General features: G+C 42.4%; 1 protein-coding gene across 1 annotated transcript; it reads left to right on the forward strand.

Annotated features, from left to right (window-relative positions):
- The first annotated feature begins 18,559 nt into the window (after positions 1-18,559).
- Positions 18,560-94,837, forward strand: LOC115473248 (putative ferric-chelate reductase 1). Its single transcript, XM_030208041.1, has 16 exons — positions 18,560-18,986; positions 25,832-26,030; positions 30,241-30,368; positions 35,086-35,177; positions 36,550-36,631; positions 36,887-37,078; positions 46,324-46,425; positions 51,292-51,433; positions 53,695-53,817; positions 57,935-58,047; positions 60,298-60,384; positions 61,665-61,762; positions 63,145-63,203; positions 85,892-86,029; positions 88,816-88,841; positions 94,284-94,837. The coding sequence occupies exons 2-16, from the start codon at positions 25,832-25,834 to the stop codon at positions 94,371-94,373; spliced, it is 1,671 nt and encodes a 556-aa protein (XP_030063901.1). The 5' UTR covers positions 18,560-18,986; the 3' UTR covers positions 94,374-94,837.
- Positions 94,838-125,703: the final 30,866 nt, after the last annotated feature.

Here is a 125,703-nt window from a genome sequence, read left to right on the forward strand (position 1 = left end):
CCACCAATGCTTCCTGTGATTTTAGGAAGACATTTACCCCCCCCCCCCCCCCATTTCTGTAGTCACCAAAAATTGTGTGTGCAATTTAAGTAACAAGTGAATTAGAAGCTATATTTGGCATTTTAACAAGCATTTATTGGCACTAATTTAGGCGCTATGATATCAACTAAGCATATTCTACATACTGTGCTTAAATCTTATAGAATACACTTAGTTCTAAATGGGTATTTTTTAGGCCCCATAAGTACATAAGTATTGCCATACTGGGAAAGACCAAAGGTCCATCAAGCCCAGCATCCTGTTTCAAACAGTGGCCAATCCAGATCACAAATACCTGGCAAGATCCCAAAAAAGTACAAAACATTTTATACTGCTTATCCCAGAAATAGTGGATTTTCCCCAAGTCCATTTAATAATGGTCTATGGACTTTTCCTTTAGGAAGCCGTCCAAACCTTTTTTAAACTCCGCTAAGCTAACCGCCTTTACCGCATTCTCTGGCAACGAATTCCAGAGTTTAATTACACGTTGAGTGAAGAAACATTTTCTCCGATTCGTTTTAAATTTACTACATTGTAGATTCATTGCATGCCCCCTAGTCCTAGTATTTTTGCAAAGCGTAAACAGACACTTCACATCTACCCGTTCAACTCCACTCATTATTTTATAGACCTCTATCATATCATATATATATATATGGAATCTGGCCCATAATGCACAAATTATGCTCATAAATTTAGGAGCATATTCTTTATAGAATAAGGCACTAAGGAGTCCTTTTACAAAGGAACTAGTGGTTTTAATGCATGCTAATGATTAGCACGCGCTGAACGCTAGAGATGCCCATAGAAATATATGAAAATTCAAATTAATGGACCGTATATTGTATATGTGGGGACTTGAATACCAATACACTTTACATGGAGGGGCATTTTCGAACAGGGACAACCATCTCTAAGGGCGCCTAACTCTAAGGATGCTGCCGCGAAGGGGCGGGGCAACGCATATTATCGAAACAAGATGGACGTCCATCTTTCGTTTCGATAATATGGTTTTCGGCGATAATGGAAACCAAAGATATCTATCTCAAAAACTTCCAAATCCAAGCCCTTTGGTCGTGGGAGGAGCTAGCATTTGTAGTGCACTGGTTCCCTTCACATGCCAGGACACCAATCGGGCACCCTATGGGGCACTGCAGTGGACTTCAGAAATTGTTCCCAGGTGCATAGCTCCCTTACCTTGGGTGCTGAGCCCCTCAACCCCGCCCCCCCCCCCCCCCAGGACCGCCTGCCTGAAGTACACTGCACCCACTACAACTGCTCCAGGGACCTGTATACTGCTGCGATGCACCGGAGTATGGCATTTGAGGCTGGCATAGAGGCTGGCAAAAAAGTATTTTTAACTTGTTTTTTATGGTAGGAGGGGGTTAGTGACCACTGGGGGAGGATTGTCACTGCCACAACTGTGAATACCTTGGCTGGCGGAGATCCCAAGGCCCCGCCAGCAGAAGACTCTTTCTCCAGCATTGTTCTTCTTCACTCTGCCGCGTGGCCTGCCCCTGCAGCTGCTTGTACTCTCAGGTCGCATATGCTCAGTTTCAAAACCGACCATGAGCGGCCTGAAGGGAAAGCGATGCGGCAGACTATGAAGAAGAGCAGCGCTGAAGGAAGATCTCTTCTGCTGGCAGGGCCCCCCACCAGCCTGCTGTGTCTGCTCCTCTGGGTCCTCCCCAGCCTCCAAGGGAGGCCTAGCACCAGAATTTCCTTTCTCCTGCTCCTGTCAGGACGCGATCACCCGGGTCCCGTCAGAAGCAGGAGAAAGAGAGAGACCCCGCCGCCGAGCCCTCCTTGGAGGCCTTGGCCCGGGGAATTTTGCCACCCCCCCCCCCCCCCCCCAACGCTCCTTCTCTCAGCGGCCCTGGACCAGGTTGGGTCCTGTTTCTATTAAAGTTGACATTTGGATAAACTCTTGCTGCGTTTGTCCTTCCTTGCATCGCTGCTGCTGCTGTTTGTTTGTCAGTTATATGGTATTACCTGATATTTTTTCACTTCAGACAGGCTGCTGGATGCGAAGCTTAATGTATAGCCAAGCCTGGAGAAAGCACACACAATGCAAATTCTTACCTGATATTGGATACCAACACGTATGAAGTACACAGAAATGCAGTATATATTTCTCTCACAGACATATTCATTAGCCATCGGCAGTGCCACTGGCAGCATGATAACAGTTAAAAGTCTGGTGCCCTCCTGCACCAAAAGCTTCTATGCTCTAGGATGAACCAAAACTAAGCAGCATACATTTCATTTCATTTATTAACACTTATATCCCACATTATCCAAAAGACATGTTTTCCTGTTCAATGTGGCTTACAGTCAACATAATAATTACAATATTCAAGAATACAAGACCGTTAAAGATCACACAAAAAAAGGAAACCTATGGGCCATCTATTACGAAATGACAAATAATTATTTATGAATCTAATATCCTTAGGAAGGGAGTTCCACCATTTAGTTCCCTGATAAACCTAGCAGAAAAAACTGATTTATTGACCAATTTCTTACAACTCGGAAACTGAAGAAGCAGATAATCCCTGGAGCCCAATACAGCATTTTGAATGTAAAGTTCCATTAAACCTTGCATATAACCTACTACTACTACTTATCATTTCTATAGCGCTACTAGATGTACTCAGCACTGTACATTGAATATGTACGAGACAGTCCCTGCTCGACAGAGCTAGCAATCTAATCAAGATAGGCAAACAGGACACATAAGGGATAAGGGAATTACTTAAGGTGGGAATGATAAAACAGACATTGTTACTGAATAAGGGGCCCTTTTACTAAGCTGTGTAAGCGCCTACACATGCCCAACGCACACCAAAGTGGAGTTACCGCCCGACTACTGTGTGGCTCTTGCGGTAATGTCATTTTTGGTGCGCGTCCGATACGTGCGTCTGAAAAATATTTTTTATTTTCGGGTGCATGTAATGGACATGTGCCAAGCGGCATTCGGCGCACATAGGTCATTACCACCCAGTTACCACGTGAGTCTTTACCGCTAGGTCAATGGCTGCCGGTAAGATCTCAGACCCAAAATGGACACGCAGCAATTTTGATTTTCCCACACATCCATTTTCGGCAAAAAAGGCCTTTTTTACAGGCGCACTAAAAAATGGATCGGCACACACCCAAAACCCGCGCTTACACTACCGCAAGCCATTTTCAGCACGCTTTTGTAAAAGGAACCCTAAGTGAATTGGAGTTGGGAGTTAAAAGTAGCCTCAAAAACAGTGGCTTGCAGTCTAGATTTGAAGATGATCAGAGCTGGAGCTTGACATACTGATCCAGGAAGTCTATTCCAGGTGTATGGTGCAGCAAGAGAAAAGGAACAGAGTCTGGAGTTCGCACTGCAGGAGAAGGGTACAGATAAGAGAGATTTGCCAGATGAACAGAGCCATACCAAATAATATTTGACAGAGCATTTTTCTTCGGCCACCACCAGCATTATTCCCAGATATTCAATGCCAGGCCATGACAGGACTGTGCAGGGGCGTAGCCAGACAACAGATTTTGGGTGGGCCTAGGCAAAACTTGGGTGGGCACCAAGTGTTCTCCCCCCCCCCCCCCCTGCAAAAAATAAAATCTCAGCTGGTGGGAAAACGCTTCTTTTCACCTTGGCAGCAGTATTGCACTGAAAACTGAGCATGCGCAGGTGCTGGTGTCGTGGAGAGTAGCTTTTTTGTTACCATCAGGGGAAAATCTTCAGCTGGCGGAGCTTGGGATTCCCACCAGTTACCACTAAACATGTGCTACTGTTGGGTGGGCCTGACCCATAAATGGGTGGGCTCTGGCCCACCCAAGCCCACCTGTGGCTACGCCACTGGGACTGTGATTTGTGCAGTCCCATATATCCAGTGAACTTGGGCATTTAAGTGCTGAATATCAGGACTTAACCACATAAGTACTGACTCTGCCCCTGGATCACCAGCAGATTAGTCGGTTTTGGCATGGGCAGTTAGCAAGAATATCTGGTTAAGTGCTACTGAATACCCCCAGAGAGCCCTGCATAATTTCAACTGCCAGAAGCCTCTACTGACCATTTAAATCTCTTTGAATATTGACCCCCCCAGATTTTCTGCTGTAGTAGGCCCAGATCAAGGCAGGGCAGCAGCAACAGTAGGAAATCTGCTCCAGGACCTATCACAATTCGGCACTGGAGGTACTTATCTACACTAACTGTTCCTTACTCTGGGCCTGGTAAATATACCGCCATCAATAGTGTTCTCAGTAACCCCCTACCCCTCATCTGCCTCAGATGGTTCCTGAGCTACACAAAAACCTATCCAAAGATGGGCCTTCACCCTCCTCATCCTCCCACCAGCAATTGCACTGCTGTTCTTGGGGTAAGAGGACAAAAGGGTGGAGGTGAAATTAAGAGAATGATGGGAGCAGGGCAGGGGAATAGAATGGAGGATGGGGTGAGGAAGTCAGAAAGCAGTGGAGACAGGCTTTTAACAAATCTCTCTCCCCTCCGAAAAACCACACTTTATACATCTACAAGAACCTCTAAGTAAGTTTACTAAAAGGCACTATCATGTCACTGTGTATTAACATGCATTAACTGGCATTATTTACTGTAGATCCCATTTTATACAAAGGGACCTATTTACTAGTACATAAACTTCATTAATGTGCTAACAAAGTATTGCACTTTAGTAAATCTAACCCTTAAATTGCTAAACAATAAGCACCAAAAGGCAGAAGAATGTAACTTCTTGCCTACAGATTCACATATTGCCAATGCACTTCAGAACAGAAGTGGGTGAAACGTTGGCAAAGAGATCCCATTATTCCTGGTGTAAAATGATGACGCCTGTCCTTTTGTGAATCAACAGTTATTTGTGCATCCCCTCTCTCTTATGCTGTCATGTGGAACAGAGTATGCAGGTTGGTGCAACATGAGACACTTCTTGAGAAACGGATGAAAGGGTTTGTAATGCAGTGAGAAATCCGAGGCACAATCAACAGGAATAATGAGCAGGTAGAAACTTACCTTCAGTGTCTGTTACTGTATTCATGACATGTCAGGGAAACCTTCACAATCCTGACATAGTACAAATTGCATCTGATACTTTTTTTTTTTTTTTTGGTGGAACCATACTCCTTTTTAAACTAAATATCAGCCAGGAGAAAGGTCATGCCCCACTCATTAAGAGCATGTGGATGATGGTGCTGGTGGTGCTGGTGTGGTGACCATGTTCTTCCCTCTACACATCAGCCTTCCATAATTGGGTCTAGTGACATCCTCTGTTATCATCCATATTTTCAAAGATAGATACATATTCAGTTCCAGGCCATGTCTGGGTGCCAGCATAAGAAGTCAGGCCCCGGTAGACCTTCAGGTTTCCGGGGTTTGGTTTTATGGGACTGAGCTCTCTAGTAGCTAGAATCAGGGTTCCAAGACTTGTGCCTGCTGAAAGATAATTGGTACTTAATCAATTATCTGCACTAATTGGTTTTAATTAGAATGTGTGCACACAACTTTCTAGGTGTATTCCACAACACAGTGTGTGTAGTCAAAAAGAGGGCCTGGAATGGGCGGGTTGCAGATGTTCTAAAAAACCTATGTACAGTGGTACAGAATACACCTGATCTGCACCTATGGTGCAGGTATTTAGGTCTGGTTTTCGATGGCCTAAATGGGTACACCTAAATTTTAGTCACAAGAATGCTGTGTGAGCGTATTATATAAACTATGCCTAACTTTGGGCGTAGCATATAGAATCACGCTAACCACAAGTTTTTTTTCAGCGCCAATTATTTTAAGGCCCCATTTATAGAATTTGGCCTTTACTAATGTCATGGTATCAGTTTAATTGTCAGGATTATTGAAATATATGTAGCATAATTATTGATTATGCTGAATCAGATATACCAATATAAGAATACAACTTTAAAAGACGTATTGAAACTGCAACAGAGAAACTGGCTTTCATTTCAAGTCCTTATTCCCCCTCCCTTTTCCTTGGGAAACCTTTGATAAGCAAAAGCTTGGCTAGGCATTCACCTAAAACCATTAACACCTCTACTACTTGACAAAAGGACAAACAAGTAAGAGGCTGCTTCAAAGGTTTAACTTTCTTCCTCTGATCAAAAGCCTGGCTAGTCAACAGAACAAAGGATCAAAGGTAACCAGTAGATACAAGGAGACAGAAAACCTGTGAAGGTGGGAATCCACACACCTATTGACAAAAGGAAAGTATAATGTGTATCTGCTACAGAGATTGAGACAGGAAGCCTTGTGCTTCAAAAGACCATTTGTCAGCAAAATCCAGACAAGAAGTCTTGTGATGTCATAAGACATGAGACCAAGATACCACAATGCTTTGCAACTACCCAGGGTCGAGTGCAAACCAGGAAGCAAATGCACACAGGACATGCACTCATATTTCCCTGCAAACAGACTGTATAAAAAGCCTGGAAAAGCCCAGCTCTCTATCTTCTTGGGAATCTGCTGCTCTTGGGACCTGTTTCCTCTGCTGAACTCTAACACACACATCCAGACAAGACTTCTCTCCAGGCTCCTGCAACCAACTTTAAAAGAAAAGTACTCCTTCAGCAGAGAGAATTCCTTCTTCACTCTCTCTCTCCCTCAGCTTCAACAATTCTGTAACAAAGATTTTTTCTGTAAGTTATTTAAACCTGTTACTTTGTTGTTTTTGGCATAAATTATCTGTTCCCAGATCCTTAAAAGAACTACCTCTTGCAATATTATTTACATGATTTGTATATTAAATAAATCTTTTCTGAAGCTAAATAGATGGTCTTTCGTGTCCTGGGTACATGCCTTTAAATCTGGAAACGCAGGATACTGCATTTCAACAGAGATAATATTTAATTCATTGCAATTGTGGATCTTGTTGCTTTAATCGGCAACTGGTGGAGAATTATCCAATATATATATATATTTTTTTTAAATTATAAACATTAGCGAGTGCTCTAGAGCTCTTCCCCCAAGATAAATTAATTCTTGTAATAGTAACTTCACTGTGCATGGTAGCACAGAAACATATTTACAAGAAAATAAATCAGTTGGATCATTAAACAGATATTAACGTAAAACATTAAGATTAGCATCAGTATAGAGGTAGCATTTGTAAAGGACTGTAGTAATGTGTTAAACCACTTACTCAGCTGCAATATCTGGTGCCCAAAAAAAGCTAAGAATTAAAAAGCAGAAAAAGAATAAAATGCTATGCAGAGTATGTACACTTTTCAAATGGGGCCCAGTGCGATATGCTGGAGCTGTCAGTTTTTCCTAAGGAGTTCCTTGAGACTTTTAATATTAAGCAAAGATTTATTTGGGGTGACAGCTCCTCAGCCATGTTGTCGCTCTGCAATATATGCTGAAACAGCTTTTACTGAGCCCTACTTTAAACAGCAGTCCCTTCCTGGGCTGAATGCAGTTCCTTCCTACTCCTAATTCTGGGTGAGATTTGTACCCTTTACTTATTACTAGGGGGAGCTTCTGTGCAAGTCTCTTTCCCCCAGATTCTATATAGAGCGCCTAGCGTTCCGCGCCAAAATCCAAGCAGATTCTATGACAGCGTGTGTAACTTAATTGGCTTACCAAGATAATCAGCTATGATAATAGCACTTAACAAGCAATAATTATGCACAGAACTCGCTAAGCGAATTTTGTAACGTACTGTACCTAACTTCTAACGTGCGCAGGCAAAAAGGGGCATGTTTTGAGTGGGGAAATAGGCATTTTGTGGGCGTACTGAAATTTACATGCATAGTTATAGAATATGGTCCAGTGCGCCTAAATCTACACTCCAGGATTTACTTTATGTTTTCAATGGCATAAATGAATGCGGATAGTTTTAGGCATTGGAATATCAACTAAGCCTATTTTATGTACTGCACCTAAATCTAGGTGCTACTTATAGAATTTGCTTAGGAAGAAATATTTTCCAGTAGATTTTTTAGGCACCATATATAGAATCCCCTTCTTTGTGACTCCTCTAGCTTCAGGCTAGGGAAGGGGCTCACCTCTGAGTTCAGAGGATCCTCCTTGATACAAAACAGGCAAATACATTTCTATTTGGTTGGAACCCCTGGGGCTCAAGGGCTAATAAGAGTCCTAAAGGTTTTTGCAACCCAACTACACCTTCCTCCTGGGCTCCCTTTAAGGTCCCAGCTGGAATCTTGTTTTCTCCAGCTGCCTCAGAAACCCCCAGAGATCAAACAGGTCTATAGAAGTTAAATCTGTGACTGCTGGACGGTGTTAAGTGAATTAAGACATTTCCTGTGGGTTTCATTGACCTGGTTCAAAGGAATGCACTTCAGGATTTGTGTATAGCTACCTGTAGTGGTCTGTACTTGAGTCTCAAAGCAAGCATCCACTTCTCTGTTTTAGGTTTTACTTCAACCAAGAAAAGAAAATTCCAGAAATATAGAAGTTTAATATGCAATTCTTTGTAACCTCTTTATAGTAAGGCCTTCTCACACATATATATGTATAAATATATACATATTACTGTATATACACATACATTCTTTTTTAACACATCTAGCACTGACAGAAAATGAATGGGAATGATATCCAGGCAAGGGAGGTTCTTCCCTGTTAAACCCCCTGAGATGGCCATCCGCTGGTACTCAGTGGCACCTAACCGGGCAGGGCTGCTGAATATCAGCTCTGTCTGGTTAGTGCCGGGGTGGTCTGTGGGTGGAACTTGAGTGGTTAGCAGCCCTTCTATTGACCACCTTCACTTTAGGTTTTTCTGGACATATAGGGTTAGATTCTATATATGGCACCGGAAAAATACGCCTAAGCATATTCTCTAAATTGCGCCTAAAGGGCCCATCCGCATGACTAAATCTAGTCATAGGAATTCATGCCAAGTAAAACTTGGTGTAAATTCCGGCGAATAAGTTAGGTGCTGAGCAGGTCTATTTTATAACAGTGCGTATCATTTTTAGAAATGCCCAAATCCGCCCATTCCATGCCGATAGCCATGCCCCCTTTTTGGCTGCATGCATCACTTTATAGAATATGCTTAATATGCTTAGCAAGTTGTGTGCGTAAATTCTAATTAAAGCCAATTAGTGTCAATAATTGTTTGTTAATTGGCAATTATTCGCACTGATTGGCTTAAGATAAATAAGATGTATGATCAATACAGAATATAACCTGAATTACATGCACAATCAAGTCGCATTACATAGAATCTGGGGGATAGGAATGAATTCTATAAATTGTGCCTAAAAAACTCAGCGCAGAAAAAAAAAAATGCTGAAGTGCTATTCTATAAGCTGTGCCTAATATTAGGCATGGTTTATAGAATAGCACTTAAGCACAGGGGTCATGCGTAAATTTAGGCCATCCATTTCCAGCAACAAAAATGTGAAGCAAATGCCCCTGCCTAAACTTACACACAGAGCTCCCTCATTCTGTACTTGTACATGCCTACACTCTGCCCTAAAACACCCATGACGCTCCCATTTCTGCACCCCACTTTTCCGGGATATACACAGAATTTAGATTTGGATCAGGTGCCTAAATTTACGTATGTACATATTAATTTATTTCAATTAGTGCCAACAATTGCTTGTTAAAAAGCCAATTATTGGCATTATTTGGCTCATTATTCAATTATTATTTTATTATTTATTTAGATTTTGAGTAGTAGCTCAAGGTGAGTTACATTCAAGTGCATTGGATATTTCTCTGTCCCAGGAGGGCTCACAATCTAAGTTTGTACCTAAGGCAATGGAAGGTCAGGGCTTTTTTTGAGGGGGTACCTGGGGTTACTGAGTACAGGCACCTTTTTATGGTCTGCTAAAATTGACCCATGGTCTCCAAGTTTTAATGAAAAAGCTCAGGCCCTACACACCAATTCTGCCTTGTCATAGATTCTGTGACTGGTTTCACCCCACCCCTGAAGGGTGGCCTGGCTTTTGAGTACCAGCATCTTTTACACTAGAAAAAATGCACTGTGGAGGGTTAAGTGACTTGCCCAAGAGCACAAGGAGCAGCAGTGGGATTTGAACCAGCCACCTCTGGATTGCAAGACTGTTGCTCTAACCACTAGGCCACTCTTCGTGGGCAAATTGGGCACATGCCCCAATTTGTGCATGCAATTTTTGGCAACATATAGGATTAGGGGGTTAGCCTTCAGAACTGGGCACCATATTCCAGATGACGTCTTAGCAATAACCTTTACAGATCCCTTATCGTGTACTTTTTCTACAGATTATATTGCACCCTAACATTTCAATGGTTCAGGCAACTGGTTAGGTAGCCTGCGATCAATAGATATCATCATCATCTCAAGGTGTTGCGGTAGCCTGTACACATGACCCTGTGGAATAGAAAAGATTAAACAGAATTAAAACTGTGAATCAGACAGAGAAATTAAATAGCCTGAGCAGACCGAATGCTGAAAGCCAAACCTTCAATAAACATAAATATTTTTGTCTGGCATTGAACCGTTTCCTTGAAATGGAGACATTTATTTGAACGACAGAAAATCTCTTTTTCAGTAACTAAGAGAAAATGATGGTACTCTAAATCAAACTTTAGCAACCATTCTCTAATATTTATTACTTTAGATTTAATTAGTTACTTAGCGTGATCATTAGTAATGTAATCATCATCTTACATAAATGTGCCTGAAAATTATCCCAAACCTATCTAATCACAAAGAATTGCCATATTTAGCTTTGGCTAAATTAGCTGGCTAGTATTGAAAAATCAGGACTAGATGGCTAACTTCTGTCCCTGGGCCCAACCCCACCACCACCAGGACTTCCCTGATTTAACTTCACCCCGAAGGGTCATGCTGGCTAATTTCCAACTTTTCCCCTGTGTGCAGTATTTATCAGTTTAGTTGCTGAGGAATCAAAAGTTGGTATGCTCATTAAGGGGGTCTTTTTTTTCCATGATATTTTATTGGTTTTAATATAGTGTTAACAATACAGAACAATAAAGAACATGGCAAAATATGATATTGCATAACAAAGAGAGTGTGCCAGGGAAATGTACAAAGATATCTACAAAAACAAAATTACCCTTAGTAATAATTATCATCTAATTTGTCTCAACAGCAATTGAAGCTAAATATGAAGCAACTGGAGAACATAAAACATTTGTCTTAATTACTGAGCCTGTAAGACTAGCTGAGGCCAATTCAAGTTTATGATATAAGGGGGTCTTTAATTAAGGTGCGCTAGCGTTTTTAGCTTGTGCTAAAATTCAGCTGACGCTAAACGCCACGACAGCCTAGGGCTAGATTCTATATATGGTACCTGAGAATTCTGTACGGAAAAAAAAATACACCTAGGCATATTCTGTAAAATATGCCTACATTTTCTAGACTAGGCTTAAATTTCTGTGCAGTATATAGAATAATGCCAAGCGCCTCTCCACGTAACCAAATGAATTTGTGAAACTTTATGCCATGTTTTACTTGGCATAAATCCCGACACCTAAACTAGGGGCAAGGCAGGTATATTCTACAACAATGCGCGTAGGTTTTAGAAACACCTATGCCCTCTTTTCAACTATGTGCTTAAAATTTAGGCACAAAACTGTTACAGAATACACTTAGCAAGTTCTGCATGTAAATCTTAATTAATGCCAGTTAGTGCTGATAATTGCTTGTTATCCAATTAACAGTGTTGATTCGATAGTTAACCAATTAAGTTGTGCACATTGTTATAGAAAACATTTCGATTTCTGTGCCGAAATTAAGGCGCAATATATATATATAGAATCCCGGGGATAATGGGCATCTCATCATTTAGCGCCAGCTGATTTTTAGCATGAGGTAACAAGGCTAACTACCTTAGTAAAAAGACCCCCTTAATGAACATACCAACTTTTGATTCCTCAGCAACTAAACTGATAAATACTGCACACAGAGGGAAAGTTGGAAATTAGCCAGCATGACCCTTCGGGGTGAAGTTAAATCAGGGAGGTCCGGGGGGGCCTCACCAACAACTTATACACAGGCATCTACACCTCCTATCTTCTGCTGGTTACGCCTATCTCTATACAGCCTAGCATTCTTCTGGCTATGGCTACCGCCTTGTCACCAGTGGTGTAGCCAGTATGGGGCCACGGGGCCCTGGGCCCCCGTAGATTTGCCCCTGGACCCCCCCTGCCGCCGACCCACCCGACCCCCTCCCGCTGCCAACCCACCGTCGCGTACCTTTGCTGGCGGGTGATCCCCAACCCCCGCCAGTCGAGCCGAGGTCCTCTTCTTTCCAATCCCGCGCAAGGCTTCGTTCTGTTTCTGTGAGTCTGACGTCCTGCAAAGGTAGGTGACGGTGGGTTGACAGCGGGAGGGGGGATTGGGCGGGTCGTTGGCAGGGGGGGGTCAAAGTTGGTGGTGGGGGGGTCCGGCAATGGCAGGGGGGGTCGGTGGCACCGGGGGGGGGGGCTAAAATGTGCCCCCCTCACCTTGGGCTCTGGACCCCCCTCCTGCCGAAGTCTGAATAAGCCCCTGCTTGTCACACTGTTTCATCACCTTCAGATCCTCAGATACTATCACCCAAAGGTCCCTCTCCCTATCCATGCATATCAGCCCCTCACCTACTCCCTAAGGGGGTCGTTTACAAAGGCATGCTAGCGTTTTTAATGTGTACTAATGATTAGCACACGCTGAATGCTAGAGACACCCATAGGAATATATGGGCATCTCTAGTGCTTAGCAGATGCTTATTTTTAGCGTGCACTAAAAACACTAGCACGCCTTAGTAAAAAAGGCCTTTAAGTACATTACTCTGCACTTCTTTGCATTGAATTTTAATTGCCAAACAGACCATATATTTTCCTATCACATAGGTGTTTTTGTCACAGCCCAACATGTTTTGGCAGCTGGACTGCCTGCATCACACATTCAGTCTTTGTAATAGGAACAAATGACACACCTTGAGATGAGAATTTCAATGAACTGCCTTACACAGATTGCCTACACTGGACTCCTGAATGTCAGCTGGAACATCTACAACAGACTTCAAGAGAAGAAGAAAATCTGGGTATGATCATTGAGGGCAGGGTCAAGGAAACTAAGGAAAAAGCAGGAGAGGTAGATTTAGAAGACAAAGGAAGTTTGAGGGAAAAAATCCAGATGAGATAAACTAGGTGTAGCAGGAAATCGAAAAGACCTTGTTAATGCAAAGGATGAAACAAGGAACCGGTGCAGCAGGTGTAAATTATATGGAACATGCAGATGAGTAAGACATAGAAGAGGAAAATGAGGCAGAACAGATACATGAGACCTGATTCTATATATGTCGCCTGAAAAACTGTCGCTGCAAACATTTCCACATAGGCGTATTTTATAAACCGCACCTAAATCTAGGCATGGTTTATTGAATACGCCTAAGGGTCTTATAGAATACATCTAGCAGCCATTTACAGAGTCTGTGAAAGTGTAAAATGTGGTGAACAATATGTGATAGTCAAACACATAGAAATATTCAAAAGTTTTGGGTGCTGCCTGTGAGAATCGCAAAAGAATGCTGTTCTGCTCCACAATGTTTTGAAGATTTTTATCTATGTGTTTGACTATTTCTCGCACGTTGTTCACTACATTTTACACTTCCACAGACTCTTGAGGCAGGCGGTCTGCGCCAAAACCACAGCTGCGTGTTGAGTCATCAAACTGTATTTGGATCTTCAAAGTGTTTCTATAACAATAAATATTGTGTGCATCAGACTTTTGATTCCCTGGTTCTTTCTGAAAGCCATCCCTTTACCCTACTCCCTTGGACATTTCATAGTATAACTAGCCGTTAAGCCCGTTAAAACGGGCGAGATTTCCAGCTACCCTCCTCGCCGCCGCTCCCTCCCCCTCCTTGCTGGGCCCCCGTGTGAAAGCGCTGCAGGCAGCAGCAGATCGCTCTGCTGCTTGCAGCGCTTCCACACGGAGGTGAGAGGCGCTGTCAGGTCAGTGCAGGGGGCCCGATACGGAGGGGGCGGGTGCGACGGTGGGGATGGGGGGAGGTTGGTGCGCGCGATGTTCGTTTCCAGGCTCCAGGGGCAGCGTCCAACAGTCTGACTCCATTTCTCTCTCTGTTCCGCCCTCTGACGTCATCACGTCTTGATGCGAAGGCGGGACAGAGAGGGAAGTCTCTACTGTGCATTTGCAGGTGAGTCGGTCACTTGCCATTTATATGTTTGATGTTTGCAGTAGAGGCCAAATGCTCAGACACCTGCAAGCGGCTCTACCGTGAGCCTTCCTATATGAGCCACTCGGTCTTCATTTTCTTAACTCTATCTCTACAGAATTCCTTACCCCCTACCTCTCTGCCAACATATCTTATGTTTTCAAAAAGGCCTAAAAACATTTGACTCTGCTTTTTGTAAATTGAGCAGCTATGAGCACTGAAGGCAGTAGTGAAAGAGACAGGACAGAACTGACATAAGTCAAACTACCTAAGAGTTGTGTTATCTACTTCAGTACACTTTGCCTTAAGAGTTATTTTGTGCTTAAAAGGTTGAAGGGTCGTGGATTTGATATACCGCCTTTCTGTGGTACAACCAAAGTGGTTTATATATATATTATATGCAGGTACTTATTCGTCTTGAGTGGTATTTAATGTTATGCATTATTGTAAACTGCTTTGCTGAGGAGGTGTGAAATGGGTATAAACAGTATTATAATAAAAATAATTCTAAAAGCCAGCCTTAACAGCAGCACATTTCTATTGGAAGAGGTGGCCTGCGTTGCTGTTTCCAGTATACTGCCTAACTCTACTCTCCCAGCAACAAATTTTCACGCCCTCAGGAAGAGGCAGCTGACTAGAAAAGGGAGAAAATGGCCACTGCCTTTTGCCAGGCTACCATCACCTCCGGCAGGTTGGCTCCCAGGAGCTGCTGAAGCACGACCACAAGAGCTGCCATGACTCTGTGGCCCAGATGCACAAAACCTAATGAGCCAGCAACATGGTTTTTATACCAGTTCTAGCCAGTTTAGTGAGCAAGAAGTAACACGAGACGTGCACAAAAGGGTTCTCCGAGCAATTTTCCTGTCACGGTAGCAGCTAACGACAACGGAATGCAAGTGAGCTAATTAATATTATAATGTGCATGCAAGGTGATGCACAGCCGTTTGCGACCCAATTCACAGAAGCAGTCCCTAGCTTTACCGTGGCACAGCTCCAGACCTCCCGTTAAATTTGAGTGAGCTACACACAACAAAATATCAGGGCAGAGGGACTGCTTTTAACCAGAACACAAAAAAGTGTGACAAAAATCCAATCTGAAAGGCTGCAGGGAGATGGTGGGTCCCTTTGATGGAAGGAAATGATCCTGCTTCAGCTGTCTGGGGACAGGCAGAGATGAGGGAGAGCCGCAAAAGTTCTTGTGCCGCAGTCAGCAGAGGAGAGAAGAGAACCCCGGAGCCCATGAGTGAGAACCCGGGGGTGGGGGGACTGCTGTTCTTGAGGGTTGGAGGTATTGCAGCTGTCTCCCTCCTCTCACCTTTTGCGCTGAAGAGAGCGGCAGATTGCTAACTCCAGGCTCCCGGCATCAGCGGCATCTCCACCCCCGGCAGGCAAGTGCAGGCTCCCAGCTTGTTTTTGAAAACTGGCTTTCATACACGCAGTTTGTCTATGACAGCCATCTGTAGCATGCGCAGAGCAGCCCTGCTTAGCGACGGGCTGCTCTGCACATGCTCAGCTGGCCAACTGGCTTCCCCATATCGCATGCAAATGAGCTGGGTCGCAAAAGCAATGAGCAGCTCATTTGCATGCGATTGTCTTTGGAAATTCATCTATATTTCTAAATCAGTAATTTTTTTCCAGTTTGAAAATACGAATGGATTCTTAACAGGGATCTTAGTGCATCTGGGCCCCCGATGCAGAAAGGCTCGCAGGACGTCTGGGCGTGTGGCTTCTAATACCACTGCATGCATGAAGCTAATTTGCATGCTAATTTTACATGCAGAAAACCTGCAGCAAATGTGGGGAGAGTATGCCAAATCCATGAAGGGTTTGCCATAAGTGCAGCTTCTTGTGTGCTGATACTTTCGTTGTCTTGTTTGGACACGTGTACAAGAAGCGCTGTTCTTCTGCTCCTAAATATGAGCCTCACAAAAATTACTTACACATAACATTTTTGCTGCAGCTCATATGTAGGCACAGATGTGTTTTCACTTTCGTTTTTTTTTCTCTCAACATGTTTGTTACTTTCCCTCTGCCTTTAAAACTTGTAGGGGCTTCCTTCCAACTGCAAAACCGGCAGTTAAACCTGGAAGATTGTCAAGAAATTCTCTCCTCAAAACCTTCTAGGCCACCCTGGACCACTTTTCCTCTCTAAGCTGAGCAGGAGTCCTCCACCTACAGTCCTGCCAGTGTGTGGTGGCTGTTTCACTTTCACATCTTCAATAGTGAGGGACAGGCAAATTCAGTAGGCTGCCAGGGAACCTGCCTGTCCCTAGTGATTGAAAATACAATACTGAAGCACCACCCCCTACTGGTAGCAATACAGTTAGAAGACTGCCGCTCAGCTACTACTACTATTTACCATTTTTATAGCGCTACAAAGCGTACGCAGCGCTGCACAAACATAGAAGAAGAAAGACAGTCCCTGCTCAAAGAGCTTACAATCTAATAGACAAAAAATAAAGCAAGCAAATCAATTAATGTGTAGAGGAAAGAGGAGAGGCGGGTAGGTGGAGGCGAGTGGTTACAAGTCAAAAGCAATGTTAAAGAGGTGGGCTTTCAATCTAGATTTAAAGATGGTCAAGGATGGGGCAAGGGTGCAGCAAGACAGAAGGAGCGAAGTCTAGAGTCAGCTTAGAGGGTGTATAATTATGGTACAGCCAGAGACCCCCCCCCCCCCCCCCCCCCCCCCCACTGGAATGGTGGCGGGCCCAGTCATAGAGCTCAGGCTATTACAGACCTTGGCTGAGTCAGAAATCTGATGACTGACATAACTGGGAGCTTACTGGAAAAGTATGGCCTAGTTTGTAGTCCGGATTGAGGCCTAAATAAGCTAAATTAGGAAAAGTTAGGTCAATAGATATGGAAACAAAATGGAGGATTTCAGCACAAAATGGAAGCCGTGTCTGTTGCAGAGTGGAATTTTCTCTAATGTAAGTTAGAAAAAAACAAGTTGAGAAATGAGACTTTCCTGTGAGCAGGATTGTGGTCAGCCATGATGTGAGAAAGGAAAGGTGTAGCTGGATGCAGGGTCTTGCTTAAGATTTGTGGTCAAGCGAGCTAAAGACAAAACCATGGTAGCAAGATAGAAGCTACTCATTAGCATGAGCCAATCAGTGACAACCATGACATTAGCATAGATCCAATCAGGTATATTTACTGTCATATTATCCATATCCTGAGGGCACCTATAAAAATCAGGGTATTTCCTGGTTTAAGTGAGAGAGAAAAGGATTGCCACTCTCTCTCTCCAAGGGAAACCAATGTGTCCAGCAGAATTGACAAATTACCTAATTGCTTTCCCTTGTAAAACCTCTAATTGGTAAAAGAAATTATAAAAGATTAGGAATTAACACCTGTTTGCAGCTGGATTATTATATTCCTATAATTAATTGATTGTACGTGCCTGTTGTCAATCACTGATTTGACTTGTACCTTGGCAAATAAACTCCTCATTCCAAATGATGATTTGTGGACTTCACTTTATGATCAGAGGCTGTAAGTATAAATGCTTTTGCTGTATCAGGCTGTCTTTCACTGCATTGTATAACTTGTGACATAAATCCAGTTTGTCATAAGGCTGGTATATTTTCCTTAGACCTAACTTCACAACTCCTTGATTACCCCAGTACTAGTGCTATTTAGAGATGGAGTCAGATTTAAGGTCACTCCAGCCTTCTTGGGGGGCTCGGGACCCCTTAATTCACAACAAGGAAAAAGTGCCCTGGACCTTAGCAGAAAAAGTCTTGCATTGTACCTGCGTCAGAAGTGAGCAAAATACTCTCTGCATGGCATGGAATATCTAAATGATCTCGTCAGCATACATTTGTGGCTATGTCTTCCATGCAAGTTAACACCTGTCCTCTCTGCATTGCTCAGTGCGTAACCCAGTGTTCAACCTTCTGTAACTCCGCGGCCAAGCCTGTGATTGCTTTCTGCACTGGCCCCATAGTATCATCAAGGGATAAAGTGCCTTTATATTGTTACGTGAAGGGAGTGACAGTGTACTGTTTCTTTAAAGGAACAGTTAGTATGGGGAACAAATAAAAAATATACACTCACTCCCAAAGGGCCAGCCAGCTCGCTTTAACATAACCATACACGCGTTAAATAGCATTACTTTAGTAGATTTCATGCTAAAGTTCAATACTGCGCGCAAGTCACAAAGCTGTATATAATTCAGACACACTGGGTTAAGCACCCTTTAGAGTTCAATCGCTTATTCGCAATTAGTTACACTTTAATGAGACATAATTTAGATACAGAGTAAGCCAGCGCACTTAGGACAAACAGCTCAGGATAACAAAATCAGAGTTGGCATACGCCAGAAATTAGAGAGCCAGGATTACCTCATATGTTTTTTGGCACTTTCGCTACCGTATTTAAACTGGTACACTTTTTTTGAAGTCCCCGCCTGTTCCTCTTTGCCTTCTCCGAATTCTCAAGAACAAGCTTAACAGGTTTGCATAAGCCCTCTCTGTTTTACGGAATGGCTCGGTGTTTCTGCGTTCTCGGGTTTTAAGCAAGCAATGATGTCAAAAAGTCACAGGGGCTGTTGCTGTCCCCTCCTCTTCCTTCTGGCTTCTAGATTTACCTCTCCTGCTCTTTCCTCGACCCCACCTTCAATTATCCTGCCCAGATTTTCTTCCTACTCTTGAAATCGACCGATATTCAGGAGTCCAGTGTAGGCAATTTATTGCCTCTGTCTCCGTCTCTCTCTGCCTGGCAGGTTTGTCTTTTGCCACAGGCAGATTCTTCACCAACCAGAGGAGGCTAGTCTCCCGGTTTCTGCTAACCAGGTGCGTTCTTGCATTCTCTGTTGCAATACTGTTTTCACCAGCTCTAACTTTTCATATTTCCGACTGAGCGGGCGGCTTTTGCACAGCGGAACTATCTCTTCTCAGGCAGTATAGCTAATGTAGGAAATTTCTATTCATCTCTTAGGGGGCCTTTTACTAAAGCTTTGCTCGAGTTATCTTCAGCAGGACCTGTTTTATTTCTATGGACCCTGCTGCAGATAACTTGAGCTAAGCTTTAGCAGTAAGACCAAGTGCAAATATCGTTGAATTAAGATACTGAAAAGTCATAGGAAGAAGACAGAATCCTGAAGCAAGAAATGGAAGAATAAGAAAGAAAGAATGGAAAAAAAAGATTAACCTGCCAAGATCCTCTGATCGTGGACTCATTAATTCACTAATTTCTTCTTGGCATCTGCCTTTCCTTGTGTAAACGTAGCTTGAATGTTTTATCAAAGCTGTGTTTAGTTAGTGTTTCGCTTAATGCTCACGGTTACTGCTCTTGACGTTTCTATTCTTAAGCATTTTCTTTTCCAAAAGTCATTTCAAAAGTTGATCAAAAGCAGGTATATTGCAAATGAAAGGTGCTTGCTAGCTAAAACTGCCGTTTTGAAAAACACAGAATCCTGAATACTTGCTTTCTTTCGTGCTATTTTGAAAGTAGGATGTCGTTTGTTTGTTATAGTACGTGTTAATATTTTTTATTAGTACACTGGGATACTCCAAGGAAGAGTGTCTTTATTTCTTGGCGCCCTAACTATGGAATAATTTGCCTTTTTCATTACGACCAGAATCATCTTTTACCAACTTAAAAACTGCTTTGAAAACACATCCATTTCCCATAGCCTTACATTAATGCCCGTTCTTTTTTTTTAGGGGGGGATCTGTGCAGGCAGCAAGATACCTATTTTAATGTTAGTTACTGTGTTAAAGTACTGTAATATTTTCTCTGCACCTGGAATGAGTGTCTTGACTGAGTGGTTCTTTCTTTTCTATATTTTATGGATTTCCTTTCTTACTTTTAGTAGTTGTTTGGATTGTACATCGCTCTGATTTGCAGTGTAAAAAGTGATTTTTATCAAGCCTGAATAAACATAAATGTAAAGTAAACGTATTTAATGCATGCTAAAAAGAGCTTAAGGACCCTTTTACTATGCCTAGGGCTCTTCAACTTGGAGAAAAGGCGGCTGAGGGGAGATATGATAGAGGTCTACAAAATAATGAGTGGAGTTCAACGGGTAGATGTGAAGCATCTGTTTACACTTTCCAAAAATATTAGGACTAGGGGGCATGTGAGGAACCTACAATGTAGTAAATGTAAAACAAATCGGAGAAAATGTTTCTTCACTCAACGTGTAATTAAACTCTGGAATTCGTTGCCAGAGAATATAGTAAAGGCGGTTAACTTAGTGGAGTTTAAAAAATACTTTTTTGGGATCCTGCCAGGTATTTGTGACCTGGATTGGCCACTGTTTGAAACAGGATGCTGGGCTTGATGGACCTTTGGTCTTTCCCAGTATGGCAATACTTATGTACTTAACTACCACTGGCCCAATGCTGGTGCCGACACCTTTTCCAGCAGTAGCAGAAATATTTTTAAAAATATTTCTGCAGGGGGTTACCCAGCGATAATTGGGCAGGACTTAGCATGGGGGCTCATACCACCACCTCAATGAGTGGCAGTAAATTCTCTCCCCAAAATGGCCACATAGCAAGTTCAAACTTACCACACGGCCATCTCTCTTTTTTTTTTTTTTTTTTTTTTGCATTTTTACCCTCTGCAGTAAAAGGGGCCCTGGCCCATGGCAAAAATGGCCACCACAGCTTAGTACAAGGGCCTCTTAGTTTGTGTATGAAAAGTAAATGGAACTGTGACTTGCACAGGATTATACTGAGAGTTGATACACACATACATTTGCTTGGTTAGGTAGGGATGTGCAAAGCAGGGGCGTATCTGCTTGAGGCCACAGGGGCCTGGGCCCCCGCAGATTTCGCCCTGGCCCCCCTCCCCGCCGTCAACCCTCCCCCGCTGCTTACATTTGCTGGCGGGGGGCCAGCGTACAACGTGCTGCGACGTCAGACTCCGAACTGGATTCAACGAATCAGCACTGCAGCGTTACTTCCTTGCAGCATGGCCACGGAGGAAGACAAAATGTGAAGACTTCGGGTTGGACCTCGGCTGGCGGGGGTTGGGGCTCCCCGCCAGCAAAAGTAAGCAGCGGGGGAGGGTTGATGGCGGGGAGGGGGGTGGAGAGAGGCGGCGGCGGCGGCGTGGGGGGAGGAAGGGAGGCAAAAATGTGCCCCCACTCTCTGGCTCTGGCCCCCCCTACCGCCGGATTCCAGATACGCCCCTCGTGCAAAGAACAAAAAGTTTGGGTCATCTTGGGATTTTTGCTGTCTTCCAGCCCCCCCCCCCCCCCCCATCTTTGGACTAGGGGTGTGCAAGTAAATAAAACAAATGTTTTGTTTAGCTTCCTGTGCCATTTCCAGCTGTTTTGATTTGAGGTAATTTTCTTAATTAAAAGGTGGCTGCACTGCTCTCCCAACCAAAACAAAACAGTTTATGACAAACCACCCAAATCCCCCTAATCACAACTCAACCCTCTGATAACAACCCCTCTCCCCAACCCCATGGCACCCTACGTTAAGCAATGTATCACCCCCTCCCATCACTGGACAGCTTTTAGACACGATCTGACAGAAATTATCAACATAATTAAGATTGGCTTGAACACAATGAATGCATGGGCAAACTCATTCCAATTGAAACTAAATTCTGAAAAGACTCATTGTCTTATCCTTTCATCTCAACACAATAAGTACAAACCTTCAACATTAAATATCCCAAACCTCTCTCTCCCGATTTCAGATAGCCTAAAATTACTTGGTGTCATAATTGACTGTATGCTGACATTTGAAAGTCAAGTAAATTCAACAACAAAGAAAATGTTTCACTCAATGTGGAAACTTAAACACATAAAACATTTCTTTCCACGAGACGTATTTCGCCAGCTGATACAATCATTGGTACTAAGCCATTTGGATTACTGCAATGGAATCTATGCAGGTTGTAAAGAACAACTAACAAAGAAATTTCAGACTGCACAAAATATAGCAACCAGTTTGATATTTGGAAAACCAAAATTTGAAAGTGCCAAACCCATTCGTGAAAAACTGCATTGGCTTTCCACCAAGAAACGTGTTGCCTTCAAGGTTTGTACTCTGGTCCACAGGTTTATCTATGGTGATGTTCCTGGATACATGCTGGACCTTATAGCCAATCTATCCCGTACTTATTTAAATCTGCATTATCCAGACTGTAATGGACTTAGGTACAAATCTACTTATGCATCCGGCTTTTCTTACATAAATACACAACTGTGGAACGCTTTGCCCAAAGCTGTAAGATCTATCCATAACCACCTTAACTTCAGGAAAATACTGATAACCATCCTGTTTAAGAAGGCCTATCCCCCTGATCCAGATTAACTTTCGACTTCCTGCGACACAGCTAAATATGGACAAAACTAGACTTTTATTACCACCCCCTCTTCATTCCTTGTAGCTTATACTTATGTTTCTTATCATGCTTTCTACTTTATTATGTACCTGTAATATTGGACCGGAGCTTTACGGTATTGAGCCTGCAACTAAGTGGGAAAATGTGGGATATAAATGTGTCAAATAAATAAATATGGAGGTTATTAGTGGTACAGTATATTGTTGGAGCATGCAAATCTGTCTCATGAATAATGCACATAGAAACATAGAAATATGATGGCAAATGAGGGCCAAGTGGCCCATCCAGTTTTGCCCATCCTCAGTAACCACTAACTCTTTCTTTCCTAAGGGATTCCGCATGCCTGTCCCACGCTTTCTTAAACTCTGGCACAGTCCACATCTCCACGACCTCCACCAGGAGGCCATTCCATGCATCCACCACCCTTTCCGTGAAAGAATATTTTCTTGGATTCCTCCTAATTTCATCGTATGCTCCCTCATTCCTGAGTTTTCCTTCATTTGAAAGAGGCTCACCTCCTATACATTAACACCATTGAGGTATTTAAACATCTCTATCATATCCCCTCTCACCTGCCTCTCTTCCAGCGTATACATGTTGAGGTTCATAAGCCTGTTTCTATGTGTTTTATGACCGAGACTGCTTACCAATGTAATATGTAAAAAGAGAGAAGCTGGGATTCTCAGTGAAGGAAATGAATGTATGTTTCACCCTGCCCTAGAAATACTCCCTTGCCATCTACACATATTCATATTTTGGATGTTCAGATTTTGGCTTTCTAAAATCAGGATGTCAATGTGTAAGTAATATATACATTTACGTGACAGTTCATGCACGCCTAAAATGTGAGTAGAGCTTGTAAAATGACTGTTTTAGCCACATACCCAGTATTCAAAATCAAATTGTGTATGTATCTTATGTTTGAAAACTGGGTTGATTTTGGTGCTCATTTTCAAAGTACATACTTAGAAAGATATGAGGAGGGGCATTTTTGATATGACGTCTAAGTCGGACTTTGGACTTTTTGCACTAAACGTCCCAAATCCAAATAACAAATGTAACTATCTTTTTTTATATATTGTTTCAAACGAGGTTTTGTGCTTTGTACATGTCACAAAATGCCGAACCACCCACCTGGGGTTACCCCATGGACACTTAGAGGGTCTGTCCTCAGCACAGCCCAAGTCCACCTGCACCTGCTGCTTGTGCTCTACACTAGCACCCTCCTCCCACCAATTGGGTCACAACTGCCTCTAGACGAGTCTCCCACTCTCAAATTATCCTCAGTGATTTCTGGGTTACTGGAGTCACACTCCCAGTGGTCCCACAGTTCCCAGAAAACACTCACAGACCCAGCACACAAACCACCAGGACTCTTTCAGTCCAGACAGGCAGAATGAACAAACAATTGTGTTTATTCTCATAAAAATATTGAACAGTGGAACAAAAATGTGCAAATAGTAAACAGTAACAAATAACTGATAAATGGATCAATTAGAAAACTAGCAAAACATCTATATACTGTTTAAACAGTACATGGGAACATCAGGACATATAGTTGTTCACAGAGTCTTAGGAAAGAGATCTGTCTCCCTCTTCTTCCAGTCTAAGACTGAAGCAACATCCAGCATCTGCTGGATAATTTCAAAACTCCAGGCCAATCAGAGCCCAGAACAGTCACATTCCAAATAAAAACTGGTTACGTCACTACAGGCACTTCCTATTATCTATGTGCCAAATAAGAGAAGTCAGTCCTCTGTGACAACTTTAAGCATAAACACGCACCATCTGCTGGCCAAACAGGAGAAATATATTTTACAGGTGTAAAACACACTGTTTTCACACCTCCCCCCTTAAGAGAGAGACCCCAGACTGCTGCGGCCTCCACAAACCGCTGATTGTGTCTTGATAGTCAGGGCAGTTCTGGCTTTTCCTTCTTGGAGAGGCCATCAGCTTTGCCAAGTTCATTGCCCTTCCGGTGCTTATAACAGAAGTTTTTACCACACTCAGTACACGCTAACAGTTTTAATCCTGTATGCTTCAATGTCTGAATAGTGAGGAGTATCTTCTGACAGAAGCTTTTACCACACTCAGCACATGTGAATGGTTTTACTCCTGTGTGTATTCTCTGGTGCTTTGTTAGCTGTGATTTATGAATAAAGTTTTTTTTTCTGCCCTGGCCTGACTACAGATCACCATAACAGAAATGCTGATTCCACTATCAAGGGTAATGTTCATTGGACCCATGTCGGTCCCACACAGCATTGGTACCAGCATGTTTTTCATTATGCCTACTTTTCTGTATCCAGGCTTGATACCTCAATCCAGGAATACTCGAGCAATGGGTACTGTCTCTCTGGATCCATTGGCGAGCAGTACCTCTGCAGTGTGCCCTGGTAGAATACCATTTTCCAGCACTAGCTCTGTTCGTAACAAAGTCATGCTAGAGCCAGTGTTCAGAAGCCCAGCCACCTGGGTCTAACTCACACTTACTGGAGTGCTGTAGTGCTGTGGAAACCCATCTGCTTCCTTGCTTGATGAATGGCCAGTAACTTTTTGTGCTGTGGCAACTGTGTAGGTCTCCGTGTTACTGGAGGCACCCACGAAAGCCGCCAGCTTAGGTAAAAGAACTGGAAAGCTCTTTAGTGCAGGCAGATAAGAGTCCAATGGCCCATCATCTCCTCCTTTCCCTAAGAAATCCCACTTGCCTGTCTCATGCGTTCTTAAATTCAGACACAGTCCTCGTCTCCACCACCTCCACCGGGAATCGATTCCATGCATCCACCACCCTTTCCATGAAAAAGTATTTCCATAGATTACTCCTGAGCCTATAATCTCTCAACTTCATCCTAAACCCTTTCATTCCAGAACTTTCCTTCATTTGAAAGAGGTTCACCTCCTGTACAGTACATATTTTGCTATTCCTGAAGGGATCATCATACAATATAAGGTAGTTATGATGTGATGTGTACCTGGGACCTTTTCTGTGATGTCCACTGCAGTGCCCCCTAGGCTGCCCCCCTGCTGTGATGTCTGTGTAGCCAGTCTAGTAAGACTTCTGGCCCCCAGACATTCCAACGACTTGGTTTTTGTGCGTTTTTCCCTTGAATTTTTTTTAATGGCCCTTAAAGAAAAACGCACTGAGCACAAAAACATCTAAAATAGGGCGATTTTCAAACTAAAAAGATATCTGTTTAAACTTGATTTTTGGATGTTTTTCGCAAAATATCCAAAATTAGATTTAAGACTTCTTATAAAAAATGTGTAGCACTACAGAGATAGAGGATGTAGAACAAGTTTTGATATTTAATGTGTTTGTTTCTGACAGATGGATATGTTTGTCTGGTCTATATTTCTTTTTTGTGGAGTCCTTTTTGAGAGCACTTTTGGATTTCCAAATGGACAAATCAGCGTGGCCTGCAATGCTATGCTACCCAACCATGGTAATGCTGTGCCACAGACTTCCCAGGCACCCTACAGTATCTCTGTATCTCAGAACGTATACAGTGCAGGTGATGAAGTCACAGGTGAGTTATATTTTACATCTCCTTAAGCAATTTCTGGTACAGTTTTCTCATTTACTTCTATAGTTGCCTGTTGCTACACAGAGTACTCATAACGATATATGCAGCATATGCAAACACATCAGAAGAGACTCTCTATTTCCACAAGGGCAAGTGACCATAATAATTGTCACATTTATTTCTAACTCTGAATGCGCTGTTTTGCTTCCAATTAGACTTCCAAAGGGTAAAACTCTTTCTTGTATATTCAATAGTTTTTCTTTTGGCCTCCAGCTCAGTCAGAATCGGAGCTGGTAGCAAATACCGTAAGACTTCACTCACAACTGACCAGGAATTTCCTTCCATTTTATACCTCTAAGTCTAATTTAGTCTAGACATTGCAGCAACAGCCCTCATCTACTGTAGGGACCATGAACTAGGACTCCTTATAAAACCCCATAGATCCTAAATCCAGCCACTTGGAGGTCACCATTGCTCAATGACTAACACACCTTCCCCTCCAAAGGACAATGAACGCTACCTCTGTAGTATCTCTAGCTCTGGAAAACCACAGAAGAAGATGACCTAGGCCAGGAACTGCCACCAAGCCTGCAGTGGGAAAATGTCTTTTCAAAACTTCAGTTTCTGAAAAGGAATTTTGGCTTGCTTTATTCCTGTCCATAATTCATATATTCAAATTTCATATGAGCGAAGGAGTGGCCTAATGGTTAGTGTAGCGGGTTGAACACCTGGGGGACTGGGTTAGATTCCCACTGCTGCCTGCTGGTCGGCAGTGGGTTCAATTCCCTCTGCAGCTCCGTGTAACCCTGGGCAAGTCACTTAACCCTCCATTGCCCCAGGTGCAACAGTAGTACAATGTACTACTTAGACTGTGAGCCAACTAGGGCCAGACCCAGTACATGTAAAAAAAAAAAAATGAAACCATAAACCGCTTAGGTCTAAGTGGTATATAAATACTTAAATGAATGAATATTCAGATATTGTCAAGTAACAAATACATCCTCAAAGCAACAGTAGATTTTCCCCAAAATTTTATAAATGGTTCCCAAAGTTAGGTATGCAATTAGGTGTGCAGTTAGAGAATAAAGTTGGTTTTGCACATAACTTACTCCCACCCCACCCCACCCCCATCCTTTTACAAAGCCACGTGGTAATGCCAGCACAGTCCATTCAAAGTGAATGGGCTGTGACAGCATTACCGGACCAGCAGCGTTCTTAAAGAAAGGGGGGTTATTTGCTAATTGACACTAAGGGCTCTGTTTACTAAGGTGCACTAGCGTTTTTAGCGCATGCACAAAATTATCACGCGCTGTGTAGGTGCCCATAGGAATATTGTGAGTGCCTACACAGCGCGCATTAATGGTTAGCGTGAGCTAAAAGCACTAACGCGCTTCTAGCGTGGCTTAGTAAGCAGAGCCCTTAATTAGTGATAAGTATCAATAGTTAGCCTTAAACACTAATTGGCAGTAAATTGTAGTTGTGTGTATATCTTGTAAAATTCTGTATTCATTTTATGATTAACATACTTATCTATATACACACCTAAATATCTTTTGTAATTTGTACATTTTAAGGAAATATTTTAAACTAGTAAAAAAGGCCCATTTCTGACACAAATGAAATGGGCACTAGCAAGGTTTTCCTCGGCTCCCGTGCAGCCACCCATGTCCAGTGACCCCCTGCGCCCACTGCAGCCACCCATGTCCAGCAACCCTCCTCTCTCCCCTGCCCCCCTCCATCCACCCATGTCCAGCGACCCTCATCTGGACATGGATCAGCTGTGAGGCATGTTTTTCCCCTGGGTTCTGAAGTTGACATCATAATGGCTATGGTGATGTCAGCCTGATCTACGGAGCCTAGCAGACCAACTCAAAATGAGCCATGGTCCCAGGCAAGTCAGAACGTTGGAGGTGAGAATTATTATATAGGATTCCCAGTTGGCCTGGAATTTTATTTCCACTATGGAATAAGGTACATTGATCTACTTCACACATTTTCATCTCTGAGGCGCTATCAGTTTTATAAAGTGACTTTCTGATTAAAGACATAATGCTGGCTGCAACATTTAGGGGAAAGTTATCAATGTAGGCTACTGTTAAAGTCAGGGTTTGTTTTTTTGTTTTTTGTTTTTACCACAGGTCTCATTGCATAAATGGAACCCTGTGCTACAATAACTGAACTTGTGGTAAAATAACACAATGTAAGAGTAGCCCATGTTGACAAGTTTCCCCTGTTAAAGTCCAGATATTCAATGTTGCTGTCCAGAAAATGAGTGGTGCTGAATATCCAGATAAGAGTAAGTAGCTCTGATATTATACAGATAGTATCAATGTTCAAACCGCTATCCAGATAAAGGTAAGATCGTAATTCTGCTGTCTGAACATTATTGAGATCGTTATCCTGACACTGGTTTGAATATCATTGTTAATTGGATCAATTTTGCAATGGCCCCTAGACTGCCTCAGTGCTATCTGGATAATGTTGGGTGGTCTGAAATGATTTTTCAGTGGCACAGTCCAGATAGTGCTGCTGAAACTCAACATGTAGACATAGTGAATACAGTTCAAACTTGTATACCACATATACTATAAGATTCAATGTGGTTAACAATTTAAAAACTGAACAAACTTTAGGAATTACATAATACAAATATAAATGTTAAAAAAGAGAAGACCAGGAACAATGAAAGTTAGTTTAAATACCTTTAGACATTTATGGCAATAGATAAGAAACTATTTTCCTTATAGAGATCAGTAGTGATTCCAAGTATGTGAAAAATTACAAGAGGACCTTACGAGACTGGGAGACTGGGCGTCTAAATGGCGGATGACATTTAATGTGAGCAAGTGCAAAGTGATGCATGTGGGAAAGAGGAACCTGAATTATAGCTACATCATGCAAGGTTCCACGTTAGGAGTCACCGACCAAGAAAGGGATCTAGGTGTCATTGTTGATGATACGTTGAAACCTTTTGCTCAGTGTGCTGCAGAGGCTAAGAAAGCAAATAGAATGTTAGGTATTATTAGGAAAGGAATGGAAAACAAAAATGAGAATGTTGTAATGTCTGTGTATTGCTCCATGGTGCGACCGCACTTCGAATATTGTGTTCAGTTCTGGTCACCGCATCGCAAAAAAAGATATAGTGGAATTGGAAAATATGCAGAGAAGGATGACAAAAAATGATAAAGGGGATGGGATGACTTCCCTATGAGGAAAGGCTAAAGTGGCTAGGGCTCTTCAGCTTGGAGAAAAGGTGGCTGAGGGGAGATATGATAGAGGTCTATAAAATAATGAGTGGAGTGGAAAGGGTAGATATGAAGCATCTGTTTACTCTTTCCAAAAATACTAGGACTAGGAGGCATTCAATGAAGCTACAAAGTATTAAATTTAAAACAAATTGGAGAAAACGTTTCTTCACTCAACGTGTAATTAAACTCTGGAATTTGTTGCCAGAGAATGTGGTAAAGGCAGTTAGCTTAGTGGAGTTTAAAAATGTTTGGGTGGCTTCCTACAGGAAAAATCCATAGACCGTTATTAAAATGAACTTGGGGAAAATCCACTGCTTATTTCTGGGATAAGCAGCATACAATGTTTTGTACATTTTTGGGATCTTGCTGGGTATTTGTGACCTGGATTGACATCTGTTGGGAACAGGATGCTAGGCTTGATGGACCTTTGGTCTGTCCCAGTATGGCAATACGTATGTACTTCTGTACAACTAAATAATGAAAAGTAGTATTATAAGCTCTCTTTGCGCCATACAGCTTCGGATTAGGGAAGGGCACTTATTCAGTCAGCAGCAACTGCTATTTGGTTAAGTGCTTTTGAATATGGGACCCAGTGTTACAATGCAAGTCCTAGATTTTAATTAATGGGAGAAACAAAAGTTTGACCTACCCACCTAGATGTCAACATACAAGGAGCCATACAGATAAAACATGGCATGATAATATGGAGGCAGACTGGCAACACCTAATGTAGAAAAATAAAAACATATGACTTATTTTTCCTTAAGTTAGTCACCCCTATAAATATGTTTTAATGTGTATTGATATTGGAAAATGTTTACTGCAGTAATTTTCTATTGCCTATATTTGGTCTATTCTTGCTAACTATCACCATGGCTGAATTTCTTAAGAACAGCAGTAAATAAATCTAATTAATTACATTTCATACACCTTCTTTTTCTTTCCCTTCCCTTCCTTCCTGCCAGTGACTCTACAAGGAGCTTCTTTCAAAGGATTCTTGCTGCAGGCTCGCACACTTGGACTAAACACGGATGTTGGTACTTTTAAAATTATAGATGCAAACTCGCAAGGCCTTCAGTGTAGTGACACATTGGTGGGTGTATTTTGATTGGAAATATCTGCATTCTTTTAGCATCTAATTTAACTGTAAAGTGTTGGAGAATATATTATATATAGAGGGGCATAATTGAACGAAAACGTCTATCTCCATGGGCGTTTATCTCCGAGAACGGGTCCGTGAAGGGGCGGACCGAACCGTATTTTCGAAAAAAATAGACGTTCATGTTTTATTCGACAATTTGTGAGCTGGGTGTTTTTGTTTTTCAGTGATAATGGAAAATGAAAGCGCCCAGCTCAAAAACGAATAAATGCAAGGCATTTGTTCGTGGGAGGGGCCAGGAGTCGTAGTGCACTGGTCCCCCTCACATGCCAGGACACCAACCGGGCACCCTAGGGGGCACTTTTACAAAAACAAAAAAAAAGGTAAAAGAGCTCCCAGGTGCATAGCACCCTTCCCTTGTGTGTTGAGCCCCCCAAATCCCCCTCAAAACCCACCGCCCACAAGTCTACACCATTACTATAGCCCTAAGGGGTGAAGGGGGGCACCTACATGTGGGTACAGTGGGTTTGGGGGGGGTTGGACGACTAAGCATTAAGCAGCACAATTGTAACAGGTAGGGGGGGATGGGCCTGGGTCCACCTGCCTGAAGTCCACTGCACCCCCTAACAACTGCTCCAGGGACCTGCATACTGCTGCCAGGGAGGTGGGTATGACATTTGAGGGTGAAAATAAAAAGTTGTGAAACATCATTTTTTGTGGTGGGAGGGGGTTGGTGACCACTGGGGGAGTCAGGGGAGGTCATCCCCGATTCCCTCTGGTGGTAATCTGGTCATTTAGGGCACTTTTTGGGGCCTTATTCGTGAAAAAACAGGGTTCAGGAAAAGTGCCCTAAATTCTAGCTACAAACGCATACTTTTTTTCCATTATCGGCGAAAGGCGCCCATCTCTGTTTGGGTGATAACCACACCCCAGTCCCGCCTTCACCACGCCTCCGACACGCCCCCGTCAACTTTGTACGCTTCCGCGATGGAGTGCAGTTGAAAACATCCAAGTTCGGCTTTCGATTATACCGCGTTATTCGTTTTTGGGAGATAAACGCCTATCTCCCGATTTAGATCGCAATATAGGCGTTTTTGTCTTTCGATTATAAGCTGGATAGTATAATAGAAACAAAGGTCTGTGTTGCCCTGGGAATAAAATGCTGGTGATTTTTCTTGCCATTAACAATTGATTTACTATGATCTTTTCCCATGAACAAAGAATGAGGGAAATAGGTCTTTACTGAATCAGGTCCTGAAAGTCTTGGGAACCTTCTGTTTTTCAGTGTGCAGCTCTCCTTTTGATACCTTCTAGGATAAGGCAGCTGCTGGTCCATAATGTATTCCATGGAGATCCCTTCGGTTCCTCTGACAGGAAGATGAGATACTTCAGAGCCTTCAGGGTTCTTGAGTCCTGAATATACTCCTGAAATAACCATCGGTCACACTGAGTGTTTTTCTGAATAAAGTTAGCTTACTGATACAAAACATGATAAATAGTAAAAATCTGATAGATTTACTCCCTCATAAAGGGGAAACTCCAATTTTCAGATAGTGAATGCAAGAATCAACAAGTTAAACTAATCAGTCAGATGCCCCCCCCCCCCCCCCCCCATAGTCTGACTATAAATCACCACCTGCCTTCCTATGTATGCAGGAAGACGTGAGGGTGCCATAGTGAATGGCCTGGCTCTACACTATCCTACAATCAAACCAAAGAGCTCTAGAGGGTAATGTAACATAACTTCACTAAATCAAACAATCCCCTCTATGTTCGGGTTTATTGTGATGCGAAAATGATTCATTAAATTCTAAATCAAAAATAGAACTTACTCTTGGAGGAAAAAAGCCTCAACAGACTCCTTAATATTGGGCTTAATAGTCCACAAATTCACGGAGTGTTTGATGTCATCACTGGCTCCAAAAAATAACCTCCAGAGCTTAATCATAAAATATTTGCAAACGGTCCAAGTTCTCAAGGTTTGTTAAATAAATGTCACTTATCTTGTGTAGATGCACAGCATCTTCACTATCTCCATGACCAACAATGGCCAAAGTTTCGCCCACTTCTTCAGGGTCCATGGTCTGTGCAGCTGACTTCATTGCCTCAGTTCGTCTCTGTAAGCAATGAAGTGAGTTGCACAGACTACGAACCCTGAAGAAGTGGGTGAAACTTTGGCCATTGTTGGCTGTGGAGATAGTGAAGACACTGTGCATCTACACGAGATAAGTGACATTTATTTAACAAACCTTGAGACTTAGAGGCAGATGCAGCAACCAAACGTAAAAAAATCAAAATCGTTAAAGTCCCTAACGATTTTTAAAAAACGAAGAATGCACCAAAAAAAAAAGTCACACATGCTCAGAGCGGTATTCAAACGTACAATGTATCAAAGAATCACAATACACATCGGTAATCGGCCCCTAAATCATGCGCAGAGCAGCCAAGCGTTTTGCTGGCTGCTCTGCGCATGCTGCAAACGTAAAAACAAAACAAAAAAAAAGCCACAACAAATACACGTGGCTACCCGGTCAGCAAAATCCAAAAACAAAGGATCGGGAGGGGGCAAGGGCGCTCATCAGGAGCGTCCTGTATGGACGGCCTTGCCCCCCCCCCACGCTGCTCCCCACTTTCCGCCGCTTCCCCCCCCCCCCCCCGAAAAAGCAAAATGCTAGCTGCCCCGGTCCCCCTCCCTTCCTGTTCCTGTGTTCTACAGAGCTAACTCCGCCTCCCGTCATTCTTCTGCCCCGTGCCCCACCCCCGCTGCCCCCCCTGAGGTCGACTACGCCGCTCCCCCCCTCCACCGAGACCCCCCTCCCTATTAACGACCCGAGCAGCGCCTCTCACCTCTTTCAGAAGCGCTGCACGGGCAGGAAGATCTATTGTGTTGGTTGTAGAGTCTCCATGACGTCTCTTCTTCCCTGGCCCAGGCCCCGCCTCCTTCTGACGTAGGTTACTTACGTCAGAAGGAGGCGGGGCCTAGGCCAGGGAAGAAGAGACGTCATGGAGACTACAACCAACACAATAGATCTTCCTGCCCGTGCAGCGCTTCTGAAAGAGGTGAGAGGCGCTGCTCGGGTCGTTAATAGGGAGGGGGGTCTCGGTGGAGGGGGGGAGCGGCGTAGTCGACCTCAGGGGGAGCAGCGGGGGCGGGGCACGGGGCAGAAGAATGACGGGAGGCGGAGTTAGCTCTGTAGAACACAGGAACAGGAAGGGAGGGGGACCGGGGCAGCTAGCATTTTGCTTTTTCGGGGGGGGGGGGAGCGGCGGGGGGGGGGGCAAGGCCGTCCATACAGGACGCTCCTGATGAGCGCCCTTGCCCCCTCCCGATCCTTTTTTTATTTTTTTTATTTGATGTGTTTGCTGACGTCCTTTGGACCAATCACAGCGCTTTTAGCTCTGCTAATGCGCTGGGATTGGCTCAAAGTTTGTTTATTTTTTCACTTAATGATTTTTCCTGGCACAGAGCTGTCCTAACGAGAGGTCCAGACCTCTCGTTAGTTTTCCTGCATTTTTCCTGCGTAAAGGCAATCGGAAAAGGTTAGTGCATGTCGTTTCAATGGGGTTTTCACACTAATTGCTCATCTCCATTCCGTTTTCGTTAGCTGCTGGCTTCCTCGGTAAAAGCCCTTTGATGCATGCAACAGATCAAATTTTCCTCGTTGGAGGGTCATTAAAGGCTCATTTAGCTTTAGTGCATCTGCCTCTTAGACTGTTTAAAAACATTTTGTGATTACGCTCTGGAGGTTTTTTTGGAGCCAGTGATGACAGCAAACACTCCGTGAATTTGTGGGGATGGACAGACAGACTGACCAATAACTTCAGCATAGAGTTATGCATTGGATAGAAAGTATAATAAATCTTTTTATTTTTAAATAAAAAGCCTGATAGTGATAACATCTATTTGATAAAGATGATTGTTTTATGATTTTTGCAATGCGTTATGGTACTTTTGTCAAGTATGAACTATGTATTATGTATTGTCACAGCATCAATGGTGATTATGAAATCATGTATGCATATTCTATTGATATCTCTGAGAGAGATTTGTTATATTTTCTCTATAGACAGTTGGGAATTATAACAGAATTGAAAACCAAGTGCCTCTTTTGATAGCACATCAGCAAACTGCAAGAGCAATTGATCACTGAAATCCATTTTTGTTATGTAGTCTACAAAATTTCCAGTTATTTACCCTACTCACCTGTAAATTCATTGGCAAGAAGTAGAATACAAAGGTCCTGAAAATAAAAAGCAGTATCTTCTATTTCCTCACTCTTTTAGATACATTCCTGTCCAATTCATAAAGATACTTTGGTCTGCATTTTTAAATGTATTTTATTTCATCGATGTAGTGTTTATAATGATATAGTAGACATCTGTATTATTCTGTTTGACATAAACCTCTTTAGGGTTAACTTTTTGTTCAAGGACACAGTATATAAATAACATATAGTATAGCATTACATTACATTATATGACATTTCTATTGAATACACACCTTTAAAGTTCAGTGTGGCTTACAATACAAGAAGCTGGTCATTCCCAGGGTGCTAGCCAGATGTCTACAACAAATATGTATCACCATGATTATCAAGCTCTCATAGAATTTGATATTTGAAAGCATAATCACTAGGTAATCTGGATAAGTATTGCTGTTTAAAATCATAGTTCCTAGAGATGCTTAATTATATGTTTTTCTTTCTTATAGAATTCTGCAGTGAGTCACACCAGTAACAGAGCCAAGACAATAGTCAAAGCTGTATGGCTGGCACCTGCAAGAGTAGGACCTGTGAAATTTAGGTAATGCTTTTTCAATTTATACATTCCTGTTAGAATCAAGTCTAGTTTAACCAGGTGCAGACTTCCTAAAAGGCAGACTATGCAACTGCCTAGGAGCAGCAGCTGCCGTTGAAGGGTGGCCAATCTGCCATTGGAAGTCTGTTCCAATGGTTGCCCCAGTATGGCTGTATCATTAAGTAGGAATAATTGACTGTTGTATTACTAGAGAACTTTCCAGGCTGGCCACAACTTTGGAGGAGAAGCACCCTCAGCTTGACTTTGAAGGGAGGCTCCCATGAAACTTCACTGGGGTATAGCCAGAGAGTTAAATCCAACATTCTATGTACTTTGGTTTTATTGAGGAATGGCATTTGGAAGAATAGCCATTGGAAAGCTTCGCTTTTAAGCAACAGTCAACAAGAGGTGGGGAACAAAGCAGCTTTAAACATTTCAGAAGTCCCATGAACAGAGCCAGATGTGACCTCTGCCCACTCCATGGGCCCCCCAGATCTATCCTAATACAACTGCAAATTCCTCTCAAACAATATAATAGCTGATTGAAGTCTAGATTCCCATCCAAGCAGGGAGAAAAAAAGACAAAAAAGAGGGAAGGCCTACCAACCTTAAGATGGCTGCCAGTGGGGTAGGGTCTGCAATGGTCCAAATCAATAAAACTGATCGGTGAGATCACTGCTACAGTAAGCCAGGTACTGGAACAACATCTGACCAAAATACAGGATATGCTAGTATTATTTGGTCAGTGCGTGACTAAGGTCGAGCATAGGATATCGGTGAAGAAGGACATGCTGTGGAGAAGCTTGAGGCCTTTAAACTACTGTGAGAATAAAATGAATGACCTTGACAATCCATCTTGGAGGAGCAATCTCTATGTTATTGGCCTAGTTAGATTCTTGAAAGAGGGTGAGCTCCCTATTTTTTTTGGAGCCCTGGCTTGTAAATGAACTGAAAATGGTGTTCATTGAGGCCTGTGAATTGAATGTGCACACCAGAGGGCTCTGGAAAGAAGACAAAGCATTTTTTAGAATGGTGATCACTTAGGTTATAAACTTTGTTCATAAAGTGGCCGTTATTCAAGCAACTCGCAAGACCTTTGCTCACCTGGCAGAGCAAACCAATCCTCCAGAGTTGTTATTATTATTATTAACATTTGTATAGCACTACCAGACAGACGCAGCACTGAACACCTGACACAGAGAGACAGTCCCTGCTCGATAGAGCTTACAATCTAAAAATATAGACAGACAAGACAATTAAGGGTGAGGAAAGTACTGGGTGAGAAGGAACAAGGAGAGGGGAATTGAGTAGTGGTTAGGAGCCAAAAGCAGTTATTCTGCTGTATGTTATTATGCTGACTAATGTATTTTCTTTTTAGGGCAACTTTCGTTCAAAGCTACAATATATTCTGGACTCAAGTGGAAAGTCAAATCATGGATGTAGTAAATTGGCAAAAACCAGTAAGTTCCTATTCTCCACAGGGAAAATGAAAAAAAGAATCCTAGCTGCTCTGCAACACTGAGAAGGATCCTTGAGGTTCTTTACTCTTGCCAAAGAGTGTGAGAGAAGTTGTTTACATGTACAAATGCAGGCATTCCAACCTTTTTAAGAATTGCAACAGTCAATATTTATAAAAATTTTATCTTTGTATCATGACCAAAGGGATTTTCACCTAAAAGACAACTGACCAACTGAACTGCTTTATTTGTCACTAGAACGAGATCTCCAATGACACATGTGGTACACAGAAGTTCTGTTTCAGCAGTCCCATGAGCTGTAATCCTGCCAATGATACAATGTGTTACTTCATGTCATTCACTCCTGAAACAGGGGGAGGCTTCATCTTTGAAATGAGTGGCACCTCTACCGGCTATGTAGCCATTGGATTTTCTGATGATCAGATAATGGTAAGCTGCTGTAGTTCATACTGACAAAAATTGATGTTACTGTGCTTCATATGACAAACTAAATTTTAGAGCTTCCCCCCCCCCCACCCCCCCCCCCCCCCCCCATATTCAGCTGGCAGCAGGCAGTGCTGTTAGCCACCACTGCCTGTATGCACAATAAAGATAATACTGGTTTTGGGTTGTTATTGGGGTACCTGACAGTATAAATTCTGTAAGAAATTGGTCCCAGACAAGACTAACGTGGGTGAGTGAAGTGTCAGGTGCAAATGTATTCCCCTTATCCTTAGATCCAAGCCCACTGCGCCAAAATAATAGAAGGATGTCATGAAATGCCAAGCCACTCACCTGGGGATACCCCACAGTTACTTAGAGGGTCTATCCCCAGCAAAGCTTAGGTCCACCTGCACCTGCTGCTTGTGCTCTACACTAGCACCCTCCTCCCACCAACTGGGTCTCAACTGCCTCTGGGTGAGTCTCCCACTCTCAAATTATCCCCAGTGATTTCTAGGTTACTGGAGACCAAACTCCCAGTGGTCCCACAGTTCTCAGAAAGCACTTGCAGGCCCAACACACAAACCACCAGGATTCTTTCAGTCCAGGCAGCAGACTCAACAAACTAAACAGGTTTATTGCCATAACTTGAACAGTGAACAGAAAATGTGCAATCAGCAAATATTAACAGGTAATTGAAATATGGATCAATTATAACACTATCTAAACATTTGTTTACTTTCTAAAAAGTACCTGAGGAGATCAGGAAATATGCTGCTTACAGATTATTAAATATAACTGATCACAGGGCCTCAGCAAAGAGATCTGTCTCTCTCTTCTCCCTGGCTAAGACTGGGGCAAAAGCTGTACATTCCAAATGAAATTGAGCTCCTGGGCCAATCAGAGCCCAGAACAACAAGTTTAAAAAAACTGGCAACATCACTGCAGGTCTTTTCTCTGTAACAGCTTTAAGCATAAACATGCTGGCCAAACTAGAGAAATGCACTTCAAGAATTAAGGCAGTTTTACAGGCTTAAAAATACTCACTGTTCTGTCACAAAGGAACTAACTCCATAAGGCAATTATTTTATTTTCAACAGCAGCAAACATAACATAAGAAAGACAGAAATGAAGACTAAGCCAATCCCATTACAGAAACAGCTTAGAGTAAACACATAAATCCCTAACTAGACTATGTCATACAAAGTATTAATACAAAGGTACATGGCCATACAACTTGATGCAATCCTCCATATGTCAGCGTGTCCCTCAGATGGTTAGTCTGATCCAATGCAGGTCTGCTCCTCATGGGTGGGATGTTGAAACAGCAGCCCCTACCTCTGATAAGGGCCCCTCTTTATAGAGAAATCCCAAGCTACAGCTGTGCTGTTGACATACTTTATGTTCTTGTTAATGTACACAGAACAGTGTGATCCCCATTATTATTATTTCCGGGGGTCACATGATTGTCTCACTGGCACCGCATTCAGGGGCACCTTTACTAAGAGCCAGGGTTGCATAAACAATGTACAGCTTTGCCAGCCAGCCACATTGTCTCCCCGAGTCCTTGGCTGCCCCAGCTATGACATCAATTCTGATAACAACTTTATTGCAGAGATGGATTTGTTACTTTTTAAAAGTACTTAAATAAAAAGTAAAAGTATTGGCTTCAAAAGTAGTGAAGTAAAATTAAAAAGTCTTATCCAAAACAAACAAAAAAACTTAAGTAAAAGTAATAAAGTACAGCTCTTAAAACTACTCTTTTTTTACTACAGAGTAAAAAGTATTCTTAACATGTTGAATCACAGAATCTAGTATGTTTACAAGCTAACTTCCAGAGGGACACACAAAGTCCTTCCTAGAAAAAAAAACACCCTGAACATTGCAGTGGGCAGAAGAACATTAATACGCCTATTGGAAAACAAAACAAGCTGAGGGATCCTTTTACAAAGCCAGGTATATGCAACAAAGTCCATAGGAATTGAATGGGCTTTGTCACATTTGTTGCATGGGAATTGGTACTGCTGCTTTGTAAAAGGAGCCCTGAATTAGAACAGATCAGTCCTACACGATGCTAACAGAATACTCAGCATTTTTCCACACATGAGCAGAGAGAGCCCCTCATGAAGTACAGAATAAGTAACCTCCCTGCACCCACACTCTGTCCATCTTTTTTATAGCCCCAACTACAAACATACCACAGCCCCCCCCTCATGTCTTGTCCACCATTTTTTACAGGCCCTGAGATTCCACTTTTTTACAGCCCCCACCCTATTCCACTCACAGGATGGTCTGGGTTTGGCTAGCTGCCTGAGCTTGGCTGACTTGTCTCTTTGGGGCAGGAAGGAAGCCCACTCCTTACTGCCCGCTACCACTACATATTCAAAATGGCCACTGAGACTTCAAGTGATAGTTTCACGAGGCCACCGCTTAAAGTTTCGGCCCAAGACTTTAGGCGGCAGCCTTACAAGACTGCTACTTGAAGTATTGGCGGCCATTTTTAATATGCAGCAGTCGCTCGGAGAACTGCGGTAATGGTCAGGAAGGAGTGGGCTTCCTTCCTGCCTTGAAAAGGCCACTAGACCACCAGGTTGCAAAAGGTAGGTTCTGAGAGGGCACACTGAGTCCAGGGACGGGGTGGATGGCCTTCCTTTTATTTTCCCTGCTTCTGCTTGAACCTGATTGGATACCACAGTGCCCGTTCACATGGTATCCAGTCGGGTTCAAGCAGAGGTAGGGAAAGAAACAGGCTTTTAAAATACTTTTTGTACCTTGTACTTCATTACTAAGTACTGCTTATTTGTAACAAGTTATAAGTAAAAAGTAACTTGTCACAAATAAAAGTACTGAAAATTGTACTTAGTACTGTAACGAAGTTTAAGTACTTTGTTACTACCCATCTCTGCCTTGTTGTCCTGGAACGTTGGGAACCTTATAGCAGCTTCTGTTCATACTCAGGGTCATAGCTTCATGAAGCAACAAGTTTTAAAGATGAAATGTGAGTTTGCATATTGTAATCAGGTTGTTAATGCTGGATAGTGCCATGTATGTATGAAACCATGTATTTTGCCCTATAGGTACATGCAGGGCACAGCACGGTATGGTGCTCATAGTGCTTCAGTAGTGTTTGCTTTGCTCCTACACTGCCAGCACTTACCCCAGATACTCAATGCCAGGCCATATCTGATGACCGGCAAATTTAACCAGTTAAGCTGATATTCAGCATGCTTAGCGGTTAAAAATAGGCCTGTTATTTATCCTTGAATATTTGCGCTTAACTGGCTATATCATGCAACATAGCTAGTTAGCAGCTAGCCTCTAAGCTCTAACATTCAGCAGAGATAACGGGCTATCTCATGCTGAATATTAGTGGTTAGCTGGCTAAGCTCAATTAAACCGGCCAGGAGCCATTCCTGTCTGGTTAAATAGCATAGAGTATCGGGCCCTTGGTGCCTGAAACTATATTTAAGATATGCACAACAACAGGGGCAGTTAACTGGGGCCTGGTAGGAGCCTATTCTATAAAGAAACTTAGATGCCTACTTTCCTTTATAAAATAATGGTATAACCATGAAAATATGCACATTTCATTTAGACATCAGCACTTAATTCAGCCATACAACAGGCATGTGTGCATCTGTGTTCTGGTGATATGCACATAACTTACAGTATTTTGTAAATTACTTGCATAGGTGTAAGCCCTGCTCTTGCTCCACCCAGACTCCGCCCATGTATACGACTACCTGTAAAATACACATAATGTAACTGTGAGTGCACACTTTATAGAACTGCCCTGCACACACACACACACATGCACTTACAACCCCCCCCCCCCCCCCCCCCCCCCCCCGACTGCCCAGCGAATAGCCAGTTTTGGTTTAGGCAGTTAGAGGAGATATTCAGTGGCACTATCTGGGTAAATCCCACTGAATATCCCCCAGGTAGGCAGCTAAGTGCATTTTATTGGGGTAGAAGCCTCTACAACCTGGTTAAATGGTTTTGAATAACATAAGAACATAGGAATATCCATACTGGATCAGTCCAATGGTCCATCTAACCCAGTATCCTATTTCCAACAGTGGCCAATTCAAGTCACAAGTATCTGGCAGAAACCCAAATAGTAGCAACATTCCATGTAGAACCCCCAAAGAATGCAAGATTCTGGAATCCTAAAGAGTAACAAGATTCCATGTAGAATCTCAGAGAGTAGCAACATTCCCAGGGCAAGCAGTGGCTTCCCCCATGTCCATCTCACTAATAGACTATGGACTTTCCCCTCAGGAACTTATCCAAACCTTTTTTTAAACCCATAAACACTAACCACTGTTACCACATCCTCCAGCAACGAGTTCTAGAGCTTAACTGTTTGTTGGATGAAAAAATATTTCCTCCTGTTTGTTTTAAAAGTATTTTAGTGAGTGTCCACTGGTCTTTGTACTTTTTGAAAGAGCAAAAACTCAATTCACTTCTACTTGTTCCACACCACTCAGGATTTTGTAGACTTCAATCATATCTCCCGTCATCCGTCTCATTACCAAGCTGAAGAGCCCTAACCTCTTTAGCCTTTCCTCATATGAGAGGAAGTCCATCCCCTTTATCATTTTGGTCACTCTTTGAACCTTTTTCTAATTCTACTATATCTTTTTTTGAGATTCAGTGACTAGAATTGAGTGCAATTTCCTGCCTGCCTGCCTGCCTGCTAGCCAATCAAACCAACCTCCAAAGTGCTAAAGCCTGCTCCAGTCCTGCCGCCTGCAGTCCATTTGTCTCAGCTGGTCTACTTCAGCGTGTTCCAGTCCATCCGTTCCAGTTTACTTCAATCCGTCTGCTCCAGCTGACTCCAGTCCTGCTCCTGCCTGCCTGCCTGCCTGTTAACCCATCAACCAACCTGCCTGCCTGCCTGCTAGCTTGTCAGCCATTGACTTACTAATCCCCAGCCCTGGCTGACCCCTTGCATCCGTTACCTTCGCTCCTGCGCCCGATCTGCTGAATGCTCCTGGAGGAAATCTCGCTCCCATTCAGATTTCCTTCACTACAAATTCATGCTATCCTCCTTCCACTCCTCCCTATTCCTTGCCAAACAGGACTATTACACCCAATTGACCAATTCTCTCAGCTCCAACCCCCGTCGTCTCTTCGCCACCCTTAACTCCCTCCTCAAAGTGCCCTCCGCTCCCACCCCCCCCCCCTCGCTCTCTCCTCAATAACTGGCTGATTACTTTCGCGACAAGGTGCAAAAGATCAACCTTGAGTTCACTACCAAGCCATCTCCTCCTCTTCACCCTTCAACCCTCTCCCTCAACCAACCAACCCAGGCCTCTTTCTCCTCCTTTCCTGACATCACCGAGGAGGAAACCGCTCGCCTTCTTTCCTCCTTGAAATGCACCACCTGTTCCTCTGATCCCATCCCCACCAACTTACTTAACACCATCTCTCATACTGTCACCCCCTCCATCTGTCATATCCTCAACCTCTCTCTCTCCACTGCAACTGTCCCTGACACCTTCAAGCACGCCGTAGTCACACCTCTCCTAAAAAAAACATCACTTGACCCTAACTGTCCCTCCAACTACCGCCCCATCTCCCTCCTACCCTTCCTCTCCAAAATACTTGAGTGTGCCGTTCACAGCCGCTGCCTTGATTTTCTCTCCTCTCATGCCATCCTCGATCCACTTCAATCCGGTTTTCGCCCTCTACACTCAACAGAAACAGCACTCTCTAAAGTCTGTAATGACCTGTTCCTTGCCAAATCCAGAGGCCACTACTCCATCCTCATCCTCCTTGATCTATCCGCCGCTTTTGACACAGCCAATCATGATTTACTTCTTGCCACACTGTCCTCATTTGGGTTCCAGGGCTCTGTCCTCTCCTGGTTCTCCTCCTATCTCTCCCACCGCACCTTCAGAGTTCACTCTCATGGATCTTCCTCCAACCCCATCCCGCTATCTGTTGGTGTTCCCCAGGGATCTGTCCATGGACCCCTTCTCTTCTCAATCTACACCTCTTCCCTGGGCTCCCTGATCTCATCTCATGGCTTCCAGTATCATCGTTATGCTGATGACACCCAGCTGTATCTCTCCACACCAGTCATCACCGCGGAGACCCAGGCAAAGGTATCAGCCTGCTTATCCGACATTGCTGCCTGGATGTCCAACCGCCACCTGAAACTGAACATGTCCAAGACCGAGCTCATCGTCTTTCCACCAAAACCCACTTCTCCTCTTCCTCCACTTTCTATCTCAGTTGATAACACCCACATCCTCCCCGTCTCATCTGCCCGCAACCTCAGAGTCATCTTCGACTCCTCCCTCTCCTTCTCTGTGCATATCCAGCAGATAGCCAAGACCTGTCGCTTCTTCCTATTTAACATCAGCAAAATTCGCCCTTTCCTCTCCGAGCACACCACCCGAACTCTCGTCCACGCTCTCATTACCTCTCGCCTTGACTACTGCAACTTACTCCTCACCGGCCTCCCACTTAGCCATCTATCCCCCCTTCAATCTGTTCAGAACTCTGCTGCACATCTTATATTCCGCCAGAACCGATATACTCATATCACCCCTCTCCTCAGGTCACTTCACTGGCTTCTGATCAGATACCACATTCAGTTCAAGCTTCTCCTTCTTACCTACAAATGCACTCAGTCTGCCTCCCCTCACTACCTCTCTACCCTCATCTCCCCTTACGTTCCCGCCCGAAACCTCCGTTCACAGGACAAATCCCTCCTCTCAGTACCCTTCTCCACCCCCGTCAACTCCAGGCTCCGCTCATTCTGCCTCGCCTCACCCTATACTTGGAACAAACTTATTGAGCCCTTACGCCAAGCCCCCTCCCTGCCCATCTTCAAGTCTTTGCTTAAAGCCCACCTCTTCAATGCTGCTTTCAGCACCTAACTCTTACCTTTCAGGTAATCTAGACTGCCCCAATTTGACTGCCCCTATCAGACTGACTGTTCACTTGTCCTTTAGATTGTAAGCTCTTTGAACAGGGACTGTCCTTCTATGTTAAATTGTACAGCGCTGCGTAACCCTAGTAGCGCTTTAGAAATGTTAAGTAGTAGTAGTAGTAGTACCGGTAGTAGCAGTTTTCAAGGTGAGGTTGCACCATGGAGCAATACAGAGGCCCTTTTTATCTTATAAAGGTTGTGCCTTCTTTTCACGTAAGGATTCATTGAAACATACATGCTAAAATAAAATGCTAAACAAACATGCTAAAATCTTGCAATACAAATTCTGCAATTAGAGGTTGCATAATAAACAGGTATTGAAGCATGATGCACATGGGTAGGCTATGTTAATTTAATAGTAGTACTTTTGATACAATGCCAAATTAACCCACAGGGAGGGAATGTATTTTGCTAATCCTATTTTACACAGATGCATGTTGGTTCATTATTTGCTGGTAGGTAAATCCCTTTAAGTATATGACTCATGTGTGGTTAGTGTTTGCAAAGAAGGATTTCAGCTGCACATGGTGTTTGTATTTTGGCCCAAGGTATCTTTTTTTTTTTGTTTGTTTTAATTAGAAAGTTCAAAGATTTTGAATGGTTTAAACAAACATAATAGAAAGCTGGGGGGGGGGGGGTTGTTTTGTTGGGGTTTTTTTGTTTGTTTTTTGATGCAGCACAAAATTAAGCTATGGAATCTGTGGACAGAGGATATGGTCAAAACAACCAATATAGTGTGATTCAAAGCAGGATTGGACAAGGTCCTGAAAGAAAAGTCCATAAAAAATTATTGTCCAGGTGGACTTTTGAGAGCCATTGTTCATCCCTAGAAATGAGCTATAGGAAATAGATCTATTTTTCAGGATCGGCCAAATACTTGTGACCTGAACTGGTCTCCATCAGAGACAGGATGTGAGGTTTAAATGGACTTGGTTTGACCCAGCATGTTTTTTCTTATATCCTTATCTACAGTTTTACCCTGTCAACATAGTTTTGCTCTTTGAAAATTCTGTTATGCAAGGGGACAACTTTTTCTAATGTTTAATGTATAAGTACCTTTTTAAAATTCCCTTCTCCCTCGCCCCATGTTTATTTTGATTTGTAAACTGCCTCTAGCGAGACCCAAAATGGTGAACACACATAAATTTACAAACAATAATAGCAAAGCCTGATGAGAAAATTTTCCCCATACATGTGTATATTCTCTTTCTACAAGGCAGAATACAAGTGGAGAGGTAGATGTTCAATGGGGTTTAAGCGAGCAGGGGAAGCTCCTGACTCCTTAAACCCGCTCAGTAGATCATTCCTAGTGTTCAGTGGCTTTTAACCACATAGTGCCAGGGCAGTCTATGAGTGGAGTCAGGGAGGAACGAGCAGTTACGCCAGCACCGGCCACATTATTGCTGGTGCCTGCAGAGCTAAATGGGCAGATAGGATGGCCTTTTGTACGGTCCTATCTTTGCCCACTTAGCTATGCTGGTGCCGGCAGTGAATATCAATCAGCACCCACATAACTTCCAGATCTGTAGCTGACCCACATGTTCACTGAATCAGGTTAGAATCTGCCTACAGTGGTCAGCAGTTTTAAAACCTCTGACCACCATGGGCTGAATATCAGGGAGCAGTAGATTTTAGTCCCACCTAAACCATACCCACACCATTTCCCTTAATCTCTGTGGGGTCCTTTTACTAAGGTGCGCTGAAAAACGGCCTGCGGTATTGTAGGCACGGGTTTTGGGCATGCGCAGGTCCATTTTTCATTGCGCCTGTAAGAAGCTTTTTTTTTAATTTTTGCCGAAAATGGATGTGCAGCAAAATCAAAATTGGCGCACATCCACTTTGGGTCTGAGACCTTACTGGCAGCCATTGACCTAGCAGTAAAGTCTTACGCAGTAACCGTGCGGTAATGACCTACACGTGTCAAATGCCACTTGGCGTGCATCTAACATGTGCGTATCAGACACGTGCCAAAATTGAAATTACCACAAGAGCCACACGGTAACTCCATTTTGGCGCGGGTTGGGCGCACATAAACGATTACGCGGCTTAGTAAAAGAGCCCCTGTGTGTTGTGGATCTCCACATGTAAATTTCAGCTTTCTGAAACTAGTACTTATTTGTTTATGCCATATAAATGGTGAAAGGTTTACATATGGGTATGTTTCAAAAATAACAGCGGTAGTGTCATTGAGCTCAGACACATGCAAGATTCATTTGTCCTCAAGTCTGCAGCTTCTATTAATTGAATGGAAGTAGATTTATAAGACTACATCGCTCATTCTTACAGCTGTGAATCTTTCCTTTTACAGGGAAATGATGATATTTATATTTGCAGCAGAAATGCAACCGGACAAGTTGAAATTCAGCATGCTTACTCTACTGGACACACAGCTCCCACCATCAAGCCACTTGTATGTTCATTTTAGTTTAATCTGACTTCTGTTATTATTATTTTTATTTATTGTATTTATTTGTTACATTATGTGATTATTTGTTTCATTAATGCTTTACATACTTTTTTTATTTTAGACTAACATTCCATTAAAATCATCGCACTGTACATTTTCACATAGACACAAAATGGGAGAAAATCATTAGTACGTTTGGCCCTTGATTTTTCTATTTGCATTTTCCAATTGGTTTAAGCTACTGTTGCCAGAGCATTGAGGTGTGCTAAAGTTCTTTTTGTCCAGTTAGGTCAAAGGCTAAAGGGCATAAAGAGATGAGGCTATGATGAGCTAGCATAATACCAGATTACATTGAAAAGTAGATAATTTGGAGAGCGTGGTAAGATTCAATACGTTGCACTAGTGAACTTTCCTAAAGCACCTTCTTGGTTTTGTTATTTATAGGAAGTGTGAAAATTTACTGACTAATTTTGTCACCCTATTAATTGAAAAGTTGGTACTCGATTTATCTTTGTTTTTTTAATCTGATGAAAGCCCTGATTTGGCGAATCTAGTAACTGGGATGCCAGATACACTCACTGCCAATGTTGTTCTTGAACCTGATAAGAACTGGGTCCTCGGACTCTCTTTTTGAAATGGGGGCAGAGCTCTTAGGGACCCTTTTACAGAGCGGTGGACTACCGCTGGCCCAACGCAGCCACCGGCAGTAGTCCCGCATCAAGCGCACACCATTTCCGTGGCCATCAAAAAGAGCTTTTTTTTAATTTCCTGAATATATGGCCATGCATTAGTGCATAGCCAGTTCAAAAAATTAATGCAAGAGTGCTTACCAGCAACTATTTAGGAGGTATTAAGGTCTCCCATTTTATGGACGTGCTAACCAGTTAGTGCAGCTGTAATGTCAACACGCTAGCTGATTAGTGCCATCCATTCCCATTCTCCACCCTGACACGCCTCCTTTCATAAAAATACTGCATGCTTAACAGGTGTAGGTAACAAAATTAATGCAGTTTAGTAAAAGGGACCCTATATCTTTTACAAACCCCCAACTGCTTTTCTAAAATGCCCAAAAGCTGTTGCTTTGGCTTCATCTGTTGCTGCCTCTTCTCCAGCTTAGTGATGTCTAATTGTTTTTGCTCTTCTGTCTGTCTCCTGGTTTCTTTTTCATGTAGTATTATCAGTCTGTTAGTCTGGCTGGTAATTTTCCCTTTACTGGGGTCTTATTTCTCTTTTTTTGAGGACAGGGATAAAGAGTTTCATTTTCTTTTCTTTTTTTTTTTTTTGTATTATTTCAAGATTGGTTGTTTCTGTGCAAGATATTCTTATTCTTGTAAATCTTTTCTAAAGACTAATTTTAAAAAAAAAATCCATAATGATGGCAGCTTTCATGACCATATTATTGCAGTATCTGAAGGTACATTGCATCACTTGGCAAAGTTTTGGAAAATTGCCTGAGGAAAATATACCCACAGACTAGTCTGTGGCTGTTTTTTCCAACTAGAACTATGCACATAGCTTTGGAAATCCACAAGTACAGTGGTTGTTGCAATCCACACCTGAATGGTGATACCTTCACTTAATGCAGAGCAAACAATTCTCAAATAGCCCATCTATCTGGGTAAAATAATTTTGAAACTTGTCCTCAAAATGCTCCTGGACATTCATGGTAATCCATTATTGACCATCTGATTCTTCAAACTGAAAGGATCCAAGTGGTTTAAGGTGCACAGGAATTTAGCATAACACACACAATCACTGTTCTGCAGCTCCTCAAAATATTGCCCCTAATCTCCCAAATAATGTACCTGGGAAGCCCTGTGATGAATCAGGAGCATAGCCAGATGACTGATTTTGCATGGACCTGAGCCCAAGGTAGGTGGACATGGAATTCATCCCTCCCCCCCCCCCCCCCCCCCCGGCCTCCCTCTGCTCTCTGCCAGTCCCCCTGCCTGTCCGCAAACCCAAAATATTAAATACCCGAGCTGGTGGGAATCCTCAAACCCCACCAGCTGAAGATTTCCTTCTCCTAAGGCAGCTAATGCTTTTCCAAATAGCAGCTGGCAGCACTTGCCTCAAGCTAATGCTACTGCTGGCAAGCCGTGTGTGCTCAGTGCTTGCACATGTGCCACAACTTTGGGTGGACCTGAGTACAAATTGGGTGGGGTGGGGTCCCCGCCCACCCAGGTCACTGTGATGAATTGGATTTCTAAAACAGTGTTTACTGCTACAGTATACATAGCCGCCAAGAAGAGGGAGGCATAATGCCCAGGCCCAGCACAGGGGTCTCTCTCTCTCTCTCTCTCCTGCTCCTGACGGGACCCGGGTGATCGCATCCTGACAGGAGCAGGAAAGAGAAAACTAAGGCACCGGGCCCCTCTTGCATTGCCTGCCTATAGGCTGCTGGGCCCTCAGTTTTGAGACTGAGCATATGCGACCTGAGGAAAGCAGCCGCAGGGTCTTGGCTGGTGTTCAGCTGGGGCCCACTTAAGACAGTTATGCAGATCCTGGCTGAATATCAGCCAGGACTCACATTTTTTTGTTGTTGTTTCCCCGCCCCCCCCCCCCCCTCTCCCCACACACACACACACACACACTCGAGACTCCTCCTCCCCAGCCTGGAACAGTAAAAACTCCCCACCCCCTGGAATGTCCCCTTATCCCCCTCCAATCTAGATAACCCCCCCCCCCCAACCTGCCTCCTAGCCCTAGTGGTCCAGTGGGTGCAATGGGGGCAGGAGCAAAGCCCACTCGCTCCTGCCCTTTGTGGCTGCCTCAAGAAAATGGTTGCCGAGAGATTGTAGCAGCTCATATTACTTGTGTAGTACTCGCCTCAAGCTACTACTGAAAAAGGTGTGAGCTAAATCCAAAATGTATTTATTTATTTATTTCAGTACATTTATACCCCGCCTTTTGCCATAGTGTTACAGCCCCAAAGCGGCTTACAATGAACTAATTAAAATAAATCAAAATAAATACATTACAGTTACATTTTAGTAATTAGAGTGGGAGAATAGGAAAGGAAGGGAAAAAAAAGACAAAGATGACCGGCGAAAGTCCTGGCGGGCCAAGGAGAGAGATGAAAAACCAGGCTGACACAGAGAAGACCAGCAAGATGGTCCCCAATTCGGGACTGCAGCAGGGCCCAGATGGAACAAATGAAGTTGGAGACAAACATCCACAGCGACGCAGCCATCAGAGCAGGAAACAAGATGGCGGACCAACGGTCGTCCTCCGCAGCCTCAACCACCGGGGCACTCCAGCCAGGGACCTCCATCACTGCAACTCCAAGGAACAGCTGATTAGCGTCGAGATGGGGCTCCTCTGTCTGAAAGATGTATACAGAGGCAGGTGACCAGCTGAGACCTAGCCTTCTGCAGCCGCACATTAATCATTCATTCGCGTATTCCAAATCCTCGAAGTAAACCTTTAAATCTAGTACTGAATCAAGTTTAAATTAAAGAACCTCAGGAATGTCAATGAAGACCAAAAGATGGATGTTATTTGTCAGCAAACGTGCATCAATAGCATCTTATCTGCAATCTGACCTGATAAGCAGGTTTTAAAATATTGCTCTTTGTACATCTTGGAGCCCTTTTACTAAGCAATGCTAAAAAGTGGTCTGTGCTGTCCCAATAAGTACATAAGTATTGCCATACCGGAACAGACCGAAGATCCATCAAGCCCAGCATCCTGTTTCCAACAGTGGCCAATCCAGGTTACAAGTACTTGGCAAGATCCCAGAACAGTACAATACATTTTATGCTGCTTATCCTATAAATAAGCAGTGGATTTTCCCCCAAACCATTTTAATAATGCTCTATGGACTTTTCCATTAGGAAACCATCCAAACCTTTTTTAAACCCTGCTAAGTTAACCGCTTTTACTACATTTTCTGGCAACGAATTCCAGAGGTTAATTACAGAGCCGGTGGTTGGGAGGCAGGGCTGGTGGTTGGGAGGTGAGGATAGTGCTGGGCAGACTTATACGGTCTGTGCCAGAGCCGGTGGTTGGGAGGAGGGGCTGGTGGTTGGGAGGCGGGGATAGTGCTGGGCAGACTTATACGGTCTGTGCCAGAGCCGGTGGTTGGGAGGAGGGGCTGGTGGTTGGGAGGCGGGGATAGTGCTGGGCAGACTTATATGGTCTGTGCCCTGAAGAGCACAGGTACAAATCAAAGTAGGGTATACACAAAAAGCAGCAAATATGAGTTATCTTGTTGGGCAGACTGGATGGACCATGCAGGTCTTATTCTGCCGTCATCTACTATGTTACTATATGTTACGTTGAGTGAAGAAATATTTTCTCTGATTAGTTTTAAATTTACTACTTTGTAGATTCACTGCATGCTCCCTAGTCCTAGTATTTTTGGAAAGAGTAAGCAAGCAATTCATGTCTACCTGTTCCACTCCACTCATTATCTTATAGGCCTCTATCATATCTCCCCTCAACCATCTTTTCTCTAAGCTGAAGAGCCCTACACCCAGCGCAAGTCCTTCCTGTGTGCTAAAAATAGCGCTGCTGGTAATTGGCTGATTTTCCTATTTCTGAAATAATGGCCACATGCTAATTTTCTATTAGTACATGGCCATTACCATGTGAGCTCTTACCGACACCTATTTTGTAGGAGGTAAGGGCTCACATGCTAATCCTATGATAATCAGTGCGCAGCAATGCTCACACGCTAACCGATTAGCATAACCATGCCCACTCTCCATCCCTATACACGTCCCCAGCATGAGTAGCGCATGCACATGCAAAAACTACTGCAGGACGCCCACAGTAGTGCATTTCAAGTAGAAAGACCCTCTTGTATACTGCAGGTTTTTTAAAATTGTTCTCTGTTTTGGAATTAATAGATGCACTTCATTTTAGGTTCATGTGGAAAGCACTATGGTATCCTATACCAATGGAGTCATCAAATGTTCCTTCCTCATAAGGAATAATATATCTCTTCAAGCAAGAGTTGCCAGCAATCAGTACTACATATTTCTGGCTTATGGACCTGTTCAGAATGGTTAGTGATGATTCTCTGTTTGTTTCATTTCACTTCATGTGTCGCCTTTTATAAAATATGGTGAAAGTGGTTCACAATAAGATAATAACATTGAATAAAATGAAATGATAAGGTGGGAAAGGAAATACAAAATATTGATAGGAAAGGAATCGCTCATCTAGAGAAGTCTGACAAAAGGCACAAACTAGTAAACCAGGACATTGAGACTCAACACAACTACCTTGCCTCTGTCACAGGTTCAGTGGGGAAGCAGTTCATGGGGTAGATTGAATGCAGAGATGAATAAAATGACGAGTTTGGTTTTGAATTTGGACGAGGAAAGTTCTGGTCTGAGAAAGGGGGGGTAAGTTGTTCCAAAGTTTAAGAGTTTAGGGAAGCAGAGGACCGTGTAGTTTCATAATGAAATTAGGGGAGGGGAGGACAAGATGGTGTGCATCACGAGAATGAAGGGACTGAGCAGGGTTGTAAGGAATGATCAAGGAAAAGAGATAGGAAGGGGAACCAGAGTGGAGAACCTTGTGAGTAAGAACTAAAAACCAAGACCTAAAAGGGAATGGTAGCCAGTGAAGTTGAAGAGAAAGAAGAGTCATGTGATCAAATTTGAGTAATCAAGCTTCAGTGTTGATCCACTATTGGTCCCATAGCTACCATTTTGTCTGAATATACCATTGCCCTCCAAATTGGAAATAGTCAAAGACCAGTAGAACAATAGTCACATTTTTATTCATTATTCCAAGAAATCACAATACTATTGGACCATCAGCTAATAGGCTGAATTTCTGCAAGAAGAAATATATGTGCATATATTTCCAAATACGAAGGGTCTGTACATCACTTTGAATTTCTGCTGGTTGTGTGCAGCCAGAAATATGCAGGCACACTTACACCATCTAATACGATGGTGTAAAGCAGTGTCTCCCAAGTTAGTCCTGGAGCAGCCCTTGCCAGTCAGGTTTTCAGCATATCCACAGTGAATACTCATGAACGAGATTTGCATACAATGGAGGCAGTGTATGCAGATCAATCTCATGCATATTCATTGTGGGTATCCTGAAAACCTGACTGGCAAGGGGGTACTCCAGGATTGACTTGGGAAATACTGGTGTAAAATATGTGCATAAGCCTACCTATGCACATTTTTAAAAGTCTTCTCCCATAAGTAGTTTCAACTACAACTCTCCCCGCCCACCTTCTGGAACACCTCTTTACAGTGTTGCTACAGCTCTTACATACATGAATTGTAAAAATGTGCACATACTTTCAGCCAGTAAAAAAATCACTTAGGGATCCTTTTACAAAGCTGCGGTAAAAATTGGCCTTAGCACGCTTTTACACGGGTCTTTCCCCATGAACTAAGGTCATTTTTACTGTGGCTATAAGAACCCTGATTTTTTGGCTTTTTTTCCCATAAATGGCCGTGCATTAATGCTGCCATTAGTGTGCAGCCATTTTTTAAAATTAGCGTGCGTACACTTGCCACCACTTATTTTGTAGTCTGTAAGGTCTCCCGCCTTATCCATGCGCTAACCAGTTAACACATGGTAATGTAGATAGTGCAGGAACACCCGCGCTCTGCTCCTGACACACCCCCTCAGAAAAAAATATTTACCGTGCAGTTATCATGTGACCATTCCAAAACTAATAAATGTGCATTAGCACGCTCCTGTCACTCAAACATGTTGCACCCAATCACTCAATTCTTACACATACAAAGCCACGCCCATTCACTAATGCACATACCCCAACCCACACCCACTCCCAGAATATTACATAGAAAAACCCCTCTTTGTGTCATGCCTTTAGCATATACTTTTCAACTTATTTAATCTCACACATTTTATTGCTCCCATCATTAACGATGTAGACATCTTGCTGATTCCCCTCCCCCCAACTATTCTTCAATTACATATCTAAGAGGGCCCCCCTTTATATATTTGAGCCCTAGGCAATGCCTAGTTTGCCTATGCCTTAATCCTACCCAACATAGGAGTGAGAAGATGAGAAAAGAAAAAGGAGAAAAGTCAAACCAGGAAATGCAAAGGTAAAAAAAAAAAAGGGAAATGACAGATGAGTCCATTTGAGAGGAAAGAGGAAAAATGTCATACAGGCTGTACCTACTCACGTCACCTATTTATACTGTGCTTATTCTGGGGATTCAAATATCAATTCGTTTGTAACAGTATTTGAATGCTGGGCTCTATAGCACTGCAGTTACTAAATCAAAGCACACTCATATCTAACGCATTTGTAAATATTTACAGGGCAGATTGCAAAGCATTCCCAGACTCCCTTTATCACCAACCAGAAAGTTGCTATGGAAAGATTAGATTCAATATCGGCTAATCATTCTCCAAATCCAAGGTTTACATTACTGAAAGTTCATGGTATGTACATTTGCTCAGCCTTTAATATTTGTTTTTTCATAACACTATTCACTGGCACATGAAATCAAAGCAAATACCTAAAGCTAACTGTTGATGCCTTAGCTGAACGGAAAAGTCTCACAAGCAGCAAACATAAATCATTCTTACTTTTTTGTTTTGACTGACTCAGTTATTTGAATTATTTCATGTATAGAGGCTCATTTTCAGAGCGCATAGACTTACAAAGTTCCATAGGTTATACTCGGGTCCATTAGAATAGCATGCAGGTCCCTGGAGTAGTCTAGTAGTGGTGCAGTGCACTGCAGACAGGTGGATCCAGGCTCCTACCTCCCTCTACCGGTTACACTTGTGGAGGAAACTGTGAGCTCTCCAAACCTCACTAGAAACCCACTGTACCCACATATTAGGTGCCCTCTTCACCCGTAAGGGCTATGGTAGTGGTGTACAGTTGGGGGTAGTTGGTTTTGGGGGGCTCAGCAGACAAGGTAAGGGAGCAATGGTGAGATGTGTACCTGGGAGCTTTTTATGAAGTCCACTGCAGTGCCCTCCGTCCCCCTAGGCTGCCCTATTGTTGTCTTGGAATGTCAGTCTACTAAAAATGCTGGCTCCTCAATGGCGTGATTTTGTGTGTTTTGCACTTAGATGTTTTCTTTTCAAAAATGGACCAAAAAACACAAAATGTCCAAATCCTTTTCGGAAAAAAAAAGTTTTTCTTTTTCAAAAATGACCTTCTTTCCTATTCGGATTTTGTATGTTTTGCACAAAACATCCAAAGTTGGACTTCGATATCATATCAAAAATGCCCCTGCACATAGCTTTGCCCCTTTTACAAAGCCGTGCTTGTGGCTGTCGTGTGGTAATTGCAACGCAGCCCATTCAAAGTGAATGGGCTGTGTCAGCATTACCGCATCGGCTTTGTAAAAGGGGGCCTTTGTAAGTCTATGCTTTGAAAATATGCTATCTTGGCTGAATATTAGCACTTAGTAACTAGCCCAATCAGTGCTAATATTTATTGGTTGACCGGCTAAGTTTAGTGACCAGATAGACCCACATAAATAGCAGGTCTGTCTTTGACCACTATAATTTAGCTAGTCAGCCGATGAATATCAGCTTAACTGGTTATGTGCACAGTGGCTAAACCACCCCCTCCCCGGAAATTCAATGCCAGTCACCGGATATAGCCTCGCATTGAATTTCCAGGTTTGCTGCTGACCGCAGGAGGCAGCCCAGCTAACTCCTGCAGTCTGAATATCGGCCCCATAGAATACTGACTAAGCGCAGTTATGCATGTAACTGCAAATTGGTGCCAGTTAATGCCAATTAACTCCAATTATGGCCAATCATTGATTAATGCCAATTAGCACCTAATTTAACAATTAAGCCACATATATAAGTGGTAGAATTCTGTAACCTGTCCATACTAAGCATGAAAATGGGCATACCAGATCATGGAATTAGGGGACAAGCGTTTTTGCTTCAAGCCCATTGGAGTATCATTCTTCAAACTACTCCTTATAGAGTTCATCAGTGCTCACTGATAACATCACTGTTTTTGGGTATATTTAATCTTAAACAATTTCTTAATAACCATCTATCGATTGAAAATATACATTCTTCCAGTCGTTTCCTGGAGTGTTCCATGGAGTTAGAAAGGGGGACAAAAAATCTGCATATAGGAATGGGCTAAATCCAAAATACCCTAAACACTTGTGCTAGGAAACTTGCATATACATTAAACAAAATTGAAGAAAGGGGAGACCACTGGGGTACTGTCTTCAACACCTATGACTTTCCTGTCCCAGACCTTAAGGAGTAATTCTATAACCAGAAAAAGAGATGAAGCATTTTCTGCAGCAGATTTACTAACCTACAGAAGAGGGCTTTAAACTAGATGCACTGAGGATGGGTGAACAAAGGCCCCAGATAAGTAAAACATTGAATACCTCTATAGAAATGGGGGAAAAAACTGAAACATCTGGAAGGCTGTATATACTAATGCCCATAGTATGGGAAGTAAAGTTCTGATGGAAGAGGGACTTGGGCGTGATCATATCTGATGATCTAAAGGTGGCCAAACAGGTAGAAAAGGCAAAAGCCAGAAGGATGTTTGGGTGTAAAGGGAGAGGAATGACTAGTAGGAAAAAGGAGGTAATAGTGCCTATGTTTAAGTCTCTTGTTGAGATCTCATTTAGAGTGTTGTGTGCTATTTCGGAAACTGTACCTTCAAAAAGATATAAACAGGATGAAGTCAGTCTGGAGGTCAGCATCTTTGTCATAAAGTGTTTGGGGACAGACTTGAAGATCTCAGTACATATCTATTGGAGAGAAAGGCAGAAGAAGGAAGATATGATAGTCATTAAAATTCCTCCATGGCACAAACACACAAGAGGCAAGTCTCTTTCAATTGGAAGGAAGCTCTAGAATAAGGGGGCATAGGATGAAGGTGAAAGGGATAGACTCGGGACTAATTTAAGGAAATATATCTTTATGGAAAGAGTGGTGGATGTGTGGAATGGCCTAACAGTGGAGGTGGTGGAGACAAAGAATGTTTCTGAATTCAAGAAAGCATGGGAGAAGCATATAAGAGAGGGAGAATAAGGGATAGTGGACAGTATGGATACGCACATGATGGAAAATGAAAACAGATAAAGACATTTTTGTTGAACAGGGCACCCACTGGTTATGGCACTTACCTATACTATCTCTCAAGAAGGAAGTGTAGAATGCTAATGCTGTTCTTTATAGCCCTCCTTTGTCTGGACTTTCCTATAACATTATATGATTTAGAGTTATGTTATATCTAGCATAATCAGCAATCCTGGACTATTACGATCTAAATGTCTATACATTTCCTCCAATAAAGCCACCAACAAAGTCTCCATATTGCATCCTTATGATGTAGTACATGAACTCCTGAGACCTCACAGACCTCCTTTTTCAGATGTTGTGTGTATTCCAAAACTGGACTTCTTTTCTTCTCACCTACCAGTCGGGTTCAAGTCCTTTCCCTGGATTCCCTTTTCTAATGCTACCTTAATTTGCTTTTCTTATTCTGCAAAAGATCATAGGGTAATTCTTTATGCTTTATTCTCTCCACTTCCTCACCTCCCTAGTATCTGAATCATTGAAGCTGTTGTTTTTCATTTGATAACACACACCACCTTCGTCTGCTACCCCGATTACTGTGACAGTGTCCTAGCTGGGCTTATCTCCTCCAATGTCTTAAAAAGTCTGCTGCATGTGTTCTCTTACAAACACCCTCTTACTCCTCTTGCTCCCTATTTTTGCCTCTCATCACTGGTACCTTGGAGGTCAGGCCCAGGGAATCTTGCTCTCCCCCCCCCCTCCCCCCGGCGGCTCTGCTCTTCTCCTTCAGAGATCCTCTGTGCTTTTCCTACATGGGGTTTTTTTTTTAATTCTAACACTTTCCTTGTCTCTATCACCTTCACCGGGAAGTTATTTCATGTATCACTGCCCGTCCTGTAAAGAAATACTTCCTTAGGTTACTCTTGAGTCTGTCCCCTGTCACCCTCATCCTATGACCTCTCATTCCAGGATCTCCTTTCCATTGCAAGAAGCCTGATGCTCACACATCTTGGAAGTATTTAAATGTCTTTATTTTACCTTCCCTTTTCCGCATCTCCTCCAAAGTTATATATGTTTAAATCTTTGTCCCCATATCTTTCATAATGAAGACCACTGACCTGTTTGGTAAGTGTCCTTTGGAAAACTGCTGCCTGAATTATTTTAACTCTGTCCTTTAAAGCTTTATTCAAAAATTATTTTTTTCCCAGACTGTGCCTATGATAAAAATTCTTATTCAGGGAGGCCTTTTTCATGTTCTTATTGATTCTGGTACTGCCCTCTTGACGTCTCACATGTAGGGAGTAATTCTATAATTGTGCATCTATACACAGGTACTTAGAGGGCACCTGATGGAATATTCTATAAAATAAACTAGGTGCCTACTTTTTCTTTTATAGAATAGGTGCCATGTAAGCACCTTCCAGGCACCTAAATAATTACCCTCTTAGCACTCTACTGGTCACCATGATATGAATCTGATTGTGACACGTATTAAGCTCAAATTAATAATAAACTGCTTTGCATTTATAAGGTGCTCTTATGCTGATAGCCTGGATGACTACAGGAAGCATAGGAATGATAATCGCTAGGTATTTGAAGAACACTGTCAAAAAATCCATCATGAGTAAAGATATCTGGTTTCAGGTATGCATAAATTATTAATCTGACTGGGTGAAGTTAAAATTGAGAAATAACAGGGCCACTAGACAATCAACAACTTCCAACCATAATAGAAGTTTGAGCAGGAGAAAACTATGGAATAAAAAGCTACTTCCTACCTACTGTACATGTACGAGACCTAAAGGTTCTTTAGTAAGTGATCATCAGGCTTATTTTCGAAAGAGAAGGGCACCCATCTTTCAACACATATCGCAAGATGGGTGTCCTTCTCACAGGGTCGCCCAAAGTTCACGGGGGCGTGTCAGAGGCGTAGCAAAGGTGAGACTCGGGCATGCCTAACACATGGGCATCCTCAACCGATAATGGAAAAAAGAAGGGCATCAAAGACAAACACTTGGATGACTTACCTAGTCCTTTTTTTCTTACCACCAAGCCACAAAAATGTGCCCTAAATGACCAGATGACCACCGGAGGGAATCGGGGATGACCTCCCCTTACTCCACCAGTGGTCACTAAACCCTCCCACCCTCAAAAAATAATTTTAAAAATATTTTTTTCAGCCTCTATGCCAGCCTCAAATATTATACCCAGTTCCATGACAGCAGTATGCAGGTCCCTGGAGCAGGTTTAGTGGGTGCAGTGCACTTCAGGCAGGCGGACCCAGGCCCATCCCCCCCTACCTGTTACACTTGTGGTGGTAAATGTGAGCCCTTCAAAACCCACCACAAACCCACTGTACCCACATGTAGGTGCCCCCCTTCACCCATAAGTGCTATGGTAGTGGTGTACAGTTATGGGGAGTGGGTTTTGGGGGGCTCAGCACACAAGGTAAGGGAGCTATGCACCTGGGAGCAATTTCTGAAGTACACTGCAGTGTCCCCTAGGGTGCCCGGTTGGTGTCTTGGCATGTCAGGGGGACCAGTGCACTACGAATGCATTTGGTCATTTCTGAGATGGGCGTCCTCGGTTTCCATTATCGCCAAAAATCAGGGACGACCATCGCTAAGGACGACCATCTCTAAGGTCGACCTAAATTTTGCGATTTGGGTGTCCCCGACCGTATTATTGAAACAAAAGACAGACGCTCATCTTGTTTCGATTAATATGGGTTTCCCCACCCTTTCGCTGGACGTCTTTGAGGATGTCCTCAGGAAAACTTGGGCGCCCCTTTTGATTATGCCCCTCTATGTGTCCCCACTAGGACGCACATACTAGAGAGCAAGCAGGAAGGCAAGATGCATTACAGTCCTCCAAATATATATTGTTTTGGTTGATAGAGAAGTTGTAAGAATAGAAACTCAAAATGTTCTAGGGGTCTTTGACTATGGAACCAGGGATTCTAAGAGGGGAGCCTCTGGGTTCATCAAGGGGTTTGCTCTTGGAGCATCCCATGAGGAGTTTCCATATGCAATCTGACAGGGATTTCTGGAAAAAAGAAATGGATAAGGCTTCTTGCACAGCAGGGATTTGTCTTTCCAATGGTTCATGGAAGTTGAGATACTAGGGATGAGATCAGACTAACCATTAGAACCATAGGGCAGTGCCTGAGGGCCCACAGCAGTAGGAGGCCCACTTTCTCCTACCTTCCACCCATGGCCTTGTTTCTCAAGGGCCTGGAACACTGTCAGTCTGCATAGAAGTGATAAGTAGTAGTAGCAGTAGGAAGGCCTGCAGCCAAGAGGAAAAGTACAGTAGGACTTTCTCCAGTCAGTGTTGCACTAAAATGGAGAGAAGAAAAGAAATAGAAGTACTTTGTAGCTTATCAAGGAAGGAGAGTTAAATAGATTAGAGTCAAGATATAATGGAGAATCCAAAGACATCAAGGATAGATCTCTGAGCCCTAGAATAGCCTGAATGAGTACCTAGAATTTAAAACATCTTTGTACTGTTTGGAACTTTGAATTTTGGATATCACCAGAATAAAATGTGTTTTGTCAACTTGTCACTCTCCACCAATAAATGCTATTCATTTTTGTAAGAATTCCAGGGAGCTTCATGTGTCCAATAAATATTTGGAAGGTGAGGGGTAGTTCCATATGATGTTAACATTAAAAAAAAAAAATGAAGACCACCAAAATGAAATAAAGAAGTACTATAGTCAACAAATAAGCCAGTTTATATTTTAGAAACCTACTATAACTGCTTTAATTTTATTTTAACTCTAGTACTAACATAGTCCAAGGCTCCATTTATTAAGAATTGTTGTACTTATATGCAAAACAAAAAAGATTATCTGTATGAATGGTAAACTTTATTCATTTGTGTTCTCTTTAGACCCACTGGTCCCTGATGATGATGACTGTAACAGCAACGATAGTTGCCTTTGTGCTGGCATTTGTGTATGTGGAAGGGTGGAGCAGTGTAAGTACATACATACGTTTGGTCAAAAAAGGAGCCTGCTCCAATTATTTCTTTGTAAAGTAATATGCTTAATGGAACATCTTATCCTAGTGCTTGCTTTCTAAGACTAGATCACTCTGAGGACTCTATACTTCGTTTTCTTAACATACAGAAGGAACCTGGGAATACTACAAGAAAAGGTGTAAAGAAATGCAAGAAAAGCACAGTTAATAAAGAGAACGAGAGAGAGAGAGGAAAGAAGTGATAGAGAAGTGCTACGCTCTGCCATTGAGGTGGACTCCATGCTGCTGGAGTGCAGAGCTGCCAAGGGGGCCAGATTTTTGAAAGTGGGAATTTTGGACATGCCCCCAGTCTTGCCCCACTCTTTAGAGCCCCACCCTCATCCCCATGCATTTTGTCTCATGGCCCCACCCCCCTGACACACCTCAATCCCGCTATCACAGCAGCAACAAGCCACCTCCTCCTCCAGCAGCAGGAGACGCCTTAATAAAACATCATCTCCTGCTGCTGCAGGACCAGACTCACAATAAGAGCTGTGATATTTTGCAGCTTTTATCATGAGACTGGTCTCGCAGCAGCTGGAAATGACATCTTATTAAAGAATCTCCTGCTGCCAATAGGGGGGGGGGGGAGGCTGATGAGCGTGAGTTCTGGCTCCCAAAGAGGAGTGCAGGAGATGACAAGTGGAAGTCTCCCACTGAATGCAGGAGACTTTGCTAGTCAGGGACCGGGAAAGGGGTACAAAATAATCTTGCATCAGGGCCCATTAGACTAAAGTTTTGCCAGTAAGTGGCAGCATGCTGTTGTTAGTGGAAGGGGAAAGAATGAGCCTAGAATCAATGAAGATCTTCAAACGCTTGATGCAGTATTAGAAATATACACATTTAACAGCACTGTAGAACAATCGTACAACAGAAACATGATAAATGTCTTACAATACAAATTATAACATAATAGCAAGGAAGATAATTCATATAACATAGATATAATATACACATTCAACAGCACATTAGAACATCATATAACAGAAATATGATCTATGTTGAATTGTAGCTATACATAGCGGGGGTCCATAGAACTATGAAAAGCCTTTCTGTGGATACTTTGGTTGAATTTGGTCTGAGAGATAATATGTTCTTTGAGTATCAGTCAGAAGGTGGTTACAGGATCAGCTCAAAGCCCTTTGAAATGGAAACTGTAAATCAATAGGGAGCAGAAATTCACAAACACAAGTACATACTACAGTCTGAGCTGTTTTTTAATTCTATTTTCTTTTACAGGATGCAGGAGCTCATCCTATCTTAGGATGTATTGTTATGATTCTTTCCTTCTTTCAACCAATAGCAGCCCTTTTTCGACCAGCACCTAAGAATAAAAGGTCAGTATATCAGACTAATACTTGGGAATATTAGAGTGCTGGGGCTCTATTCTCAGCTGATCTGCTAAGAAGATCAGATTTCGTAATTTTATCTTGTATGTTGTACGTGTCCATGTCAAGGAAAAGAATACGCAATTTGGGGATAATTTTATAAAGACTACGCCAACATTTAGGCACCAAGAACACGTGTTAATGACCAGAATACCAGTATATATATGCATACAGGTTTGCACATATGTGAATAAATGCCAATATTCCAGCTATGCACTATACGAAAAAATGACATCTAAATGCGATGGTTCATACTTTGAAGGTGAGCACACAACATGGGTAGAATCTGAGCAGAGCATGGGCTATATGTAAGTACTTGTGCCTAAATTAGCCACATGTATTTCCATCACTATACTAGTATTTTATAAAGGAAAGTAAGCATCTATTTCCTTCATAGAATAGACTCCAAATAGACATCTTTTTATAGAATTACCTTTTGTATTAGAATCTGAAAAGTCTGTCTTACTAAATTATTCTATGAAACATAGACAATCTTGGCAGATAAGCACCAGTTGGCCAATGGGTAGCCATTTACTGTATGTACACTGAAGACTCTATAATGCAGATGTTGAGGTTGAAGATATTTGATCATATAAGTGAATCTGTATTATGTTGGGTCAATATATAATAACAGAAAAAAGGGAGTCTAACCCTTGACACATTTTAAGCAGTCCAGTGTTACATCAGGCCTACAGTGTACTTGTCTACTGGGCTGTCACAGGTCTTCCTCATTCTATGGTGTTCCATCTCCTTGCATCATCAAGGTTCCATTCTGGTCAATATTCAGCCAGTGGAGGTCAGTTTTTTTTAAACAGTGACGCCGCAGGCTGAATTAGGGTCTGATATTCAGTACTGGCAACCATTCAGGTACACGCATTGAATATCCAGGTTCTAGCCACACCCAGGTGTGGGCTGAATATCAGGTGTTATATTTCTCTCTGGTCTTTCATCCATTTCAAAAATGAATAAAAGCATTCCTATACACTTCTGAAATGTTTAGATATTTTTCTGGTTATGCACTTTCGAACCCCTTCTCCCAAGAGCAGCCCCCTTCCTGGGCCCCCCACAAGCATGCCCCTATGACCTTCCCCACCCCCCAGACCTACTTGGTCCCTAGTGATCTAGGCAGATAGGCCAGACAGGAGCAAATTCCAATTACTCCTGTCCATGCCAACTCCAAGCACAAAATACTAACCGTGACCTCTAAGAGTAGTCTTGCAGTCCTACCACTAGGGGTCAGCCTTTACTTTGACAGTACAGGTAAAATTGTTATATCAATAAAGTTATGAAAACAGAATCTAATATTGCATCTGTCTTCTTTATTTCAATAGGAGGTTTATCTTCAATTGGGCCCATGCTTTGAATGCTTTGGTGATAAAGGTGCTGGCTGGTAAGGTGATTTTCAGGCTTATTTTCAAAAGAGGACGATGCCCATCTTTCAACACAAATCGCAAGATGGGCGTCCTTCTCATAGGGTCGCCCAAATTGCCATAATCGAAAGCCGATTTTGGGCGTCCTCAACTGCTTTCTGTCGCGGGGATGACCAAAGTTCAAGGGGGCGTGTCGGAGGCATAGCGAAGGCGGGACTGGGGCATGCCTAACACATGGGCGTCCTCGACCGATAATGGAAAAAAGAAGGGCGTCCCTGAAGAACAATTGGATGACTTTACCTGGTCCTTTTTTTCTTACGACCAAGCCACAAAAATGTGCCCTAAATGACCAGATGACCACTGGAGGGAATCGAGGATTACCTCCCCTTACTCCCCCAGTGGTCACTAACCCCTCCCACCCTCAAAAAATAATTTTAAAAATATTTTTCCAGTCTCTATGCCAGCCTCAAATATCATACCCAGCTCCATGACAGCAGTATGCAGGTCCCTGGAGCAGTTTTAGTGGGTGCAGTGCACTTCAGGCAGGCAGACCCAGGCCCACCCACCCCCCACCTGTTACACTTGTGGTGATAAATGTAAGCCCTTCAAAACCCACCAGAAACTCACTGTACCCACATGTAGGTGCCTCCCTTCACCCATAAGGGCTATGGTAGTGGTGTACAGTTATGGGGAGTGGGTTTTGGGGGGCTCAGTACACAAGGTAAGGGAGCTATGCACCTGGGAGCAATTTCTGAAGTCCCTGCAGTGCCCCCTAGGGTGCCCGATTGTTGTCTTGGCATGTCAGGGACACCAGTGCACTACGAATGCTGGCTCCTCCCACAACCAAATGGCTTACATTTGGTCGTTTCTGAGATGGGCTTCCTTGGTTTCCATTATCGCAAAAAAATCGGGGACGACCATCTCTAAGGTCGACCTAAATTTCGCGATTTGGGCGTCCCCGACCATATTATCGAAACGAAAGATGGATGCCCATCTTGTTTTGATAATACGGGTTTCCCCGCCCCTTCGCCGGGACGTCCTGTGAGGACGTCCTCAGGAAAACTTGGGCACCCCTTTCGATTATGCCCCCTGTATTTTTTTTGTGTGTATTTTTTTGTGTGTATTTTTTTCTTTCTCAGTAACCATTTATCACATCAGCGAGTGATATATTCAGAATAAACCTACTGTAATTACAGTGCTTCCTTACAGTGGGACTGGAGTTTTTTGTTTTTTTAATTTTCAAGTGATCAAGGCAGGATTAAGGCATAGGCAAACTAGGCAACTAGACATTGTGCTGAGGTGTTTTACACTGCTGGGACCACAGATAAACTAGACAAAGCACAGCTCATGGTTCTTTGCATGACTCTTATGCCAAGAGCAAACAAATCCACATCGGGCACCCTAGGCTATGTTGGATTATTTGTAGTAAATAATTAGCAGATTTTAGTACACACAGCTTCAGCTTTAGAAATGTTAATTTCTTTTCTTCATCTCTCTCATACACCCCAGAATAATTCACTGCTGAGTCACTTTAAAGTTGAAGTAACAAAACATCTGTTTACTCACAGTTTGTAGTTAGATTATATTCAGACAGGCTTATATATACATAATACTATACATTTGGATTATCAGCTCTTTCCATGTGCTTAGATGGTAATGGATGCTCACACCACCATAGATTCTCTCAGCTTAGGAGAGATCATGAGCTCCATGTGCTGTGTCTAACCCCCACAGGAAGTTGCATGGGTGTGACCTCTCTAGGAAATTCACATCAGAGGTCACAGAGTAATCACAAAGAAAAAATTGGTGACAGGCAATGCATGTAAAATACAATATATTATTCCAACAAACCCCTTCTCATGCATAACTGTCATGCAATTATTAATTTATACAAAGTCCAAGCTTTATACGCAGACTCTCAAAACGTTCTCTGGGTAACGGTTTGGTCATGATGTCAGCTGTCATCTCACTGGTGTGAATAGTGTAGACTGATGACCCCTTCTTTCGCCAACTCTCGCACGTTGTGGTATTTCGTTGCGATGTGCTTGGTGCGTGACTGAACCTTGTCATTCTGTGACAGTCTGATGCAGCTCTGATTATCTTCCATTATCTGGATTGGTCTCTGTTCAGCTATTCCAAAATCCAGCAAAAGTTTTTCAATCCACATCAGTTCTCTGCATGCTTCTGATACGGCCACATATTCAGCTTCTGTAGAAGACAGACTCACAATACTTTGTTTATGACTGGCCCATGAAATTTGTACATTTCCATACATAAACACATATCCACTTGTGGATTTATAATCAGAATGATCCCCTGCCCAATCTGAATCACAGTAACATATTAGTTTTGGATTACTATTGGCTGAAATCTTTAATTTACAATCAATGGTACCTTTTAAATACCTTACCATCCTTTTAACTGCAGTCCAATCTGATTTGGTAGGTGAGCTGACCCTTCTGCTCAAAATTCCTACTGCATTTGCTATATCAGCCCTGTATGTGGTAGTCAGATATAAAAGCTTACCTATGGCTGATCTATATTGGATGTTATCTGGTAAAGGTTCTCTTACTGTTTCATCCTTCAGAAAATCAGTGATCATGGGAGTGCTTACAACTTGGGCATCTTGCATACCTAAACTTTCAATAAGCTCATTTATTTTCTGCTTCTGGCTTAGAAGATAAGAACCATCATTTTGTTTCTCAATTTCTATACCAAGATAGTATGACACATTACCAAGTTCTTTTATCTCAACATTCAGGTTTAAATATTTTACAATGTCCTTGTACTCTTGCTCACTTTCGCTTGCAATGAGCAGATCATCAACAAAAGCTAAAATGTATGCATATTGTCCATTTCTGCACCTAGTGTACAAGCATTTATCTGCTTCACCTTGCTTAAATCCTAAATTTGTCAATATTTCATGCAATTTGTCATTCCAACATTTTGCACTTTGCTTTAATCCATAAAGACCTTTGTTTAATTTACACACTAGCTGTCTTTGTTTTGTATTTATGAAACCTGTTGGCTGTTCCATGTACAAGTCTTCAGTTATATCTCCATGAAGAAATGCTGTTTTCACATCAATGTGGTTGACTTGCATGCCTTTTGAGACTGCAATGCTCAGAAGTGTTCTAATTGTCGTGTGTTTCACTACAGGTGCAAACACTTCATCAAAATCTTCTCCATATTTTTGAAGATATCCCTTTGCGACTAATCTGGCTTTATACCTTTCCACTTTTCCTTGTGCATTCCTTTTTAACTTGAATACCCATTTGCATCCTATAGCTTTCTTGCCAGGAGGTAATTTTGTAAGAATCCAAGTCTTATTTTTATGCAATGCATCAATTTCTTCTTGTGCAGCTTTATGCCATTCAGCAGCTTCTTCTGCTGGCATTTTCTCAATCTCATCCCATGTTAAGGGCTCTTGAGCTTCTGCTGACTTTGTTAGGTAAGACAGTCTTGGGGGTGGAACACCTTTGTTTTCCCTGGATGAGCGTCTGACAACAGGTTGGTCTGACCTTTCCGCATCCTCTAAATCTGAGAGTCCTTCTCCAATTGATTCCCCTTCTCCAACTGTACTGTCTTCTGCAATGATCCTTTCTGTGTCTGCTTCCTCTGCCTGTTCCTCATTAGATACAGATGAGTTGCTTTCAGACATCTGCCTTGGTATGGCATTTATATACACTGGCATGTCTATTATGGTTCTAGTTTCATATTCTGGATGATAAGGCTCATCTGGGATAATCCAGCCTTTATCAACCCTTTTGTTTTCATCAAAATATGTAACATGTCTTATGCCAACAATGCCAGTTTTCAGATTCAAAATTCTATATCCTTTGTGTCCTGGAGCATAGCCAACTAAAATGCCCCTTTCTGTTGTGGAATCCAGCTTATGCCTTCTTTGCTTTGGTACATGAGCATATGCTGTACTTCCAAATGTTCTTATGTGTGACAGGTTTGGCTTCCTACCTTGCCATGTCTCATGTGGTGTGCGCTCAGCGCCTTTAGTTGGCATTCTGTTTTGTAGGTACACTGCTGTGAGAATGGCTTCCCCCCATAGTCTTTTAGGGAGATTGCTATCTGACAGCATACATCTGGTCATTTCCACAAGTGACCTAAATTTTCTCTCTGCAACAGAATTTTGCTCTGGTGTATAAGCTACTGTTGTGATATGCTGAATGCCTTCTTGTTCTAGAAATGTGCGCATGCTTTGTGAAGTGAACTCACCACCATTGTCGGTCTGAAGAACCTTTGGTTTTCTTTCAAATTTATTGCTCACCATGGCTACGTATTTCTTCAGCATGTCTGTGACTTGACTTTTTTCTTTCAGCAAATAGGCCACACAGTATCTAGAGAAATCATCCAAGAATATTAGCACAAATCTGTTATTTCCCAATGATGGGATATTAAACGGTCCACATAAGTCACTGTGTATTAAGTCCAGCACTTTATTACTCCTATTTCCTGTGTATGCAGGAAATGAGGGTCTCACACCTTTTTGAGTAACACAGTCTATGCATTTCTCCATTTTACCAGTATCTGCACTTATCTGAATGCCAGTGGCTAGTTGCCCACTGTGAAGATCCTGGATCACCTTAAAATCACGATGTCCCAGGCGGCGATGCCAGATTTCCAGACTACATTTACCATCATTCTTCCTTACTTGCGCCAGATGTGAGGCTTCACCTGAAATGCTCAGTTTATAAATATCATTATGCATAAAAGCTTCAGCATACACTTCATCATTTTTAGAGATTGTGCACTTACTGTTTTCAAAATTAATCACAAATCCCTTCTTATCTAATGTAGATACACTAAGCATATTGCAAACTGCTTGGGGAATATACAAGACATCACTTACAGGAATTTCTTTAACTTCATTAGACACTTTGCATTTTAGGAATCCAATGCCTTTTGCTTGGATCTTAGCAGTCCCTGCGTTTGCAGTATTAAGAATACCTTCTTCTGGACACATTTCCTGAAAGAAATCCTTACAATTGGTTAAATGGCATGTGCTCCCCGAATCCAAAATCCAAGTACTTTCATTTGAATTATTATTTACCATAGTCAAAGATTTTTCTGCCATTAGAAAGCTCTTATGTTTATTATTGTCCTTCATACATTTCCTGGTTGGAGAATTCTTTTGTTCCATTGGCTTAGGTGAGCTAGAGGGGGTGTTTTGTGTTTCCTTACACCATTTAGATACATGTCCCTCCTTTCCACATGAATAGCAAATCAGCTTGCCCTTGGGTGGAGTTTTCCCATAGCTCCGCCTTCCTCTGTTCTTTGCCAAGAAATTTGTTTCATTTCTCTCTGACTGACTTTGAGAACACTTCTCCTCAGAATCATTAATTATGCATTCCTGCCTCAGTTTTGATGCTGCCTGTTCAAAAGATTGCCCTTCAATGGCTTCATTTACAGACCTAAAAACATCAAACTTCTTTGATAGTGAGGTAAAAAGAAATGCTCTTTTCAATGCATCACACATGGGAATTCCAGAAAGTTCTAACTTTTGAAATGAAGACATAAGATGCATAATGTGATCATTACACTTACTTTTATCCCTTAATTTGGTTTCATTCAACTCTGCTAACCAAATTGGTTGCTGTTTTGCATATGTAGTTGCATACATAGTTCTCAGTTTATATAACATTTCATTTGCTGTATCTTTTTCTTCCAGCAATATGGCTTGTTTCTCTGAGAGAGCTTCCAAAAACATGCACTTCACATAATAGTTTGCATTGTCCCATTCAGCCATATTTTCAGCTGTTCTGTTTTGGTCTAAGCATATATTTAATTTCTTTGCTTGAAGGAGACATATGAATCTTAGTTCCCACTGCTGATAATTAAATTCAGTTAATTTAGGCACCTTGAGAGAGTGGAAAAATGGTGAATTTCCTCCCTCAGCCATTTTCTTAGCCTTCTGTTTGGTGTGTGGGGGGAGAGAGAGACAGACTGAATCTTTCTTTTAAAACTTAAGAGAAAAAATGTGGCTTTTTTACTGCCTGGTAATATTTCTCTTCTTTTTCAATTCCTGGCCCTGGGCCCATAACCCTTTTGTTGGATTATTTGTAGTAAATAATTAGCAGATTTTAGTACACACAGCTTCAGCTTTAGAAATGTTAATTTCTTTTCTTCATCTCTCTCATACACCCCAGAATAATTCACTGCTGAGTCACTTTAAAGTTGAAGTAACAAAACATCTGTTTACTCACAGTTTGTAGTTAGATTATATTCAGACAGGCTTATATATACATAATACTATACATTTGGATTATCAGCTCTTTCCATGTGCTTAGATGGTAATGGATGCTCACACCACCATAGATTCTCTCAGCTTAGGAGAGATCATGAGCTCCATGTGCTGTGTCTAACCCCCACAGGAAGTTGCATGGGTGTGACCTCTCTAGGAAATTCACATCAGAGGTCACAGAGTAATCACAAAGAAAAAATTGGTGACAGGCAATGCATGTAAAATACAATATATTATTCCAACAAACCCCTTCTCATGCATAACTGTCATGCAATTATTAATTTATACAAAGTCCAAGCATTATACGCAGACTCTCAAAACGTTCTCTGGGTAACGGTTTGGTCATGATGTCAGCTGTCATCTCACTGGTGTGAATAGTGTAGACTGATGACCCCTTCTTTCGCCAACTCTCGCACGTTGTGGTATTTCGTTGCGATGTGCTTGGTGCGTGACTGAACCTTGTCATTCTGTGACAGTCTGATGCAGCTCTGATTATCTTCCATTATCTGGATTGGTCTCTGTTCAGCTATTCCAAAATCCAGCAAAAGTTTTTCAATCCACATCAGTTCTCTGCATGCTTCTGATACGGCCACATATTCAGCTTCTGTAGAAGACAGACTCACAATACTTTGTTTATGACTGGCCCATGAAATTTGTACATTTCCATACATAAACACATATCCACTTGTGGATTTATAATCAGAATGATCCCCTGCCCAATCTGAATCACAGTAACATATTAGTTTTGGATTACTATTGGCTGAAATCTTTAATTTACAATCAATGGTACCTTTTAAATACCTTACCATCCTTTTAACTGCAGTCCAATCTGATTTGGTAGGTGAGCTGACCCTTCTGCTCAAAATTCCTACTGCATTTGCTATATCAGCCCTGTATGTGGTAGTCAGATATAAAAGCTTACCTATGGCTGATCTATATTGGATGTTATCTGGTAAAGGTTCTCTTACTGTTTCATCCTTCAGAAAATCAGTGATCATGGGAGTGCTTACAACTTGGGCATCTTGCATACCTAAACTTTCAATAAGCTCATTTATTTTCTGCTTCTGGCTTAGAAGATAAGAACCATCATTTTGTTTCTCAATTTCTATACCAAGATAGTATGACACATTACCAAGTTCTTTTATCTCAACATTCAGGTTTAAATATTTTACAATGTCCTTGTACTCTTGCTCACTTTCGCTTGCAATGAGCAGATCATCAACAAAAGCTAAAATGTATGCATATTGTCCATTTCTGCACCTAGTGTACAAGCATTTATCTGCTTCACCTTGCTTAAATCCTAAATTTGTCAATATTTCATGCAATTTGTCATTCCAACATTTTGCACTTTGCTTTAATCCATAAAGACCTTTGTTTAATTTACACACTAGCTGTCTTTGTTTTGTATTTATGAAACCTGTTGGCTGTTCCATGTACAAGTCTTCAGTTATATCTCCATGAAGAAATGCTGTTTTCACATCAATGTGGTTGACTTGCATGCCTTTTGAGACTGCAATGCTCAGAAGTGTTCTAATTGTCGTGTGTTTCACTACAGGTGCAAACACTTCATCAAAATCTTCTCCATATTTTTGAAGATATCCCTTTGCGACTAATCTGGCTTATACCTTTCCACTTTTCCTTGTGCATTCCTTTTTAACTTGAATACCCATTTGCATCCTATAGCTTTCTTGCCAGGAGGTAATTTTGTAAGAATCCAAGTCTTATTTTTATGCAATGCATCAATTTCTTCTTGTGCAGCTTTATGCCATTCAGCAGCTTCTTCTGCTGGCATTTTCTCAATCTCATCCCATGTTAAGGGCTCTTGAGCTTCTGCTGACTTTGTTAGGTAAGACAGTCTTGGGGGTGGAACACCTTTGTTTTCCCTGGATGAGCGTCTGACAACAGGTTGGTCTGACCTTTCCGCATCCTCTAAATCTGAGAGTCCTTCTCCAATTGATTCCCCTTCTCCAACTGTACTGTCTTCTGCAATGATCCTTTCTGTGTCTGCTTCCTCTGCCTGTTCCTCATTAGATACAGATGAGTTGCTTTCAGACATCTGCCTTGGTATGGCATTTATATACACTGGCATGTCTATTATGGTTCTAGTTTCATATTCTGGATGATAAGGCTCATCTGGGATAATCCAGCCTTTATCAACCCTTTTGTTTTCATCAAAATATGTAACATGTCTTATGCCAACAATGCCAGTTTTCAGATTCAAAATTCTATATCCTTTGTGTCCTGGAGCATAGCCAACTAAAATGCCCCTTTCTGTTGTGGAATCCAGCTTATGCCTTCTTTGCTTTGGTACATGAGCATATGCTGTACTTCCAAATGTTCTTATGTGTGACAGGTTTGGCTTCCTACCTTGCCATGTCTCATGTGGTGTGCGCTCAGCGCCTTTAGTTGGCATTCTGTTTTGTAGGTACACTGCTGTGAGAATGGCTTCCCCCCATAGTCTTTTAGGGAGATTGCTATCTGACAGCATACATCTGGTCATTTCCACAAGTGACCTAAATTTTCTCTCTGCAACAGAATTTGCTCTGGTGTATAAGCTACTGTTGTGATATGCTGAATGCCTTCTTGTTCTAGAAATGTGCGCATGCTTTGTGAAGTGAACTCACCACCATTGTCGGTCTGAAGAACCTTTGGTTTTCTTTCAAATTTATTGCTCACCATGGCTACGTATTTCTTCAGCATGTCTGTGACTTGACTTTTTTCTTTCAGCAAATAGGCCACACAGTATCTAGAGAAATCATCCAAGAATATTAGCACAAATCTGTTATTTCCCAATGATGGGATATTAAACGGTCCACATAAGTCACTGTGTATTAAGTCCAGCACTTTATTACTCCTATTTCCTGTGTATGCAGGAAATGAGGGTCTCACACCTTTTTGAGTAACACAGTCTATGCATTTCTCCATTTTACCAGTATCTGCACTTATCTGAATGCCAGTGGCTAGTTGCCCACTGTGAAGATCCTGGATCACCTTAAAATCACGATGTCCCAGGCGGCGATGCCAGATTTCCAGACTACATTTACCATCATTCTTCCTTACTTGCGCCAGATGTGAGGCTTCACCTGAAATGCTCAGTTTATAAATATCATTATGCATAAAAGCTTCAGCATACACTTCATCATTTTTAGAGATTGTGCACTTACTGTTTTCAAAATTAATCACAAATCCCTTCTTATCTAATGTAGATACACTAAGCATATTGCAAACTGCTTGGGGAATATACAAGACATCACTTACAGGAATTTCTTTAACTTCATTAGACACTTTGCATTTTAGGAATCCAATGCCTTTTGCTTGGATCTTAGCAGTCCCTGCGTTTGCAGTATTAAGAATACCTTCTTCTGGACACATTTCCTGAAAGAAATCCTTACAATTGGTTAAATGGCATGTGCTCCCCGAATCCAAAATCCAAGTACTTTCATTTGAATTATTATTTACCATAGTCAAAGATTTTTCTGCCATTAGAAAGCTCTTATGTTTATTATTGTCCTTCATACATTTCCTGGTTGGAGAATTCTTTTGTTCCATTGGCTTAGGTGAGCTAGAGGGGGTGTTTTGTGTTTCCTTACACCATTTAGATACATGTCCCTCCTTTCCACATGAATAGCAAATCAGCTTGCCCTTGGGTGGAGTTTTCCCATAGCTCCGCCTTCCTCTGTTCTTTGCCAAGAAATTTGTTTCATTTCTCTCTGACTGACTTTGAGAACACTTCTCCTCAGAATCATTAATTATGCATTCCTGCCTCAGTTTTGATGCTGCCTGTTCAAAAGATTGCCCTTCAATGGCTTCATTTACAGACCTAAAAACATCAAACTTCTTTGATAGTGAGGTAAAAAGAAATGCTCTTTTCAATGCATCACACATGGGAATTCCAGAAAGTTCTAACTTTTGAAATGAAGACATAAGATGCATAATGTGATCATTACACTTACTTTTATCCCTTAATTTGGTTTCATTCAACTCTGCTAACCAAATTGGTTGCTGTTTTGCATATGTAGTTGCATACATAGTTCTCAGTTTATATAACATTTCATTTGCTGTATCTTTTTCTTCCAGCAATATGGCTTGTTTCTCTGAGAGAGCTTCCAAAAACATGCACTTCACATAATAGTTTGCATTGTCCCATTCAGCCATATTTTCAGCTGTTCTGTTTTGGTCTAAGCATATATTTAATTTCTTTGCTTGAAGGAGACATATGAATCTTAGTTCCCACTGCTGATAATTAAATTCAGTTAATTTAGGCACCTTGAGAGAGTGGAAAAATGGTGAATTTCCTCCCTCAGCCATTTTCTTAGCCTTCTGTTTGGTGTGTGGGGGGAGAGAGAGACAGACTGAATCTTTCTTTTAAAACTTAAGAGAAAAAATGTGGCTTTTTTACTGCCTGGTAATATTTCTCTTCTTTTTCAATTCCTGGCCCTGGGCCCATAACCCTTTTGTTGGATTATTTGTAGTAAATAATTAGCAGATTTTAGTACACACAGCTTCAGCTTTAGAAATGTTAATTTCTTTTCTTCATCTCTCTCATACACCCCAGAATAATTCACTGCTGAGTCACTTTAAAGTTGAAGTAACAAAACATCTGTTTACTCACAGTTTGTAGTTAGATTATATTCAGACAGGCTTATATATACATAATACTATACATTTGGATTATCAGCTCTTTCCATGTGCTTAGATGGTAATGGATGCTCACACCACCATAGATTCTCTCAGCTTAGGAGAGATCATGAGCTCCATGTGCTGTGTCTAACCCCCACAGGAAGTTGCATGGGTGTGACCTCTCTAGGAAATTCACATCAGAGGTCACAGAGTAATCACAAAGAAAAAATTGGTGACAGGCAATGCATGTAAAATACAATATATTATTCCAACAAACCCCTTCTCATGCATAACTGTCATGCAATTATTAATTTATACAAAGTCCAAGCTTTATACGCAGACTCTCAAAACGTTCTCTGGGTAACGGTTTGGTCATGATGTCAGCTGTCATCTCACTGGTGTGAATAGTGTAGACTGATGACCCCTTCTTTCGCCAACTCTCGCACGTTGTGGTATTTCGTTGCGATGTGCTTGGTGCGTGACTGAACCTTGTCATTCTGTGACAGTCTGATGCAGCTCTGATTATCTTCCATTATCTGGATTGGTCTCTGTTCAGCTATTCCAAAATCCAGCAAAAGTTTTTCAATCCACATCAGTTCTCTGCATGCTTCTGATACGGCCACATATTCAGCTTCTGTAGAAGACAGACTCACAATACTTTGTTTATGACTGGCCCATGAAATTTGTACATTTCCATACATAAACACATATCCACTTGTGGATTTATAATCAGAATGATCCCCTGCCCAATCTGAATCACAGTAACATATTAGTTTTGGATTACTATTGGCTGAAATCTTTAATTTACAATCAATGGTACCTTTTAAATACCTTACCATCCTTTTAACTGCAGTCCAATCTGATTTGGTAGGTGAGCTGACCCTTCTGCTCAAAATTCCTACTGCATTTGCTATATCAGCCCTGTATGTGGTAGTCAGATATAAAAGCTTACCTATGGCTGATCTATATTGGATGTTATCTGGTAAAGGTTCTCTTACTGTTTCATCCTTCAGAAAATCAGTGATCATGGGAGTGCTTACAACTTGGGCATCTTGCATACCTAAACTTTCAATAAGCTCATTTATTTTCTGCTTCTGGCTTAGAAGATAAGAACCATCATTTTGTTTCTCAATTTCTATACCAAGATAGTATGACACATTACCAAGTTCTTTTATCTCAACATTCAGGTTTAAATATTTTACAATGTCCTTGTACTCTTGCTCACTTTCGCTTGCAATGAGCAGATCATCAACAAAAGCTAAAATGTATGCATATTGTCCATTTCTGCACCTAGTGTACAAGCATTTATCTGCTTCACCTTGCTTAAATCCTAAATTTGTCAATATTTCATGCAATTTGTCATTCCAACATTTTGCACTTTGCTTTAATCCATAAAGACCTTTGTTTAATTTACACACTAGCTGTCTTTGTTTTGTATTTATGAAACCTGTTGGCTGTTCCATGTACAAGTCTTCAGTTATATCTCCATGAAGAAATGCTGTTTTCACATCAATGTGGTTGACTTGCATGCCTTTTGAGACTGCAATGCTCAGAAGTGTTCTAATTGTCGTGTGTTTCACTACAGGTGCAAACACTTCATCAAAATCTTCTCCATATTTTTGAAGATATCCCTTTGCGACTAATCTGGCTTTATACCTTTCCACTTTTCCTTGTGCATTCCTTTTTAACTTGAATACCCATTTGCATCCTATAGCTTTCTTGCCAGGAGGTAATTTTGTAAGAATCCAAGTCTTATTTTTATGCAATGCATCAATTTCTTCTTGTGCAGCTTATGCCATTCAGCAGCTTCTTCTGCTGGCATTTTCTCAATCTCATCCCATGTTAAGGGCTCTTGAGCTTCTGCTGACTTTGTTAGGTAAGACAGTCTTGGGGGTGGAACACCTTTGTTTTCCCTGGATGAGCGTCTGACAACAGGTTGGTCTGACCTTTCCGCATCCTCTAAATCTGAGAGTCCTTCTCCAATTGATTCCCCTTCTCCAACTGTACTGTCTTCTGCAATGATCCTTTCTGTGTCTGCTTCCTCTGCCTGTTCCTCATTAGATACAGATGAGTTGCTTTCAGACATCTGCCTTGGTATGGCATTTATATACACTGGCATGTCTATTATGGTTCTAGTTTCATATTCTGGATGATAAGGCTCATCTGGGATAATCCAGCCTTTATCAATCCTTTTGTTTTCATCAAAATATGTAACATGTCTTATGCCAACAATGCCAGTTTTCAGATTCAAAATTCTATATCCTTTGTGTCCTGGAGCATAGCCAACTAAAATGCCCCTTTCTGTTGTGGAATCCAGCTTATGCCTTCTTTGCTTTGGTACATGAGCATATGCTGTACTTCCAAATGTTCTTATGTGTGACAGGTTTGGCTTCCTACCTTGCCATGTCTCATGTGGTGTGCGCTCAGCGCCTTTAGTTGGCATTCTGTTTTGTAGGTACACTGCTGTGAGAATGGCTTCCCCCCATAGTCTTTTAGGGAGATTGCTATCTGACAGCATACATCTGGTCATTTCCACAAGTGACCTAAATTTTCTCTCTGCAACAGAATTTTGCTCTGGTGTATAAGCTACTGTTGTGATATGCTGAATGCCTTCTTGTTCTAGAAATGTGCGCATGCTTTGTGAAGTGAACTCACCACCATTGTCGGTCTGAAGAACCTTTGGTTTTCTTTCAAATTTATTGCTCACCATGGCTACGTATTTCTTCAGCATGTCTGTGACTTGACTTTTTTCTTTCAGCAAATAGGCCACACAGTATCTAGAGAAATCATCCAAGAATATTAGCACAAATCTGTTATTTCCCAATGATGGGATATTAAACGGTCCACATAAGTCACTGTGTATTAAGTCCAGCACTTTATTACTCCTATTTCCTGTGTATGCAGGAAATGAGGGTCTCACACCTTTTTGAGTAACACAGTCTATGCATTTCTCCATTTTACCAGTATCTGCACTTATCTGAATGCCAGTGGCTAGTTGCCCACTGTGAAGATCCTGGATCACCTTAAAATCACGATGTCCCAGGCGGCGATGCCAGATTTCCAGACTACATTTACCATCATTCTTCCTTACTTGCGCCAGATGTGAGGCTTCACCTGAAATGCTCAGTTTATAAATATCATTATGCATAAAAGCTTCAGCATACACTTCATCATTTTTAGAGATTGTGCACTTACTGTTTTCAAAATGAATCACAAATCCCTTCTTATCTAATGTAGATACACTAAGCATATTGCAAACTGCTTGGGGAATATACAAGACATCACTTACAGGAATTTCTTTAACTTCATTAGACACTTTGCATTTTAGGAATCCAATGCCTTTTGCTTGGATCTTAGCAGTCCCTGCGTTTGCAGTATTAAGAATACCTTCTTCTGGACACATTTCCTGAAAGAAATCCTTACAATTGGTTTAAATGGCATGTGCTCCCCGAATCCAAAATCCAAGTACTTTCATTTGAATTATTATTTACCATAGTCAAAGATTTTTCTGCCATTAGAAAGCTCTTATGTTTATTATTGTCCTTCATACATTTCCTGGTTGGAGAATTCTTTTGTTCCATTGGCTTAGGTGAGCTAGAGGGGGTGTTTTGAGTTTCCTTACACCATTTAGATACATGTCCCTCCTTTCCACATGAATAGCAAATCAGCTTGCCCTTGGGTGGAGTTTTCCCATAGCTCCGCCTTCCTCTGTTCTTTGCCAAGAAATTTGTTTCATTTCTCTCTGACTGACTTTGAGAACACTTCTCCTCAGAATCATTAATTATGCATTCCTGCCTCAGTTTTGATGCTGCCTGTTCAAAAGATTGCCCTTCAATGGCTTCATTTACAGACCTAAAAACATCAAACTTCTTTGATAGTGAGGTAAAAAGAAATGCTCTTTTCAATGCATCACACATGGGAATTCCAGAAAGTTCTAACTTTTGAAATGAAGACATAAGATGCATAATGTGATCATTACACTTACTTTTATCCCTTAATTTGGTTTCATTCAACTCTGCTAACCAAATTGGTTGCTGTTTTGCATATGTAGTTGCATACATAGTTCTCAGTTTATATAACATTTCATTTGCTGTATCTTTTTCTTCCAGCAATATGGCTTGTTTCTCTGAGAGAGCTTCCAAAAACATGCACTTCACATAATAGTTTGCATTGTCCCATTCAGCCATATTTTCAGCTGTTCTGTTTTGGTCTAAGCATATATTTAATTTCTTTGCTTGAAGGAGACATATGAATCTTAGTTCCCACTGCTGATAATTAAATTCAGTTAATTTAGGCACCTTGAGAGAGTGGAAAAATGGTGAATTTCCTCCCTCAGCCATTTTCTTAGCCTTCTGTTTGGTGTGTGGGGGGAGAGAGAGACAGACTGAATCTTTCTTTTAAAACTTAAGAGAAAAAATGTGGCTTTTTTACTGCCTGGTAATATTTCTCTTCTTTTTCAATTCCTGGCCCTGGGCCCATAACCCTTTTGTTGGATTATTTGTAGTAAATAATTAGCAGATTTTAGTACACACAGCTTCAGCTTTAGAAATGTTAATTTCTTTTCTTCATCTCTCTCATACACCCCAGAATAATTCACTGCTGAGTCACTTTAAAGTTGAAGTAACAAAACATCTGTTTACTCACAGTTTGTAGTTAGATTATATTCAGACAGGCTTATATATACATAATACTATACATTTGGATTATCAGCTCTTTCCATGTGCTTAGATGGTAATGGATGCTCACACCACCATAGATTCTCTCAGCTTAGGAGAGATCATGAGCTCCATGTGCTGTGTCTAACCCCCACAGGAAGTTGCATGGGTGTGACCTCTCTAGGAAATTCACATCAGAGGTCACAGAGTAATCACAAAGAAAAAATTGGTGACAGGCAATGCATGTAAAATACAATATATTATTCCAACAGGCTAGACATAAGAATACTTATCTTTTTAATAGCAGCAGACAGGAATCACAGCAAATAGGTACTCGCTCGGGTGTAGCTAATTATTCATCAGCAATGAGATAAGCCAGTGGTAAATCGGGAGTTACAGAAAAACAGGTGTAACCCAAGTCTTGCCCCTTTTCCTTCAGCTAGACTCGGTCTTGACCCGGGTCACAGGGAAAACTTATTTCTCTCTTGATCCTCTATTCATTCTCCACTCTGTTCACCCTTCAAACAGTCACCAGTCCCACCATTCAAGCTTGGGAATGGTCCAATGGTCCAGAATAGAGATCTGGGGTATTGGAGTTTAACAGGAACTCTGAAACGATACTCTTCTCAATCTGGGAGTACCCGCTCTCCTCTTTTACCATATGACCACATGGTACTCCAGTAGGTTTTATCAAAACCAACACAAACTTTACTAAAACTTCTGCAAACTGCAGTCAAACTCATCAACTCTTTATATATACATTTCCTTTCAAGATTAATTGTGGAAATCTTGAACCCTCTTCGCCTCACTCCAGATAAATCATAGCTGTACATATTTACATCTCTCCTGTCCTCTACTCATTCTTTTGTGATTGGAATAAATTCAAGGCTGTTTCCAGTACTCCAGACTTCCAATCCAAATGCTTGCAGGTACAGACCCTTTAGGCTGTCCTTCTTCCAGCAGTACACCTCTCAGGGCTACACTCTGGACTTAGAAAGGCTTTCCCTGTACTTGTTCCGCTTCCAGGCTGAACTCCCCTGGTTTACCTGAAGCTCATCTCCTTTCTCCATTACTACATAATGGGGCAGCAATGACTCCTATTATTAGCCTGTATTTATTACTTGCACTCCAGGACCCCCCAGTACTCCCAAGGGTCCTGGCGGGGATATAGACAACCAAAGACCTCTCATACCTCACCACAAACTTCTATTGAAACCAAACTCCTCACCATCCCTGCTGACACTGTCCCCAGGGGCACAGTTTCTTTCAGCAACTAATTCCAACACCACTCCCCTGGGGCTGGGCCTCCTTCCACCCAGGGACATCCTGTGCTCAACAGCCCACTGGCAGGGACCTCCCTGCCCCCCAGGGCCTCTGGAAACATTTATCTCTGCATTTCTAGTAATATTCATCCCATGGGATATTACGCAGGGATGAAGACCTTCCTTTTCACCTGCCTAGGGGATGCAAGGGCAGCAGCAGATTATAGACACCAGCTGTACTTCACAAGACAGGCCTTGCACAGACCTTTGCACTGGCGCAAGCATAAAAGATGTTTTGAGTCCCTACAGGAGTAAGGCAACTTAAGATGGAGTCCAGATGAATGTCCCAAGTAAACAGCCCGATAAACAAAATCTTACAACAGAGATTATACTCTCTGTACACAAGAGGCGGGTGGTTCCTCTAGCCAATCAGAAAAATAGAAAAATATGTTTATATGCCTAGTGGTCAGGATTCTCTGGGAAAGCAAAGATCTACATTGTTGTGTCTCCCTGCTCCAAGCACATTTCTGATAACAAAGAGGCCCAACTGGTCCACCAAAGGTTTAATCCTGCTCTGGAAATGACTTTAACTTGATATATCCTTGGTGATGTACAGACATTTCATCACTTGATACTTCCTCACCTCACATTTCATCACTTGATCATCTAGTAATTTCATCACATCACACTTCATCACCATGGACATTTCATCACATATTCAAGCAAAATGTATTCAAATTATATGCACAGAAAACTTGCATCAACTGGGGGCGGTGAAGACAGAGGCATGCCAACACACATCCATGCTTGTTCTTTTGTGCCTAAATATAAGTCTTGCTATAACTTTTTACAGATAAAATTTTACAAGGCTCATATTTAGGCACAGAAGAACAATGTTTTCATGCCCTTAATCTGCCACTTCATCACTCAACACCTCACTACCGCAGACATTTCATCATACGATACTTCACTATGTATTCAAGCTAAATGCATTCAAATTATATGCATGGAAAACTTGCAGCAAATGGGAAAGGGAGCAAGCTAGTAATTGAGACTTCTTTGTGCACATATCCAAAGGAAGCCAGAAGTGCCAGCACATTCATTCGTTCATTTATTTATTGATTTATTGATTGATTGCCTTATGAAGAGATTCACCCAAGGCGGCGTACAGCAGGTACAGTTTAACATAAAACCAGGACTTTTTTGAGGGGGTACTTGGGGGTAAAATTGACCCGTGGACCCCAAGTTTTAGTGAAAGAGCTCAGGCTCTACCCACCAATTCTGCCTTGTCATAGATTCTGTGACAGGTTGCAGGGGGCCTGGCTATTGTGGGGTGGATCCCTCCGAGATCAATCACCCCCAAAGGGTGGCCTGGCATTTGAGTACCGGCACTTTTTTGCTAGAAAAAACACACTGCATAAGACTTACAATGTTGTTAACAGCATAGCAATAGTAAAATAACCAAAAATAAACATAAATACAATAAATGAGGTAAACTTGAAAACAGTAAACTGAAACCTAATAATAGAGCTACTGTGAAACAATATTAAAAATATACACATTTAACAGCAGTGGAATTCAAATACAAGAAATATATAATACAATGTTAGCATAATACTAATGATACACCTAATAAGTATACATATTTGCACCTGTTCTTTTGCACTTAAATATGAGCCACACTAAACATATACTGAAACCAAACACTCCTGATTCTATCTACACAAGTCTCCAAGATGCTACCTCACTTCATTCTCTCACTTTATTCCCAACCTCACCAACCCAATTGTATATGTGCCCTGTAATTGCCTGCCAAAGATACCAGACACACACACGGGGGAGGGGGTAATGGTGAGAGATGCCAGACAAATGGGGGGTCTGAGGGTGAGAGATGCCAGAGAAATGGGGAGCGGAGGGTGAGAGATGCCAGATACACAGGAAGGATATGAGAGATACCAGACTCGTAGGGGGGAAGAGGGACAGATGCAGGACTGTGAACAGGAAGGATATGGAGGGAAGAGAGGGATAAACCAGATGGGAGGAAGGAGAGAGATGCTGGATGGGGGGGAGTGGAAGGAAAAGATATAGAGAGACAAAGATCCTGGACCAATTGAGGGAAGGTGAGAGAGAGCGAGAGGTGCTGGCCCCAGGGTAGAGGGTGTGGGAGGAGAAGGAAAGAGAAAGGACAAGCTGGACAAGGGGAGGGGCAAGAGCACAGAAGAGATGCCGGGCATAGAGAGAGCATAGAGGACAGGGACACTGAGGGTTGATGCTGGACGCAAGAGAGGGATAGGGACACAGAGGACAGATGCTGAACATGGGGAGAAGATGGATACAGGGTCACAAAAGAGGGTAAAACAGCATACAAAATAGTACAGAAACAAAAAAGAAGCAACACTGGGCCTTCAGGATTGAAATAATCAATGTCCTTTTTATTATGAGATTGACCCGACACGGGCCGTGTTTCAGCGTACAAACGCCTGCCTCAAGCAGGGCCGTGCCGATGCGGTAAGCGAGGTAAGCGCCGCAGGGGGGCGCCCACCTCTGGAGGGCGCCACCGCGGTGCTTACCCTCGCCCCGCGCCGCCGAGGACTTTAAATTACCTCGGTCGCAGGCTGCAGCAGCGTCGGTGAAAGCGCTGCTGACGTCTCCCTTCCCTTGCACTCATTGGTTCCCTCAGTGTCCCACCTTCTTCTGACGTCAGAAGAAGGCGGACACTGAGGGAACCAAGAGCGCGGTGGGGGCGGTCCGCCCCGAGTGTCAGCGGGTGGGGGGTGCTCCGCTCCCGCTGCTCCCACCCTACCTTCTTAAAAAAAAAGAAATCAGTAAAGCGGCGTGGCAGGCAGCGCAGCTTCGCGTCTGCCCTGCTTGTAAAACAAGTAGATCTCCTCGTCGGGCCTTCGCTCACTGGGTCCCGCCCTCCTCTGAGGTAACTTCCTATTGTTTTACAAGCAGGGCAGACGCGAAGCTGCGCTGCCTGCCACGCCGCTTTACTGATTTCTTTTTTAAAAGAAGGTAGGGTGGGAGCAGCAGGAGCGGAGCACCCCCCCCCCCCCACCCGCTATCATCTCGACGGAGCTGGTAGTCGGGTCGGATCAGGGGTGCCCAGATGGCAGAAGGGGATGGGGAGGGGAGCCCAGATGGCAGAAGGGGATGGGGTGGGGTGCCCAGATGACAGACGGGGATGGGGTGGGGAGCCCAGATGGGAGAAGGGGATGGGGTGCCCAGATGGGAGAAGGGGATGGGGAGGGGAGCCCAGATGGCAGAAGGGGATGGGGAGGGGAGCCCAGATGGCAGAAGGGGATGGGGAGGGGTGCCCAGATGGCAGAAGGGGATGGGGTGGGGTGCCCAGATGACAGAAGGGGATGGGAGCCCAGATGACAGATGGGGAGGGGAGCCCAGATGGCAGAAGGGGATGGGGTGGGGTGCCCAGATGACAGAAGGGGCTGGGGTAGGGAGCCCAGATGGCAGAAGGGGATGGGGTGGCCAGATGGGAGAAGGGGTTGGGGTGCCCAGATGGGAGAAGGGGATGGGGTGCCCAGATGGGAGAAGGGGATGGGGAGGGGAGCCCAGATGGGGTCTGGGGCTGAAAGGGGAGGCCCTAATGCAAGGCATGTGGATGAAGGGAGCTGGAACTGGGGGCTGAAAAGGAGGGTAGGTGGGATAAGGGGGCTAGTACTGGGACTGGGGGCTGAAAAGGGACAAGAGCTGAAACTGTGGGGGCTGAAAAGAAGACAGGGAGAAGTGGCTGGGGATGAAGCTCGGGACTAGTGAGAGAAAAGGGCTGGGTTTGAAACTGGGGGCTGAAAAGGGGACAGGGAGAAGTGGCTGGGGGCCGAAGCTCAAGACTGGTGGGAGAAAAGGGCTAGGGCTGAAACTGGGGACTGGTGGGATAGTGGGGCTGGAACTGGGGGCTGAAAAAAAGGGGCAGAGAGAGGGGACAGATCCTAGATGGAAGGGGGAGTGAGAGGGAGGGCAGACCCTAGATGGATGGGAGAGGGAGGGCAAATGGTGGATTGAGCGGACAGAGAGAAAGGGCAGACAGTGGATGGAAGCGATAGAAAGGGCAGACAGTGAATGGAAGGGGGAGAGAGAGAGGGCAGACAGGGGCAGATGGTGGATGGAAGGGGCAGAGATAGAGGGCAGATGTAGATGGAAGGAGCAGGGAGAGAGGGCAGACATTGGATGAAGGGGATAGCAGAGAGGGCAGACACTGGATGGCAGAGAGAGAACAAAGACAGATGCTGGATGGAAGGAAGGAAGACAGTGAAAAGAAGATGAGGAAAGCAGAAACCAGAGACAACAAACTGTAAATAAAATATTTACTTTTATTTTTTTGCTTTAGGATATAGTAGTATTGTAGCTGTGTTAATAAATGTTTATAATAGGTAATCTTTTTATTGGACTAATTTTAATACATTTTGACTAACTTTCGGAGAACAAACCCCCCTTCCTCAGGTCAGGATAGGATACTGTAACAGTACTATACTGTATTGACCTGAGGAAGGATGTTTTGGCCTCTGAAAGCTAAATGTATTAGTCTAATAAAATGGTATTATTTTATTTTCTATATTTGTTTTATTTCTATTTGTTAATTTGTAAAGTGGTGATTGGTTCTTGTTAGTTTTTTTCAAATTTACATCTGCAGTCTTTATATTTTGCACAGTACTAGGGGACATTTTCTGTTTCTGTGGTGTTGCATTGTATGCAGAGTCTGGCATCTTGGGGGTTCAGTTTAATTTTTGTCTAAATAGCGTTTGGAATATGTCCACTTTGAGAATTTACATCTGCTATCTTATTTTGCAATGTATAGCAATTTGTTTCTAAGAATATTGCTGACAATTCCTGTCAGTGTGGCAAGTGGTGAGCGATCATTTTCACCGGGGGGGGGGGGGGGCGTGATCATTTTCACGGGGGGTAGGGGCGCCAACTGATCGTCTGCAGGGGGGCGCCAGAGACCCTAGGCACGGCCCTGGCCTCAAGGGTCAGGAAATCCTGATTGTGACTTTCCTAGAGATATAGGTTTGACCAAAACGGTCAGGATGCAGTGCCTCTAACGTAGGTAGAGTCAATTTGTTCAGGAAAACGCTGTTGGTCCCTTGTTTCATATTTGTTGAGGGTCTCTCTGTGTTTTACATATATGACAAACATGCTGTATTCTGCTAGCATACATTTTCTGTGAGGTATTCTGTTAGAGTTTAGTTTCTGTGTAGGGATCTGCAGCAGTCTGACTTGCTCTGTTTTTCCAGCAGAAAGTATACTGGTATTATAGGGTGCTGCCTTTTTATAGGCAGCATTGTTAATATTTGAGTCCTGATCATTAGCGCTGCTTTATTGTGACAGGTTTCCTATAGAAGTCTAGAATGTGTTTGTTTTTGTTGGTTAATGGAGCTCTGAAGGGGTTACAGCCACCTCTCCCCCAGTCCACATTACCCTTGGAGAGATGGTGTTATAGTGGCCCATCTTAATTTTTTTGCCCAGGGCTCATTCAGTGATAAATATGCCACTGGGAGGAGATTAACATGCCCAGATTGTATTTTGAACTCTACACACACTATTATCAATGAAATAAGTAGCAGATAGAAATGTCCACAGGTACATTGTGGCAGGGGCAAGTTTCAAAGGAAGAGTGTTTACATCCTTTGCCTTTGAGAACTGGCAGAAAGGGTGCAGTTAAATAGTGTCCATAGACTTTGTCCTAATACAGGCAGATTGAAAATGGCACCTTATTGTCATCCCTGGAAAGAGGAAGCAGCATCAGTTGGAAAGGAGCAATTCAGACCAATACAGATCATCTTCTAAACTAGTTTATATAGGAATTCCAAGTATTGTACACAATAAAAGGTGGATGAACTAGAGATACATGAAATGATTTAAGCTTTGATGGATTTGCATCTGTTTCTTTCTCCTTTTAGTGGCAGCCATATTTCTGGGATTCGAGCAGCCTAGTATATCTGGCAGCGGCTGGATGGTTAAGGTCATGGGAGGTTTTGTAGCATGGGAAACACTAGCATACATCATTCTCGAAATCAACGCACAACTAGAAAAGAAGGGTAAGTCTTAATTTAATGGGATTTAGCACAACACAAGAATGTATGACCTAGAGCAATGCATCAAGGACTAGGAAAACCAGGGTGCAAATCCCATTTCTCCCACTGACTCTCCTTATGATCTTGACCAGATCCCCATTATCTCCCATTGCCACAGGTAACATAACTAGTCTGAACACCACCTAGACACTGCTTTGACTAGGGGACTTTTAACATTTATTTATTTATTTATTTGCTGCATGTGTACTCCACATTTTCCCACCTATTTGCAGGCTCATTGTGGCTTACACTATATTGCAAAAGGTATAATCATAAACAGAGTAAGAGGTATGGTCTAATTTAACATATTACTGTGTAAGAAATTAAGTAGATAGGTCAGTAGAATTATTTACATAACACAAAATAAAACAGGTAAGATATAATGACCAATAGTGATAATGTGATTAACATAATCAAATTAGAAGGGATCAGTATTAGTTGGTTTAGATGTAGAATGGAATCAAGTCATTTAGGAGGATTTTTATTGTAAGTCTCTTTGAACAGGTGCGTCTTCAATAACTTCTGGAAGGTTGTCAAGTCATGCGTTGTTTTTATAGCATTCGGTAGTTTATTCCATGATTTTGTGCAGAAATGAAAATACTAAATATTTATCACTAGCTGCAATGAGCATTCTCTACCTTTGCTACCTCCGTCTGGATTGAGGCTATTCACCTTGCTACTCTCCAGCTATTCTGTTGTCATCTTGGTTATTCTCTTTTGTAACATTCTTTATTCTTTTTCTCTATTGATTTTCTGATCTTTCCTTTCATACCTAGGTAACCCAACTTGTTGTACTGTTCTAATCAGGGGCGGCCCAACCATTAGGCCACCTGAGGCGGAGGCTTCAGGCAGCATGCTTTAGGAACAGCATCTCAGTGGGGGGGGGGGGGGGCGGCTTTGCGGCTTTTGCCTGGTCACAGTGACTTTCTAAGCCCAGCAGCTGCAGCAATTCCCCTATGCTGCTCTGCCACCGCCAACACCCACCTCTTCCCTTTACTGCAACCGCCTGAAGTAACTTCCTGTTTTGCTCAGGCAGCCGCAGTAAAGGGAAGAGGTGGGTGCCGGCAGCAGCAGGGCAGCATATGGGAATCGCTGCCGCTACCGGGCTTGGAAACTCGTCATGACCTGGTAAAATCCCGGGGGGGGGGGGGGTACCATGCAACCTCCTCCTCAAGCAGCATCTTGCCTTGGGCCATCAAATCTATTACCCTGTTCTGTACAATGGTGTTTAGTTTAGGACCAGTGGTACTAAGAGAATGGTAAGCGTATAATATACTTGGGTGCTGAAAGAAGTGACTTGTGTGCATGTCCATCCTTCACAGTTGCAGTGAGTGCAGCTGCCAGTCTCCAGATAAGAACAGGCTGTAGAGGCCAGTAAATATCGATAAAATACAGAACAATATATACAATAAATATTATTTTGCTGCCCTCTGGAGGCCTCTTTTAAGTTATTTCTGGGGTTTGACAACCCCTGATGTGCAATCATAGAAGCACTAGAGGTGGTCACCTGAGGTGGAAATACTGTCTGCAATTGTAAAAGCTGCCTCTGAAGCAGGCAAGGAAGTACTGAAACATGCTGGGTGTACAGACATTTTAATTATATTTACAGTTTCCACTTTTATCTATGGTTGCTTTTATATTTATTTATTTATTAAGTTTTTAACTTTAAACAAGAATTCACTTGTTATTGAAATACAGCATAATAGGCGTTTACACTGAAAACAAAAATAAAGAAATACAATTGCATTACTTACATCAGCTTAATCCAACAAATAACATTAATGCTTTCTTAGACCTCATTAAATGAGGACTATGGTTGCTTTTAATAAAATTGAGACGCTAAGTACATAAGTATTGCCACACTGGGACAGACCAAAGGTCCATCAAGCCCAACATCCTGTTTCCAACAGTGGCCAATCCACTACTACTACTACTACTTAGCATTTCTATAGCGCTGCCAGGGTTACGCAGCGCTGTACAATTTTAACATGGGGAAGGACCGTCCCTGCTCAAAAGAGCTTACAATCTAAAGGTCACAAATACCTGGCAAGATCCCAGAAAACTCAAAACATTTAATGCTGCTTATCCCAGAAATAATCAGTGGATTTTCCCCAAGTCAATTTAATAATGGTCTATGGACTTTTCCATTAGGAAGCCGTCCAGACCCTTTTTTAAACCCCGCTAAGCTGCCCAACTTTACCACATTCTCTGGCAACGAATTCCAGAGTTTAATTACTCATTGAGTGAAGAAAGGTTTTCTCTGATTTGTATTAAATTTACTACTTTGTAGCTTGATCACATGCCCCCTAGTCCTAGTATTTTTTGAAAGAGTAAACAAATGATTCACGTCTACCTGTTCCACTCCACATGGTATTTTTATAGACTTCTAGTCAATTGATACCAGCCTGTGTACACTGCTCTGTATTTTATCGATATCCTGTGTGCAGCGATTTTGCACCTCATTTTTTTCTGTGATTCAGGCTAGTAAATATGCCAGCGACAGCTCTATCAGTCCAGACCACACTGAGAGACAATACAATACCAGTAAGGTGGGCAATCAGGCGAGTCTGGGGAGGTATGTGGGGATGCAGCATTGCGTTCTGGTGTGAGGAGAGGGAGTTGGGGACAGGAGTTGGGGTTGGGTGCCAGTATCAGTAGTGGGAAGGGGAAGGAGAATGTAACCATCTTCTGGTGAATTTTTCATCAGGTATCAGCTAGTAGAGAATAATTTGAATAATTATGTCTTTCAGGAGTCCACAAAAAAACATATGGAAAGGTAATGTATTCCTCTTTATCTCTTTATGACAAATTTAAATGTGTTTTTTTTTGTAACCTCTGATTCTTAAAGTATATGTTTTATTAAAATGTCATAATGTACAGATTTTTTAAAAACCCCTGCATGTAAATTTGGAACCATCACCTGGCTACCGTTTGCCCCAGGCGGTAATTCCATTTTTTACGCGTGTCCAATACAGGCGGCAGAAAATATTTTTTATTTTCTACTGCATGGCGCTAACTGGGCGGTAATTGGCTGTGAATACTTGCTGACAATTACCATCCAGTTAACACGTGAGACCTTACCACTAAGTCAGTGGGTGGTGGTAAGGTCTCAGGCCCAAAATGGACACACGCCAATTTTTATTTTGCTGCACGTCCATTTTCGGCCAAAAAAAGGCCTTTTTTGAAGGCGCGCTGAAAAATGGACCTTTGCGTGTCCAACACACACACCTACAACAGTGCAGACCATTTTTCAGCACACCTTAGTAAAAGGACCCATAAATGGAATGGAATACCTGGGCACCTTTTAATGAAGGATCAGGGTACAATGTAGGTGGACTGGAAGTCCACACCCTTCATCATTGGGGCCATGTTGAGCTTCTTCAAAGTTCTACTTTTTGTAGATGTGGGGGCATTCAGCCTATAGTCAGTATGGTCACTCACAACAAGCAATGCCCAATTGAAATGGCTGTCTAAAAAAAAAAACATATTTACAAAGCAGACCCTTCGAGCAGACAGCAAAGCAGAGAAAAAGAAGTACGTTGGAAAGATTATGCTCTAAGCATTGTATAATGTGTTTTGCTGATGAAGCACATGGTTGCAATATATGTGTGAGTGAGTGGCATCAGGGGGGATGAGGCTGAACAAGTAGGCTGATGGGGCAATTATGCCTGGTGATGAGGGCTGATGAATGGATAGTGAAGTTTAAATCTGCCCGTGAAAGGTCTCTTGGTTATGGTGCAATTAGTATCTAGAATTCTTTACCTTTGAACATTCGTTTAATTTTGACTTCTATAGAATTTAGAAAGAAGCTGAAAACACACTTTTTTTTCCAAGTTTGTATGCTCTGTTTGTTAATTTTTATATATGTTATTTCACTTAAGATGGTAGATTTGATGATATTGTTACCCGCTTTGAACCTGATTAATTAAGGATTTGGCGGGATACAAATCCTTTAAATAACACAAGGAAATGAGTGAGGGTGTGGGGTTGTTTATTATGTGTAGCTTGACGTTTGAAGGCGTATATATTTATTTTGAACTTTGGGAGTTGGGAAGGGGAAAGGTAGGTATAGGGGCATTGGTATGTAGCATGGATTTGTGGGGGAGAGTGGTGATGAGCAATATGCTCTGTGTATGGATGCACAGTAACATAGTAAATGATGGCAGATAAAGACCTGTATGGTCCATCCAGTCTGCCCAACAAGATAAACTCATTATACATGGTATGCGATACTTTATATGTATACCCGAGTTTGATTTGTCCTTGCCATTTTCAGGGCACAGACTTTAGAAGTCTGCCCAGCACTGTTCTTGTACTAAAATATCTGAAGTTAACGTCGAAGCCCCTTAAAATTTACACTCCTGCCCATCCATATCTATTCAGTCACGATCAGGGCACAGACTGTAGAAGTCTGCCCAGCACTGGTTTTGCTTCCCAATTCCCGGTGTTGCCACCCAATTTCCGCTAAGATTCCGTGGATCCATTCCTTCTAAACAGGATTCCTTTGTGTTTATCCCATGTATGTTTGAATTCCATTACTGTTTTCAGGGGTCGGGTTGTGTGTGGAGGGCCTGTGTGAGTGCACAGGAGTGTGGAGCGTATCTGAGAGGCAGGGTGCTTATAAATGCTGGGGGGCGGGGTGTCTGAATGCAGAGGAGTGAGGCATGAGGAGTAAGGGCTAGGGTTACCATACGTCCGGATTTACCTGGACATGTCCTCTTTTTGAGGACATGTCCGGACAGATTTGGCCAGCCTGCCCGTTTGTCCGGAATTCTGGACAAACAGGCTGGCTGGCGGGGGTGGGAGCAGAGGCGGGCGCGGGACTCCCTTCTCTTCCCCTCCCCTTATGCTACTATCCCTGGTGGTCTAGAGGTACCTCTTCACTCTTCGGGGCAGGAAAGAAAGAGCCCCCTCTTTCCTGCCCGGAGCACTGCTGCTAGCTGCCCTGCTGCATCCTGTGTGAGTCCAGCTCTCGGCGTTTCAAAATGGCCACCGAGAGTTGAAGTCCCGCGAGGCTGCTTCAACTCTCGGTGGCCATTTTGAAACGCCGAGAGCCGGACTCACACAGGATGCATGCAGCAGGGCAGCTAGCAGCAGCGCTCCGGGCAAGAAAGAAGGGGCTCTTTCTTTCCTGCCCCGAGCGAAGAGGTACCTCTAGACCACCAGGGATAGTAGCGTAATGGGAGGGGAGGTGACAGGGGGGAGGGAAGGTGATGGGGGGAAGAGGGGGCGACCGGGGGCGGTGCGATAGTGTGAAAGGGGCGGGGCGATGACGTGAAAGGGGCGGGGTGAGGGCGTGAAATGGGGCAGGGCAAGTGTCCTCTTTTTATGAGGACAAAAAATGGTAACCCTAGTAAGGGCATAAATGTAAATCAGCTCCTCCACTCTTACCTGCCTTCCCTGTCTAAATTTTTCTTTCTGCTCCTCTCTCACCATGTTAACTCTCCCCTTTGCTCCCCTTTCACTCTTGCCTTTCTTTTCTGTCCTGCCCCTTACCTCCTCCCTTATCTTCCTGCATATTGGGACCTGGGAACTTCCATCAGCCCTTCAATTTGTGCTGCCATGGTGCTAGCCCAGTCTTCACTGATGGGACATGGGGCCTCCCACTAGCACATCTCTTAATATATTTAGTATGCGTGTTTTTGGTTTTGTTTTGTGTAAGCATATTCTAACAAACAGATGCATATAGACAAGATGAACTGGAAAAGCAGTTCAAGGGTAAGAATGACTGCTCGGACTCTGAGCTGCACAAGGCCATCCAGTCTTCTATTTCTTGCCGCTTTGATATCTTTTTTTCTCCAACATCCTCTTTTCTTAGTGAGTCCTTGAGCTACACTTCTTTGTTTCTAATGATTCATTGAATCCCCACTGGCTCATGTAGTTCATGGAACTTCTTGGGGTTCTGAGGAGATAGAAATCCCTACTCCCATGCCCTAGAAAATAAAGGACTTCTTGCATTTGTTCATACTCCACCTTGACCTTAGGATCCAGTTTTCAAGGGTCAAGGCACTCCAACTATGAGTCCCCACTACTGTGAAAGGATAGAATGATTCAGAAGAAAGATCCAGCTCCCTGACTCAGAACAAGGTTTTAGATCACCAATATATCACCAAGAGATGAACATTGACAAACCCACTGTCATCTACTGCTTCTAGTATGTTTGCTTATTGATCATGTTTGCTATACCACCTTTTCTGATAAACATATCAAAGAGATTTACATATGTCAAACTAATAGAAGAATAGAATGCCATAAAATAGATAGGACAGCACTCAATCATACCAAATAAAATTAAGCAAAATCATAAAAAGGGGGAAGAAGAGAGGGGGAAGAGAGACTGTTCGATCCTTTAGGTTGGCTAAATTCCCATAAGCTGATTTGGAACAGACTGTATTATAAGCCAGCTCAAAATAATAAGTCTTAAAATAATTTTGAAATTTTGGCAAATGAAGGTTTAGAGCGAATATATGATGTAAGTGTATTTCCACAAATTGGGACCACAAGAAAAAAAAAGCCGAATTTCTAGTTGATTCATAGTGGGCCTTCTTGGGCACAGCAAGAAGAAGCCAATAAGCACCAAGTGATCAAAGCAAATGATTAGGTATATAAGGGATGAGTTTGAAGGTGACATAGCCGTTTACTAATAAATGCCTGCACAAGTGTATGAAGAGTTGATGATTGAAGAAGGCTACAGAGAGAACAAAGACAACAAAGAGATTAAAAACCAAGTTTTAACAACGGAGATATTTGAGTATTAAAGGATAATTCTGAATCAAAGATAATTCCTAAATAATGGAAAGACTCTGTAAGTTGAATAGATATTTCAAGTAAAGAGGGAACCAATGAATAGTAACTAGTTATCCAACAAGTTATCATTTTTTCTGGATTTAGAAAAGTTTCTGAGAATGCAGCCAGTTTTCCAAAGCTAACAAACAAGATGATAAAGGTTGACGATCTGGAGAAAGAGGTGATGTGGGAAAAATTAGTAGGATGTTGTCTGCATAATAATGAGCCTTGATGTTGAAGTCTTGGACTAAGGTTGCTAGTGGACTCAAAAAGATATTAAACAGTAAAGGCAAGAGAATGGAACCTTGTGGTACACCACAAAATAATTGCTGAGAAGCTGAAAAGTGGTATAAACAGAGAAAGATTGATTTGACAGATAGGAGGAAAACCAATCAAAGACTATTCCAGCTAACTCAATTTTGTGGAGTCGAAATAGATTGAATGAAACCACAAGAACTACAACACTTGAATCTAATATGGCATAAATTTTGCTGAGAAATGCAGTAATAGTAGTCTCAGTACTATGATGTCAGTGAAATCCTGACTGACAAGGGTTTAGAACCGAAGATTGTTCTGCATGCACAAGAGACAGATTAAAAGCTATTTTTTCCAACAATTTGGAGAGAAAACAGAGATTAGAAACTTCCTGATAATTTGCAGGAAGTTAAAGGATCAAGAAAAGAGCTTTTCAGGATAGGACCTATTACTGCTTTCTTCCAAGAAGATGGAATTGGCTTTAACTACCTTTTTGCTAATGGATAATTCAGCTCACCTGTAAAAAAGAGACCATTTTTTTACGAAAATTGATGTGCGGTAAAATAAAAATTGGCACACATCCTTTTTGGGTCTGAGCCCTTATCACCACCCATTGACTTTGTGGTAAGGTCTCGCCCATTAACCAGGCGGTAATCGTTAGCACGTGTACACTGCCTATTATCGCCCAGTTAGTGCCACATGTTGGAAAATAAAAAATATTTTCTGGCACATGTATCAGCCGTGCATAAAAAATGGAATTACCACACAGTAGCCAGGTGGTAGTTCCAAATTGGCACGCATTGGACGTGCGTAGGCCCCTATGCAACTTAGTAAAAGGGCCCCATAATTTTCTATTTTCTACTCTGTTGGCATATGAGAATAAAGCCTGTAGTGGGAATTTAGTAACCATATATGCAGATCCTCTCAGATTGCTTGTGGATGGTCCTGGAACTCCCATGCACATAATGCATGTCGCATGCTCAGATCTGATCTGCCTGAATGTAGACATTTTAGTGATTTACACAGTGGGCTTCACTCTTTAGGCATCTAATTGCTTTGAAACAGAATCACAAGTGTCTGAGTGCAAATCTCAGATTCTCATTCAGAATCTTTCTCATGATGTCCTCTGAGATTTAAAGGTGTTTTCACTAATGTTTTCTTTTGATTGTCATTCCAGGTCAAGAAAGAAATGATTGTTCTACTCATCTACATATGTGGAAACCTGTCATTTTTAATAGCGCTGTTGGTAGGAATTGGACAGTTATAGCAAGGAGTCATTATCAAAGATTAAAGAAAAAGGGACATTTCTGCCTGCCATCATCAAATTCTGCGTGTTAAGACAAAGAAACACTTGATATTGTGATTAGACGCTAACAGATGTGTATGTGCATCTGCTAACACTATAGAAATGATGGGTGGTAAGTCTTCCTACTGCCTTAAATTCTGCAGGATTTTTCACTGTACTATTGACTTTTTTTATAGTAAGAATGGTGACTCTGTCAGATGTTAGAATGAATTGTTTAACAGGTGCTGTTCTGTTCCTCTCTCCTGCAGAAGACACAATCTGGCTGATATCCAGAACTCTTTAACTGGCCAAGAACAGCTGCAGACTGGTTAAATAGTGTTTTAGGGCCTAACCACGGATATTCAGCGGGAGTTAACCGGTTATCTCCACTGAATATTCAGTTAATGGCTAGCCACTAACCAGATATATTGCATGATGTAGCCAGTTAGGCACGGATATATTGCATGATGTAGCCAGTTAGGCACGGATATTCAACGCCAAACTGGCTATGTTTAGCCAATAAAATAGGCCACATAAATAGCAGGCTTATCTTTAACTGGTTAGTGCTGAATATCAGCTTAACTGGTTAAGTTGCTGTGGTAAAAAAAATTTTAAGACAGTTGCCAGATATGACCTGGCATTGAATAGTCGGTCTGACCGCTGGTGTCGGGCAGTCATCGTGCAGCCTGACATCAGTTGAATATCGGAAGGGGGGGGATGAATCCTTCTAGTGAAGAAGTAGCCTAATGATTAGAGAACCGGGGAAATCAAGTCAAAACAAAAGGGGGCTGAATGTTTCCACAGCAATTAACCAGACAAGCACAGAGTGGAAGAAGACAGTGAAGAAGGCATACAGCCAAAACATGGTCCGTGGTGGGTCCGAACTGTTTATGCAACTTTTATTGGAGAATAAACTTCTTTATTTTGAAGATACTGGACTTCTGGTAATTCTTGGAACTGTCTTTTTCCACCATGTGCTTGTCTGTAGAGAACCAGGGAAGCCAGGGTTCAAATCTCACTGACACACCATGAAACACCTTGGTGCACCCCGTGATACACCATTTTTTGCTGCAGTAATCGCACATTAGTGCTTACTGCAACTTTGTAAAAGGGCCACTTAGCCTTCAGCAAGTTGCAGAATAGAAGTCCCCTTTTTGTGTTCTATTGTATTCGTGAATGTTTTCAATGCAGATTAGTAAACAGGTCTCTAGAGTGGCAATTCCTTACATGTTAAGGGAATAATGCATGTGGTTTTTTTTGTGTGTGTGTGGGGGGGGGGGTGTCACATAATATGTTAAATGGCAAAATCATGCATGATATGCCTTTAATACATGATTTGTTTTAGTGCAATGTATACAAATCAGCTTATTGTTATGCAAAATAAATAATGCAGCTTACATTTAACTTTGCAAGTTACCCTGTTCATGGGAACCATGCTGGATCAGGCTGTTAATGCACAGCCTGGTGTTCCCAGAGATTCTCTGTTGGCTGGTGAGGAGGTCAGGAGTGATCCTCCATTGCTCCTGCCACATCAGTGCCTTGGTACAAAAAGGCAACAAAACCAGTAGAAGTCAAGCGGCCAAATCAGAAAGCACTCTGGGGGACTGGGAAGTTTTGTAGTGGGAATGGTCAAGTGATTTGATCGAGGGCGGGAGTAGGGCTTTGATCCTAACACCACCAGATAGGATTTTAGAGAGTGCTGGGGAGGAGCCGGTTGTCTTGGTACATGTGGGTACCAATGACATTGGAAAATATGTGAGAGAGGTTCTGGAAGCCAAATTTAGGCTCTTAGGTAGAAAGCTCAAATCCAGATCCTCTAGGGTAGCGTTTCCTGAAATGCTACCCTTCCACGCGCAGGGCCCAAGAGACAGGCAGAGCCCCGGAGTCTCATTGCATGGATGAGACGATGGTGCAGAGAGGAGGGTTTTAGATTTGTTAGGAACTGGGCAACATTCTGGGAAAGGGGGAGCCTATTCCGAAAGGATGGGCTCCACCTTAACCAGGGTGGGACCAGGCTGCTGGCATCGGCATTTTAAAAGGAGATAGAGCAGCTTTTAAACTAGAAACAGGGGGAAGGCTGTCAGTCGCTCAAAAGCGCATGGTTCAGGAAAAAGGTATCTTTCAAAGATATCACCAAAACAGGGAAGATAGGGTATCCTGATAGTGAAGTTGCAAAAGAGAACGTAGTAGATCAGGTGTCCTTAAATAGTGGTCCTGGGGAACTGAGGAACTGAGTTCGATTCCCACTTCAGGCACAGGCAGCTCCTTGTGACTCTGGACAAGTCACTTAACCCTCCATTGCCCCATGTAAGCCACATTGAGCCTGCCATGAGTGGGAAAGTGCAGGGTACAAATGTAACAAAAATAAAATAAATAAATAAAATTGCAAATTATACTGTCAAGTACTAAGCATCATGTAAATAGCAACAACAAACATACTTTGAAATGCCTATATGCGAATGCCAGGAGCCTAAGAAATAAGATGGGAGAGTTAGAATATATTGCACTAAATGAAAAATTAGATATAATAGGCATCTCTGAGACCTGGTGGAAGGAGGATAACCAATGGGATACTGTCATACCGGGGTACAAATTATATCAAAGTGATAGGGTGGATCGAATTGGTGGAGGGGTAGCATTGTATATTAATGAGAGCCTTGAATCAAATAGATTGAAAATTCTGCAGGAAACAAAATACTTCTTGGCAGGGGCGTAGCCAGACACCCAACTTTGAGTGGGCCTGGACCTAAGATGGGTGGGCAGAAGAACCCCTCCCTGTCCCACAGGTGATTTGGTCTCTCCTTGTCTCACCTGCATGCCATCTGCTATTTACAAGGTATGCAGGAGGGACAGTTGTTGGGAGTTTTCAGCTGGTGGGACTTGGGAATCCCTGCCAGCCACACCATAGGTGTGCTGCTACTGGGTGGGCCTGGACCCACCTAGGCCCACCCTTGGCTACGCCACTGCTTCTTGGAATCACTGTGGATTGAAATTCCATGTGTGAAGGGGAAAAGGATAGTGATAGGAGTGTACTACCGTCCACCTGGCCAAGATGAACAGATGGATGCAGAAATGTTAAAGGAAATTAGGGACGCAAACAAACTGGGCAACACAATAATAATGGGTGATTTCAATTACCCCGATATTGACTGGGTAAATGTAACATCGGGGCATGCTAGGGAGGTAAAATTCCTTGATGAAATCAAGGACAGCTTTATGGAGCAGTTGGTACAGGAGCCGATGACAGAAGGAAAAATTCTAGACCTAGACCTTAGTGGAGAGCATGATCTGGTGCGGGAGGTAATGGTGCTGGGGCCGCTTGATAACAGTGATCATAATATGATCGGATTTGATATTAGCTTTGAAGTAAGTATACATAGGAAATCAAATACGTTAGTGTTTAACTTTAAAAAAGGAGACTATGATAAAATGAGAACGGTGAAAAAAAAAACTTAAGAGGAGAGACTACGAGGGTCAAAAATTTACATCAGGTATGGATGCTGTTCAAAAACACCATCCTGGAAGCCCAGGCCAAATATATTCCGCGTATTAAAAAAAGAGGACAGAAGACCAAACGACAGCCGGCGTGGTTAAAAAGTGAGGTGAAGGAAGCTATTAGAGCTAAAAGAAAATCCTTCAGAAAATGGAAGAAGGAACTGACTGAAAAATAATAAGAAACAGCATAAGGAATGTCAATTCAAATGCAAAGCATTGATAAGGAAGGCTAAGAGGGACTTCGAAAAAAAGATTGCGTTGGAGGCAAAAACTCATAGTAAAAATTTTTTTAGGTATATTAAAAGCAGGAAGCCGGCAAAAGAATCGGTTGGACCGCTTGATGACCGAGGAATAAAAGGGGCGATCAGGGAAGACAAAGCCGTAGCAGAGAGATTAAATGAATTCTTTGCTTCGGTCTTCACCGAGGAAGATTTGGGTGGGATACCAGTGCCACAAATGGTATTCGAAGCTGACGAGACGGAGAGACTTAACGAATTCTCTGTAAACCTGGAGGATGTAATGGGGCAGTTTTACAAACTAAAGAGTAGCAAATCTCCTGGACCGGATGGTATTCACCCCAGAGTACTGATAGAACTGAAAAATTAGCTTGCGGAGCTATTGTTAGTAATATGTAATTTATCCTTAAAATCAAGCGTGGTACCGGAAGATTGGAGGATGGTCAAAGTAACTCCAATTTTTTAAAAAGGTTCCAGAGGAGATCCAGGAAATTATAGACCAGTGAGTCTGATGTCGGTGCCGGGCAAAATGGTAGAGACTATTATTAAGAACAAAATTACAGAGCATATTCAAAAGCATGGATTAATGAGACAAAGTCAACATGGATTTAGTGAAGGGAAATCTTGCCTCACCAATCTACTACATTTCTTTGAAAGGGTGAACAAACATGTGGATAAAAGTGAGCTGGTTGATATTGTGTATCTGGATTTCAGAAGGCGTTTGACAAAGTACCTCATGAAAGACTCCAGAGGAAATTGGAGAGTCATGGGATAGGAGGCAGTGTTCTATTGTGAATTAAAAACTGGTTAAAAGATAGAAAACAGAGAGTAGGGTTAAATGGTCAGTATTCTCAATGGCGAACGGTAGTTAGTGGGGTTCTCCAGGGGTCTGTGCTGGGACCGCTGCTTTTTAACATATTTATAAATGACCAAGAGATGGGAGTAACTAGTGAGGTAATTAAATTTGCTGATGACACAAAGTTATTCAAAGTCGTTAAATCGTGGGAGGATTGTGAAAAAGTACAAGAGGACCTTACGAGACTGGGAGACTGGGCGTCTAAATGGCAGATGACGTTTAATGTGAGCAAGTGCAAAGTGATGCATGTGGGAAAGAGGAACCCAAATTATAGCTACGTCATGCAAGGTTCCACATTAGGAGTCACGGACCAAGAAAGGGATCTAGGTGTCGTCGATGATACGTTGAAACCTTCTGCTCTGTGTGCTGCTTTGGCTAAGAAAGCAAATAGAATGTAAGGTATTATTAGGAAAGGAATGGAAAACAAAAATGAGGATGTTATAATGCCTTTGTATCGCTCCATGGTGCGACCACACCTCGAATATTGTGTTCAATTCTGGTCGCCACATCTCAAAAAAGATATAGTGGAATTAGAAAAGGTGCAGAGAAGGGCGACGAAAATGATAAAGGGGATGGGACGACTTCCCTATGAGGAAAGGCTAAAGCGGCTAGGGCTCTTCAGTTTGGAGAAAAGGCGGCTGAGGGGAGATATGATAGAGGTCTGTAAAATAATGAGTGGAGTTGAATGGGTAGATGTGAAGCATCTGTTTACGCTTTCCAAAAATACTAGGACTAGGGGGCATGCGATGAAGCTACAATGTAGTAAATTTAAAACGAATCAGAGAAACTTTTTCTTCACTCGACATGTAATTAAACTCTGGAATTCGTTGCCAGAGAATGTGGTAAAGGCGGTTAGCTTAGCGGAGTTTTAAGAAGGTTTGGACGGCTTCCTAAAGGAAAAGTCCATAGACCATTATTAAATGGACGGGGGAAATCTACTATTTCTGGGATAAGCAGTATAAAATGTTTTGTACTTTTTGGGGATCTTGCCAGGTATTTGTGACCTGGATTGGGCACTGTTGGAAACAGGATGCTGGGCTTGATGGACCTTTGGTCTTTCCCAGTATAGCAATACTTATGTACTTTAAAAGATAGCCGGCTATTATTGTGTTGTTGGGGGATTTTCCTGGCTGCAACAATATAAAATATAACACTGTGCGACTCACTAATAGGGCATGTGCCTACCTTCCTTTAGGAGAAGCTGTTCCCCCTTCCTTGTCTTTCTGGGTTGGGTATGCTCTCTGGTGTATCTTGTGTATGTGGGCATTCTTGTGTCTTGTTGTCTGTCTTAGACCTGTTCTCTCATGATTGTGCTGGGAGCTGAGGGGGGAGGAGAGGGGGGCAGGAGGAGTGTTCTACTGTTCCTCTGGGTTGGCTCTCCGTGTTGGATCACTGTTGTGTTCCTGCCTTGGATCCTCCTATATCTTCTGTTTCTTCCAGCTGTGCTAGGTTTTGTTTGATTTTGAGGTTTTGCTTTGCCTCATTTTTTTAATTTTATTGGTATTCTTAATTTTTGGCATTGTTTTGGACACTTGCTGGGGTAAGTGCTGTGTTTAAACTTGCCCTCAGCCCTGAGTCTAGTGATAATTTAATCTGCCTTGACAAGCTCTGTTTTCTTTTCTTCCTAGAGCTATGGTCTAGGGGGCCACTTTGGGATTCTAATGAGCTGAAGGAGAGCCACCAAATATCTTCCCACAAAACGTCTGACCAGTGTGTGCCAATGACATCCATCCCCACTAGCCCACCTTCAAATTTCATTGGGGGGGGGGGGAATCCTGAAGGTTGTAAGCATTTCCAAATACATTCTCTTTTGTCTATTGAGAAATACCTTGTTCTTCAAGCATGCAGCTCTTCCCCAACCCCCCCCCCCCCCCCCACCATCACCCACTTTCCCCTTTCTCTCCAGAGCCTGGATAGTGAAGCACAGTACCAGGAAAAAAAAAACCCAGAAAGATAATGGGGGCCGCCTCAGGTGTCTGGGGGTTGCTGTTGGGCCCCCGAGCATTGTATTAAAGAACACTGTCCTAGAGGGACTCCTTATCAGTGGATTCCCATGTACCAGCAAGGGTTCACTGGCAACTAATCAGCAGTGTTAAGGTACCACAAGTTAATGTCTCGTGTGGAAAACTGTCATAGGAGCCGGCTCTGTGGGTGCTTGAGCACCCCAAAATTGACTAAACTTCTTGTGTCCAGGATGGGGTAATTTCCATTCACTTTAGTACTCCCAATTATTTTGGAAAGCTGGTTCCTATGGCTGCAGTATAATGGCAAATTTTACTACAGCTTAGTAACTATGCCCATTAATAAGGTCCTTCTTTAAAATTCTGTTTTCAAATTACAGTGCCACTGGTAGGGGCAAAACAGGGACATGGACAGAGTAGTGGCAGCAAACAAGTAGGTCACAAGGGCCTCTTCAACTAGCTATTGCTAAGTGATTTTATATAATACATAATAAAATTGTATAAATACTTGTATCAACTTGATTGAACAAACCCAAAACAGCTTCTGAATCCTGTATGATTTTGAGTACCGGTCTTAAATTTTCCTCAAGGAGAATTCTAAAAGTTTGAGACAATGATTTAGGAAATACTCTGAATTTTCAGGATTTGGAAGAATTTTGGAGCAATTCAATGGAAATATCCTTGTCAGCCTCACTGGTTCCATTGCCATATTTTGGACTAAATACCCAAATGACAACCAAGCAATAATAAATATTGGTTCTGTGATATGGAATTGGGAACATTTTTACACGTTTTACTATGATGTTCCCAACTTTTGTAAATCAGTTGGGTGTTTTTAAAAATTATTTTACATATATACATGGTGTTATTTCCTTTAAGAGTATTATATGGAAAATATGTAAAAAAACAAAAATGAAAATTATTGGACATTTATCATTTAGCACTAAAGTGAATACTCAGTAATTGGATATAAGATGATTACTAAACAAGCATGGTGAAATTTAGGGCTAAATTCTATATATTCTAAAAAATCGACACTGAAAAAAAACAGTATTCTATAAAACACGCTTAAAGTTAGGCGTGGTTTATAGAATAGCACTTGTGCCCAGGAATCGCACCTACTTTAGGCATGGCTATTTGCACGAAATGTGGTGCAAATCTTGGCACCTAAATTAGGTGCAGATCCCCCTTATTCTATAATTATGCATGTAAATTCTAGGAACACCCCCTATCCCCCTTATCTGCCCATGATTTCCCATTTCCGCACCCCCTGTGTGGACTCACTTGTAAAACTTAGGTACAGATCTGGAGCCTAAATTTACACATGTACATTTCAATTAAATCTAATTAGTGCCAATAATTGCTTATTAACAAGCTAATTATCAGTACCAATTAGCTCATTACTCAGTTAAATTGCGTGCACAATTTTTAGCATTTTGTTATAGAATTCAGAGGTGAATGTGTATAAGATAAGTACGTGGTAATGGCAGTAGAAGTATATATATATTGTATCGTTATATCCCCCTTAATCAGGGGACATAGCGATTAATAAGCATAACATTGACATACTACAGACTGAAAAAATTTAATTATTTAGAGATATATGAATGATCTTATACAGAATTACTGGTTCCGATTCAGACTGTTGTACATCTTGGTTTAGAAGTTATTTGATTTTTTGTTTGTTTAATGTTTAATTTTGTGACATTATTTATGTTCCCTGTTGTAACTTAAATATCATAGTTTTTATTTTCATTTTTACTGATCACATTTGTCTAAAATAATATTAAAAGCTTGAGAATATTGTGACTGTTATACTTATTGTGTTAATTTGTAATGTGTGGCTGTTGTGTATTGATTGATGTATATATTTTAGTATGTGGTTCTGCAGAGTGTATCATCTTGCTTTGGTTGCCTTTGTGGTGTTAATTGATGTACATTAAGGGTATTTTGTACACTGCTTTGGGCGGCCTTAGGCCAGGAGGGCAGTTTTAAAACCGTTTAACAAATAAACCAGAATAAAATAAATATGATACTTGTGAAAGGTACTTCTATAACTACATACATGTATTTGTACACCTTATGCAAGGGAAAATAGCACTTACTCGTGTAAGCGCTATTCTATAAGGGGACGTGTAAGTGAACTAGCGCTTAACTGCAAGGGGAGTGTGCACATAGGAGCAGCATGGGCATGTCTGCAACTGATGCAAGTAACTTACAGAATACTGTTCATTACATACATCCCTGCCACATTTACACATCCACAGTGACACCAGGCCTATGGCATATAAATTATATGCATGCCAATGCCAATTTAGGACATCTGGGTGCCCAGATACCATGTACTTCCTACGCTTCATGAGGTGCTTAAAAAAATGTCCCCTAAATGTATTGCAAGGACCATTCTTAATTATTAAGCTTGACTCATCAGCCTATGTGCTAGGAATGAATCTTTGTTTTTATGTTTTTGTGAAAAATAAACTCTTTCTTTGCATTATTTAATGTACCTGTGGTGCAAAAATCCTAATAAAACTGAATTTTTTGTAATTAGTTGGAAAATAAATACCTCAATTTACAAGTTAGAACCACCTTAGAAGCCCTAATTAAAGCATATCTACTGAGAAATAACAGTGCCTTTGTCAGTGGTTCGCTTGTCTCTTTAGCAAAGAACATAGGGGGTAGTTTATCAATGATTAGGGTATTTTATCTACAGCAGGGCCCATAGAAATGGCCCTGTGGGAGATAAAAGTGAGCCAATTGTTGAGTAAAAGACCCCCATAGATTTATTGATCCATTGTAGACTAATATATTTGACTTTGAAACCTCATACAATAAGATTTGCTACTCTTTAATTCAAGAGACCTCTTGAAACTTTCCAGCATATTCCAGAACAATATCCCTTTGAGATAATATAATGCACTGTTTAAACAATGCTCTGTACTGTTGTTAAAAGGCAGAGAGAAAATATTTTTAAAAATGGACAAAAAGGTATAGAAAATAAAGAATCTGAAATGTAAAATGTAAAAAATTGTAATGACAAGGCTGTGAAGAACAAGGTAAGAAAACTTTAAAAATCAAAAGAAAATGAATTAATCCAGACAATCATGTTTCAACGTGGCATTTGCTTTAGAAAACAATGTATCACAATATGACCAAATACCTACAAAAGTTTGTAAACCATACATTGAAATGAAGCCTAAAAACATACCTAAATAAAGTTTTTGCAGCATTAGAGTATGCAAAAGTCTTCACACTTTTATACATTTGTCATCTTCTGATGTCTAAAAATATAGTTCAAAATGCTTTACCATACAATAGCAGTTTGTTTCACTGACTACACTACGGTTGGGCAGTCTTAAGAATGACAAGAGAAAATGACAAGTTCATATCCCTATTGTTGGCAGACAAAAATGGGCAGGGTTTTTTTTGCAAATGACAGGCCCCCTTGTGATCCTCATCACTGCTGCCCCCTCCTCAATGATCCAAGGTCCCTCTTTCAGCCTGCACCCCCCCCCCCCCAAACTCTTTGTAAGCCACTCAGACATATAGGAATCCCTGGTGGTCCAGTGGGATTTGTTTGGGGCAGGAGCGATGCTATTTGATCCAGCCACATTCAATATGGTTCAGATCACTATGACCCACTAGAGAAGTAATTGGAATATCTAGAACAATATACTGAACTTCTCAAACTAAACAATAAGGTGTCAGGTTACACTGAACTGTGCATCAAAGGGTCACAATTCACAACTGCCATATTAGATGCGGCTGCAGCCATTGGCAGGAATTAATGAGTGTTGCTCCTGCCCCAATGAACCCTTGCTGGACCACCATGGATTTAGGAGGGCCTATGGGGGGGGGAAGGAGACTGCAGGAAGATGGGAGGTTATCTGATCCTGGCATGTGGGTGTGGGAAGGAGGCCTAGGGCATTTTCTGTTTGTGTCATCTCCCATGACAAAGTGTGTGTGTTGGGGGGGGGGGGGAGAACTCCTGAACAAAAGGAACATTCCACTAAATGACACAGAAAATGGCACAAAATGAAAACTTTCTGGGTACCAATCCCCAGCGTACAAAACATATTCTACACTTTCAACATGTAAGAGCAATTACTAACATACTCAAAAATATAATTAAGAAAATGGAGCCACCAAGTCCTCACAGCCTTTGATTCCATACATAGTGGGTGCCCATTTTGCAGCAATAGCATCCATGAATCATTAGTGTCTACCAGCCTTGCACATAGGAAAACCACAGGTTTTGTTCATTCGAGGATCATCTGTGGACCGCAGTCTTCAAGTCTTGCCACAGATTTTCTATTAATTGAACACTTGGGGACGTTCATGTTGTTCTGGCTGAGCCACTCCATTGTTGCTTTGCCTTTGTGCCTAGGATCATTGTTCTGCTTAGAAATGAACCTTCTCCCCAGTTCCAGGTCTGTGGCAATCTGGAACAGTTTTCCACCAGGTCTTGCCTGTAATTTGCACCATCCATCATTCCCTCAGACTTCCAAAACCTCCCTGGTCCTACTTCTGCAAAGTAGCCACACAACATAGTGCTTCCACCACCATGCTTTATTGAGGGAGGATGATATTAAGAGAGTAATGTGCTACAAGTTTAACATTGAGTCCAAAAAGTTCTCTTTTGGTGTCTGACCACAAACCTTTCTTCCCTACATGTATGTAGTATTCCCTGTTTGCAGTGTGGTGTATCATATGGCATTTGTTTCGGCAGTGGCTTCCTACTTGTCACTAGCAGAGCCGGCCCTACCATTAGACCCGACTAGGCAGTCACCTAGGGCAGCAGCATCCAGAAGACAGCAAAGAGCAGCTGCAGTCAAAGCAAAGCAATAGATCCCAACAGTCCACACAAACTCAAAAAAAAAAAAATCAATAAACACTTTTACCTGCAGGATAGGTGGACAATTTTTTTTTTTAATCCATCTATTTGGGTAAATGACTTTTGGAAATTGTTCTCATTATTTGTACGTATGTGATATATACGCCTATGTTTACTAAGCAGTGCTAAGGGTGCGTTAGCATTTTTAACACGTATAAATGGTGTCTGTACGTTAAACGCTAACGTGCCCATAGAAATGTATGGGCGCGTTAGTGTTTAATGAGCCTTAAATTTAAAGGCGCATTAAAAATGCTAATGCACCTTAGTAAACATACCCCAAAATGTCTAGAGAAGGGGGAGGGTGCAAAATAGGGACCTGAAAGTCAGGGAGCATAAGACTGAAGGTTCACCCTAGGGTACCCAATACTCTTGCACTGACCCTGGCCAACAGGATACATTTAACTACAGAAAGGCGATATATGAAAATCCCATCCCCCTTTTCTCTTAAAATTGCTGACCAGTTCGCATATTCTCTGTTGTCAGCCCAAGACCTCTGTAATTCTTTTAAAGTAATCTTAAGCCTCACCATGACTTTTTCCAACAGTTTCCTTAACCCATGGCACTACCAAGACACTGCCTGAGTGAGGCAGTGTCTTGGTATTGCCAAACTGATTCCATTTTACAATTATGGATTTAATCATGCCCCAAGAGATATTCAAAACACATTGTCCTTTTCTTGTAGCCTTTCCCAATGTGTCCAGCATCAGTGGCGTTCCTTGGTTAGCTGCCACCCGGGGTGGATTGCCGCTGTGCACCCCCCCCCCCCCGGGTGTAGTGTCATTCATCCACCCCGGGTGCAGCACGACACCCCCCCTCCCTGGGTGCAGCATCCCCCCCGGTGGTGTTCCTTGGTTGGCTGCCACCCGGGGCTGATTGCTGCTGTGCACTCCCCCCCCCCTTGGTGCAGCACAACACTCCTCCCCTCGGTGCAGCGCCCCCCGGGTGCATTCTTCTGACCTGCTGGGGTGCTGGGAGCAGCCACGCGGCTCTTGGCTCCGCTGGTTCCCTGCTCCCTCTTCCCCGGAACAGGAAGTAACAGCAGAGGGAGCAGGGAACCAGCGGAGCTGACAGCTGTGCGGCTGCTCCCTGCAGCCCTCCTGCAGCATGCACCCGGGGCGGACCGCCCCCACCGCTCCGCCTTCAGTACACCACTGCTCAGCATGTTTAGACCTCTACTTCAAATTTACTTCTTACAACAGAAACAGCTTGATTCTTCACTTTAGAGCAGGGGTTCTCAACCCAGTCCTTGGGACATACCTAGCCAGTCTGGTTTTCAGGATATAAGAACATAAGAGTAGCCATACTGGGCCAGACCAATGGTCCATCTACCCCAGTATCCTGCTGACAACAATGGCCTATACAGGTCACAAGTACCTGGCAAAAACCCAATTAGTAGCAACATTCCATGCTACCAATCCCAGAGCAAGCAGTGAACATGCATGAGCTAGAGTTGCATGCACTACCTTCATTATATGCAAATCTAGCTCATACATATTCATTGTGGATATCCTGAAAACCTGAATGTCTGGATGTGTTCCAAGGATTGGGTTGAGAACCCCCTGTCCTAGAGTATTCAAATAAGCTCTACTACCATGACTGGGCACTGGTGGACTCTGTTTAACTTTCTATGGGCTTTAAGACAGTTTTTAGAAATGGAGCTAATTTATATTTGCTATGAGTAAGGGTATAAAAATTTGTATGATCAAGATATTGTTGCTTATTTTAAATATGTCTAGAATTGTTCTTTCATGTTGAAAGTGTAGAGTACGTTGTGTAGATCAGTGAAACAATCTCCTACTTTAAAAACACTTTGAACTGTATTTTTTAGACAGATTATGAAAAATATACAATGATGTGAAGATATTTTACAAGGCACTAAGGACTCCATTTACAAAGCTGCAGTAAAACATGACCTTATGTGGGTTTTCCCGCACACTAAGGCTATTTTTACCACAGCAGTAAAAATGGCCTTTTTCTATTTTCTGTATTAAAGGCCATATGCTAATGTTGCCATTAGCGTGTGGCCATTGTAAATAATTAGCATGCATGCACTTACCACCACCCAAGTGGTAAAGACTCACACACTATTCCTGCCTTAATCAGTGCATGGTAATGCAGATGTGTTGATTAGTGCAAGAACACCCTGTGACAAAACAATGGGTTTTAAGCCTGTAAACTGTATTATTTCTTGAAGTGTATTTCTCTAGTTTGGCCAGCAGGTGGTGCATGTTTATGTTTAAAGCTGTTACAGAGAAAAGCGTGTTCCTTCTTTAGTTAACACAGATAAGAGGTAACCTGCGGTGATGTGGCCAGCTACTTTTAAAACTTGTTGTTCTGGGCTCTGATTGACCCAGGAGCTCAATTCATTTCGAATGTACTGGCTTTTTCTCCAGTCTTAGCCAAGGAGAAGGAGAGAAGGATCTCTTTGCTGAGGCCCTGTAAAGTTATATTTGATAACTTGGGAGCAGCTATATGTCCTGATGTTCCCAAGTACTATTTAGATAGTATACAGATGTTTAGATAGTGTTATAATTGATCCATATTTCAGTTACCTGTTACTGTTTTGCTGATTGCACCTTTTCTGTTCATTATTTTTCATGACAATAAACATTTTTAGTTTATTGCCTCTGCTTGTCTGGACTGACAAAGAATCCTGGTGGTTTGTGTGTTAGGTCTGTGAGTGTTTTCTAGGAACTGTGGAACCACTGGGAGTGTGGCCCCAGTAACCTACAAAACATAAGATAATTTGAGAAAGGGAGACTCTCCCAGAGGTGGTTGGGACCCAGTTGGTGGGAGGAGGGTGCTAGTGTAGAGCACAAGCGGCAAGTGCAGGCGGACCTGAGCTTTGCTGGGGATAGCCCTGGATAGGGTGCTAGGCGTTTTGTTACACCCCGCGCGCTGAAATGCCCCCTCAAAACCTTTTTAGCACATGGTTAGCTTGCACACATTTGGCTCTTACTGCAGGACACCAGAGCACATCCCACAGTACACCATTCTAATCTGTGTTAGGCACACATTAGCGTCTAATGCAGCTTATTAAAAGGGTCCCTATATTTGAAGCCACTTTTCCATCATGAGCTTAATTGTTCCAGTTTCTAACCTCCTTTAGATCTGCAAAGTTGCAAAAACTGAGCTTTGTGCACTAAAATGAGTGAAAACCCTCAATTTTGGGGTTTCTGTACATTAGTGCAGGTAGTCCCATTGCAAAATTTAACTGTCTGGTTCTTTACAACCGGCCCCACTTTTTTAACTCGCAGACAAAACATACTGAGTGGGGAATCTTCATTTCTTACCAGTTTGTCCTTGTTACATTGTAAACTTCAAGAAGCAGTGATGATTTACTATGTGTGCATGAAAGAACTTGGGTCAATAGTTAGCCAGGTCAGGCAGCTTTTTTTAAATGTCAGCTACCTCAGCTGAAATAAATCCAGACATTTATCACCCTATATCCAGACAGTGATCAGCATTAAATATTTGGATTCAGCAGTGGCTACTGGCACTATCTGGATAACCAAGATATTCAGCTACCTGCATAACTAGGAGAGCCTTTTTTTGCTGTCCTCATTTTATCTGGTTAGTTATTCGCTTAAGGGACTATCACTGCTAACCAGATTATCTGGGGACTGCCCTCAGATAGCTCAGGGGAATCTCATTATCCAGATTATGCTGCTGAAAATTAACAACCGACCCCAGTCAGAGACACTTGTCTGGGTAGCTGGTCATGCTTTTGAATATCATACTGTGTTACTCCTGCTGGAATTTTATGCAACTGTGGCGTGCAGAATTTCCGCACAATTCCACAGCCATGCAGAATGCCACATTTTTGAACAGGATCTGCGCTCTGACTGGCCTTCCCTAGCCCACAGTAAAGGCTTGCTTGTCTCCCCTCAAGCCTTGATCCCACCGTTGGCACCGAGCCTTGGTGCTGCTTTTTCAAAATGGCCGCAAAGACTTCAAGCGGTAATCTCATCAGACTGCCACAGAAAGTCTCAGCAGCCATTTGGAAAAAGTGACAGCACCGGTCCAGAGCAGCGGCATCAGGCAGGAAAGAGTGAGGTTCTTTCCTACCCTGAAGAGGTACTCCAATGCAGCTCCTGCTGCTCATGCTTCATGGGTGAGTGCAGGGGCTGGGCGGCAGGAAAACAAATGTGGGTGCAGGGAGGAAGTTGTAAAAAAAAAAAAGAGGTAGATGTCATATATGTATGGGGTGCTGTAAAAAGGTGGCTGCTGTGGGGCAGAGGGGGCTGTTTAAAAAATGTGGATGCTATGTGTGGGTGGGTAGAGGGAGCAGCTGTAAAAAAAGGTGGATGCTATGGGTGCAGGAAGGGCTATAAAAAAAGGTGGATGTTGTATGTGTCTGTGTATGGAGGGAGGGAGGCTGTAAAAAAGTGGATGCTACGTGTGGGTGCATGAAGGGAGGACAGGAATGTGGATGCTGGGAAAATATGGGTGGTACCTCTGTACAGGGAGGGGGCTGTAATATTGGTTAAATTATGACTAATAAACTTGCAGAATTTGCAAATTTTGTGTGCCTAATTTTTGTATTTTTTTTGCACAGAATCTTGATTTTTTTTGGTGCAAAATTCTGTCAGGAGTACTGTGTATCCCTGGTAGTGATACACAAATAATGATAATGATGTTAAGAAGTAAAACCAATATTGTTTAATGGGTGGAGGAGGGGGAAGCAAGCTTTCAAATCAGAAAAAGCTTATGACCAAGTAAACTATACCTGGAAACCCATTATTTTTACTGGATATGGAGACTCAAATGTGGTTCCCTGGTTCATATATAAGCCAAAGGGTCAGCTTCTATAGTTTTTTAATTGAAAAAATATGTAGATACAATAATTAGCATACAGCACTGTTCTGGTCCTTCTATCTCCTGTATGTACAACTAACATTAAACATGTGCTACTGTCAATTCCTTCACAGCGCTTTGTGCTAAAGGTAGCAAAATAAATCAGGGAGTTTCTACTGTAGTCTAACTTCAAGCCAGGAACAATGCTGCCAATATACTCAAAGGGGCTCTTTTGCTAAATCGTCTTAAGCACTTACCCCTGTAATCTATATAAGGCACCCAAATTTGGGTACTGTGTTTTCAAGTAAATTGTTTCATGAGCCATTAACTAACAATTACTTGAGGTAAACAATCAGGAGTGGAGGTCTTGATATCCAGAGGTGGCTGGTGGCTAATTCAAATTCCACTGCTGCTCCTTGAGATCTTGGGTAAAGATCAGGTACAAATTTAAAGTGTGAGCCCTCTAGGGACAGGCAAATACCCAGTGTACCTGAATGTAACTCACCTTGAGCTACTACTGAAAAGGTGTGAGCAAAATATAAATAAATAAAGTTATTGAAGTTAATTGATAATAATTGGGATGTGTGCGCTATTCTATAAGACCAGGCACCTAAATCCCCTAGGGCTAGATTCTATATATGGCGCCTGAAAATTCCACATGGAAAAAAATATGCCTTGTAAATTACGCTTAAATTTCCACGAAGTAAATAGAATAACACAGAGCACCTCGCCACGCAATCAAATGTAGTCACAGCCACTTACACCATGTTTTACTTGGCATAAATCCTGACACCTAAATTAGGTGAAGAGCAGGTGTATTCTGTAATAGATTTTAGAAATGCCCCACCCATGGCCATGCCCCCTTTCAACTGTGCAACTCAGAATTTAAGCGCACTACGTTACAAAATACGCTTATTGAGTTGTGCGTGTAAATCTTAATGCCAATTAGTGCTAATTGCTTAACATCTAATTAACAGCATTAATTAGCTAGTTAACCAATTAAGTTACACACATTGTTACAGAATACGCTTCGATTTCTGCATGGAAATTAAACCACCATATAGTGAATCCCCAGGGCTAGTGTGCAAGTCAAAAGGGGGTATGGGCAAGGCATTCTGAAAAGATGCATGCAGTTTTATAGAGTAGCACCATTTCTGTGCCAAAATGCCGTGAGTTGGGTGCCAGGTTTCAGCTGGTGTAAATATCGGCTCTAAGTGTTATCCTATAAAGGGAACTCATCCCAGAGCACCCTTAATAGAACAGTGTTTAGTGCTGATTTTTCAGACGCCGATTTTTCAGCAGCATTTAGAATTCCCCTCTTACCCCTTAATTCTAAATAGAACACTAAAGTAAGGTGCCAATTAGGTTACGCACCAACAGTGGCGTTCTGTGGTTCACTGCCATCCGGGGCAGATCGCTGCTGGGCGCACCCCCCTCCCCGGCTGCAGGGCAACACGGCACCCCCCCCCCCCGACCCAGTCCTCACCTGTCTACCAGCTCCATCGACCCGGCACCTCGCGCTGCTGTAAAAGAAGAAAATCGCGTCAGCCCTTTCCTCACTGTGTCCCGCCCTCTGATGTAACACCCTATTTCCTCGAGGGCGCCCTTGCTACGCCACTGCGCACCAAAATGGGGGTGAAATGGCAGTTAGGCACCTAAATGCACTGAGGAACTATGCTATTACTTGGTGCCTCAGTGTTCTAGTCTAGTGTTTTTCAAGTCTGGTGCTGGAGTACCCCTTGCCAGTCGGGTTTTCAGGATAGCCACAATGAATATGGATGAACCAGATTTGCATACTCTGCCATCATTATATGCAAATCTTTCATGCATATTCATTGTGGATATCCTGAAACCCCAACTGGCAAGGGGTACTCCAGGACCAGACTTGGAAAACGGTGTTCTGGTCCATAACTACAAAGGGGGCATTTGCATGGGAGGGGACATAGGCAGGACTATTTAAACACACCCATTTACACCTTCCATAGAGCAAGCATAAGTGGTGATGCCTAAATTTAGGTGCCTAATTGCTGACGTATGCGAGTATTCTGTATAATGCATTAGGCACATAAATTTGCCATTATAGAATACTAACTTAACATCTAGATTTTGGGTGCCTAACCTTTAGCATCTTTTATGGAATTGCCCCTCTAATGTGCAGTTTACTATATAGTAACTCTAGTACAGAGCCATGTTAAGGGGCTTTGCAATAATTTAGTATTTACCATGTTGTAAACCACATATTAAGTACTTTTTGTGTCAAGGGATGTGGCATGGGCAGACAGTGAGCATGGAAGGCATTTGACAGTTAACTCGCTGCACCTAAACAGGGCGCACTAAGGGCTAGACTCTATATATGGCGCCTGAAAATTCCATGCAGAAAAAACTCACCTAGGCGTATTCTCTAAAGTACGCCTAAATTTTATAGAATAGGCTTAAATTCCGCACGGTATATAGAATATGCTTTGCACCGGTCCACACAACTAAATTTAGTCACGGTCAATTATGCCAACTAAAACCTGATGTAAATCCCAATGCCTAAATCAGGCGCAGAGCGGGTGTATTCTATAAAAATGCACATAGATTTAAGAAACTTCTATGATCCGCCTATAACATGCCCACTTTTTATCTATGCAACTTAGAATTTATGCGCACCATGTTACAGAATACACTTAGACAGTAATACGTGTAAATTCTAATTAATGCCAATTAGTGCTGATAATTCTTTAACATCCAGTTATCAGCATTGATTAGCTTATTAACTAAGTCACATGCATTGTTATAAAATATGCTTCGATTTCCACATGGAAATCTCGGTGCAATATATAGAATCCTGGGTGCTTCCGCCATAACTGGGTAACTTACTGTGCATTAATGTGTTAACGTACAACTTGCAATAGAAAATACTGGGAACTCCCGCACTAGAGGCTGTGTTAAATTTGCAGCTACCATGCAGTGAAGTCCCACTTTAAGCTCTGGTAACTGCAAATTTAGTAAAACGGCCCTTAAGCTATGAGTGGCAGTTTAAGCCACACCCCTCTCTAAGAATTCTGGGATCTGTAGTCTGCTCCTTTCATTTATAAAAGCAAGCTGCAAGACAATTTAGCATTTGACTACACCAATTGCAACAATTTTAAAGAGGCAGTATGTTGGTATGTTTCATCCATTCTTTCTAAACAACTTACCACATGACTAGCTGTACACAGAGGTGGTCGAGAAAACAATGTTCTAAACCTTGAAGTCACATGATGTAAACATGTGACTTTGCTCCCTTTAAATGGCAGCCCCTCAGAGGAAACCTGGCTTTATACTAGCAAGACTCCAAGTTGGGTTGCAGTTTCTTAGCAGAGCTGGAGAGCTGGAGGTAAGACAAACAGTATTTTATGTAAAACAGACTGCGGCTGACTGCACCATCTAAGAAACTTCTCCTTAACTTGAATAAGTATTGGTTTGAAGAATAACTTTGGTCATGAATAGAAATCTTCAAACGGTTGCAACAGAGCCTAAACTAGATGATATGTGATTGCAATGTAGGCAGTTTTCTGTGTTCCATTTCAGGAACTTTATTGGGTGAGAACTTTTACTGTAGGTTGTAATAAAATAATTTATTTCAATTTTAGGCTTTATAACATTATTTAAACAGAATAGCAAAACAAGTTCCTTTTATTTTGAAATTAAAACAAAATTGGTTGTAAGAAAAATAAGGTTTACAGGTTTTGTGTGCTGTAAATAACATAAGCATGTATAATTGTAAGAGGTAATAAATAGAAATAAATCAAAACATAGAAAAGAAAATAAGATGATACCTTTTTTATTGGACTAAACACATTTTTCGATTAGCTTTCGAAGGTAACCCTCCTTCTTCAGATCAGAAATGAGCAAATGTTGACAAATATCAGAATATATAAGTGAAACAGAAAAGCATTCCAATGACAGTCTCAAAGGAAGAGGGTGGGACGGGTTAGGTGAGAAACAAGGAGAGTAGGGTGGGTGAGAGTCAGGGAGAGATGGTTGACTGATATGAGGGGGACAAAGCGTATAATTTTATGGTTTATAGTGGGACAGAAAGCCCAGATCCCTGTTATGTCCTGTCTGGTGGATGTCAAAATATTTCATCATTTTAACTTCAAAAGTCTTGACCTGGATTGTCTTAAAATTTCCTTTTAGGATACAGCAAATTAAGTTCTACAGGAGTAGAAAACGGTTAAGATTTTGAAAATGATAATAGACCAGAAAGTTTTGAACAAAATGAATATTATTACAGATGATTAATATCGAGATTGTTGTTTTCCCAGAGTTCCGGGTATGACTCCTAAAGTTTTTTCCTCTGAAATGATTCCTCTTAGTATTTTAATTCAAAAGGAGTGAAGCCTGTGAAACTGGGATTACCTTAATCAGTGGGAATTGGATTAGAGATTCAAGTGTTTGTATTGTTAAATAATTTCTGGTTTTAAAAGAGAAAAAATGAAATCAGGTGTATTATTTCCACTGATATTGGACAATAAGTATGTTTCCAACAAATTTAATTGACTATACACCGTCTCGGGTTTGAAGAAGCCAACCAGACGATCAATGTGGAATGATGATTCAGATAAATAATAACTGGGGATAATCAGGTTAATACCACGTTTTCTTTGTTTACTGTTGTTTAATTGATCTCCTTGTCTTGTTTCACTCTCCCTATTTATTTTGTGGTCTAAGAAAGAGAAAGATTGTATATAATCCATTTATTTATTTGAGATTGTTTTCGTCTAATATTGTACTAATGTACAGTCATCTCTGTATTACTGTTTGCAAGTGACCCTTGTAAAATGAAAAATTATAAATAAATGATTTTTAAAAAATTTCCTTTTAGTATTCTCACCATAAGATCATTGACGCAGTACTCTGTAGTAAGGGCTCTGGCAGTAATGGCCACGCACTAAAGGGGAAATTAACGCGTGCCATAAAAAAAGCAGACTGTGGCCATTTTTCAGTCATGCTAGAAAGTGGTTGGAGTATGCAGCAAACCAAAGTACTAGTCGCAGCAACGGCCACTTTCTAGCACACGCCTTAATAAAATGAGCCCTCTTGCTGGCATGATTCTGTTCAGCAGCTACTCACAACAGAATTACATTGACTCACAATTTTACACATCCCTGGCAGTACACTAGCAAGTCAATGGGTTGTGCTTTTTAATCAGACCACTGCTTAACTTAGGTAACACTATATACGTAGCTTTACAGAAGAGTCTTCCCCAGATGGGATAGTTATTCAGAAACACGAGGTCATAGAAACAGAGGTTCTCAACTCAGTCCTTGGGACACACCTAACCAGTTAGGTTTTCAGGATACCTACAATGAATATGCATGAGATAAATTTGCATGCATTGCTCTCAATGTAAGCAAATCTGTCTCTTGTAGGTATCCTGAAAACCTGACAGGTTAGGTGTGTCCTGAGGACTGGGTTAAGAACCCCCGGAATAATGGTTTATGAGGTCCGCATATGAAACATCAAATAACTTTGCAAACATGATCTTATGCTTTTAAAAATGGAAAATAACTAGGACTGCATTTCTGAAGTAGGCTAAAAAAAACTGTAATGCTGTTTATAGCTACTCTGCATGTTAGTTTAGATTCTTTAATGTGTAATTTGTCAATTTGTATTTTATGTTTCTTATCTTTTCATTAACTTCTTATTCTTTAACGTATTTAGGGCTACATTTCGTTTAAGATTTGTAATCACGATAAGTCGCATGATTTTTCCCCACTGCAGCTCCTTATGACTTGCCCAGAGTCACAAGCAGCTGCGGGGGGGGGGGGGGGGGGGGGGGGGGGGGAATTTAGCCCTAAAAATAGCATATACCATCACATTTGCAAAATTTTACAAGCACAGTCAGGGCAATTCTATAGCTGAATGCCATGCTCTGGAAACACATCGAGTAGTCTATACTTTAAAGTAAAGCAGCTGCATACTTTCTTTTACTGAATACTAGCCTAATGGGTGAAATATACACTTCTGACTTAGGTGTGAGCACTTTTGCCAGGTTTAGAGTTTTTTTTTTTCAATGGCTATCAATAGAAATCAAACAAAATAAAACATGGAAAAGAAAATAAGATGATACCTTTTTTATTGGACATAACTTAATACATTTCTTGATTAGCTTTCGAAGGTTGCCCTTCTTCGTCAGATCGGAAATAAGCAAATGTGCTAGCTGACAGTGTATATAAGTGAAAACATTCAAGCATTACTATGACAGTCTGACAGGGTGGGAGGATGGGGGTGGGTAGGAGGTATGCATGGGGACATCAAAGCATATCATTGATATTCTAACAATGGCAAAACTGCTGGGGTTTCTTGTTAACATTGTCACACAGAAGACACTGCAGAAGCTGTTGGTACATTAAGCAAATGAACTTACTTTGGCAGATATCGGAGGTTCTCCCAAAATAAAAGCTATTGTTCTCCATGTGAATGAACAGCAGATGTGCAAACAGCTCCATATTATCAGAAGGCATTTGAGTCAGGCTTAGTTTTTGATTCTCCAACCATGCTGAGGTGGTTCTGCCTCAGCCTAGAAGTGCAATGTTAAAATTTAGGGTTAGCTCGGACTGTCTTCAAAGGCCTGAAACTACTCCTCATGAATGGGCAGGAAGCAGAAGACAATATAGCAAGAAACTGTGACATTTGTGTAAACGCTTCATTTCATTTATGTCATGCCTGTGTGCCATAATCCCAGACAAGCATGTGCTAATGAAACCTAGTGTGATAATATTTCTAACCACTAGATGTCACTGCCACATTTTAAAAATGTAATTCATATAATAAAAGCCCCAAATAGTAAATGCTAGTAGATGTGGGAAAAAGGGTGTGTTCATAGGTTTGCCTATGTTTACAAAAGGTGTAAATGAACAAACAAAAATATGAGAAATATAATCATAACACCTTAAAATGTTTGTTAGGAAATCACAGCCTTGAATGAATCTCTTCCTAAAGGCAGTTAATAAATCCCAATAAATAAAATCTAGCCCTTACAGTCAGTAGTGGGCCACAGTTCCTATGAGGGTCAGGCCAGAAAATGAGTTAGCCTGTGGTGCATAGTTTGCCAGTTCCTGGCCTGTGCTCTCAAACGCGTGAAATAATTCTTCCCGAGGGGAACATTTTGCAACCTGATACAATCAATGGTACTAAGCCATGTAGACTACTGCAATGGAATTTATGCGGGATGCAAAGAACAAACCTTAAAGAAACTTCAGACCGCTCAAAACACAGCAGCTAGGCTTATCTTCGGAAAAGCACGATCTGAAACTGCAAAACCCCTTCGCGAAAAACTACACTGGCTCCCAATCAAACAACACATTGCTTTCAAAATCTGCACTCTGGTTCACAAAATTATCTACGGTGAAGCTCTGGGATACATGACAGACTTGATTGACCTACCAACTAGAAACACATCCGAATCAACACAAACGTACCTAAATCTGCACTACCCAAGCTGCAAAGGACTCAAATACAAATCAACTTTCGCATCCAGTTTTTCCTGCATAAGCACACAACTGTGGAACGCATTACCAAAAGCCTTGAAAACTATGAACGACCACCTAAACTTCCGGAAAACACTAAAAACTAACCTGTTTAAAAAGGCATAACCTACCGATCCAACATAAATGCCTGATCTCTGCAACACAACAAAACTAAAGAACATAATGGACATAACACAACTCTTCCATTGTACAATTCCCTAATTGTTCGTGTTGATTCTGATGTGTTTCTAGTTGGTATGTCGATCAAGTCTATCATGTATCCGGGGGCTTCACCATAGATAATTTTGTGAACCAGGGTGCAGATTTTGAAGGCAATGCGTTCTTTGATTGGGAGCCAGTGTAGTTTTTCGCGGAGGAGTTTAGCGCTTTCATATCGTGTTTTTCCAAATATAAGCCTAGCTACTACTACTACTACTATTTAACATTTCTAAAGCACTACCAGGGTTATGCAGCGCTGTACAATCTAACAAAGAAGGCCAGTCCCTGCTCAAAGGAGCTTACAATCCAAAGGACAAAAAAGTGCAGTCAATCAAATTGGGGGCAGTCTAGATTTCCTGGATAGAGGTACAATGTTTAGGTGCCGCAAGCGACATTGAAGAGGTGGGCTTTGAGCAAGGATTTGAAGATGGGCAGGGAGGAGGCTTGGCGTATGGGCTCAGGGAGTTTATTCCAAGCATAGGGTGAAGCGAGGCAGAAAGGGTGGAACCTGGAGTTGGCGGTGGTGGAGAAGGGTACTGAGAGGAGGAATTTGTCCTGTGAGCGGAGGTTACGAGTAGAAGCGTAAGGGGAGATGAGGGTAGATAGGAAATGAGGGGCTGCAGATTGAGTGCATTTGTAGGTTAGTAGGAGAAGCTTGAACTGTATGCGGTACCTGATCGGAAGCCAGTGAAGTGACTTGAGGAGAGGGGTGATATGAGCATATCGGTCTAGGCGGAAGATAAGACGGGCAGCAGAGTTCTGAACGGATTGAAGGGGGAATAGATGGTTAAGTGGGAGGCCAGTGAGAAGTAGGTTGCAGTAGTCAAGGTGAGAGGTGATGAGAGAGTGGATGAGAGTTCAGGTGGTGTGCTCGGAGAGGAAGGGGCGAATTTTGCTGATGTTATAGAGAAAGAAGCGACAGGTCTTAGCTGTCTGCTGGATATGGGCAGAGAAGGAGAGGGAGGAGTCGAAGATGACTCCGAGGTTGCGGGCAGATGAGACGGGGAGGATGAGGGTGTTGTCGACTGAAATAGAGAGTGGAGGGAGAGAAGAAGTGGGTTTGGGTGGAAAGACAATGAGCTCGGTCTTGGCCATGTTCAGTTTCAGGTGGCGGTTGGACATCCAGGCAGCAATGTCAGATAAGCAGGCTGATACTTTGGCCTGGGTTTCCTCAGTGATTTCTGGTGTGGAGAGGTAAAGCTGGGTGTCGTCAGCATAAAGATGGTATTGGAAACCATGAGATGAGATCAACGAGCCCAGGGAAGAGGTGTAGATTGAAAAAAGAAGGGGTCCAAGGACAGATCCCTGAGGAACTCCAACAGAGAGCGGGATGGGGGTGGAGGGAGATCCATGAGAATGTACTCTGACGGTACGGTGGGAGAGATAAGAGGAGAACCAGGAGAGGACAGAGTCCTGGAACCCAAATGAGGATAGTGCAGCAAGAAGTAAATTATGATTGACAGTGTCAAAAGCGGCGGACAGGTCGAGGAGGATGAGGATGGAGTAGTGACCTTTGGATTTGGCAAGGAACAGGTCATTACAGACTTTAGTGAGTGCCATTTCTGTCGAGTGTAGAGGGCGAAAACCGGATTGAAGCGGATCGAGGATGGCATGAGAGGAGAGAAAATCAAGGCAGCGGCTGTGAACAGCGCGTTCAAGTATCTTGGAGAGGAAGGGTAGGAGGGAGATGGGGCGGTAGTTGGAAGGACAGGTAGGGTCTAGTGATGGTTTTTTGAGAAGTGGTGTGACTACAGCATGCGTGAAGGTGTCAGGGACAGTTGCAGTGGAGAGAGATTGAGGATATGACAGATGGGGGGGTGACAGTAGGAGAGATGGTGTTTAGTAAGTTGATAGGGATGGGATCAGAGGAACAGGTGGTGCACTTCGAGGAGGAAAGAAGGTGGGCGGTTTCCTCCTCGGTAATATCAGGAAAAGAGGAGAAGGAGGCCTGGGTTGGTTGGTTGAGGGAGTGGGTTAAAGGGTGAAGAGGAGGAGGTGGCTTGGTAGTGAATTCGAGGTTGATCTTATGCACCTTGTCACGGAAGTAGTCAGCTAGTGATTGAGGAGAGAGTGAGGGGGGGGGAGCAGAGGGCACTTTGAGGAGGGAGTTAAGGGTGGCGAAGAGACGACGAGGGTTGGAGCCGAGAGAATTAGTCAATTGGGTATAATAGCCCTGTTTGGCAAGGAATAGGGAGGACTGGAAGGAGGATAGCATGAATTTGTAATGAATGATGTCGGTATGGGTGTGAGATTTCCTCCAGAGGCGTTCGGCAGATCAGGCGCAGGAGCGAAGGTATCGGATGCAAGGGGTCAGCCAGGGCTGGGGATTAGTACGCCTTGTGGGACGGGAGATGGATGGTGCAAGTGTGTCCAGAGCAGTGGAGAGAGTGGCATTGTAAGCAGAGACAGCCTTGTCGACAGACTCGGAGGACATGATGGAAGGGAGGAGATTAGAGATACAAGAGGATAAGGTGGGAGGGTCGACAGCCTGGAGATTCCTGAAAGTGGTGGTTAGTGTTGGGCGGGACTGAGGGGGAGGGTGATGAAGTGTGAAGGTGATCAGGTGATGATCTGAGAGAGGAAGAGCAGAGGCGCAGAAATTGGAGGGTGAGCAGGTAGAGGAGAGGACGAGGTCAAGACAATGGCCAGTTTGGTGAGTAGGGGTGGTGGAGCTCAGCTGGAGGTTGAAGGAGGATGTCAGAGTGAGGAACTGAGAAGCGTAGGAGTTGGATGGGTCATCAGCATGTATGTTAAAGTCTCCAAGACTGAGGGACGGAGATGAGGGTTCAAGAAAAACAGAGAGCCAGGCATCGAAGTCGGTAAGGAAGGAAGGAAGGGAGGGACTTATCGGGGGGGGGGGGGGGGGGGGGGGGGGAAGGCGGTAAATGACTGGAACTCTGAGTGGCAGCGGGTAGAATAGATGGATGGAGAGAACTTCAAAGGATGAGAAGCAGTGAGACTGCGGTAGGAGGGGTTGAAAACTACAGGAGGGTGAAAGTAAAAACCCGACTCCTCCTCTGCAGCCAACTGGGCGGGGAGTGTGGGAGAAAAGATAACCTCCATGGCACACGGCCGCGACTGAGGCAGAGTCATCGGGGGTGAGCCAGGTTTCAGTTGGGCGAGCAGTTGGAGGGAACGGGAGATGAAGAGATCGTGGGTGAAGGAAAGTTTGCTGCAGACTGAGCGGGCATTCCACAGGGCACACGAGAAGGGGAGGGAAGAGGGGGGTAGGAGGGGAACAGAGATGAGATTGGAGACAACCCGGAATCGTTTGCATGGATAGGATGAGGACAGGTGTGGGGGACCTGAATTGGGATTGATATCTCCCGCGGATAGCAGGAGAAGGAGCAAGAGAGTGCGGAGGAGGGTGGGGGAGGTAGGGCAACGAAGGCGATGAAGACGGGATGCGCTTAGGAGGAATGGGGATGGGTTAATGGCTGGAAGGAAGTGATAAAGCTTGAGAGCTAGGAAGGAGGAGGGGGATAGGAGAGATGGTGAGGTGGTGAGGGACGGGGGTGGGTAGGGTATTGTAGTAGTGAGCAGGACGGGAGAGGACATGGATGGGCAGTGAGTTCCTGCGGTAGACAGCGGTAGGGGGAGGGGGAAAAGATTAGGAAGGGACAGGGCAAGGAAAAGAATGTGTATAGGGGTCTAGCTGCCGTGTTCTGAACGGTCTGAAGCTTCTTTAAGGTCTGTTCCTTGCATCCCGCATAAATTCCATTGCAGTAGTCGAGTGGCTTAGTACCATTGATTGCGAAACGTTTCCCACGGGAAGAATTGTTTCAAGCATTTGAGTTTCCACATTGAGTGGCACATTTTCTTTGTTATGGATGCCACCTGGCTCTCTAGCGTTAAGTTACGGTCTATTGTAACGCTGAGGATTTTCAGGCTGTCTGAGATAGGAAGGGTGTAGTCTTTATTGAGTTTTAGCTGAAATGCATTTGCCCATGAGTCCATGATGTTTAAGCTGTGTTTGATTTCGTTGGTGATTTCAGTCAGTTTGGATTTGTACGGAATGTATATTATGACATCGTCTGCATATATGAAAGGGTTAAGACCTAGAGTGGATAAGGACTTGGATAGTGGGGTCATCATTAGGTTGAAGAGGATTGGTGAAAGTGGTGATCCTTGTGGTACTCTGCAGTCTGCTTTCCACGGTGATGATATGCTAGAGTTTGATTTTACTTGGTAGGTTCTTGTAGTTAGGAAGCCCTTGATCCAGCTAAGTATGTTTCCACCAATCCCGAACTTATCTAGTAATCTTATTAATATATAATGATAATGATTTACCATGTCGAATGCACTAGACATGTTGAATTGGAGGAGAAGGATGTTTTTGCCTATTGGTTGAATTTGCCTACTGCTTGAATTTGGCTAGGAGAGTGAGTAGTACTGTTTCAGTGCTGTGGAGGGGGCGAAAACCTGACTGTGATTCGTGTAATATTGAGAATTTGTTTATATAATCTGTAAGTTCTTTGGTTACCACGCTTTCCATCAGTTTGACTACTAACGGAATCGATGCTACTGGAAGGTAGTTAGTGATTTCATTTGTTTTTTTCCTGGTGTCTTTTGGTATCGGGGTGAGTAGGATGTTTCCATTTTCCTTGGGGAAGAGACTTTGCTGAAGCATGTAATTTAGGTGGGATGTGAGATATTCTATGAAGCGGTCAGGGGTGGATTTCATTAGGCAGCTGGGGCAGGTATCTAGTTGACACTGAGTGTTGGAGAACCTGCTAATCGCCTGGATAACTGTTTCGACGGTAAGGAAGGCGAAGTTTAGCCAAGTCTGGTCAGCCTGGTATGCTCCAGTGGTAGGGTCCAACTCATTAAGGAAGTGATCGATGTCAGTGGTGGCTTGAGGTAGTGTATTGCATAGGTTAATTATTTTTTCATTGAAATACTTAGCAAGTTTATCTGCCGATGGGATGTCTATATTCGTTGTAGTGACCGAGTTGGTATAATTTCTTTGTGTCTTTGTAATCTGTCCCTATTTTAGTTTTATAGTAAGATCTTTTGGTCTGCCTTATTGTGTATTTGTATTTTCTTTGTATTTGTTTCCATGTGTTGAGTGTGTGTTCATCTTTTGTTTTTCTCCATGCTCGTTCAAGTTTCCTGGAGTGTGTTTTTATTTTTTTCAGTTCATCGTTGAACCATGGTATTGAGTTATGCCTGCGTGAGGTTCTTGTTCTTAAGGGTGCTATTTTATCTAGTATTGTAACATAGTAACATAGTAGATGACGGCAGAAAAAGACCTGCACGGTCCATCCAGTCTGCCCAAGAAGATAAATTCCCATTCTATGACGTAGTATATGGAGTCTGTTTGTGCTGACCATTCGTTATTGTATATCAGTTGCCAGAATGTTTTCGTGTCTACTTGATCTCTTGTGCTGTAGGATGTGTGTTCTTGTATTCGTTGTGAACCCTTCTTCTTCCAATGTAGGGACAAGTTTAGTTTGTAGTGGTCGGTCCAGGGTGTTTCTGTCCATTTGATATCTGTTATTATGAAGGTCTGGTCTGTTGAAAGCTTGTGTGAGATGAGGTCGAGTGTCTGCCCTTTGACGTGGGTTGCTTGCATTTGTAGCCATTTGAGATCCCATAAGCGGAGGAATTCCTTACAATCTCGTGCGTTGATAGAGTTTGGGTCTTCTAAGTAAAGGTTAATGCCTCCTAATACTAGTATGTTGGAGTTGGTTACACATGTGTTTGAAATGAAGTCCATGAAGTTAGTTTGGCCTTCTTTCCAGTTACCTGGAGGTCTGTAAAACAGGACACAATTCAAACGATTGCTTAGAGTTTTGTTATGGATTCTGATTGAGGCAATTTCCAGTTGAGGTGTTATGGACTTGGCAGTGGTTTTGATGGTAAAATGGGATCGATAGATTAGTGCTATGCCTCCGCCTCTTTTTCCTTTTCTGGACTGGTGTGTGATTTTGTATCCTGGAGGGCACAGGTCTATGATTATAGGGTCCTTTTGGTTGTGGATCCAGGTTTCATTAATGAAGAGTGGGTCAAGGTTATCTGACGTGATCCAGTCTGTTAGTATTGCTGTTTTATTTACAGTGGATCTGGCGTTGATGTAGCCCACTTGGATTGTTTGGAATGGATCATCTGTGTTTGGTGTTGTGTGGATTTTTAGTACATAAGTAATGCCACACTGGGAAAAGACAAAGGGTCCATCGAGCCCAGCATCCTGTCCACGACAGCGGCCAATCCAGGCCAAGGGCACCTGGCAAGCTTCCCAAACGTACAAACATTCTATACATGTTATTCCCAGAATAGTAGTTGTCGTTTCTTAGTTAAGGTGGGTTTGTTTGGGCCTTTCTTTCCCTTCTGTTGGGATTGTCCGCATGTTGGTGTTCTTCCTTTAAGTTATTGTCAGTTTGATGAGGTATGGAGTATCTGATCAGTCTTTGATGATTGTATAATATGGGTATGATGTTGCTTTCTGCAAGTGGGGTGGTTAGTGTTGAATGGATCAGTGTTAAGAAGTAGGTTATTAGGAGCAGTTTGAGGGTGACCATTTTGGTTTCTGTTCCCTGTGGCTTCATATAGGCCGTATTCTGATGACTGGATGGGTGATAGGACTTTGTTCTTTGGTGTGGAGTCTGGTGTTCTGGTCTTGTATGTTAATTTAGCTTGCCTTTCAGCTGTTTATATCAGTATTGGGTCTGGTTTCAGTGATAAGTTATCAATAGAAATTAAACAAAATAAAACATGGACTTAAGTTATGTCCAATAAAAAAGGTATCATCTTATTTTCTTTTCCATGTTTTATTTTGTTTAATTTCTATTGATAACCTTAAGCGTGGACTAACAGGGCTACCACACTCCTCTACTTAAGTGATAAGTTAATGAGCCGGGGAGGCGGAAGGGGGGGGGGGAGAGCAGTTCTGGGTGGGGTGGGGTGGGGTCCTCCTTTGATCTGTCTCATAGCAACTAATTGTTTCCCATCCTCCTTGCCCAGGGAGTCTTCAGTCTCCTGTTTCTGGCTATGGCTGGGGCAGATGGAGGCAGAGGGAGGGGGGAACTTCAGAGCACTTTCAGGTATTTTACCAGGGACCTATCATGTATGCAACTGGCTATCTTTAGTTGCTGACAGGTTGGCTCAAATGGGAGAGGTTGCTGTTGATCAGGCAAGATATTTGAAAGACAATGGTAGAGTACTTAGTTTAATTGCTGTGGTAAGCGAGGACTGCTAGCCTTTGAGCACTAGTTTTAGACTTCCACAGAATCTTTTACATTTCTCAAGCATCTCATCTAAAATGTACACTTCAGCAGTCTTGCTTCTTTAGTCAAAAGTCCATTTATATGCAGACCAGTTAATATCCAGGCTGATACAATCAGGTTATAAGATTA

The sequence above is a fragment of the Microcaecilia unicolor genome, chromosome 6 (assembly GCF_901765095.1).
Source record: "Microcaecilia unicolor chromosome 6, aMicUni1.1, whole genome shotgun sequence".
Classification (NCBI taxonomy): Eukaryota; Metazoa; Chordata; class Amphibia; order Gymnophiona; family Siphonopidae; genus Microcaecilia; species Microcaecilia unicolor.

Bases quoted from the DNA above. Each gene is read 5' to 3' on its own strand.
- LOC115473248 (XM_030208041.1), top strand. From the start codon at position 25,832: ATGGATATGTTTGTCTGGTCTATATTTCTTTTTTGTGGAGTCCTTTTT. The intron at 53,818-57,934 runs GTATGTACATTT...TGCATTTATAAG, and splicing joins TACATTACTGAAAGTTCATG to GTGCTCTTATGCTGATAGCC. The intron at 58,048-60,297 runs GTATGCATAAAT...TGTTCTCTTTAG, and splicing joins GTAAAGATATCTGGTTTCAG to ACCCACTGGTCCCTGATGAT.